General features: G+C 45.5%; 5 protein-coding genes and 3 non-coding genes across 14 annotated transcripts; all 8 read right to left on the reverse strand.

Annotated features, from left to right (window-relative positions):
- Positions 1-25,088: 25,088 nt before the first annotated feature.
- nkx6.1 (NK6 homeobox 1) lies at positions 25,089-27,663 on the reverse strand. The gene is made up of 3 exons (XM_018751712.2): positions 27,014-27,663; positions 26,340-26,512; positions 25,089-25,338 (listed from the first exon to the last, which is right to left on the reverse strand). The coding sequence occupies exons 1-3, from the start codon at positions 27,570-27,572 to the stop codon at positions 25,093-25,095; spliced, it is 978 nt and encodes a 325-aa protein (XP_018607228.2). The 5' UTR covers positions 27,573-27,663; the 3' UTR covers positions 25,089-25,092.
- Positions 27,664-31,942: 4,279 nt separating this feature from the next.
- On the reverse strand, positions 31,943-34,797 carry rpl17 (ribosomal protein L17). 2 transcript variants are annotated; one of them, XM_018748934.2, is made up of 7 exons: positions 34,746-34,797; positions 34,225-34,272; positions 34,031-34,071; positions 33,449-33,583; positions 32,969-33,067; positions 32,455-32,646; positions 31,943-32,024 (listed from the first exon to the last, which is right to left on the reverse strand). In XM_018748934.2, exons 2-7 carry the CDS (start codon positions 34,262-34,264, stop codon positions 31,977-31,979), a joined length of 555 nt encoding a protein of 184 aa, XP_018604450.1. In that variant the 5' UTR covers positions 34,265-34,272; positions 34,746-34,797; the 3' UTR covers positions 31,943-31,976. The 2 variants fall into 2 exon arrangements, with proteins under 2 accessions (XP_018604450.1, XP_029108494.1); XM_029252661.1 differs by having other exon boundaries at positions 34,742-34,768.
- Positions 32,222-32,291, reverse strand: LOC114910789 (small nucleolar RNA SNORD58). The gene has a single exon (XR_003797794.1). It is a non-coding gene; the product is annotated as a small nucleolar RNA SNORD58 (small nucleolar RNA).
- Positions 32,809-32,876, reverse strand: LOC114910790 (small nucleolar RNA SNORD58). Its single transcript, XR_003797795.1, has one exon. It is a non-coding gene; the product is annotated as a small nucleolar RNA SNORD58 (small nucleolar RNA).
- On the reverse strand, positions 33,168-33,236 carry LOC114910791 (small nucleolar RNA SNORD58). Its single transcript, XR_003797796.1, has one exon. It is a non-coding gene; the product is annotated as a small nucleolar RNA SNORD58 (small nucleolar RNA).
- A 1,968-nt stretch (positions 34,798-36,765) lies between the features above and the next one.
- mfhas1 (multifunctional ROCO family signaling regulator 1) lies at positions 36,766-64,499 on the reverse strand. The gene is made up of 3 exons (XM_029252660.1): positions 61,163-64,499; positions 38,331-38,611; positions 36,766-38,123 (listed from the first exon to the last, which is right to left on the reverse strand). Exons 1-2 carry the CDS (start codon positions 64,050-64,052, stop codon positions 38,481-38,483), a joined length of 3,021 nt encoding a protein of 1,006 aa, XP_029108493.1. The 5' UTR covers positions 64,053-64,499; the 3' UTR covers positions 36,766-38,123; positions 38,331-38,480.
- A 3,572-nt stretch (positions 64,500-68,071) lies between these two features.
- eri1 (exoribonuclease 1) lies at positions 68,072-75,578 on the reverse strand. Of its 4 annotated transcripts, none has more exons than XM_018748785.2 (8): positions 75,504-75,578; positions 73,573-73,702; positions 72,775-72,941; positions 71,875-72,088; positions 70,782-70,865; positions 69,996-70,105; positions 69,631-69,745; positions 68,072-69,468 (listed from the first exon to the last, which is right to left on the reverse strand). In XM_018748785.2, exons 2-8 carry the CDS (start codon positions 73,660-73,662, stop codon positions 69,226-69,228), a joined length of 1,023 nt encoding a protein of 340 aa, XP_018604301.1. In that variant the 5' UTR covers positions 73,663-73,702; positions 75,504-75,578; the 3' UTR covers positions 68,072-69,225. The 4 variants fall into 4 exon arrangements, with proteins under 4 accessions (XP_018604301.1, XP_018604310.1, XP_018604319.1 ...); XM_018748794.2 differs by lacking the exon at positions 75,504-75,578 and adding an exon at positions 75,029-75,045; XM_018748803.1 differs by lacking the exon at positions 75,504-75,578 and adding an exon at positions 73,770-74,005.
- Positions 75,579-80,273: 4,695 nt separating this feature from the next.
- ppp1r3b (protein phosphatase 1, regulatory subunit 3B) lies at positions 80,274-86,411 on the reverse strand. 3 transcript variants are annotated; one of them, XM_018748211.1, is made up of 2 exons: positions 86,223-86,411; positions 80,274-83,310 (listed from the first exon to the last, which is right to left on the reverse strand). In XM_018748211.1, the coding sequence occupies exons 1-2, from the start codon at positions 86,234-86,236 to the stop codon at positions 82,425-82,427; spliced, it is 900 nt and encodes a 299-aa protein (XP_018603727.1). In that variant the 5' UTR covers positions 86,237-86,411; the 3' UTR covers positions 80,274-82,424. The 3 variants fall into 3 exon arrangements, with proteins under 3 accessions (XP_018603727.1, XP_018603736.1, XP_018603719.1); XM_018748220.2 differs by lacking the exon at positions 86,223-86,411 and adding an exon at positions 85,415-85,926; XM_018748203.2 differs by lacking the exon at positions 86,223-86,411 and adding an exon at positions 84,188-85,018.
- Positions 86,412-105,249: the final 18,838 nt, after the last annotated feature.

Consider the following 105,249-nt stretch of genomic DNA (forward strand, 5'->3'; position numbering starts at 1 on the left):
GATGGAAAATGTTGTTCTTAATGAACATCTCAATTTAAGATGTTGAAATTAACCAAGGACCACAGGCCACACGTTGAAAAGTGAGGTCCTGTGTGATAAAATGTGTTGTCTTTCTTGCTGTCACAGTGTTCCTGCTGCGGTTGCGATGAGCGGGCTTCCGCATGAAGGCTGAGGCACTGAGGAGGAGAAAGCAGATTATGACTTGTTGGTTCAGAGGCTGGGAGAGTTAGTGGAACCTTAGTGGAACCTGAGGGCTTGCGCTTCATCATCACAGAGCTGTTCCATGTGTAGCAGGTCCCATAAAAACCATGTGAGCCCTCCAGGTTCTTCCATGTGATGTTATTTAAAGGAGAAACATCTCAATTAGAGCGCCGGCGCTTGTAGGTCAGGAGAGGCACGTGCTCCGTTGGTCCCCGAGGCTCCTGCGAGCCATGGAAACGTTGGTTTTCATCAGCTGATCCAAGTGGCTTCCGCCACTCACTCAAGCCAAGATGAGGCAGAGCACAAAGAAGGGCTCCATGGAGAGAAGCTGACACGGTGGGGCAGCAGATGCGACAGGTTCATCTACTCGGTGATGGACAGTGATCCCGGGACGGGTCGGCCACTCTATAACGGCATGTAAATGAAGTAGACTGTGCCAACAGCTCACTGCTTTCTCTTTATCATGAATAAATATTAGCGGTTCTCACCACCAAAACGGGCTGCTTGTTCCTTTGTGTAGCGTTCTGGGCTTCCGGTTGCTACCCAGCGCTTCTGTGTTGAAACAGTCCAATTGTGGAGGGGGAAAAAATGCACTTATCACAGGCCGGAGGACGGGCAGCAAACACAGAGTCGTTAACCTGCGACCTCGCTCCGCCGCCGGCCTGGAGACCGCCTCCTCATTGTGATGTTTGGATGAGCCATTCCCAGGAGCTTTCAGCCGCTGCCAAAGGATGATGGTTTCATCAGACCGCTGTCATCTTCACACCGCAAATGACAGCTGTAAGCCACTCTAAGTCTTCATTAGCGGAGCCAACATATTCTGCCAGGAGAGCAAACACAGGGCAAAAAAGTCAAGATGAAATGGATCGCAATTAGACGCCGTAACAATTACCGGAGGGTAATAATCTGCAGGAGGACAGTATTGGCATGGTAACTCTTTAGCACTGTAGGCAGACAGAGGCTCAGATTTGATGATAAGGGGTGGAATGAAGTGCACACAGAGAAAAGGGTGGATGAAAAGGCGGACAGACAGGAGATGCGTGTTCCCCGCCCCTCCACGGCGTGGGAGCCAGCTGACAAACAAAGCGGCACATGTCCCCCCGGCGCTTCTGACAGCCACTTCTCGGCTGTCGCCCGGCATGGACGCGACCCACGGCTTCCTTAGCGCATCATCTCTGTCACTGTCACTCGACACGGAGACTCCTAAACTAGGTGTTGTTTTTCTGCCTCCTCCCTCCCTCCCTCTCTCTCTCTCTCTCTCTCTCTCTCTCTCGCACGCACTCTCTCTTTCACTCTCTTTATGATGGCACAGTGACAGAAAATTAATTCAAGTCAGCTGCTGAAAATAATTATTGCATTATGGGAACAGTAATCATTATTTAGAACATGATTAAATATGTCTGCACCTATTGACTGGGGGCCCTTGTGATTTATGTATTTGTTTAGTCAATAGTCCAATGTAAATGGTGTAATTAATTATGGCTGCTGGTGTCTGAGCGGAGAGGGCCCCAGGCTGACTGGCCTAACAGATGTGAGAAGGGATCAGGCATCCCAGGGAATTCCTCTCTCTCACTCTCTCTCTCTCTCTCTCTCTCTCTCTCTCTGTGCACTGCTCCTCACCTCTCTCATACTTTGTCTCCTTCTCTCTCTCTCCCACCCTTTCTTCCTCAATCTGCGCTATCAGGACCTGTCTCCCTGGCGCTTCCGTGTTCGCTATTCATCGTCCCAGACAGAAGGGCCTTGTTAAGCGAGGGGAATTGTAGGATGCTGATTGCACAGGAGAGCCGCGGGAACATGACATGCAGCTGAAAGCACGCGGGGAGATGGATCTTCATTTACAAAGATGTAAAATTAATGTTTTTGAAATGAAGCTGGAATTACGGGGATAGTGTTAGAGGAGACATCTGTTGGAACAGGACCTTTTTCCCAAGCCGCTCCCCTTAGCTGGCAGGATGCTCATGAAATAAAAACGTGTCCAGTTTACTGAAAAATCACAGATATGCGCTGTGCGGATGTATGAACGTGTAGGCTGGTGGACGACGGGCTGCATATAAATCCAGCATGTGATTCCGAGAAGATCTTCAGTGATTAGAAAGGGTACAGGAGGATCCTCACTGTAATCCACAAAAAAAAGAGCTTTGAGGTGGGAAAAAAAATCAATACTGTGTTGTAGAAGGGCCCCATCATGAGGTTCAGGGTGCTACTACACTGGTCCACTATTTCAGCTATGCCCCTCCTCCACCCTCAGTACCTGCCCCTCTGCGGTCCAGGGAAGAGTTTGTATAGCCCCGGTGGATCATCCGGTCAGATGACGGTCTCACTGGGAGGTTGAAGGTTACATGGAGCCCCCTGTCAAAGCTCTGAGAACTAATTTCCATTTTAATGTCACACTTCTAATCTATCAAAGATGTGATGTACACGACACAAAGGGTTTAAGTGCTGCTCATACATCACCCACCCCTCCCCCATCTGTGTCTTCACCTGGGTAATGGTCAGAACCACTCCCCATATCTTGCAATCTGTTACCTTGCACACACACCAGTTCAATAACTCTGCCATTTACTCTATAACTTGGACTTAGCAGCAGCAGAGGGGTTTTTTTTTTTTTTTTGGGGGGGGGGGTACCTTGCTGTCCAAGGGGCACACAACTAAGCAGCCCGATAGTGAAATGAGCTGCGCCCCCCCCCCCCCCCCCAACACAGTGACACAGTGATGACAACTACCTCCAAAAATACAACAGGAGAGCCCCCCAAAAACAGAATCTTTGTGTTACAAGTCCGCATACTTAACCAACATCCCTTTATCAGTCACAAAAACAAAATGATATTGCAAGCGCAGAGCACAGTGGGTAGGGCTGTCACCTTGTAGCCTAAAGGTCCCTGCTTCGGATCTCCCTTGAGTACTTAGCCTGAATTCATACAGAATACCCTACATGGATGGGTAAATCACTGTAGTTGCCTCTCTAACATTTTAAGTTGCCTTAGACATATGTCAGCTAGGTTAATAATCATTTTGATTAGACCCATAAAATAATAATGATGAATTATATAGCAATCATAATTAGTAATAGAGAACATTTGAGATACTGCTCATCCTTAATATATTTTAGTATCAATTTTAAACGATAGTATATCATTACATTATAAAAATACACTTAGGATTGCTAATAATGCTCGCATAATTGCAATGCATCGGTAAACAACTGTGAGGAATATGAACACTCACGAGCGCCGGGGTTCGACCCGGAGCCCATCTGGGTCACAGTGTCCGTCCGTCTGGCGGTTCGGACCCTCTCATTTTTTTTCTGTCACAGCCCGAGATCGCTGGGGTGCTTGCGGAGGGGCCGGGGGGGGTGCTCACAAAAGCAACCATGGCGTGCAATGTTTATATTTTCCAAACAAAATAATGTTTTCAGCATCGGGCGAGCAGGCAGGTTCCGATGACTGCTCGTCCCCGACGCCGGCAGATTATTAATGCGCTCCAGTAACTGTTAATTTCACTTTGGGGGAATGATTTATGGGCGGGCGAAGAAGAGAGGCATAATCTAATTGAGATCAGAATGGCTGCTTCTCCTCGCGTAGTCACGCCGTCGCCCTCCAGATGGGACACCGTGATTAATGCCTAACAAGCAAATAATCCGTTAAATTAATAATAATAATAAAACAATTCCTGGACAACCAGCCTTTTTTAATAGTAAAAGAAAAACAAAGGAAAGAGGACGAGTTCGGACTTTTTATTATTCTTATGTTGTGTCTGTGTACGCAGTCAGAAGGAAACAAGGGGCCCATCAATCTAAGGGTGGATTGTCGATGCTCCCGGTTTATAAAAGCGTGCGAATAATGAAGACATGCGCTCGAGCGTGTGCGTCCCCGTCCGACGCGTTTGCGCGCATCGCGCCGCACGTTTCCATGGAAATCTCGCGGAAACGGCGTGCTGTAAAAGTAAGCGTGGTCATGTCCCAGCGTTCAGGAGCCCAGATCAAGTCTCCGGAGCAATAATCCGGCACAGGGATACATGTGAACCCGCTCCCGGCAAAGCCGCCCGAAGGGTTGACATTTCCGTCCTTGGCCAAGGCTTGGCGGGATGAAACGAGCTGTCAGGAGCTTCTCGGAGATCTCCACTCAAAGTGCTTTTTACTGTTTTCTACTGCCCTTTCCGATCAATACGCTTCGCGAGAACAGCGATGGGTGGCCTATGCCCACACCCCCACCCCCCGCTGCGGTTGCGCTGCCCCCGTCCAGGATCGTTCTTCACTAACGTTTGGGGATCCGTGTGGACCGATGGGTGACCCGTTCGCGGCGCGAGTGAACAGGCCGCCCGCTTCGGGGACAACTTTGAGCAGCTGCAGTTTAATTAAGGCTGTTGGGAACGACGTTTCATAACTTCGGCTTCTCACATCAGGCAGTAAGAGCTGCGCTGTGGGATGAGGGCTGCATTGGTCCTACTTTCTTTTTCAGAAGTTGAACACCGTCCTTCAGAGAAATATCACTTTTATTTTTTCCAAATGATGTCTGTTATACCGGTTCTATTTTTTCTGAATCACGGCTGTAACAATCTGCGATGGACTGGCGCTCTGTCCAGGGTGTACCTGGCTGCTTAGCTTTGCGTCCCGTGCTTCTGGGACAGGCTCTGGACCACCACGACCCTGATTCTAGAAGCGCTTAACGACAGTGAGTGAGTGAGGGAGTGGTATAATAACTTATAACAGGTAATGGAGCAAAATATTAGGTTTATAGAAAAACTGCATGGGGCGACAAGGTTTGAACATGTGAAACCACCCCTTTTGACCTGTACACTAAACGGCATTTATCCTTCTATATTAATACATAGGAATGCAGTATATTTTAGTTTTAAAATTACCCGATCATTTTAAAAAATCTAAGCATTTATTACACACACACATTTTCAGAACCGCTTGTCCCATATGGGGTCGCGGGGAACCGGAGTCTACCCAGCAACACAGGGCGCAAGGCCGGAGGGGGAGGGGACACACCCAGGACGGGACGCCAGTCCATCGCAAGGCACCCCAAGCTGGACTCGAACCCCAGACCCACCGGAGAGCAGGACTGCGGTCCAACCCACTGCGCTACCGCACCCCCGCATTTATTACAACAATTAATAAATAATTAACCAATTAACTAATTATTCTTGCATATCGATTCCATATTCCTACATTTTTTAAGAAATCGTTTCCATGAAACTTAAACTGTGAGCAAGTCTCATGATAGAAGTCTCACCACTAAATGGAAAAATAACTCTTTTTGCTGCACTGTGTACGACCACCGTCCCACATTAAACCTGCTTACGTTTCCATGAACTATAGTATATATGTTTTTAATATATAAAATATTAAACAAACCATGGCAAACGGTACATACAACATACCAACGATATCTCCGTATCAAACAAAAATGACACGTGTTTCATCTGGCACAAGCCAATGTTCAAAGCAGACTACTGCTAATATTTCGCAACTCCCGTAGCTCGCAAAAGTTATGCCCTGCCTATATAAAGATTATACGTCATATGTGAGACATAAAATAAATCTGCAGACGTACTCATAACACAATTCGTTCTGCTGTCTGTAGCAACACCCTCCCTGCAGTCAGTTTATGGTGAGCCATAAATACCTGCGGACCAGCCTGCGAATGAGAGAAACTTTGGGGTCGCGACCCTCCACAGACACCTGGCTGGTTTAAACAGTAACGTGTCTGCGCGCGACCTCCGCAAACGAGCAGGCGCGGCGCGCGTGCGACCGGACGCTGGAACGCAGTGGTTACAGCGAGTCTCTGGTCATCGCGGGCAGCGATCAGACGGAATTATTTAATGTGATTGTGTCGCAATAATTTTCACACTCTCCTCGGGGTCAGAAATATCGAGCGAGGCCGAAAGCCCCCCCCCCCTCCTACTGACACACTGGCGGATTGATTGATCCGTCGGTCGGAGCGGCTTTATGTGGCAGGACGCAGTGCGCGGGGGGTCTGCGGCACCTGCGAGTGTTTCTGGGGCCGCGGAGCCGATCGGACCCGCAGCTTCGGCATGAGTCAGCGAAACGCTCCTCCCGGCGGGCTGCGCTCGCACCCCTGGCGCTGCAGACTTCGGCCCACCGGTGATCGATATGTCGACTGACAGATCCGATAACTGCTCTGCCGTCAGTTTCGTGTTAAACTGGACATGTCTGTGAAAGTCGGCCGCTGTAGTAACCGTGGAAATACGCTACTGTATTCTGTGTGTGTGTGTGTGTGTGTGTGTGTGTTCTTCTGTGCAGATGCAAAGCGCAAGAAAAAAAATTATTAATCCCCAAGAAACTGATTATAACGCCGGTACCCTTTAAAAGTCCCTACTGCCTGTGTCCTACTTTCAATGTAATTTCATTATGATTATGTTATAAATTTCTTCCCTCCCTGTCCCAGCGTCAGTGTGGTAATCCAATTACAAATCATGAAAATACACACACACACACACACAGTCCTAGTCAAATGTGGTTACATTTTTATTTCTACTCTTTGGCATTTAACTTTATTTCTGACAGAATTCTGGAATTTCAGTTGAAAGGCATGAAGCGGGCTTTCATAGAAAGGCAGTGATGTAATAATTCAACTATTCGAAAGGCTGGAGCAGCCCTAGCCAGTAAATAAAGCTCATAAATATTTTGAAATGCTCATTTTGTCCCAGAAAGCTCCAGGATTCTGCTAAGTGTTATGTGCATGCTCTTTAGAATTCATGACAACATCCTTAACATTGACTCAATATTGTCAAACAGACAGCACAAAATATGGTGTCCAGCCCATGGCTTTTGTACTTATGTGGAGCCTTGTTCTTCTCCAGCCCACCCAGGCTAGTGTGATGGACGTGAGGGTGTGAGAGGCGAGCGCCCTTAACACCCACCTCCACTGGGAGACAAATTGCTACAAATTGGTATTTTTCCACTTTACAGGATTACAAAGGGCCCCCGTTGAGCCCCTTCACAACTCAGAGACAGGGGCTGAAAAGGAGGGCTTGGGCTGTACCGAGTGGGATGGCTTAGGGAATTATCTGACTGATCTCAGGTCAGTCTCCTCCACAGGGCCAGGCTGAAAAACCACCCACAATCCAAACTTTTTTGGGATTCAGTTCCCCAGGGCCCTCACTTTAAGTTTATTTTTCCGATCATTAATGGTCCAAGTGGGAAATCAGACAGCACAAGTCCTCCACTCCATAGCCATCCTCTCAGAGCAGGAACCTCATCGGTGTCCCGTTGACTGTCTCAAACTACCCAGCCCTGGAACCCATCTGCACCTTGGAACTAACAGGAACTGCAAAACCGAGCTTCCGTTTGCCCTTGTCTGGCTGAGATGACACAACGTGATCCCGGGTTGGCTGTTTTGTAGTCCCTGAGTGGGAGGATGGTTTGTGTTTAGAATGGCTTGGGGCAAGGAGGCGTGATTTACGACTATGCTGCCCAGAGAATGTTCCATTATGTACCTAATCCTGCCTGGGAAAGTTGGTATACATGATAGAAAGTTGTCAGGTCTACGCAGATAGGCCAGCCGCGGGGTGCTGGGAACAAGGCTCAAATTGTGCCTTGTTTTCCTGGTCAATTCACCCCAAGGTTATAATGCTGTTTTCCCATGCTTGCCAAGGCCTAAGTTTGCCTAGCAGTGTCGCAACTGGATGTTAATGCCTCTGCAGACCTCAGCCTGGTACATCTCACAGCTGCAGAGACACAGAGGCCCCTGACTTGGCTTTCCCAGGAGGGGTCTTGTGTGAAGGTACCAGGATAGGAGGCTTGGGTGGAGGTATGAGGTGCAGGTCTGGGGTACAACATACCAGGTGCATTCATGCCCAAGCACATACCGACACACGCTACAGGTGCCCACAGCGCATGCACACATACGGTATATTCAGACACATTGTATGAGTGTGAGCAACCATGCAACCATGCAAAGCCAGGAATGTTCAAGCGATGGTTTTACGTACCATAAACTTAAGACATTTAAGCTCAGATGAGGGTATTTAATTCTGCAAAAGATGAATATCTCCCATTATAGAGGAAACCGCAACTGCACACTCACTGTGCACTGTCTGTATTATAGTTATGTGATGTTGTTGATGGCAATTAGTCGTTCACCGTTTTCATCTGAGAATAAATAGGAGTAAACTGGCTACAAAACTATCATTCTTGGCTAACTTATTGAAAATGGATCTCAGCTAGGACAGGTGTGGGATGACAGAGATTACAGGTTCACACCTGGTTCTTGTAACTCTGATTTCAAAAGTCAAGAAAATCATTCATTTTAACACACAGAGACAAGGACTCTGAATACACTAAAAAGATTCACTCTAATTTTACTATGTTAAGATTCAGTCCTATATCCTCATAAAACTGTGATTCCACTGAATTGTTATTTTCTGCCTTTGATGATGCATGTTACGTTACTACGACATTACATTAATAACCCATGTAAATATTAGAGGTAATAGGTTTCTTTGTGTCAGGTTTAGCCATAACTTGGATTACAGGTCACCTGGCCTTTCCCGCTGGAGGCAGGCGATGCCCTCATTTCAAACAGCTTGGAGTCCAGCCTTGCTTCCTAGTTCATCAGCTGACCATAGAAAATCACCTGTCCTCTACTGGGTCAAATGGGTTTCCATTTTTTACAAGCGGGCCATTGCTGGCGGATTTTATTGGAACTCTTTAGAGTTTAATGGTGCGGGGCATCGATGTGTGCTTTATTGGTGCTTGTAAAAGTAAAACAAAATGAAATAAAATGAAAACACCCATGGGGGGGCTTGTTAGCAAAGCCAGCAAAAAGACCGTGTCTCACAGTTGTCCTGGCTCGCTTTCAACCAAGTGGACTTTTGTGTTTGCAGGAAGTGTTTTCACTGCCTTTACCAGCATTTTCACATGGAAAAGTACAAGAAAAGTTATATACCTGTCTAAATATGTCAATCTATTATACAGAAACTGTTTTCTAGATAGGGGGGTGCGGCGGCGCAGTGGGTTGGACCATGGTCCTGCTCTCCGCTGTGTCTGGGGTGCGAGTCCCGCTTGGGGTGCCTTGCCCTGTGTTGTTGGGTTAGGCTCTGGTTCATCGCGACCCTGCTCAGGACAAGAGGGTATTGTGTGTTTGTTTGTTTGTTTGTTTTCCAGATGGGGTGCCTGAGCTGTTCAGGTGTAGGTTTGAATCCTGCCCAGTTTGTGTGAAGTTTGTTAGCTCTTCCTGAGTCTGTGTGGGTTTTATTCAGATGCTCTGGTTTCCTCCCGTGGGGGGCGCGGTGGCGCAGCGGGTTTGGCCAGGTCCTGCTCTCTGGTGGGTCTGGAGTCCTGCCTGGGGTGTCTTGCAATGGACTGGCGTCCCGTCCTGGGTGTATCCCCTCTCCCTCCAGCCCTACGTCCTGTGTTGCCCGGGTTAGGCTCCGGCTCGCTGCGACCCCGCTTGGGACAACCGGCATCAGCCAATGTGCGTGTGTGTTGTTTCCTCCCACAGTCCAAAGAAATGCACCTCAGGTGAACTGGTAACACTAAAATTGCCCATAGTGTGTGAATGGATGACTGTGTGTGGCTACCCTGAAATAGACTGGTGTCCTGTCCAGGGTGTAGCTCCCCCCCTTGTGCCCAAGTGATTTCAGCATAGGTTCTAGACCATTGTGACCCTGACCAGGACAAGCAGTTAATGAAAAATTATAGAGCTAGCTAACATACACATCTGTATATAAAAAGACACATTGTTCAAATCTGAATCCATCATGTTAACAGCTTCAAAGTCATCAGTGGTTGTGCTCTAAAAAATACAATCTTTATCATTTGTATTTGTGTATAAATACAGTATACAAGACACATCCATACAATCCTAATGTAGTCCATGGGCAATACATGTCCTTAGGTTAATACTGACATGTTAGAGCAAGAGCAGCTCCACACTTCACTGAGAGGGAACATGAATCTGAATGTGGGATTGCAACATATACTTATAGGCCCGATGGTAGCAGTCCTTTCTAACCAGGGAGCCTCGCTCCCCTGAATGACAGACTGTAAGTGGTCCAACCAAACGAAGGTGTTATTCAGTAGAAACACTGTGGTCACTCTGCAGTGTAAATAAATAATGTGAAAAGGAAGAAGGAAGGGAAGAATGCTGCTGTCTGCTCAATCCAAGCTTCTCTTTTCATTGATTATGCAGATTTCTGCCCTCTGGATTATGAGCATGAAGCATTGATTAAATGCACATAAAAACAACACTGGCAGTAAAATCACAACATTATTTGATTAGCAATCTTCCACTTTAAACTGGCTGCTATTTTAACAGGATGTCATTTTTCTGTGTACGTATTCCATTCTGTAGAGATTAAATTAACGTCCTATCCTGTTAATGCCAGATAGCTTTGGGTGTGCTCTTTGACCCCTGCCTGAGTGCTTGGAGCAGTGGTCATTCGGGTGTCATGGGGGCTGAGTCAATGCACTTAAAGCCTCTTTCCTCCATCTTGTGCTCAGATTTTACATGACGAGGCGCCATGATCTGGGACTCTAATCAATAGGTTTTCAAAGATGGACTCTGTAAGTAGGTCATAAGCAGCACTGGGGATATTAGCATGGATACAGTGAGGCCTTTCGGAGTTCATCCGTCGGGACTCGGGTTTGGGTTCATGACGAAACCATCAACTCAGACCTGGTACACAAATGTGAGTCGTGGGGAGGCAGAAGGTTCAACCTGCATCCCAGACCCTTGTGGTCACCTGCAGGCTTCCTAGGGTTCCAGGGGGAGAAAAAATATTTCACATATTAGTCCCTTCTTTTAGCACCATGAGAAAATGCTGAAAGTTTAAATATGGATAGCTTGTGAAGTCGCCCTTCCCTTTTTTCTACAGTATTGTACTGTAAATTACACACACTGAAAGTGGACCGGATGAATATTATGTATGATTATGGAACTTATCTTCGTCTCTTCAGTACACTGCTTCCTTGTGCTATGCACATCTGAGTTACAAATCTGATCATTTTGTTTTTTTTTTTAATTTGCAGTTGTATTTTCTTCAGTTTACTTTCTAAAATTTTTATCTGGTGACAAGTGAAAATTACCTGCATTTATGTGTCCCACCAATAGTTGGCAGTAAAATGCATTTTGAAGGAATAGACATACAATAGCGGTTAAGGACCGTCTTCAGCCAACTGATTTCCACTGTTTACACACTTAAGTAACTCACAGTTAATGTAAATGTTAAAATTAAAAGCCATACAGTATTTTCATTTTCTACATCTATATTGAAGATTTTCACAAAACCTTAGCCGTGCATGAATTGACGGATGTTTGTTTTATTAAGGTTTTATTATGTAGATTATAAAGTTGAAGTGGCCCAAAGCCGACAATAATCAGACATCCTTTTGTGAGATCATGTGAGAGCGGCACTGAATAGGAAGCTGTGGAAATTACACTTTTTTATTTTCAGTCATTTTATACCAATATTAGTTTTAACGTAGTCTGAGGTTAATGAAAAATACTAAAAGTATTACACTGAGATGTTGTATCATGATGTTTGGGAAGTACCCTACTTTGCACCCTGTTTTTCAGATAGCATAGCCCACCACAAACTTGCACTTAACAAGAAGCTATTGATAATATATGGATGGAAATTATTTTTTATTTATTATAGCTTTGTCTGAAGGTTTTACAGATCCTAACTAGTTAACAAGTGGAGAGATACATGTATTATTAAGCTTTAACTGGCTGGGATTTTGGTAGTGAAATTACTTTGGAACTACGAACAAATGTAGCTGTGGACAGGCTTCCAATACCAATTTTGTAACTTGATAACCCAGCATAACAGACTTTCAGTGCTCTATAAAGGGTTGGGATTTGACCTTTATTGTTGGTTCTTTTTTTAAAAAAAATTCCATATACTCGGCTCTGAACAACTCTCAGTCTACAAAAATAAATAAGAGAACCATCTGAAAAACAAGAATGCCAACTGGCCTATGAACCGGACTCATGTTTTTTAAGCGAGGAATTTCCCCAAATTACAGAGGCCATTACTCACAGCCCTCCCCCCCATAACCCCGAGCTGTGATGGTAGCAGTTCGGCGTGAGGATGTTCACTGGATTATCATTTTTCACCCTCTGCAATATTTAATGCCGCCTCCCGCAACGATCTAGTGGTCCCATTAAAACGCCGTCAAGGACCACGCGTGTCACAGAGCCGCTGCTGAGTGAGCTGTCTCTCGCTAATGGAGCGTCCAAAACCACACACGCGCACACATCATCCCTTTGAAATGCATGTAGGTAAACACACCGGGCCAGGGGGCTTCGGGGCGGTTCCTGTTTGTCATGTGACACCCCATAGCGAGGGCGCGGTACATCATTTGCGTCGCTCGTGGGCCACATTTGTCAAAAATGGGTATGTGTGTGGGGGGCTAACGACCCATGCTAAATTAATGACGCCATAAAGGAGAAAAATCCACGACTGGCGGGCTTGTGACAGGCCCCAGTGACTTTGATAAACCGTAAAAAGACAGATAATCAGGCCTTTGCAAAGCTCTCTCCCTAAAAGTGTCATTTCTCCTCAAACCCTGCTGTGAAGAATTGTAGAACAAATATTTTCCTTATTAATTTTCACAGAAAGCCAAGTGACGTGTTCATTATTGGACCCTGCTGCACTTGCTTGGATGCAGTGCGAAAACAGGAGGGTCTAGACCCTGGTTGCTATAAACATATGCTTAAGTCACTCACTGGTTCTGTTCCATGACAAGACAGCTCCTGCTCATCAAGCCGTTGCTGTTCTGGAGCATGAGAATGTTTGCCAGGAGCTGGCAACAAGAGCATCTTTTTTAGATCCAGATCTCCCAGTAATCAGAAATCTGACTACTGCACACAAAAACGGTAAATAGTAAGGATTTCCATCTAGTAAAATATGTGAGACTCTTACAGGCTGGTCAGTAATATATTTGTAGTTAGGGCACCATACAGTGACCCATGGGCAGTCATATTTCAATAATGGAGGTAATTCAAGTGACGTATATGGTGGCATTTTCATTTACAGCTGATTGGGCAACATTTAAATACAAGTTTTACAGTTAAACACTTTCACTGGTGGATAAGTGCTCCGGTGATCTAATTCGTACCTGTTGCTATAGATTCTTTCCCACTGCTGGGGTTGAAATTCACCACGTTTTATCTCACATGCTAAACTCAGTTCCCAAACCATGGCACCCCCTACTGCTCCAGTGCAAATGACAAGTAAAGCATGAATAAATGAGCCACATAGCAACAATCTTCACAAGGGGTCTGGAATCCTCTGTGTGTGTGTGTGTGTGTGTGTGTGTGTGTGTATGGGGGGTAGTTGGGGAAATCTATTACTGCATTGCCATTTTCCTAAGTGTCTGCACCCGCCTCGACCCTGCCACTTTATCTGTTGGTTTGTATTTTCAGAGTGCACGGCGTCCATATGTTACTCTAATGGTGGCTATAATTCCTGGGCAATAGGGCTCATGTTTTATTGGTCCTGAGTAAAAAAAAATACGTGGAGAAGGATGCATTTTAATAAAACCCCTCAGCAATACACTAATGGGCTGACACTGATTTATTTGCATAGAGATGAATTATACTGGGGCAGCTTGACGTGACTTTTAAAATATGATTGAGGAGGTTATTATTGCAGCACTGTGATACGTGTTAACAGGTTATTTTAGCACGGCTACTGCTAATAAAATTCAGAACAAAAGACTGGGCCAACGAGGGTGGTTTTTTGCTACCAGAGTCCACCAAAGGTGCTCATTTTGTCATTATTTACCCCTTTCCCCCCCGCTCTCAGAGAGAGGGGGGCTGACACAAGCCTTTAACAAACCGCTGACTGTTTGCAGCGAGCCCTTTGAACAAGGCCATAACAAACTTTAGCCTCCTCATCAATCACCGTGCTCCTTTTCCCTCTTCTGTTTTTAAATAAAAGAAACGTTGATAATACCAGCTGGGAGAGATAGCTCTCATCGCTGTGGCCTAAATACAACAGAAAAGGGATGAACAACTACAACTCTCAGACCTGTGACAAACATAAAAAAATGCGCTCAGTTCCTGTTGGAGGTTATTGGATGGAAACATTAATTTCTGTAGGAAGAAAGAGTAGAGCAGTGTATAAATGTGGAGACTTAGCCATCAAACCAGATTTATACAAAACACACCTGTATCTGTCCACTGTTCATTTGTATCATCCTATCCCAACTGAAACCCAGTGGCCTTGAAGAGTACAGGTTCTTGTCTATAGCTCTAAACCAATATGGCCTTGGTCAAAGTATTGGCCAAAGTCATGGTAAGATTTTACAACTAAAAGCAGGCTCAGGTTCATCACCTGAATCCTGAGACATGCTGTGGCTTCAGTAAGTAGTGTATCCAGCAGTGTAAGTCATCTTGGTGAATAAGGTGTGTGGGTTGATAACACTACATAGAGTTCATTGGAAGTCGCTTTGGAGAAAAGCCTCTGCCAAATAAATGAAAGTAACACAACATCAGCCCTTGCACACCTTGTCAGAGATCTATCAACCTTGATATTGTTTGTAGCTGATTCTGTTGGGCTGTTTACATTGCTTTTGCTGGAATGTACTCACCCCACCTCACATAACAGACCCTCAGTGTAGCTGTACTGGAGTGGCCTGCCTCAACTTTTCAGACCCACCTATGGAAGCAGACACAGAAGGCACTGAGGGCACGGCCAGGCTGGGGGGTTGTTTGTTGAGCCAGTCATGCAGAAGGATGGGGTGAAGCAAGGGGAGAATCTGCCCTGCTCATCAGTAGGTCACTTACAGCTTAAGTCCTGCCACAGAGATGCCCCTGGGGCTGATGGGAAATCCCAGGACGCTCTTTATCTGGACTCTGCTAAGCGGCTGTAAAGCAGATAAGAGGCCAAGCACGTGTGGGATAGCTTTTGCTTTTCAGGGACAGCACCCTAGCATGGAGTTATACACTTGTTGTATGTAATCTCTAGTGCAGGGCCAATGGGGGCTGATTCAGATAGAAGAGCAGGACATGATACACACTCTGCCTGACCATCCCCTGTACGTGATTCATGAGAAAACCATGTTCACCTCAAATCTCACCTCATGATGGTTAATTTAATCATGTTACCTGAAGGTGGACATCAAAGGCAACTAAGAGAAATATATTCTATTTCATTTCGCATATTTCGTTTCTGCGTTAATTCATTTATTCACTGCATGTTCACTTGAGGAGCAGCGAGGTTTAGATGTCTATTTATTCATCTACTTTTTTCCCCTCTCTTAAATCTTGCTGTGTTTGCCCTTGATGTGTAATATGTCAATGCCCTTGAAGGATAAATGTGCTCTGATGGTGGGGCAGCGTACTGTAGTGGGTAAAGTTGCTACTTTTGGACCCAAAGGGTTCAAATCTCAGCTGCAGTTCCCTTGAGCAAGGTACTTATCCTAAATTGCTCCAGTAAAATTTCATAGGCGGATGAGTAAATAACTGAAAGTAGCTCAACATTATAAGTCATTCTGGATAAGAGCATCAGCTAAACGAGTAAATGTAAATTATGCAAACCAGATTTCAGATAATAATACAATAATCATATTGTATCATTTATTCTTACGTAAACCTGAGTAGTTTCAAAGAATGAAGGTTGTTCGGAAATCCAATCCTGTATTTAAACCCCATATCTACTTTTAAAAAATAATTTCAGATTACAGTGCCTACACCTCAACTCAGTGTCACACCCCCCTGCCGCTCCCCTAACAAGGACACCTGAGGCCAGTCAAGACCAGCATGATTTAAGGTACTGAACCACCGCCTTCCAGTCGTGGAATCTCACCGACCCTGAGACAACCGTCTCCTCTGTGCTCTCAAGTCCTTCCTTGTTCCTGCTCCAAAGACCTTTGCATCCTTTCCCCTTTGTCCCATTCCATTTTCCCCTGGATACGACCGCTTGTTTTGCCTCTACGACTACATCTTCAGATGTTTGCTGCAACCCAGTTCGCCCATCAATTGTGATCATACGCCTGTCCCTGATCACGAGAACCTGCCTAGCCTGCCTGAGTCTAATGAAAAATCCTACGTTTGGGTCCAGCATCCCCCGTGCTGCCATTCTGCCATGACACTCAGAATATCTTTGGCGATATATTCATATTTCCCTATGTGCAAACTCATGTCCTTACATCACCTCCAATGTAATATTCTTCTGGACATTAAGAGCTAAGACTGTAACTGGTTGAAAGCGGGAAGAGTAAAAATCGTAATAACTGTAGCAAATTATTACTATTATCATTCATGTTCTTAGTGCCTGTGATAAAAGCAATAATTAAAAAATATTTTAAATATGCAGAAATGCATTTATAGAACTACTCATGGCATGACTGCAAAGGTGAAAAAAATAAAGATCAGGAGATATTTTTCAACTAATTAACTCCCCCTCCGATGAGACTTTGATTGGAATGAACCAATGGCCCATCAGCATCGTCACTGTGCCTCTGCCTGGTGCAGCTTTCTTACCGTGACAATGCTGTAAGCCACTCAGCAGATGCTGCCGCTGATCCCCAAGGCATGTAACTGATGTTCGGGACACCTGGACGCCGCCACATCCCTACTTTTATCCAGATGAGTACACTTTGCCAGGGAAACCGACACATGTTCAACACAGGTGGTCCCCTTGCTTGTGATGAATGGTTACATTTACACCAAACAATTCATATACATAAACAACCACACAACACTACTTAGATTATTCAATATATTATATTTTTGTACTTTTTTTTGTTTTTTCTAAAATAACCCAGACTGTAAGATTAGGCCAGATGGAGGTTAAGTGACCTCAGTTTATGAATCGACTGCATCACTAGTAATGGGGATCTTGCTTGGGCAATACTTTATAATGATGAGGTCCCATAATGTAACTGAACAGACAGCATGAAATCACACGTTGCAGCCGCACATCCCAAGGAGATGGAGCACAAGTTATAAATGTATATGTGCTATTTGATGTACCTCAGCAGCCAGTCAGCTCATTTAATTGGCAATTTAAGTGGAGCAATAGCTGATGTTTGAATATATAAAATTAATCTCATCAAGGATGATGATTACGGCCCAAATGGTTGTAATTATAATTGAATAATAATTGAAGTTAATCTGTTTTCATGCTGTAGCTGTAATTTGTCCTTGACATGTTTCATTTAAAAAAATTGGTCTTTTCTCATCTGGCCTTTTCTTTCCTTTTTACTTGACCTTGAGTCAACCATGCAAATCTGAACTGTGCCTGTAAGTTATATCTCAGACGTAAAACTATAATACTTCTCATGTGAATATTTAGAAATATTATGCAGTGATGTGGGTGGCTAGATGAAGAACTGGGCTTGTGTGGAAAATGCTAAAGATTGCATGCGCCAGGTATTTAATGCTGAATCAGTGCAAATTGATGGGGGTTTTAGAATCCAATGGGCTAGGTATTTCAGTGTAAATGGATGTAAAACTGTTAATGAAGCAATGAGCACAAAGATGTATGGACATGATATTATTCTATGCTGTTTATTACTTGAGGGGGATGCACTGGTGCAGCGGGCTTGGCCGGGTCCTACTCTTTGGTGGGTCTGGGGTTTGAGATCTGCCTGGGGTGCCTTGCGACGGACTGGCGTCCCGTCCTGGCTGTGTCCCCTCCCCTCCTGCCTTGTGCCCTGTGCTGCTGGCTTAGGCTCCAGCTTGCCAAAACCCTGCTTGGAACAAGCAGTTTTGGACAATGTGTGTGTGTGTTTAAAACACCTGGATAAAGTAATAAACACACACACTGGCTGAAGCCACTTATCCCAAGCAGGGTCACCGCAAACAGGAGCGCAACTTGGCAGCACAGGGCACGAGGCCGGAGGGGGAGGGGACGGACCCAGGATGGGAAGCAAGTCTGTCGCAAGGCACCCCAAGCAGGACTCGAGCCCCAGACCCCCGAAAGAGCAGGCCCCATCCAAACCCGCTGCGCCACCACACCCCCGCTTTAAAAACAAACATGACGGTATCCCACCTTCAGGGACTTTTGCAGTGCTTGCTACAGGACATTAAAGAAAATATGGTGAGATCTTTCAACGAGGAGACTGACATTCACAACTCATTCATATACTATACAGTGAACTCTGCAAACAAAGAAGTTGCTCAGTCATTGTAGCTCTTTTCATGTACCTCTTTACTCAGTATTTCTAGTGTCTGTTTAGCATCCAGGCTGTTATCTTCCTCACTTGCAAAGTCATCCCAATAAGCATCAATGTTTATTTTCTCATCCAAAATCTATTCAGTGTGTCCAGCAAGAGGAAGCTTTGTCAGATGCTTTCCTGTTTCAGGCATGTTGTAGAAGTGACACTGCGGAGAAACTGAACCGTGCACGGTTCTGGAAACAACTAGCAGTAAGCTGATGCCACAGCCACCATTGGTTTTGTGCCATGTCTCCATGACACTGAAGCATAGTCCTTGTATCTGAAACAGCTGCATTGACTCTGGCTACAGCAGCACTCAGTTTGGGAAAAATGGAGTGGGTCATTGTAATAGCTTCATTCTATCCATCGCTGCCATCAGGTTGTGGATTGGTTCTATACGCAACTGAGCATCAGGCATGACGATAAAACAACGCAGATTAATACTATTAGTATGTTAGTCAAACACTTGTTTCTGCACCTGCTCAGATGAAGAAATTAGTGACATGCAGACCCATCAAGACACCTTTACTGCAGTCAGTGTCCTACAGTTTAACACTGAATGCCAGATGGATTTCTCTGGGGCACTGTCCAGCCCCTTTAATAAAAGCAAACTTTTTAAAGAGCGGATGGAATTCACACTGTTGGATAATATTTGGGATCCAGAATTAGCTCTGTAATGTTTCTCTAAGGAACCGTCATAATTTAGAATCGACGCATAAACTCGGCACAAGTAAATCAGCACACGCACCCACAATACCATCACGCAAACAATGAAAATCAGCAGCTGGAAGCCTTCATTCCTGTCATCATTACTGGATTTCATTCCACCCTGTATCTCATTACATACAATTAGACAATTTCATTTCATTCAATTTCATTTCATTTTTAGAATGAGTGTGAAAAACTATTTCATAATGTGTATGTAATGGACACAGCATACACAAGGTGCACAGATTTAATTTTTTCAGCAGTTATCTATTTAATTCAATGCATCTTAAACATATTATTATTATTATTATTATTATTATTATTATTATTATTATTGGAAGAAAAAACAAGGAAGAATCAGGGGCATAACAACTTGTAGACTTAAGGAGTTATACTGGGGGTCAGATTCTTACTTGTTGAACAACAACAACACTCACAATAAGAATAACAATCGTTGTATCATCAATACTGAGGTGTTGGACGTTGTGTAACGGAAGGTGCCGCTGTTGCCATTGACTCCAGATGATGCTAATCATACTGGTACAATTCGGGGCAATCATTAGATAATAATTACATTTACCTGTTAATTAACCTTCGCCACAAGAGTAATTTGACGAAATCATTTATAAAAAAAAAGACAGAGCCGCTATCCTTATCTGAATATGATAGACACAGAAGCCAATAGAGAAGCATATTTATAAGACATAACGGACAACATGCAATGCAAATTCGCAGCCCAAAGTGAGTGCTGTACAGGTCCATCGATTCAGTTATTATACACATAATTCAGCATGTATGGATTTATTTATTTATTTAGTTGATGTCATTAATGATGCTATGACATTAAATCAGAGTCATCAGTGCTAGTCTGCAAAAACGGTTGCTGTTCAGTTGAGGCCCTGTTTAGATTATGTTGAAAACTGAAAGGGAAAGGGAAAGGGAAAGGGAAAGCCTTGGGTCCTTTTGCCACTTCTTCAGCAGTGAACTGCACTGATTCAGTCTCTGCGCTGCCGGGACCCGCTTCTGTCGTGTATCAGTAAAAGAACAGTAAACTTTCAACTGATCCCTGCCAGCCTGGAGTCAAAGCACATAAAGTGGGTGTGAGAATGGGAGCCCAGAAGCAGTGCTCGTCCTGTCCTCGAAAAAAGGAAAATGTGTGAACAGTGTAATTTCTCCAAACAGAAAGAAAAAAAATGGGTGGGAGAGAATTAGAACGCGGGCGTTAAAATCCTACCGGAATCACTTAAGCAGCCGAGTTAATGACTTAAGTGTCCGCAGCAATCAGTGCATCCCATTTAACCCTGTTTCCAAATTTTGTTTCTCTAAGACTTTTTGCATCATATTATGTGCAGGTTACGCACCTTTGCCGTTATTAGAGACCCCGAGCAGGTGCCTCATAAGATGCTTTGCACGTGTCGTCGTCGCACGAATCGTCACCTCGGACAAGCGACCGGCGACCAGCTCAGCTTCCCTTTTTAAATGCAGCGTTACGCTTCATTACCATTATGCAACAGTGCACGTTTTGGCACGAGCGGACTGCAGCTTGTGATTATAAATGAAAATGCAAACTATGAAATTCTAATAGGAACCCCAGTGTTCAGTATGTTTATTAATATAAAAAAAAGGTTACGTTAATAAATGCAGTCGTGCCATCCATTTGTTGTGTCCACATAGCAGTAAATAACGTGTAATAAATAATTTGCCATAGTAGACTATATATGTAGTACACATAGCAGACTGTAATATTGTATATCTGCTGTGATAGTACTGCTCTTTATTTAGCTGACGCGTCTGTTCAAGGTAACTTACAAGCATTTATATAAGTAAGTATAGTCTTACTGTGGCAATTCAGGGTAAATGCTTTGCTGAAAGGTACTGCTGTATGCAGGACAGGTAATGGAACTGGGAACCTTCAGACTCCAAGATTACAGCACTAACTACTGCGCTACCACGTGGCCCATAAGAAAAACATAATAATAATAATAATAATAATAATAATAGTAATAATAATAATAATAATAATGCGTCCTATTATTTCGTTGTTTTCCCCGTGTGTGGTTCTAGATTTACTATTGTACTTTAAAAAATGACGTAAAACTCAAAAAACATTTCCAGCTGAGCAACGAGAATCAGATTTAGACGAGTGAAAATTCGACATTTCAGATGTTATTAGAAGTATCGTCGCAAGTTTAAAACTCCTTCTGATGATGATAGCAGTAGTTTTTGGTCCTTATTTCTAGGGGCTGTAATAAAAATGTGATGATGGTCAGGCACTGGGATATGGCGAAATTGATTTCGTATCTATACATACAGCTTCAGTTTTGACAATGATGGCAAAAAACGCCTAAATTATTATTTATATCATTAACTGTCCGCTGCAGACATCTGAGTGGAAATCGCTAAAATTTCAAAATGTCGCGGACTTTAGTCACGTGCAGGGACAGTGCCCGCGTTTTCATATTTAAATTTGTTCAATCTGGCGATCGGATGTAAAATACCAGCAGTGTGTACAGTAACAGTCACAGTGTGCGCTAAATCAGTAGGCTGTTCAGTCAGCACTTGGACCCGATCCATTTGCACTCGAACAAAAGTTCTGTTTTGTTTTACAGTTGTAAAATGTAATGCTATTCTTTTGAGTCCTGTGCGCGTTATATATGAAATTTGCATATAATGAACATGATCATTATCGGACAAAAAGGAAGCAATCTTTTCTCTTTTCCCACCAAGTTGCACTCGTTCGCTCTCTTTTCCATTCAAATTGAGGAAGCCAAGCTTTGGAATCTCTTCTGACATTTGGGAGACAAGGCCTCCCCACGCTCTCCAGCATCATTCTTGCAAAGACCCCTAATTACACTGGGCCGCGATCCCTTCACCAGCAGCAGCGCAGAGGAGGGAGAGCGCGTGAGTCGCACCGCGCGCGCTCCACGCGCGAGCTGAAACAGAAAGGAGACGCGCGTCGTTGCTTATCCTACACACACAGGCGTCTAGCGCGGGTGGAGAGCCGCTCTTTTCACACCAGGAACGTCCCTCCTTTCGGACGCGTGGGGCGTTGAAAGAAACGCTCGAATTCTGGCGAGGAGCCCCGCGGTCCGAGGGCGTTTGATGTGCGCGCGCGCGCGCGCGTGCGCGTGTGCGTCGTGTCTGCCTCTCGTGCGCCGCTTTTAACGCGACGATTATTACGTCGCACAGGTTTGTAAGGAGAAGCAGTCGGCGTGTCTCTCGCTGTGTTGACGGCTGTGAGTCCAGGAGGAAATTTTTCCTCCGCTCAAACGTCCGCGTTGAAAAAACGCTTCGGAACGAATGATGTGCGTTCATGGTGCGCTTTTGCGTCATAATAATTCCGCCACTTTCGACCAACTTAGGCCAGTCCACACGAAGTGCAAACCTTCTGCAAATTTCAACGTCGACAAGTAAACATTAAAAGTTTTGAAAAAGATGTCTACGAGTCTATTATTTGTAAATAACACGGCAGAAACGACTCAAAATCACAGTGTTCTCAGTAAAACCACCGACGATTTATATAAAACTTGCACGGCCGACCAAATTAAATTAATTGGTTAATTGCGGTCAGAAGTATAAACATTATTTTCGAAATAAGTTTTATCATCTGAACTTTTTTACTCCTTCCCTAGTTCTGTCGGGGCAAATACCATGATAAAAGTACTCATTTACGCTCAGCGGTTGCAGTTAAAATAATGTTAAAACTTGCATTTTTGAGAACGAGGACCGGTTTCTGGTGTAACTTTTCAAAATGAATGCATCCAGCGCAAACAAACGCGCTTCAAAATGCACCGTAAACCCGAAAAATGAACGAAAGCCAAAGCGGGAACCGTGAGACTCCTCGTGCTGCCGCCGGTGCTGCGGCAACATTGAGCGAAACAAATCGACGCGCCTCCTTCGCTTCCCTCCATGACACTTGTGATGCTCAATTACAATAGCAATTCTCAAGTTTAATAAACAATAAGGACTCTGGAGGGGTGGGCTGAGTTGAGGGAATAGTGTATAGCGGAATCCACTTTGAATAATTCTAAAATGCGCCGGTATTTCGCGGCAGCTGGTTCTGTCCGAACGCACTTGGCTCGCATTGCATCTCTTAAAATCACATCGGATAAATTAAATATTTACTAGTGGGGGCCGCTTGACTGCCTTCCAATTTTGAAGGAAGTTGCTGATGTAACCATGTGTGTCTGTAGGCGTACACACACTGCGGAGTCGTTTCAGCATCCGTACCCACATAAATGTGTCATGAGCTTTCCAGTACACTTGTGTGGGCGACCTCCGCAATATTTTCGTTTCACACACCTTACAGTTTACTGTATTACTTCTGAGCGGCATCAGTCCGTTTCCGATTGCAGGGCTCATGCAGTCGGACATGAAGTGTTAATTCCTCAGTGTTTAAAAGCCGATGTAACAAAGCGGTAGATGGAATTCGGTAAGATAAACCCCTCATCTTCTTTAGAGTGTCAGTTATCTATTTCTTCAGAAAATAAAAAAAAACAACTCCATAATTCCATATTATTATTATCATTATTATTGTTGTTGTTGTTTTGTTGCTGTGCGATTAATTAATTTTGCTTCACAAAACGTTACGACTCATATTTCCCTTCTTGTTTAAATACTTGTAATTAATACAAATGATAATTATGTACATTTTAATGGAGCTAATGGAAAAAAATTAACAACATTTATTAAGAATGGGAAATATAACACCAACACGCAGAAATAAAATAAATGCTAAGACACTGAGGACTACCTGATATGCTGTCGTGTTTAAAGCGTTGTTTCTCTACACCTAAAATTGAAACGGAGCAAGTAACGACTACTGTATTCGCAAATGCAGTTTTATTTCTAATATTTGATTTAAATAATGATCTCTAAAATAATAATAATAGTAGACCTCTAAAATACGATGGCAATCGTACTGAAAAATTAATGCATTTTCTCTTTATAATAACTTTTGAAGTTACACTACTAGGTATTGCTAGTAAAATTTCGTACGCAGAGTTTTCTCTTTCCTGAGAATTTAATCAGCAATAACAATGTTCATATCGGTTTTTTACATTTTATTAAATAAAAGTGCAATACATATGAATCTGCAGTACACAATATTGCAGAATTCAAACACTGTTACAAACTTAAACATTATATAAATTAATTAAAGTGTGAAAATTCCAACCAAAATGAAACATCTTAACATTGGGGAGACAAACACTCTATGCATTATATTACAAATATATTTTAGTCACAGCCTGATGTTTCTATTTACTTATTATTTATTTAATTATATACACGTGAAATAAATGGCTTATTTCATTACTAACTTTTACTGCGTTCATGTTTCTGACGAGGTTCAGTTTCCAACGCATTTTTTTTTTATAGTTAATTGTTATAAATGTACTTCAGGAGTCGGTGAAATAACAAATAAAAAGACAAATAAAATGTTAAAACAAACGGAAGCAGCTCGAGTTAAAACGTATCGACATACCATAACATAAACTGCAGTATGTTTTTAAAGAAAATGAGACGGGACTGAAATGAATATTTCCCCCCATTCAAATGTGTACAAAGCCGAATTCGACGTTAACCGAGACGTAGACAAGTCAGTGGTGCGTTCTATACAAAAGTATTTTTTACACATAAATATTCACAGTTATATAATTTCTATTTAGTACAATGCACGCTGATATTTACAAGTAAGTACCCTCGTATTGACGTGAAAAGGCTTATCAGTTGCAGTTTTCGTAGCATTTCGGCCGCTTTTGCGAAGACAACTTTGCGAATAGTGAGAGTAAAAAAGAGAGAGAGAGAGGGAGAGAGAGAGAGAGAGAGAGAGAGAGAGAGAGAGAGAGAGAGAAAGAAAAAGAAAAAAAAAATCTGCGCTCCTGGGAAGTGAAGTGGCGCGTGTCGGCGTGTCCGCGCGCCCCGCGTCCTTCCGCCTCGCGCCTTCTTGCGGCTCGTGCAAGTCGAACTCAGCGTCGCGCCGCAGTAGAGCAAGGTGGGCCAGAGTTTCGCTCGGCGCGCCGCCTGCCCCGCCGCGTGTTCTACGAGCTCTCGTTCTCCGACGTGTGCATGTGCAGAGAGGAGTTCGGTTTATGCTTTTTCAGCAGCTGCGTTATTTTCTCGTCGTCCGAGTTCGGGTCCAGGGGCTTGTTGTACTCGTCGTCCTCCTCCTCGTTCTCGGACGCGCCCTTGAGCCGCTCCGTCTCCGAGTCCTGCTTCTTCTTGGCCGAAGCCATCTCGGCCGCGTGCCTCTTCCTCCACTTCGTCCTCCTGTTCTGAAACCAAACCTGGAAAAGGAGCAGAACGGCGCCGTTTTAAAATGCAGTGCTCATAATAAGCTCCGGTGCGTGTGGATTTAGCAAAAAAAAAAAAAAAAAAAAGGTGTAGGGCAGTTATAAAGGACAGCTGTAAAGCCGTAAATCCACATTTTAATCAGAAAAAAAAATGGAAGAATTTTACACTCAACTTCAAGAAACTTAGCTGTCGACATTCCTAAAGCAATCTTCAACTATACGTGATTTATTATGTACTGCTCAAATCTTAATTTGTCTTTTGGACAAAATCAGTCGCAGATGCATGGATGATGGAGTAGCTTCTGGTGAAAAGTTTTACTATGCTATAACCATATGCCATTAAATATCGCCACATAGAATTTTACATATTTTAACCACTATATATATATATATTGGCTACAATTCTGCGATGAATTTGGTTGACTGAATTCCGCTGGAGATTAAAACCTTTATCCTTCCTGATGATTATCAATACACGGAACATCCTTAACCGCAAGAAACTAGCTAATTACTTAATAAAAATAATTAGAACAAATGTAACATTAATAGTGGCAGAAAAAAAAATTCAACGATTTAAACACATCCATTATTGTGTGGATATTTAACATTCTCTTCCTTCATAAACTTTTAAAACTCTCCTTTAAATACTTCCCCGCTGAGCAAAAAAAAAAAATCGTGCTTAAATATTTCCCAAGCAAAACGTGAATTATAACGCAGGAACGTGCAAACGAGGACATTCGAAAAAAGGGGCGTAATTGGATTGCAGCACATGACCCGCGGTATATATGATACTGAATACAAAACAGTTGCAGCCAGTAATGGATTTGAAGAATGAGCCGCTCCTCTTGCTTTGTTTGAAGAATCCTTTTCCGAAAGAGGTGAAATATGGCGAGCAGCTTCAAAGCACATCTCGTGTCGGATCGCAGCAGTGTGTGATCTCCAGTGCCAGTGCCAGTGCCTTATCTCGTGTTTGACAGGTTACAGGGTGGGCTCACCTTCACCTGGCTCTCCGTCATTCCCAGGGAGTAGGCCAGCCGGGCTCTCTCGGGTCCCGCCAGGTACTTGGTCTGTTCAAAGGTCTTTTCCAGGGCGAAGATCTGCTGCCCGGAGAACGTGGGTCTCGTGTGTTTCCTCTTGCCGTCTTTGTCCAGCAGCACCGAGCTCTGATCTGAAAGCACGACAATTAACTGTTATCCTCTTCAGCGCCACACTCACTTTCCCTGTGAAGCCTCTTGTATTAAGGGCATGAAGCGGAGCCGAATTAATCTCGTCCGCTTTCCGCGATTAGAAACAGTTTATCGGCGTTCAATCTCATCGGACTCTTATGTTATTTGTACGTGTGTACTTTCCGTTTGCCGAATTCTAATTAAAATGCAGCACTCGTCTGTTTTGTATCGAGCTGCCGGTGGCGGTTGCACAGGTGTCAGTGTCTTTTTTTTTTTACTTAAAAAAAAAAAAAATCAGAAACGTAAAAGCCCGTTCGATGATGTCCTTGTGTTTTAAGGGTTTGCGCGAGTTTTACCAAACCAAACAAAAACCAAACTTAAATGCTCTGCACTTACAGAAAAGGCTCTCGGCAAAAAAAGTGAGCGACTGTGTGGTCGTCTTCGCTCGAAACATGAACGCGTCAGATGGAAATGTATGTAATGTAAGCGAGTTACGAACTTACGCGGCGAACAAGCGAATCTGGCGTCTCTCCAGTGCGGACTCTGCATGACTCCCGGCCAGAATATGGGGGTCCTCCCGGGGAGCTCCGTCAGGGGTTTGGGGTAACGCGCCACCGCCACCGCCGCCGCCGCGCTCGGGCTGAAATAGAGCCCGTGGGGAGGCGGGGGGCTCAGGCTGCTGAAGCGGGGCAGTCCGGACAGGATCCCGGCCGAGGAGGAGGCTGCCACGGCCGCCGCCGCCGCCCCCGAAGAAACCACCGAGGGGCGGCTCAGGATGTCGTTTATTCCGTGAGGGGTGGCGGCCGCGCACTGCTGGGGGGATCCGAGGGATGAGAGTCCGGCGGCCGACGGTTTGATTCCCGGGGAAGAGACGGGGATCCCCCCGGGATTCGGGGAGGTGGCCGAGGGGGAGGTAGACGAGGTGGGTCCGGTGGAAGAAAGGGGATATGCCGGGTACAGGGGGGTCTTCATCTCGGTCATGCTGTGCAGAGCGGCTAGCGGAGGCGTGCTAAGAAGAAAGGCGCTCTGACGGGACCCGTCCATCTGCCCCACCGCTAACATAACCGAAAACAAAAACAAAAATATAGCAACTCGGCGCCGGTTGCCCTCAACACTCCCACTTCCACAGTCAGTTTATCTATTAAAGCGCTATATCGTCCCTTAAGTAAAAAAAAAAAAAGAAAGAAAAAAAAAGGACAAAAAAAAAAACAGCTGAAATCTGTGTCGAGGAACTTGAAACAGAGCGTCTAACCTGGTATTAAATCTATGTAAGAAGTAGCAAAAAATGAAACCTTTCTCACAGCACGTTCATATTAAGATTTTATCACCTGCTGTTCTAAGTTCCAGATTTATTATGGCGCGAGTTTTACACCCATCCCTACGGGCAGGCGACTCCAGTGTCTTCCTCTCCTTCAGCCCCGCAAATCTTGAAGAGAAGACATGATTCTAGCGGCATCAATTTCCAGCGCTCTTCGCACTCGATTTTAGTGACTGCTTCAAATTCAAGCTTATTGTTTTACGCTCAAAATCTATAAATAAAAAGGCACCCTTTCCATGAAGCTCCCGAAGATAATAAAACATTTTCATCTCTTTCTACTGTCTTTTTGCCGCAAAAGTCAAAACTTTGAGTGTGACGGTGGGAAAGAGGAGGGGCCGCTCGAACCGCTATTGGGTAATCGGAGACATGACGTCACCTCGGCGTAGGCCGCGAGCGCCAACTGAACGTAGGAGTCCGTTCCCATTGGCCCGCCACCAACACGGTAATTTGCACATTAAAAGAGTTGCCATTCGATCGGCTATTACATACAAAAAGTACTAAATCAATCCAGTCAATTTGAGATCTATTTTTTTCAGATAAAAGGCCATCTGCATGCGTTTGTTACGTGAAAAAAGATCATCTAAATGTGGCCCATTCCTTTGGCTATATTAATTCGACAGCGCCTTTCCAAGAGACCCGCAGGCCTATAGTTGAACGGGTCATGAACTCATCGTCAATGAAAGAGCGCAAATAATTATGCTTCCTCCACAATTATTAGTCCACGCAAATGAAACAACCTGCTCTTCACATGTGGTTTGGTTTGGTTTGCACAACGTGTTAACCAAGAACTTAAACTTTCGGGGATTTTAAAACTAATGTATTACCGGTGTATTTGTTACAGCTAGAAATGACAAAATTATTGTGTATTGATCATAAAAAAACATTTACTATAAGTGCATAGTTGAATATCCACCCATACGGTAACTATCTGTCCTAGCTATTAAACTGAAGTTTAAAGGTCTTTTTTTTTTACTATTTTCTATTTGATGTTATCTGGCATAGGTAGTACAGGTTCTGTTATTATTATTATTATTATTATTATTATTATTATTATTATTATCAGTGTTAAGGTTAGGGTTAGCATTGTTCATTCAGATTATCGTCTGGATCGTTTGGTAACCTGTTTTGTAACTGATTTTTGAGTTCCTTTCCTAAGAGAATCGTAATGTGGAAACTGCGATGCGTAGCTCCAAGCGGATAAAATCGTGTTTCGTTACTTTAATACACTTCCCAATGCGTCGATCGGATAAATGCGAATATTTCTTAATACAAATGTGCACGCATTTGACATAAATTGAAGAAAAAAAATCAGTTGTACTTGGGAGTAATTTGAACATAAAATATTGATAGAGTCTGGTTATTATTATTTATTATTAAGTTTGTGTGCTTAATACATTGAAACAGTTTAAACTATAAACTTTTGTTCAGAAAATGATAAATACAAATGCAGTGCCACTCTACACATTCACCTGCGTCGTGCAGCTTTACGCAGATGAGCCAGTTACACATTTACAGAATTTCGCGTTCAGACAAAACACTTTTTCTATCGAATTTTAACTGATTAATTTGGTACGTATAAATATTTAGGATAAATCTTTCTCTTCCCTTATCTAATTTTTTGCTAATATTTTTAATTAACATTTTATTATTTCCATACATGCTATTAGTGATTTACGTTCGAACTGCTGAAGCTGTTCACTTACTCCCACTGCTAGTATAATTAGCATTAGTAACAGTAGCATTAGTAAAAGTACTAATACTACTTCTACTACTAGCAGTAGTAGTAGTGGTGGTAATAATAATAATAATAATAATAATAGCAGCCTTCATCAGCGTCTGTAACGTCACAGAATTCTCTACCTGTGCATTGGCGACACCTTGTGGTGAAAATACAGAAAGACGGTCCCGATGTTCCACACGGCCACACTGCGTGCTGCACGCCGATATTGGCACACCAGGGTGACATCACGTGCTGTGTAAATGCCACTCACAGTGTGTTATTGGGAATTTAAATTTAAACTTGTTGAGAATTACTCCAGAAATAAAATAATCTACTTCAGAATCAATTAAAAAGTCTCGTCTGGATCCATTACTCCATCCGCTATTCCTAGATTATACGTTCCAATTCACTATGGTAAACTAAAATCGATTAACAATAAAACTGCTTCTTCGTTAATATATTTGAACCATTCCCAAGCGATTCCGTACTTTGTCAGTAATACAACACTAACTTTGTGCAATCGCTTTAAATGATGATTTTGCAAATTTTCCATGCCTTGGATTCAAAATGTATATGGAATGTTTTTTAAAACTATTAACACGTTTATTTTACCTCGGCGGACATCGTATCAGAAGTAACTCTAATTTAGCATTTGTACATGCGACGCCCTTAATCGGTTCGTGGTCGCGGCGGTACGATGATCGCAGTTCATGAAGAAGTAGATCGTCACATTGTTGTAGGATTCTGGGAGTGTGTCACACATGTGCTTCGAGCGACACCCAGAGGGCAACAGGGGAACCGCATTAAAAGTAGTATTTTCCTCCGCATTTAATTTTCTCTCTGTGCCTCAGTGACAGGAATAATTTATCTAACTGAAATTACCTATGAAATAGTCTGTTGTTCGAATGTTACGATTGCTTGTCCTTTTTCCTAATTAAATAATTAAGGACAACGCACTCAACTCCAGTAATATATTTTTTTCCGTGAGTTGTATGTCACTTTGGGGAAAAGGGTGTGCTAATTGAATAAATGTAAATGTAATGTAAATATGCATGAGCTGAAATCCCTTTGGTCAGATAATACATTTACTTTTTCCACTGCGATGTCCCGTTTAGGGTTACATAAATATTAAATGACAGTAAATAGACAAGAATTCTGATTTTCCATTAATGTCATAAAAAGCAGTAAAACGTGAGAGCAGGTAATGTGCCAACTGAAGACTGATGCAAAAAAGGAAAAGGTGGGACATAAGTATATAGTTTGTACACAACTGATGGACTGTTGACATCTGGTAGCTTCATAGTACAAGATGCAAGGAAAAAATAGTGAACCGTTGAGTGAAAAGTTTCATTCTTTCAACTCTATGGCAAGAAGATAACGAAGACAGCTCAGTACCACGCTGTTGCTAAAGTCAGATTTTCTAGGTGTACAGACATCATTTTAGTTTTTACTGCTTAAAATCCCAGGGCAGATGCCATCCTGGTTACATATGGAGGCTCAGTGAGGCATCAAACACTGTCATATATTGCAAGAGTAAATAACTGGCAAGGATTGCATTTACACACACACACACACACACACACACACACACATTTTCAGAACCGCTCGTCCCATACGGGGTCACGGGGAACCGGAGCCTACCCGGCAACTCAGGGCGTAAGGCTGGAGGGGGAAGAGACACACCCAGGACGGGACGCCAGTCCGCCGCAAGGCACCCCAAGCGGGACTCGAACCGCAGACCCACCAGAGAGCAGGACTGCGGTCCAACCCACTGCGCCACCGCACCCCCCAGGATTGCATTTAATTCAATCTAATTTCCTTTTAGAGCATCTTTCCAAGCAAAGTTTCCTTAGAGTGCTTTAGAAAACTGTAGGTGTAACAAGTACACACATCCAACAAGTTGCACTAGTAATTATTAGCATTAATAAGTCAACTGATGCTCAGAAGTTGAATCTCAATGACCTTCAAAGTGATTAAAAGTTGCCTTTAATTTCAAGGTCAGTAGCACATTATGCACTTGTGAACACATCACAATCATCACAAATGTGTTCTGGCAACCTACTGGACAAACAATAGTCCACTTGCATCACACTTTGTGGAAATTACCCTCATCTTTGGTTACATGCACTTCAATCAGCACCACTAGAGGGATTCATTAATCACCTAACTGCACAGTACACAATGAACTAGTCCCAGGCAACCTATAAATTTTTTTTTTTAAACCACCCATACATTCAGAGGAACTTAATGTCTCAAAAGGTGCTTTGAGAAGAGTGTAGACAACCTGCCAGTGTCTAAAAGATTGAGCTGAAAGAAGTGGTCAGTCACCTCTCAACTCAACATTCCTTCACCAGCAGACACCTTATGAGAAATAAAGAGATTAAGACCACTGCAAAGTGAAGAAAATCACTTTTATTTGTATCTACATTTACTCGCGTGCCATAAGCTTTTGTTTCTTCAGCTTCTTCTGGGAAATCTGTGGATGAATAGTACGAGAGTTCAGGGGGATGCTCCACAAGTCATACTGGATGGTACTGAATAAGAGTAATGTCATGACAACTTATCACTGTAACACGTATTAAGATTTTTGTATTTGACCAATTCCTTTCAAACATACCACACCACGGTAAGATCAAGAGAAATGCAAATCAAAGTCCTTAAGGGTTGCCATTGGTTGCTCAGATTTTCACAATTTTTTTTCATGGTTATTTCCAAAGGTGTCGTAAGATAGTCATCACTGCAACCGCAAACTTACTGTAACCCTTCAAGAGCAGGTGAAAAACCATCATCCATGACTATTTCAGAAATATGCAACAGAAGCAAGTCAACAACAAAAGCTGCCTGCTCTAAAACAGCTTTGTGTTATTTGGGAGAGTTGGTGTCAAGCTAGTCACATGTTCATTTACCTTTTTCTTTTGAGCAACCTCCTCCTCTGGCTTGGGCACGATCTGCTCCTTTTCCGTGAGGATCATCTCAATATGGCAGGGTGAGCTCATGTAGGGATTGATGCGTCCATGGGCACGGTACGTTCGACGGCGCATCTTGGGAGCCTTATTCACCTGAATGTGCTCGATGACCAGGGAGTCCACATCAAGGCCCTGGACCAGCAAAGACTTATGTTAGAAACCAACCAAAACTGACTAGGCTGCTGGAGGATAACAGATGCTGTTACACAGCATCACGCCAACACACAAGAGCAGGGATGTGACTTCAGTGGTTAAACAAAAAATACTTGACATATACACGTCATTCTGACAGCGATAGCTCAGTTGATATGAGTTTTTTTTCACAGGTAATCCAAAGGTGTCCTAAGAAGTCATCATTGCAATCGCTGTTCTCAGAATGGGCAGTGAACAGTCAACTACTTTGGCAATGTGTTCAACAGTCCAAACAGTAATATGCAGCAGAACAAACTCATACCTTGAGCTCAGCATTGCTCTCAGCATTCTTGAGCATGTGCAGAAGGAACTCGGCACTCTTCTTGGGCCAACGCCCTTGTGTCCAGTTCCATTGCTTGGCCTGAGTAAAATAGGATGGGAGAAAAGAGGTCACATTCTGGCCAGTCCACAGGTCAAACAAGCCTTTGTTGAGATAACTTGCAAAGGAATTTATCTTCTCGGCTGCTCAGGAACTGAGTTTTATTTTCATTATGAATTCCAAAGGTGTCCTAAGATGGTCATCATCACAGCCGAGGAGCAATGAGTCCTGCAGTGGCCCAGTGCGAGAACCAATATTGTAAAATGTACATAACCCGTAAGAAATACCACACCATATACAGGACTCAAAGATACACTAGAGACTAAACCCTACCACATATGCACCCCTGGGCTATCCAGTACACAAAATTACCATCACTAAAATCAAGTTCACAAGAAATGGTTCGTAGGGGAATCTGCTCACCTGGGCACACCGGCCAACACCCCCATTGTAGCGGCGGAAGGGCACACACTGGCGCTTGACCATCACATCCTTCAAGAACTTGGTTGCCTTGCGGATGTGCATCCCTTTGATGGCTTGGGCAGTCTCACGAGTGTTCTGACAACACACAGCGAAGGGTTCAGGTTCAAGGGTGCACTTCCCTTCCCTGGTGAAATTTAAATCTAATCTCTTCACAAGCATGGATGTTCCTACTTAAGTTATAGTTTATTACACTGATTTCCAAAGGTCTCCTAAGCTGGTAATCACTACAATAAACCTGTAATAATGTATATAACAAAGATTATAATAATAAACTTGCCCATGCCATATATGCAAGTCAGTACAGGCTTCAAGAGACTTTTAGGTGAAAAGGCAGTTTATCATCAAGTGCTTCCATGCTGTTTGCTCTAAGTTACAATGAGTTACAAGTCCACCCTTTACAGGGGATCCACAATATATTACTCTATGTAATCTAGATGGATAAACACTATATCTTTCACAAAAGCAAAGGTTTAGCAAGAGAAACAACAATTCAACACGGCAGTGATAAAGAATATTTGGCACCTTGAAGTGAACCCGGAGATTTGACCCCCTGGACTTGCATGCTGTGGAAAGAGATCGAACAAGTGGTCAAACCGAGGATTCGAGAATCATGTTAATGAAATATGGAGAAACCAGAGTGTCCGTGGAGCTACACTAACTATCAATATGGACAAATCCCATCATCAGTTAAATAACTGCATGAACATAACACTCACATTTGGTGGGGTTCTCGGGATCGAGCGAGTAGCGGACCATTTTCACACCTGCAAACCAAAAAAAGCGACATTAAAACCCTCATCTAACCTAAATATCACGCAGTCTAGAAAGTGTACGAAAGAAAAGAGGGTCGGCGCATTTCACGATGACGCCGGTCTGCCATTTTAGCAGCATAGTTCTACTGTGTGAACTATACACTTTAGGCCGTGTTCGATCAAGAAATTTAACCACATTTAGCTCCTCTTTGGTGTGTTTTTTCACAAGAAGCTGTGCTGTACAATGGAAAGTCCGCATGCTTAGTCTGTATGACAACTCAATGGAGAACCGACTGAGGAGCCAAAACACAGAACGCAATCCTCGCCATAAACCATAAAAATTCGCGTCAGGCTCAAGAAAAACACACACAAATGATACCTCCTACATATTATCTCTACGTATCGACACAAATCAAGACGTCTTAAATAGTGATGTGCAAGATATTTAAAGGATATTGTTCAACCATTTCTACTCCGTTACCTACTTTTCAGGCCGCGGAAGGAAAGAGGAAGACAAGGGGATTCTGGGAGAAAACGTTGTGTCGGAGCTATCGCGCGACTTCCGTTGGCTCACGAGATTTTGTGAGAGTAGTTCGCTTCATGTTATAGTGGGGATTAGTCGGTAACTCCAAGGGAAGTGGTCTTTTTTTTGCGTTTTTTTTAAATAAAAAGGGCATGACTTGTGGAACAGTACCATAGTACCATACTTCTTTTGTGACAATGATAGGAAAACAGTATTAACTGCAGTATTCACTTCTCTCTGCTTTGTCCACCTGCACGCAAAGTACTCAGTCACTGCGTTACCTCGTGTTTAAATTACTTTTCTTATTTAATATTTGATACATTTTCTCTTTTAAAATATAAAAGTTACTGCATCTGGCTACATTTGAAAGATGTGGTAAGCTGTTTTAAGCAGTGTTTAAAATGGCTGGATAGTGTAGGTAGCTTAATTTAAGTAGAAAATGTGTCTATTATTATATAATAATAATATTATTATTATTTGGGCAAGTGATTGTTGAAAATGGAAGGAAGGACAGATTAACACTATGGAGTTGTTGGCGTGGTCCTGCAGTTGCTTAGACGACAAGTTTGAATTAATGCCAATAAACCACACAGGGAGAGAAGCAGTTTGTTCTTACATTTTATTACCCAAGATCCTAAATCACTGTCATATTTGAACAGGCTTGTCCCATCCCTGGGCAGATCAGGCTCGGGCCGTGGACGCGGCCACTGTTGCGACGTCCCGGATGCCGTTTGAGCCGCAAAAGAAGAGGACCTACTGCATGTTGGCGCTTGCACAACCAGAGCTGTGGTACTATGGGATTGGATCCTCTGTCCAGTCTCTCCCTGTAACACAGAGGTTCACTATAAATGTACCTGAGGCCAGAGGATATTTGCTATTTTGAAAGAGTTTCTGTAATAAAATAGGAACGATGAGGGTCGGGAAGGGCTGATAGGTTATTTACAAATCATCCGATTAACCAATTTAGAGTAACATTGATTTTGTTTAAGGCCAGTTCTCTGCTAAGCACATGTTTTGCTGAGAGGACATTTCACTGCTAAATAAGCTTCTAGAATTGTAGTACATAATTTCCATTTTAATATTTCCGTAGCAGACACCTGGCAGCACCACATTTCCTGGACTGACAGCTGTACCTGGGGATGGTTGTTGGAACAACGTGAAGAGAAGATGTGGCCATTTGGCTCTTAAGGAAACTTCCTTCGGAAATGAATTTTAGAAGTATGGCTTTTGGAGAACGTTTTATTCCCTTTTGAAATCAGGACGTTGATTTTTGTGTGTTTCTGCTGTATTTTTCACTTTTGCATTTTCTCACCCAATACGACTTTTCTTTGACTTCTAGTATCTAAGGCAGTTCAGCTGTTTTTTTCATAATTTTTTTTTGGTGGGGGGGGATGTTAATTTGTGTTTAGTTTTAATAATGTTTTTTTAAATTTAATTTTAATAGTTCTCAGGTGCAATAAAACCTGAAAGTCAACCCATTGTCTCCTCACACCTTGTCAGTCCTTGCACCAGATATGACCCAAGCATGTCATTAACCACTAAAACCAATAAAGCAAGGGGAACAGGCTGTTATCTACATTTCCTCCTTTCTAGAGCTGTCAGTAACAGGTGGAGTTTTGAGCCCATAGGTATCATCTTTGTGGTGGTTTTGGGCCTGTGTTAGTTTACCTGTTTTTATTCTCCCTTAAAGGTGCCACATCTTCCCTTTGGTTTTGTTGAAGAATACACCCTATTAGTTAAAATGTCCTGCCTTATGCCTTTGCACCACACAAGGCCACATAGTGTAGTGATGATTTTTGAGACCTGGGATGTGATGGATCATTATTCCATCTCACGCTGGAGCGGAACCCACTATGTGTAGTCAGAGGTCCACTCGTCTGTCAAATCGCATTTCCTGCGACCTCATTTTACCATCTGCTGGGATGAAATCTGCCGTATTTCAGCAATCATAGGACTGCAAAAAGACAGGTCCACATCGTGGGTACAGAAAGCCGGTTTGTTTATTTGGGATTGGTGCCTTTCACGGGCATGTGGCAAGGTGGCACACCAATAGCCACTAAATGGATCAACCATGCAGATTGTTGCACAGTAAGTAATGGTGAGTGAGATCCTCATACAAAAATAAAGATATTATATACAAAAGGATATTAACTGATTTCTTACATGTTTTACATATGTGTTGCAGTAATTACCCCACACTCTCCCACTTTATGTTCATATGGTTCTTCACTCCCAAACTTGACCACATCATACATCTGTGAGTTATATAATGCAAAGAGTAGACAACAGTGATTGAGGATGACACCTGAACCCCTTAGATATGTGTGTGTGTGTGTTGGGGGAATAAACGATCCAGAAAGGTCTATTCATTTGTCTTAATGGTCAATAGTACTGACCGAAAAATAGCTGAACAACCTTTAAACTTCCCTCCCAACACAACGGAGTAAAGTCCCGATTTTCACACAGGGAACCCTCACTGTTGGGTCCAGAGAAGATCAGTTGTACAAAATTCCATTACTCCAGCAACTTTGGATTCAGTATTTCCTTGGCTTGTCCATGATCCCTCGTGGGTTATTTCCTATATACTTTTTTATATTTAGTTACACTCAGTCACACTGATATGGGCCCCTGCTTCCCAAAGCAAAAAGCAAACATACAAAGTCAGCTGAAATACACGGACACACTCATAACCAGCTCTTGGCCGAACAAACAACCATTTGGACACTTTCGGTTCAGTTCATTTTAAAGGTTTGGTCGATATTGTCCTCTCGCCCTACACCTACAAAGGCATGGAGTCGTCAGTGTTGTGTAAATTTAGTTTTTCCTGCAAATGTAACTGTAATGCAGTCATTTTGAACTCCGCGGTTACAATGTCCCCAAGGCCTCCTGCTGCCAACGCTTGTTGTCGAAACACTGCAATTTGTTTATTTGTCTCGCTTTTCATACGCAGCACCGTGTCATATGATCGGTGAACTCCAAGCTTCCCTCGTAAGATTCTTCGCACTGAATGGGTTTTACTGCGCATCACCGCATCACTGTGGGATATGATTGGTGGTCCATCTAATAGTCTTGCAAGCCAGAGAGGACAACGCCAGAGCCGGTACACCCCTGACCTGAACCATTTAGTTATGTGTTGAAGGACATAGGAAACATGACAATATAGTGTTACACGCAAGGAAGAAGGATGTTCCGTAGACCTGCAGGCTGAGGTGACGAAAAATTCATGAGTTTCCACGTGGCTTTGCCTGAAACACCAGTTTTCAAAAAGTCTCTTTTCAAAGTCCTCTGAGCATGTCTTGGTGACAGGCAGGCCTTCCACTGATGGGCTGGAGCAGGCAGACTATAGCAAGGGACGAAATGAAGAAAAAGAAATACAAGTTACTCTATAGAGTCTACACACGATATGGGAGTTTTCCTAATCCACCTTTGTTTAACGGTTACCGACGCCTGCTTTGTAAGCGGCATCATTTCGTTCTGCTTAAATCACATGCAGCTTCAAATCAACCGGTCAGGCTGGTCTTAGGTCACATGTTAAATGCTCTCTTACGTGTCCATGGGTCCGTCGTTCCTTGGCGTGATGGCACAACGTGGACAGCGGGAGATGCTATGTGGAGCAGAAGCGAGGCGGCGAGACATTGCGGGGCACCCAGAGAGGAGCGGTCGAGTGAGGCGGAGGGGGTTGCGGCAGCTGTGGGGATCATTTCAGGCAGGGGCTGACCACTGTTGGCGTGGGCGGGTACACCAGAGCCACATTGACGCGCTCAGAGCCATTCTTTGGGCAGATGATCTCAGTCATCCCCTCTGGTCTGGGCTGGCTGAGGAGCTCACCTGAGTCGTAGAGAGAAAGAGAGAGAGACATGGAGACCAGTATAAGAGCGGCTGCAAAAACATATAGAAATCAGATTGAAATACTTCCCCACATTATAAATACCGACCCCAACTTCAAGAACTTAAGAGACAATAACTGGGTATCGTTAAAATTTAACAATAACATTGTTACAGTTGCTAGTTACAGCACTTGCTTGTTACACTTACATTTTTACTATTATTGTTGGTTTATTTTTCTAATTTATTATTTAAACGTACTTATTATTATTTTTTTCGTTACTGAGTGGTCTTGTCTATGCAATTGTTCCATGCATCAAAATTTGTCTTACTAGTAAAAAATTGAATAGAATAATAGAACTGAATGGAATGGACATGCAATTATTTTTAATATCGGTGAAGACAATCCCACTAAGTGCGTATTAAGTCACAGAATCAGCTCCGGCAGTAACAGTCCAGCGCATTCGGTACTCAGGGCCAGCTGAGTCCTGCGCCCAGCGACTGCCAGTGAGTAAACACCACCCTTTCACATTCACTGCTGTCACGCGTGGGTGGGAAATGCACAGTTATGGTAGAAAGTTGGAATATTAGAAAGGGAGCTGGAAGACTCCCCATGAATCACCGCTTGCCAGCAATACTGCAAAACTCAGCCAGCTTTTACTGTAAAAGCTGCCGACGCGGACGACAGTTCTCCGTCTTCATCATGTACAGCACACATCACAGATTGACTCATAAAACACAAAACAGAAAAGGTAAGACTGCGTCCGAGTGGATTAAAATGAGTATATTTTTACGCTTGGCAAGTAACGATTTCATGAGTTTGATGCTTTTTAGCTGCATTTTAGCAAACAGGACCCCAACAGCCTAGACAAACCAGTCCTCTACAGTGGGGCAGCTGGTAGTGAAATGGTTGCACTACCAGCTGCCCCACTGTAGAGGACTGGTTTGCCTTTGGACCCAAAAGCTGAAGGTTCGAGTCCCACCTCCAGCTATAGTACACTGAGCAAGGTACTTACCCTGAATTGCTCCAGTACCAATTACCAGCTATGTAAGTGGGTAAATAATTGTAAGTAGCTTAGATGCTTATGGAAAAATGTCAGCTGAAATATAAATTTCAAATGACCCAGAAGGAGTATGGGGTGTGGTGGCACAGTGGGTTTGACCAGGTCCTGTTCTCTGGTGGGTCTGGGGTTCAAGCCCTGCTTGGGGTGCTTTGTGATGGACTGGTGTCCCATCCTGGGTGTGTCCCCTCCCCCCCCCCCCCAGCCTCATGCCCTGTGTTGCCAGGTTAGGCTCCGGTTTACTGTGACACCCCCGTGTGGGACAACTGGCTTCAGTCAATGTGTGTGACCCAGAAGGGGGAAGAAGGAGGATTTGCTCTCAGTATTAATTTTTAAGTTTTCCCACTAGGTGGCATCATCTGATCATGACCACGGAAGGCCCCCCCGCCCCCCCCGCCCCGAGCTGCAAAAGAGGAAGTTCTCTCTCGGACCTAAAGGGCCCTAGAGGCCAGGCTTTGTTTTATTCTCTCAGATCTCAGCTGTAATGGAGGGGTGGTGGAGTGGGGGGTGGTCACTGTGACTAAGCTCTATGTGAGTGTCTGAGGTCACGCTAACTCCAGATATTTCTGGGCCATCTTCTGACTGGGCAGGGGAGGCGCTTAGACAGGATGCCTGAGCGGGACGTCACGTGTTCCAGCCTCCTAATAAAGGCACAGAAAAGCCGACCATCTGCAAGGGGCTCCGGCCAGAGCCTCGTGCAGCAACTGGCGTGGCAGCAGTCCGACATCTGTCAGCTCACGCGTCTCCATTTCCAACGAGTGCCTGGCAGCCAACAATGAAGAGCGCTACTCGTTCATGGCGGACAAGGATACAGAGACAGACAGATATTTCGGATGAAGCGCTACGGGTCATTAACGTGCCACGAGCATCGTTGTTGTTGCTCTTCCACATCGGCGATGTTTCTGGGCCACACATACAATGTATACTAGTGGATCAACACAGACAGGGGCAGATCCATATACATATAAATAGACGGACACACAAGGGTACAACAAGGACAAGTACACAGCGCAGTGATCATGTATCAGTAACTCATCTCTGATTCTATACGGTGCAGACAACATGTCAATCTGAGCCGCTCCATAAAGGCCAGGTCTATATTTAGTGTACAGCTGCACAGCCTGATGGGAGAGAAAACTGCATCTAAAAATAGAGTCCATCACAAAGGTGTCCCACGAACCAGTCAACTAAAAGCTGGGCATGATGGGATTGGGCCGCAAGACCACCCTGGAGAGGGGTAGAGACACATGTGTCATGTGTGTTGTGTCCCCTCCTCTCCTGTCCTCGTGAGATGACCGCTCAGTACTGAGATTTGAGTGCCTGACCCAGCCCGCTACCGTGACTCTATGGGCCAACACTGTGTACCAGCCAGTCATGACGAAAGGTGGGGTCAACAAGCCCCATCAGAACAAGGGCGCAGTGTCTCCAGAAGGACCTTCTGATCAAACTAAGAGAGAAACAATTATGAGAACAGCTGGGATACTGAAAAAAGTTTTACTGCTGTCACAACAGGCTTCCCTAAGGTGCAAAGCCCACAATCTGTTAAAATCACCTTAACGACACCTTCTCGAGGACCTGCTCATGGACGATACCTGCAACGTTCCAACCCTTCGTATACAAGTATCTTCACTGGAGTCCGCGATCTCTGGAAGCCTCTCCTGCATCACAACAAGGAATAGCCCCGTCCCCTGCCCTGCTCAGGTTGCCCCCCCGGGAGCTAAAGGAGCAGTAGTTAGTGGACTAAGGACCCATGACGAAGGGAGAGCCTTGTTAACACGCCACATCCCCAGTGCGCTTATCCTGTGTGACATTCCACCCTCTACTCCTTGTCCCGCCTTCATATCGTACTAGAGCCATGCACAGCCATGTACAGTTCCACACTCCAGAACGTAATAGGAGATCCACTTCTGCAAACCGAACCTGGCTTTTCAATTCCTTACCTCCTCCTAGGTCAACATGCTTTGTGAACCTTCTAGTATCGGAACAAGACAAGGCGGCTGGCGCACACAGCAAGCGAAGATGGTTTTGGGAAGTCTTCATTTCCCTAAGAGATTGCTAATGCACCTGAACAGCCCCACCAAAAAAAAAGCTCCTCCTCGGGGTCCATCTCCAATTTACTGCAACCCTAGTAAGCCAGCGGGAGAACCTGGCTCGGACTTCAAGGCCCAAGCACCGCCGCTGCTAATGGCGGAGCCGAGCGCCTTTGCTTAGGCTCCGCATTCCTTTGGGTCGGCCTTGCGTCGGACAGCCTGGTCCCCGGCCAGCCTCGGAGTTTCGCTTTTTTCCAGAAGAAAGCGCTCCGGCCCTTAAAAGGAAAGCCGAGCTCCGCTCTCACTGGCACTTTTCCTGCCTCGAGGAAAGCGCTGGCTGGGCGCATGCCGTGTTGTGGAAAAAGCCAGCGGTGGGCCGGCTGAGCCGATGGCGTCCCACCAGGCCCCTGCCCTCCGCTTCCTCTCCTTTGTTACGGGCCGCACTGTAAGGACGCGCTCTTTGTGCCGCATCCTGCCACAGTAACAGGAAAACTGAAGGAAACTGAAGCTCTCGCTGACCCGGCACGCTCCTCCGCTCCAAAACCCAGGACGGCATGGCTGCCTGCAGCGGCGCAGCTTCCGGGAGGGACTTCCTGTTTTTTCTACCGGGAGACAAAAAGTTCGTCGCGAACCATAATGGCTGATTAATAAAACTGGCGAACGAGTTTCTGCCTGGCAGGAGTCCCGGTGTGCTGGTCCGCAACGCTGCCACGGCTCTTTCAGCACCAGAGCTACGAGCCGAGAGCTCCGAAGACAACATTTTAAACCCGACGCGTGCAAACGCGCCGCTTTCCCCGTGCCCGTCTCCCTACAGCCGTCTTCCAGCGTCCAGCAACGAGAAACATCCACGATGGTGTTAGAACCACAGCCACGGAGAAACGCAAGTGCTCCTCCACACCTTGAAAGATGCACATCATGTCATATTACATAACTCAAATAGTGAGGTTATATAAATATTACATAGTTGTATAAGAGGATCCTTCAATAATTGCGATACAGATTATTTTACAGAAAAATCATATATTCTATTCCCTTCCCTTTGATTGCCTGGAGGATTTGTGAGCTGTGATCCTTTGTTGGTCAGCGATCACACCCACTCATGACCACAGAAATGACCTGAAGGGGGGGGGGGGGCTCTTGGCACAGAAGCATTGACTTCCCTCAGGGTGACCATTTCTGACCACCCCAGTGACCGTGTGCCCTTTAAACCAAACTGTTTAACCTTTTACCACGGTTTTGTGGAGAGCAGATGACACAGAGGATGTAATTCCGTCAAACCTCGTGAGCAGAAGTTCTTTTTTTTAAAGGAAGGCGCTGATCCTGAACAGCTTCGCTGCCGAATCCACATAAACTGGTTAAACTCGTAAGCTTCTAAGTGCTCTTGAATAAAGTAGTCTGCTAAGCGGTTTTACATTTATTCATTTAGCTGATGCTTTTATCCAAAGCAACTTACAATGTTAAGGTACTTACAATTATTTACCCATTTATACAGCTGGGTCATTTTACTGGCACAATTTTAGGGTAAGTCCCTTGCTCAGGGTACTACAGCTGGAGGTGAGACTCAAACCCACAACCTTTGGGTCCAGAGAAAGCAGCTCTGACAACTACCAGCTACCAGCTGCCCCATTGGTTAAGTAACGGAACACTTTTGATAAACAGAATCGCAGAGGAATGTGAAGGAGGCACAAGTGCTGGCTCGTATCACCGCATCCGCTGAGCTACAGCTCGGCTCCCTACGACTGGAGTGTAACACAAAGGACAATGCTCCCAAGCCCAGTGCATTGTGGGAGACTACAAGGCATGCTGTCAACTGCCAGGGGTAACAATGACCGCGGCAAAGCTGGCGTCGACCCAGTCAGCACAAAGAGATCGCAGACTCGCCTTCATCCGTGTGCTATTACCCTCTAATAAGAGGGCGGTGACGAGAAGGGGGGGGCCTCGGGGACCTCAACGAGCGACTTTCCGAGATCGACCGACTGCATGGAAACACGAGAGTCCGGTTACATGGCACATTATAATCACACCCACAGTAAGCTTCTCAAAACAAACCGGATAGGAGGATTTCATGAAGCGCAAAAGACCAATTTGATCCCAGGAAACAACAAGCTGCTCACTGGAGGCGATGGATTTTCTGGCTAACGGACTAAAACTGACGGTTTTGGCCAGTGGTCCAGAAAGGCCAGCCCTCCATCTGGGGATTATCCAGCGGTGTTACAAACCTCAGTGGGTTTGCGGAAGAATGACCGGCGGTCGGGCCAGTCACTGTATGCCACCATCAATAACACAGCGCAACATCATTTTGAAAAGTTCTCAGTTATGTTGCTTTTGGTGTTGGTTAAGGATTAGTTAAACTTTAGGCGATTATGGAAGTACCACTACTTCTAGAGTGTCAGTTTTAATTTTTGGTACTTCACACCCATTGGAAGATTCTAAAAAGGCACCAGAACATTCTAGAAAGTACCAAAACATTACAGGAAGCATCACATCCTAAAAGGTACTGGAATATTTGGTGCTTGGAAGCTGGTGCTAAAATTCGCCAAAATTTTCTAATTTCAAAAATGTAGAATATTTTTCTAAAAAGTGACATACAGTATGAACTTTGACATACGTATAGTGCCAAAAGTATGATTGTGCAAAGAAAAAAAAAAAAAATTTGACAACGAAATTGCTTTTACGTCATGTCACGAGTGTGAGTCACTGAAATTTTACAGAGGGTTTGGCCGGTGCCCGCTGTGTGGCAAGTCTGGGGTTCGAGTCCTGCTTGGGGTGCTTTGCAGTGGACTGGCATCCCGTCCTGGGTGTGTCCCCTCCTCCTCAGCTTTGCGCCCTGTGTTGCCAGGTTAGGCTCCGACTCGCCGCAACCCCGCTCGGGACAAGCGGTTGTTGACGTTGGTTGGTTGGTTGGTTTTGCTATTAAAATGACCCAACACCTCCCACCATCTCATCTTCTCCAGAACCAGGTCCACAGCAGAGGAAAATTCTAGTGCAGAGAGCATAGCAGCACACAGTAAGCACATGAAGACCAGTTTCTGGAGGATTTCGCCAGACCTTGAGGATTGAGGGGGTTGGGTTTGGGGGGGGCAGTAGACATGATGCAGGCCTCACAGATCCTCCCACAGAATGATCCAGGCAGGCTGTCAGATAGCACAAGCACCGGAGCAATGCCCGACGGCTGCACTGCTCCGAGGGCAATGGATCGCTGTGAAGACATCCTGCCCCCACGTCCCCCGCCCCCAGAAAGAGGAAGGCTCACGCGGTGCAGGACGAGAAGCCGGGGGTGGGGGTTGGGTGGAGGTCGGACGCACGAGCTGATATTCATCTGCAGCGTTTCAGAAAGTGTCTTTCTTGGATTCTGCTGCAGTGGAGGGTGGAGGGGCAGACAGACCACGACTTCTAAGCCCAGCAACACGTGTCACGTGTTCACCGCAAACCCCTCGGAACCTCCTCCGAACGCCTGGGCGACACTTGCGGAACACAAAGAGGAGCTTTTGGGAAAATAAGTTGGAGGTACGAGAGCGAGCAGGTCTAGGGGTGAGCAGGACAGCAGCTTAGTGGGGCGATGAGCATCACAGACAGCTGAAGAAACACACCAACCTTCTCGCAGCCACGGACTCAGAGCTCACACACATTTACAGACACACACACACACACCATGTAGCAACGATGCTGCAATGGCCACTGGGAGCTGATGAGATTTCCGGGCAGTTGTCCGATTCGCCGCTTCTGCTGGAAAGAAGACGGAACATGAGGGATCCCTCAATGAAAAGGAGAACGACGTAAAACAGCGTAACCTTCGAAAAGGCATCTTCATCCAAACGGAACACATTCATTCCCTGCATACCGAACGCTGCTGGGACCACTGGTGATGTAGCGGTTAGAGCTGCTGCCTTTAGACCCAAAGGTCACCAGTTTCATTCCCAACTTCACCTGTAGTACCCTTGAGCCAGGTACTTACCCCAAATTGTAATGTAAGTAGCTTAACATTGTAAGTTGCTTTGGAGAAAAGCATCAGCGAAATGAGCAAATGTACAACGCTGCACAGCCAGTCACAAATAACACACTATTTGACGGAACTCACACACACACACATTTTCGGAACCGCTTGTCCCATACGGGGTCGCGGGGAGCCGGAGCCTACCCGGCAACACAGGGCGTAAGGCCAGAGGGGGAGGGGACACACCCAGGACAGGACGCCAGTCCATCGCAAGGCACCCCAAGCGGGACTCGAACCCCAGACCCACTGGAGAGCAGGACCTGGTCCAACCCACTGCGCCACTGCGCCCCCCCTTGACGAAACTCAGTAACCAAAAAAAAAAAAAAAAAACCGCCTTGAAATACTTCATCTGTACCAGCGATGACAAGTTGATCAAAATTCATTAATGCTGAAATTCCCCAAGGTGCTACCTACAGATGTAGAAATTGCAAATGTGCCTTTCACTGGAACGAAACACCCTTCCCGACACACAGCAGTAGCTGTAATGTGAAAAGCAGACGACTCGCTCTGAGGCTCCCTGGCTTGCAGGAAGTGCCGTCCTGTCTCCGTGGCAACCACAACAAATGAACGCAGCCGTCAGAATTGTTCTGGCATTCTTCGTTCTCCGGTCGTACAAGATCTCCACTTACAGGCAAGTCTGTGCGAAACGCAAAGTATTTCTCATTCCCAGCGGAGGGAAACCACAGAAATCTGTAAATCCTGCATTCCTGTGCTGGGTGAGACAGGAAGTGATGCAAGACACCCTTCGCTGCCGAGAACAACCGACGATTGGGTTCCTGTGACGTCTTTTCTACTCTTTCACCGTTCTTACTACCCACACTGGCCACCCTGTCGGTAAAAGCGTGGTAAAGGTCGACTGCGAAGGTGAGGCTGCTTGCGAGTCACCGGGAGGGACGGCCCACAATGCAAGGCCCTTAACTAGACAAAGTGAGAGACACAAGCTGCTTCGGCCGTCTCCACTGCCTTTGTGAAAATGTGGGGAGAAGCAGCATGTGACCCTCCTGTCCAAAGAACAGCTCCAGACGTGGCGGGAAGGGGGGGGGGGGGGGGATTTGAGAATGTGTGTGTACCGCTGCCAGGACCACCATTCCCCCATCGTGGAGGAACAAGCCAAGGGCAGGGACCCAAAAACAGCCCAGCCAGCTCATTTTTGTGCCTGTTGCCGTGGAGACCTTCGCAAGCAAACTTGTCTGCGAAGGATCTAGCAGCATCTCGGCCAAGCCTGCCGGGGTCCTCTGAGGTTGGGAGCAGCAGGATCACCTGCAAGGCCAAGATGTCTGGTGTCTGCTGATTTCGCACCTTCGGCAGAGTGTCGGCCACAGATCCGGGCTGAGGATTCCCAGCCGAAGCAGCTTTCACCCCAAGGCATTTGCGCGACTTAGAGTTACGCTTTTGCCCACTCGTGAGGCTGATACACACAAAAAACAGACAAAGACAAAGATCTGCTTTGCATTTGCGGGAAAAGCGGCAGCGACGTCCCAACAGGTTACATTTGCCACGATGAGCCTCAACGTCACAAGCACTGCACCCAAGCCGCCGGGGTGCGCGTCCATCTCGCTAGCGGTACGAGACAACTCGAAACGTGACCAACGTCATGAAGCACTACTCCCAGGAGCAAAGGCAGGCTTTCCAGAGCTAATAAGACACAAATCCTTCAGGCATAATTATTTTATTTACTGCCACGCTCTAACAAAAGAGATACGTTTCATTGTTTGCTCTGGACAGCGGCCAGTTGGATATTAACAGGAAACATGAGCACGAGGTACGATGAACACGGAAAAGTCGTACAAAAGCACGGTGACGTGTCTCTGCGCTAAGAGGAGCCACGCTCGGTCAAGATGAAAATCCCCGACGCGACATGCCGTCTCGTCTCCGCCGGCCTCGACGCAGTCTAAACGCCGGCCGCAAGGGAAGGACACGCCCCCCTCCTGCTTGCCTCCTCCACCTTGACCACTAGTCCCGCTCGCACCCCTGTCACTGGACAAGGCTCAGGTCCACAGAGCTCCTGCAGACAAATCAAATTCCCAAACCTGTTTTTGGATGAGAAAGACTATGCTACATTTACAGACAATAAACAGCACCGCGGTTATAAATAAAACTCTGGATGAAACGAAACAGAAATAAAAACGCCAACGTTTGATTCCAGCGGCACAAAGGAACTGGTCGACTCATCTGTAACCGACAGTGGCGTCTACTACGCTACAGACATCTTAACGTGTCGGCCGCTCTTTCTTTTGGGTAAAACTACAGCAATTACAATAAACGACAAAATATATCAAGATCTAGGACAGGCCAGAGCTGAAGTCAGACAAAGGATGCTGTATGTGACATATCCACAGGGTGAGACACTTCAGATGAGCTACAAATATGAGTCAACTGCAGATCTTTCCATGCGTTAATACCACAAGACAGGGACAGTTGGTAGTGTAGGGGTTAGAGCTGTTGCCTTTGGATCCAAAGGTTGTAGGTTCAATTCCTACATCCAGCTGCAGTACCCTTGAGGAAGCTATGGTAGGGTAAGTACTGAGTTGAAGCTGACCCAGGGTGACCACTTGTGTGGCTTTCAAGTCAAGGGAGGAAACAGAGGTGAGTTGCCAGGTCCTTTCTCTGCATGGTGGGAGAGGCAAAGACAGGGCCACTGCACCCCAAGCAGGACTTGAACCCCAGACTCACCAGAGAGCAGGACCTGGTCCAACCCACTGTGCCCCCTTCAACTAAATGAACAAGTGTGAGGAGGAAGATCATGCCCAACAGTAAGGAAGAACCCTTGAAAAGGGACTGGTGCCTTCTAGCAATCCTCAGAAATTGATTTTAAAATGCCCCCTGGCTTGCATGTAAATCGCAGACATCGTCAAAGCAAACGAACCTAGGACTCTGAAGACCGGCACCGAAACAGATGTGACCAGACAAAGTGTTTTTGAAACAGCTCAAATCCCAGAAGGACACGGTAGTCCTATCGATGGGTGTCGACCCAGAGAGCTTTCCACACCAATCCAGAGACTGGGCCTTACAGAGCCTGTAGGGAAACTTAAACAACAGAGATACCGTAGAAATGTTGGATACTAGAGACATGTTGGGCTCCCTGGATGCTGTGCCCTCAAAGCTAAGATTATTCATTACACACCTGACTGATCCAGGGTCCAGAGCCTATGTGGGGCTACAGCTTGTGGTTACTTATGGTACAGCCCCACACCTGGTGCAGCTGGACAGAGGACCCCATCTCCCCGTCCACATGATTAGAACAACGTCAGGAAGCCCATCCTCTCTGCGCTTACCCTCAACATGTCAGACCCTCATGTCTCAGTGGGCCTCAACTCTGCTCCTTGAGGTTAGGCAGTCCTCCACGGCTCCGAGTAACGCAGAAAATAAAATACCTGGAACGCATACCAGGGAGCAATCAGTCAGGCAGCGAGTACACACACATCCACAGGGAACACAAGTGTGTGTCCCGAGGACTCGTTCCCTTAGAAAGCGAAAGGAGGAGGAGAAGCCAGCATAAATGACTCAAACCTTTCCCCTAATGTGCATGGAATCATTTAGAGCAGAGACCCAGGAGGTGAGTCCTGTTCCAGCTCGGGGAAGCGTCCAACTCTGTCCAGGACTGCACCGACCAGCACGTTGTCTCACCGTAAAACATCCCATAAAAGCTGTTTTGTGTTTCTGCTTACATCTACATTTATTTATTTAGGTGACACTTTTCTCCAAAGTGACTTACAATGTTAAGGTTACAATTATTTACCCATTCATACAGCTGGGTAATTTTCCCAGAGCAATTTTTTCAGGGTAAGTACCTTGCTCAAGGGTACTACAGATGGAGGTGGGAATCAAGCCTGCAACCTTTGGGTCCAAAGGCAGACGCACTAACCGCTACGGTACCAGCTGTCCCATCTTGATAAACTCTTTCATTCTGAGATGTGCTGGTGACTCCTGGTACCAGAGTAGCAGGTCTGTATGTGAGAAGAGAGAATACAGCACACCGACCATCATCCAGGAACACTCCGAGTGGCCAGGAACATCCGCCGAAACTCAGTAACGCCACAACCACGCGTGCAGACAGGCAACCTCAAGTCCTCACAAGCAGCACCAGTGACCTCCAGCTTTGTGAAAACACAGCTGCCACTGTATTAGTGTGAGTATGAACTAAGGCGCTGCTCTGAAATTCATTGGAAAGATAAACATCCCTGGAGATAATAAAGAACAGGAAAAGGAATCCGATCACGCCGAGGAGAGTCGGATCTGGGAGCCTCTCCAGGACTTAGGTTCTATAAAAGCTGAGCAAAGTTTCAGGGTCTAAAGTCAGGTAAAGGAGTCAGAGTCGTAACCGATGATCAGCGATGAGACCCGAGAGTCAGAGCTCGGAGTCTGAAGGGAATCGGAGAGCTGGCTGCCAGGCATGTATCCCTCGATCCCCCATACACCCCTGTTCTAAAGCAGTTCTCCGTGGAGATCCGACCATCCTCCTGCAGCTCAGGTTTCACTGCTGACAAAGGGTGCCGAGAGGATCAAACGCATTCCAAAGTACCATCGGAGAACGAGAAGCCTAAAAAGTCAGATTCTGAAACTGTTGAAATATGCGCCCCGAACCCTGACAGGAATCAATAAGCAAAGCAGCTGGAGAGGCATTCCTCTGTAATCCAAGCTGCGGTTTCACCCAAGGAGCACTGCTGCTTGACCGAGGCGGAGGAATATCAAGGGTTCCTTGAGTTGAGACAGAGGTTGGGTTGTTAACCAGAGAGGACTCATCGCTACCTGCGATTCTAGCGCGGTTTGAGATGACACCATCCGAAAGGGGTTACCTGCTGAGTAAGACCCCTGCCCCCCAAGCCCAGTGCCAGCGCAGCAGAGCTCCAGGCTGCCTGGTGACATAACGGGATTGCCATCCTCTCCCAAGGATTAGCTCACTGAGCGGGGGGATGGGGGGTTGGGGATTATCTCCGAGAGGAAACAAAAACAATGACGTCATCTCCAACTGAGCCCCCACGTGACTCCGCTTCCTCTGGAGACCCCATTAAACTGCTCTTCTTTACCATACCTCACCCCTACATACCCCACAACTGCACTTAGTATATGGTAGAGAGGGGCTTCACAACGGACGTCAGGATTCTTCCCCGGAAGCCGTATTTCAGCCATCTAACGGCCGCAGCTGACGGAGCCTCTGACTCGATCGCATCCCGCCTCAATCAAGAATCAGACACCACAGGCCCCTCTCTCCTCCTCCGATACCTGGCAAGGGGCCAGAAATCCCCGCCATCCTGACCAGTCCATTGTAAAGCATCTAATAACCACCTTTTTACTTCGTCGTCACTACGAAACCTTCCTGCAGTCAGTCTTGACGGCTTATCGTTCAACTGAAAAAGAAGGATGAAAGAATAAAAAAAATGCTGCAATTTTTTTTTTTTTTAATCTTAAAAGAACTGGATTATAAAGGGAAAACTCAGCTGCCAGTACCTGATCAAAATAACCTTAATTTCCACAATAACCTTCAATTCAAGGGAGACCCCTGAACCCAGGAAAACCTTTAGTGTGGATATACTAACTCCATGTATTAACTTATAAGACTGTCAGCTCTTCCAAGAAGCGCTGAGCAAAATAATGACAATAATACACACACACACACACACACATTTTCAGAACCGCTTGTCCCTTACGGGGTCACGGGGAACCGGAGCCTACCCGGCAACACAGGGCGTAAGGCCGGAGGGGGAAGGGGACACACCCAGGACGGGACGCCAGTCCGCCGCAAGGCACCCCAAGCGGGACTTGAACCCCAGACCCACCGGAGAGCAGGACTGCGGTCCAACCCACTACGCCACCGCACCCCCTTCATGACAATAATAATAATCCAATAATAAATAGGAACAAATAAATCCATCTATTATTAGATTTTTGTTACTTAAATTATATTATCCATTTCGGTTCAGCCTCTGGTCCGTCACACATGATTTAACAGAGGAGCACAGCTCCCGGCTTTATATCTGCATCAACATCTGGAATTCCAAACAGCAAAGTTTAAATAAAAAAAAAACTTCCTATCTTTGTATAGAACTTTCGATTTCAGTGAACTCACTGCACTTTTTATACCAAAGTCTCATTTTCTGTACTATTAATATAGGTAAATTTTACCAAAATCAGATTAATTGTGCAAATTTGCTTTATTACAGTTCAATCGCTGAGTGGAATTTCAGGCTATCCTTTATTTCTAAATGCTGTTCCGCAACCACTATGCCCTCAAGCAACCACGTACGGTACATCTTCAAGCCTTTTCTGCCTTTCTGTCCTCTGTGCAGCCATTCATTCATGGGACAACAGCAATACTGCTGACCCCCCACAGAGCTCACAGCGCTGGCACAGTTGTGACCTCTCTATCTCTCTCGCACACTGCTGCTGCTGTCATGACGATCGCTGAGCTTCAGCATGGACTGGTCTCTCCGTCAGGTCTTGTTTGCGGTGGCTTTGCAAGCTTCTACATGCTTCTTAGCGCTCCTTGTTCCTTGAGAATGTGATGCCACAGAGTGTCCCGGCCGTCCCGGCCCTCCCAGCCCTTCCACCACAATCCTGGTTCCCCTCCACCGGCCGCCTGCCCCAAGGGCGCCGTTGCCCTGAACTGCTGCCAATCTGCCGCATAACATTGACCGGGCAGAGACGCCGAGCAGAGGCCAGCGCAGGTAAACCACACTGCACTCTTTTGGTCACACTTGTGCACAATGTTTACATGCCACCCGCAACCACGGCATTCCATCGCATGTCCGCGTATGGTACAAATAAACAAACCTCCACGGCCGGATAGCTGTTTGTTGAAGGTACACAATGAGGCTGGACAGTGATAGAGTTCAGGAATAAGAACAGGACCAGGGGAAGTGCTTAGAGCACTGCGGTGAGAGGGGGGCAGTGACTGGTGCTCCAGCAAAAGGTACCCACCTGTATGAATGGGAAATGATTGTAATTACCTTAAAACTGTAAGTCACTCTTGAGAAAATCCCCAGCCAAATGAATTATCTCACACACACACACATGCACGCACACACACGTTGGCTGAAACTGCTTGCCCCGAGCGGGGTCACGGCGAGCCGGAGCCTAACCCGGCAACACAGGGCATAAGGCCGGAGGGGGAGGGGACACACCCAGGATGGGATGCCAGTCCATCACAAGGCATCCCAAGCGGGACTCGAACCCCAGACCCACCAGAAAACAGGCCCCGGCCAATACTAATAATAATAATAATAATAATATGCACAAAGAGGCAGCACCCTGCTGTATCTGTGCACTGAAACCTAACCCTGGCAGAGTTATGGGGAAATATCCTTGGGAAAACAAAAGGTAACCAGAGGATGATGTCAGCGGCTGACGGTGTGAGCGGGTAAAGAACTTATGGTTGACCGGCAACAAAAGGGGAGAAGCCTTTCTTCACCTCTCTATGGGAATGAAGACGGAGGGCAATTCTTTACCTGTTTCACTTCTCAATGCAAACAACCACTTTCTCCTGCAAGCATAAGAGCAGATGTTTATGACTTTATTTAATAACGTTCATAACTTGCTTCTGAAAGCATAGAATGCACTCTTCGGGTTGTCTTTAGGACTTAGATTTCGTGATTGAATATTGTTATGACTGCTGAATTTGAGACATTTTGGTGAGGAAGTAGTATGTGGTTTTTTTTTTTTTTTTTTTTGGTTTCTCCCCCCAAGAGAAGTGTGCATATGGCTGTTTTCAATAAAACTTATTCTAAATTATTACTCTTATTCAGCCAATTTCTGGGATTAGAAGAATCTGAGACAACCCTTCTTGAAGCCTACTTTCACATCAGCATTTAAAAAACATATTACAGGCAGACCTGCTTAGATTTACATCAACATAAAGGATTTGCTCAAATGGCTTAGAAATGACTTGATTCAACAATCTAGGAGGGAAGAACCAAATACCTCACGGGTTATGAGGCCAACTAGAAAGTGCTCACGTCTGCTCACCGCTGGTCAGCCCAGCCACTGTCTATCAGGGGAAAGCAGATGAATAAATGTTTACCTTGAAAGAATGTGTTTCCCAAACAGGGGCCTGCTGTCAGCTCAGGAATGACAGTTAACCCCTAAATGGGGGGACACTGTTGGGTTTGGTGCGTTACGTTGAGGGATTCACTGGCCCGAGGGTAACACGGTCAACTCCACACAGTCCTCGTCCTCCAACGAGCTCCAAAGAGATACAACGTGGACTCGCTGTGTGGTGAGCTGCTCTCCATACTCCACCGGGCACTCATTTCAAATGTAACACAAAGAAGTACCCTTACACCCCCTACAACTGCTGTGTGATCCTTTAAGGATGACTCATGGCTTGATTGTACGGGTTTTAAAGTTGTGGTTTGTGAATTACACCGTACAGTCCAACCCCCTCAACACCAGCCAGTGTTAAGAGGGTTATAAAGAGCTGGTGGGACAACTTGTGTGTTCATGAGTGTTGAACAGTCCTCTTCCGATGAGTCTTTTGTTTCAGACGTTTCTTCCTCGGTGTCACACACAGAAACGTAGGTCAAAACAGCTGAATCTCTGTCTACATTTAAGAAGGGTCTTAAAACTCACCTCTTCCAGACTCACTTCTCCCATGAGCTCTAAAGTTCATGCGATGTGTGAATGTTCATGCGCTATAACTTTGAGATCAAAACTGCCGAATAACGGAAAAACCTTCACGCAGCTACTCGTGTCATGCAAATGTTAAAAAAAATAAAAATTAATAAGGAATGTGATTAGGAATTATCGATTATTTGAATAAACTTTCACGCAGCTACTCGTGTGATGAACACCGGTTCATATGGCGGAAAGAAGCAAACTTACTGTACTTTAGAATCACGCGCCTGCATCTAAGTCTCTCTTTCTGAAAACGTAAAGCACACATTGAATTCTCTGTGAGGTGTGCGGCACTTTGGAGAAAAGCGCCTGCTAAATGAATAAATGTAAAACCGACAGCTTCAGTTGATACGGATGTGATCTGCCCACCTCCTCGACACCATTCGATCAACTACCATATTGCCCCTTTGAACCGAGGTGTCTGACCTCAAAGTGCCCAAACTGCATCAGAATGGCCCTGAGATGCATAACTTTACACCTGGATTTTACCTGCAACCTAAAGCAGGAGCTGAGCTCATGATATGGTATGGTATGGTCAGAACTGCTGAATCCCTCTCAACATTCCAGAAGGGTCTCAAAACATCTCTTTTGGACACGCTTCTCTCCTGATCTCCAATGTGCTTCATAAACGCGTGCTGTGTTGTCTGTTTGGAAAACCCTACATGTACCTACTCCTGTAATGTACACTTGTTTTTACTGTGGTCTGTGACAAATTGACCGCGCTCATGTTTGCATCCAAAACTCTCCTTCCGTCGGTGTGATGCACTGTTCAATTGTTCTCATAGATGTATCCCGCTTTGGAGAGAAGCGTCTACTAAATGAATAAATGCAAATATATGCCAATGGACCCAAAAAAACACCTTTTTTCCCCAGCACTCTTATATACCCAGGATCTCTGACATGGGCTACCAGGTTGGTACTGGGCTAGTAAACCCAAATGTAGATATGCTGGCAAGACTTTGGTTGGGCTGCACACTTTCTGCTTTACACAGGTGGCGCGGTGGCTAAAGAACTGCATCGGTGAGAGATCAGGTTTGGTTTAAAGTCCACGGAGGAGACCGGTCACTCGAGAGCTTCAGTACTAAAAAGAGTCTGTTAAGCAGAGCAAATAAACTCTTAGTTAAGCAAATAAAAAAAAAAAGAGCCGGGCACAGGGAGACGGCGCAGAGCGGTAGGACACACGCCTGTTTGTTCACACGCGCTCCAGAAAACACCACCTTCGTAGGCAAACAGCCGCACATTCCACACACTGCGGTTAGCGAGGGAGACGCTGCGTTTCCCTGTCGTCTGCAGCAGACGTTATGCACGTCGCTCGCCGTCAGTCCCTTCATGCATGGGAAAGGAGGGTGAGTGTGTGTGTCTGTGTGTAATGTGTGGGTGGAGGGTGTGGAGGATAATGACCCTGTTTTCAGACCTGTTCCGAACGCCAACGTTTGCGTTCCTCACCTGCTGAGAGAAAAACGTCTCGCCGAGAGGCATTGTCGTGGGATCATTTACCGGTTGCAGAAGCGAGGCTCGAATCTTGGAGTGCGTGGGAGACGGAGCTGCCCGGTGGACTGGACCGGAAGAATCGGACCTGCCTGAGCGGCCAAACCGATCCTTCTGAAACCCGAAGCGATGGAAAGATTTGCAGAAGACTGATCCGCTCTAGGCTGTCATTATGAAAGGTTCCCAAGGTTTCAAAAGGGTGGGACTGAGAACTAAGAGTATGTGTGTGTGTGTGTGTGTGTGTGTGTGTGTGTGTGTGCGTGCATGCCCATGAGTGCATGAACAGCTGAGGTCCTTCATTAAGTCTCAGTAGGAATCAGACTTGATAATCGATCGCAGTCCTAACAAGCACCGCAGTGATGCTGAAAGTACCGTGTGTGTGTGTGTGTGTGTGTGTGTGTGTGTGTGTGAGGGGGCATGTACACAACCATGGTGCTGTTGAAACTAGCAAACAAATTATTTTATTATGGCTTTTATAATATTTATTAAATTGATATTTGTAGAGCCTGCATATTCTAAATATTATATTTACCCCATATTCGCGTGGGTTTCTTCCAGGTGCTCTGGTTTCCCCCCACAGTCCAAAGACATCTTTAGGATGAAGTGGTGACCTATAATGTGTGAATGTTTGAGTAACTATGTGCATTTGTGGGTACACTTTTATGGACTGGCATCTCGCACATGGTGCATCGTACCTAGCCTAGCGCTCTGTTCTTCCAGGAAAGGTTCCTGACCACCAGGACCCTGCCTAGAGCAAGCGGTTAACAACAGTGAGAGTGTGAACATGAAAGTTATCATAACAGATGTGGCATAATTGTTTCCGGAGGGAATATGTGTTTGTAGAAACACTGTAACCTGTAACCTTCATTAAGTCTCCATAAAGCATGAGGCCTGTGGCCCTTCCTTGCAGGTCCTGTCATGTGGCAGCTGCTCCTGTCATTGACGGCCGTGCTGTTTCGGGGTGGGGGTGTGTCCAAAAGAGTCTCTCTCCCAGAGTGGGACTTGAATAGGGTGCATGGGGCTGAAATTGCAGCTCGGGGCTGAATCTTGACCCCTGCATTATGATCTCTGACCTTTGACACAAGCCACAGAGCGCACAAGACCCCCCCCCCCCTCCCCGGGGCACTGGGGTCACATTCCTATTAACTTGCCGGGAAGATGCAAGTTTAGACATCAGCTGTGTTATTTCCACAAACTGCAATCATCATTAATGTATTGTAATTTGCATATACATGGAGTGGGATTACAATGGCACACATCACCCAGTAATTACCCCCCGCCCCCCCGTCACCGGGATTATACCGCAGTCACAGCGTTTGAACCGTCCATTACTGTCTCATCACAGAGGAACAGGGAGCACATGTCCACAGTTTCCAAATGACAGAGAAGCAAGCGAAGCACGAGGTCACTTATTTTTGCCCAGTAAGTAAAAAGAGGGTTTCCTTTCAGCTCATGCCAGCTCACGCCCCTCCCCCCAGTCCTCACCCCATTACCCGATCCGGGAGACGGGCCTCCGCTGTCATGCTCTCGCGGCTCTGGAGCGGAACCCAGCGTGATACACGTCTGCAAATGTGCCACCCTTACATAAGAGGAAACCTCATCCACAATCTTGCGCTCATGCTGTGATCATTAGGAGCGGGGACAGAGAAGCCGGCAATGAGTATTTTCCCGTACAAAGGACACCCTTTTGCAGCCGAGTACAACGGTGCCCTTTAATAATGTTGTTCATTGGCAAAACAACACATGATTGTCACCAGATAACGGCCTTTCCAGATTCTTCCCACAACGAGCAAAGGCATAAAACCTCCTTGCGTACCACTTCATACCAGGAAAAGAAATCATTCCCAGCTTTAAAAAAAAAAAAAAAAAAAGTGCAATATAATTAAAATCTTTTGCTGAAAAGAGAAATTATTTGCACACAGTGAGTTGGCCAATCAGTGGATCGTAATGTTCCTTTCGTCTGTTTTAGGGCAAAGTGCAGGGAGCTCATGGAAAGAAAAATCTGGGCAGACGGAGCAGCGTACCTAAAAAAAGTGCACATGAATAACTGTCACAAAATACGGAACACGATACATTTATTCGTTCAGCTGATGCTTTTCTCCAAATTGACTTACAATGTTAATAATACTTACAATTACTTACCCATTTAGACAGACACACACATTGACCGAAACCGCTTGAACCAAGCGGGGTCGCGGCAAACCGGAGCCTAACCTGGCAGCGCAGGGCGCAAGGCCAGAGGGGGAGGGGACACACCCAGGATGGGATACAAGTCCTTTACAAGACACCCAAAGCGGGACTCGAACCTCAGACCCACCAGAGAGCAGGACCCGGCCGAACCTGCTGCGCCACCGCACCCCCAGCTGGGCAATTTTACTGGAAGTACCTTGCTCAAGGGTCCTACAGCTGAAAGAGGGATTGAAACCCGTGACCTTCAGGTCAACATGCGGCAGCTCTAACCACTACACTACCAGCTCCATATGAGACTGCATTAATAAAAAAGCTCCGGTCAGCTCAGTTTGGACGATACATTTTGAGCTCTTTATCTTGACTCTAAGCATGAAATACATTTTTGAAACAGATGTGTGACCCCAGCGTTTCCTCTGGAACACTTCTCCTATAATACCTGCGGAACGAGCTCTAGATGTGCCTGAGCTCCACCGAGCCACGGCTACACGCTCGATGGGCTGCGGCAATCCCATAGCCTTCCGGAGTGTGGTAGGGGGTGGATTCCTTTCCGGGATCCTCCCCCAGGCACATGGCTGCGGAGGACGTGGCCGGAACGAGCCTGGTTGACCTGGACGATTTCTCGGTAACCCCGGGACATGGCAGAGATTAGAGCCCCGCGCACGGGCATCACGTTGGACGCTGCAGAGAGCAGGGCGGGAGGAGGAACAGGTGGCAGCAGGCTTTGTTCCAGTCACGTTCCGGTGACACTGCCCTAAACACAGGTTGCTCTGCCTCTGTCTCACCACATTGTCCCCGAGTAGAGTCTGAGTCAGGTACAATGATGCTATTACATTACCGCCGTCACAGATCTCTGCTCCTCCTGTTGGGGTTCACCTGGGCCTAGAACACGGTCCGTTCTCGGTCGCCCTTCCTAGCTCCGGTCTCATCATTTGCTCCAAACGCTCACACACGCACCACTGCTGCGGGCCCAGACAGATGCCTGCGGAGTTGATCCAAACACGGAGCTCAAGGTCAGGCGGGGTGAGTGTGTGTGTGTGTGTGTGTGTGTGTGTGTGTGTGTGTGTGTGTGGGGGGGGGGGGGTGTTGTAAGCACTTGCTGACCAAAACTGGGAGAGCAGAGCAGAAACGAGGAAGGTGACCACACCCCAGGCAGCGAAGCGCAAAGTTGTGTCACGGTACATCGCTCGCAGCAAATCCGCGGTTCAGCTCCAAACACAGCCGCGCGAACACACAAACGCACGCACTCCGACTGCGTCTTACGCAACGCACTCGCGCCGTCGGGATTATCCACCGCTTATCCGCTTTATAAATGCCACCTCCGTGGATTTACAAACGGCACCACCCTGCAGCTCCCTTCTCGGGCCCGCGAGCACACGGTCGGCTAAAGTCGGATCCGTGCGGCAAAAACACCCCTCACGCCGCGTAGATGCCCTGGAGTACACTTTGAGCGTGAGGCCACACGACCACCAGCGGCGACAAAGGAGCCGTGTCACCGTGCAAATTCATCAGCATCAGCCCGTCCGTGATTTAAGAGCCACGCCGACAGTCTCCACCGCTTGAACCCTAACAGCGCTGCCTGGCAGCGCCTTTCGCTCCCACCTCCCGTAGCTCAGCCACAGATACAAGAACATGAGTCCACTGCGGGTCGCTACTAGGTCACCAGACACATATTCAATCAGTCAAACCCAGACACAAAATACTGAGTCGTTAGATGGAAAAGGATGGTTGAACCCAACAAGTTTTCGCAATTTCAACATAAGCAGGAGAGTTTTTTTTTTTTTTTTTTAACAGTTGACCAGCCGTAGGTCGCGACAATTGAGGTTGATTTGACCGGAACTGAGTTAGCAAGTTTCCCTCTCCTCCCTAATCGACCCGTTCCTTAGACCGACAGGGTCTCTGCGGGAGTTTAGAGAAGACCCTAAATGCCGGCCTCTTATCTGCAGTCGCGGAATCAAAAAAAAAAAAAAAAAAAAAAGTCATGTTGCCAAGGTAACCATCCCATGTGCCAAGGGAAAGCGAGCTGTGTGCTCTCATTGGGAAGGCGGGGGTGAGGTCTGAACCAATTTGTGTGTCGAGGTGGGGCTTCAAGCCCCCGCGGGACCCCGCAGTCATCATCCCCGCCAGCCTTTGTTCAGCCATCATCCCCTTCTGAACCCGACCTCGTTCGGAATCTCCGCTGCGCACCGTGTTATTCCTCCCGGAAAGAGTATCGTTAATAAATACGTTTAGGTTCCCGAAGGCATAAAAAGGCCTCCCTGTAAAGCCTTTTGGAAAACACTGCATATCGTGCACGGGAAGAGATGGCGATGCCGTACCACACCCTTCCTAAGAGACAGTCTCCATGACAACACTAAGCTTCCCATCTAATGGTGGCTGCGACAGGACATACACAAGGTTACTACGCACACGCAGGAACACGGCCGCTCACATGCGTACGGGGATGCGAGCGGACGCAAACGCACGGACACGCGCGCGCAATGAAATGCACGATCACACGCACGCATCATCCATACACACTTAAAAAGCCACGCGCGTGCCACCGCACACGAGCGCGGTCTCTGGAGTGGCGTGCCCAGCAGCGTCCCGAACGAATCCGCGACAGCCTGGACAGGAGCGTCATGTTGCCCGTCAACCGTTCCCCTGTGAAACTAATCGGATTCGACGGCGAAGCTTTCGGGGCAGATCCCGGGGACGAGGTTCCTATTACAGTATTTACATTACAACCCGGTGCCCTCGTACAGCTCGCAGCTGCACACTTTCACGCTGATGGATATTTGATGAGGCGATCAAGTCCCGACACCGGGCTCGGCGGTCTAACATCGGTGCAGCCCTTCCCGAGAGCCAGAGCCAGAGAAGCGTCTCTGTTTTCTTCAAAATGCTAAACGGGCCAAAAAACAAACAGTACTGAACCCCCCCACCCCACCCCACCCCACCCTTGAGGAAAGAAATCCATTGTTAGGGTTCGCATTTCCTTCCAAGGAAGTCCCATTCGAAAGGCCCTGTTTTTCTGAGCATTGTTTTGCCCTTGCGGTCACGCGACTCCCCAGGATTTCCCCAGACACGCTTTCGTGCCAAGAAAAATATCGTTTTAAAAGCGCATCTCTATCGACAACTGCGGCATCCAGAAGCGCCAGAGCTCCTGTACGGTGATGAGCCCAAGCTGTGTAGGACCATAGCTCACCTGGGAAGGTGTGCGGGTTGGGTGACCCTCTCTTCAGGCACTTGGAGCACAAGATGTGCACGGAGTAGTAGAGGCCCGGCCACTCCTGCAGCAGGACGTTGAGCTCCTCCACCAGGGGAGTGATGGCCTGCCAGGCCGTCCAGATGTTGGGCAGAGAGGCGTGGCTGGCGATGGACAGGGTGTCGGCCTGCAGCCGGCAGCGAGAAGGTCGGTGGGTGACCACCACAGGCACCTTGCCGCGGTACGCAAAGACGTGATTGCGGCCGTCGGAGCGCTGCACCACGTGGCTGTTGATCTGCACGCTGTAGCGAGCGAAAAGCCCCGGCGGCAGCAGAGACGGGAAGCTGTACTCCACCTGCAGCTGCTCCACGGACAGCAGCTGCCCCGCGGCGCCCAGCCCGCCATTCACCCAGGCCTCGGCGTGGGGTTCCTCGTTGCTCACGTAGCTGGGGAATTTGTACCAGACGGCGGCGCCGTTGAGCGGCCTGCTCCGGGGCTTGTTGACGCAGTAGCACACTCCCATCTTTTCAAGCAGCTCCAGAATGAGGTGCAAGTCCTGCTGGGTCCGGACCAGCGGCTGCAGGAGCAGGCGGATGACGTGCGAGGGCAGCAGACCATGCAGGAGGAAGCTCTCCACGTGGTGCTGCAGCTGACCCCCCGCGGCCTCGCCGCCCTCGGCCCGCAGCCTCTCCAGCAGCGCCGACGGGTCCCTGTGGAAAAACACATTGAGGATGGCGATGAACTGGGGCAGGTTGTGGAAGACGTACTCCTTGAGCGTGGGGCTGTCCTCGAAGTAGAGCAGCTTTCCGCTCTCGTGCAGATAGCACAGCGCGCTCTGCAGCCGGTCCTCCGTGAGCCCCGCCTGCAGGCCCAGTCTCGCCGAGTCCCACCAGGACAGCCACAGCTCCTGGGGCTTGAAGTGCAGCTCCTCGAGCATCTGCCAGGACCTGGGTAGCACGCGGTGCAGGTTGGGGAAGATCTCCCTGTGGTCAGCCACAGACGTGAGCTTCTCCTTCAACCGCCCGATGTTGCTCAGCGTTCCCACGCAGCTGACTCGTAGCACAGGGGACAGGATCTGCAGCCGGTGGTTCAGCAGGTACTGCAGCTGGGCCTTCTTGCGCCGCAGGTTCTTGTCAGACACTCCGTAGAAGAGGACGTGGGGGTTGGACATTCTGACATCGAAGCCTTGCTCCAGGGCCTGATCCACCTGGAGGGCGAGGCCCCGCAGGAACTCCGTGTCCCGACGCTCCTGCAGCGCGATCTGCCGATGGATGTCCAAGCACTTCTCCTCGGCCTCGACCTCCCGGCACTGGTCCGCGTGCGTCCCTACGACGCACACCACCGCATGGGGCACTTTGGCACCCAGCACGTGGAGGAAATAGCCCACATGGGTGTAGAAGCTCTTGGGCGTGTATGACTTTAAGTTCACCACCAGGATGTACAGAGCGCCGGGCGAGAGGAAGAAGGGCTTGATGAGGTCATAGTTCTGCCTCCCTGACAAATCATACACGATAAACGTGAGACTGCGATCGGCGTCCGCCACCCAGTTCGTAACGGCGATGCCTTCGTTTCCCAGAGCAGCACAGTCGCTCGGCGCTTTGCTCACGAGGCACTGTCTCAGCCTGGTTTTACCTGCTTTCACCTGCCCCATCAGCACCAACTTCAGCCTGGGCTTCACAGCTGGCTGCGAATGCACGAGCTCCTTTTGATAAGCCGCTATGTACGGGATGCCCTTCATGCAGACCTCGTAGGGAGGTTGGATGAGAGGGTTATCCTTCACCTTCCAAATGTTGACCCTGGCAAGCTTTCCAAAGTCGTCAGGAAGAATAGCGATTTGGTTACCCTGTAGAACCAGCTCCTCCAGTTGCCCGAGCTCCACGATGGAGTCGGGCAGATACGTAATTCTGTTATTGTCCAACCACAAATTGGCAAGCTTCGACAGGCGACCTATCTCGTCCGGAACGAAGGTTAGTTTATTTCTGCTCAAGTAGAGCTCTTCCAGGCCTGCAATCTCCAGGATGGCGGGGGGGAACTCCTCGAAGGCGTTTGAGGACAGGTTGAGCATTTTGAGTCTCTGCATCCTGCTGAAGGATCGGGGAAGGGCCGCGAGCAGGTTCCCATCCAGCATGAGGCTCTCCAGGTTTTCCAGGCTGCAAAAGTCCTCGGGTAGCGAGGCCACCTGAGTTCCGCTCAGCCACAGGATCTTGATGGAGCGCAGGTTAGCAATGCCCCTGGGAAGCCCTCCCAGCCTGTTCCCAGAGCAGTCCAGCTCCTCCAGGTCATCCAGGGTGACAACTTCCGGGGGGAAGCAGCTGAGCTTATTGTGATCCACGTCCAGCGTGCGAAGCTGCCGCAGCCGGCCAACGGCCGAGGGGAGGCCGAGCAGCTCGTTGAAGCTCACGTCCAGCTCCTCCAGGCGCTGCAGCTCGCCGATCCACGGGGACAGGCTCCGCAGCTTGTTGTGGCTGACGCAGAGCTTCTTGAGCCCCCTGGGGAAGGCCGCGTCCTCGGGGAGCTCGGTCAGGCAGTTGTGGCTTAGGTCCAGCTCCGCCAGGTGGGCCAGCTCGAGGACGGCCCGCGGAACCGCGGCGAAGCGGTTCCTCCGGAGGACCAGGACGCGCAGGTTGGCGAGAGCGGCGGCCAGCCCCGCGGGCAGCTCCCGGAGGGAGTTGTTGCCCAGGTTGAGCACCTCGATCTCGCCCACATTCTCGGGCAGGATGATCTCCTGGCTGTCTTTGGTGCTGAGCGTGAGCTGTCGCAGGTTGCTCCTCAGCTTCCTGGAGCGAAGGGCCGCGTCCCTCCACAGCCGGGCCGTCTTCAGATTGTTCTCCTGGTCGCCCATCCTGCCGCAGGGAGACCCCTCCTCCGTGTTTTCACGGAGAGCGATCATCTGTTACCCTGCCAGCATGGTGGTCTTCCTCCGAGCCTCACCAACAGCCCCGCTCCGCACCAGGGCCCTCACAAAGTCAGCATCAGCAACATCTGGAACATCATCAGCGACAGCGCAGCCCCCTCCGGCCGAAAACACGTCTGAATGTTGAAACGCATCGGGGAGGCAGCGATGGGCGCGCGGCTCTCTGCGCATCCTCTCCTTCTGCGCCATGGAACACGGCAGCGACACACACTCGTACACGCGCGCGCGCGCGCGCGCACACACACGGAACGAGTCCCTTTAGTCGGAACGGTCTCCTCCGAGAGGCGGGCGGCTCTCCCCGCGCCGCCAGCGCGTCCCTCGGTACCACGACATCCACCACGCGGCGCGGAGCTTTCAACGAACGCGATCCGGTGGAACAACGCCCATCACCCGCGCGTGCGTGCGTGCGTGCGTGCGTGCGTGAGTGAGTGAGCGACAGCGAGCGAGCGAGTGTGTGCGCGCGCCGCGCCTCTCCGCTCCGCTCCGCGTGTGTCCGCCGACTGCAGTCGCTGCGAATCGGTGCGAGAGGAGCTGCAGCAACGCCCAGGACACACACTGCGTCAGGAGGGGAGAGCCTACCTTCCCGGAGCGGCTCACAGGAACACACACACACACACACACACACACACACACACACAGCAGTCAGAGCCGAGAGGGCGGCAGGGGAACGCGGTGCTTAAGTCTATTAATTCATTGTTAGAAAATCAGAATAATTATAAATAAAGAAAGAAATACATAAACAGGATCATCGTTTACGGGGAGATGTTCATCAGTCATATTCCGCAAGATTCCTGTCTCTCAGCCCATAAATATCATGTGAACGAACGCTTCCTCGGCGGCCCCTATATATTATATCAGTCAGTGTTGTCTTATTTCCACAACTCCGGCCGGAATAAACATGCAGGTGTTCATCACCTTTGCTGCAGGATTTTTTTTTTTTTTTCAGATAATGTGACAGAAAGAGCAAAAGAAAAGACCCGAATGGACGCCCGATGATGAAATGAAAACGCCGCCGTAATTGTTCATTCTGCGGTGAAAAGAAGTCAGTGGCGCCCATTATATGCTCCAAGTGCACGGAGAGCCCGGTGCGGAAAAGTACAGTAGGGCACCAATACTGAACGTGTTGTTGATGTAAACGATCCCTGCGGAGAGCGAAAGCGACGCTCCTTCGGCTTTGTGTGGGGAAAAGGTGAGTTTGGCGCCACACAGTGGACGTCGTGCCGCAGTTCACGTTCACTGCGCTGCCAGAGCGGAGCGCGGGGAGTTCGGTGCCACTTCGCGGTTTTGCTTGATCGCCTGTGAGAACCATGTCTGTGCCAATTCTAATATAGATTTCGAGGTGAATGGCGCAGTGGCGTAGCAGGTCCTGGTCCCTCAGCTGTTCTGGGCCATGGGTTTAGACCTGGGATGTCACACACACTGCTGCTGGAAGGTATGTGAATCCTGTAGGATCTTCTCACGGTCATTGTTCTTGCATAAAACAAACGTAGAAAATTAATAAATGATCATGATTTACACACCTGATCCTACTTACCTGCTTGGTTTAATCGGCGCAATTTAGGGTTCAATATTCTCTAAAGTGAGGGGGGTGCGGTGGCGCAGTGGGTTGGACCGCAGTCCTGCTCTCCGGTGGGTCTGGGGTTCAAGTCCCGCTTGGGGTGCCTTACGATGGACTGGCGTCCCGTCCTGGGTGTGTCCCCTCCCCCTCTGGCCTTACGCCCTGTGTTACCGGGTAGGCTCCGGTTCCCCGTGACCCCGTATGGGACAAGCGGTTCTGAAAATGTGTGTGTGTGTGTGTGTATTCTCTAAAGCCACATAAGGAACTGGTCATTATGCACCTGTTATGTTGATGAGAAAGACAATATTAAAAGAAATTTTGTTAAATAAAATGAGAAGTCCTGATTAAATAAGGATTTCGTGGTAAGACTGATAAAGTTAAGGGACACGAGGAGTTCGCAGTCCTTTGTGCGGCACTGAATGTGCAATAAACTAATGCGGACAACGGCAGTAATATTTGCCCAAGCAACTCTCAGCGCAAACCCACCGTCGCTGAGCTCTTCTCCAAGCTGAACCACCCACCATGTCCCGAAACCAGACCCTGTGAAAGGCGTGACCATCTTTACCAATAACTGTCTTAACAAAAAACAGCCTTAGTTTCTTCTTTACCAAAACTGTCCCTGCTTGCATTACCTTTCGCGGTTTTATTTATCGTGTTACAAATTAGCACAGTAATTAGCATGAAAATGAGGAGCACTTGCAACCAGTGTTACAACAGTTAACGGTTTCATGTTGTAAAGCTTGAAAGTATGGTCCTGAGCTCCAGGTTGTGGCCAGCGCAAGACTGTGGGTACAAGCGGAGGAAATGAGGGTGTTAGGGCTCACACTCCATGACAGGGTTAGGAGCTCAGCAACTGGAGGCCCTTCAAGTAGAGTTGCTGCTCCTCCAGATTGAGAACGGTGGTTTGGGAAACTATCAGGAATGCCTCCTTCCTCGGTGCCTCCAGTGTGACGTGCATCAAGCAAAGCCCCCCAGGAGACCCCAGAGCAGACCCAGACCCAAGATTATACCTCGTCTGAGCTGGGAACACTGGGGGATCCCTCCAAGCTGGCGAGAGTTCCTGTGAAAAGGGAAATATGGGGTCTTTGTTTTGTAATCTGTTGTAGTGGGTAGTGTAGTGGTTAGAGCTGCTGTCCTTAGACCCAAAGGTAATAGGTTTGAATCTCACATCTGCCTGTAGAAAAAATTCTAAGAGGCTTTTTTTGGGGGGGGAAGTGTCACTGAAATAACTAAATGTAAATACTGCTACCATGATTCCCCTTTGGGAAATGGAAGGACAGGTATTCTGTATCGAATGAGAGGTTCGTAACCAAAATGTGAAGCAGGTTGAAATTACTTTCCTTATAAAAGTATGTGGACTTTTATAAATTTGTTATTGGGCACCTGGTAGCACAGTGGTGAGTGCAGCTGCCTTTGGACCAAAAGGTCACAGGTTTGAATTCCACTTCTGCTTGTAGCTACCTACATTTAGGATAAAAGGTACATTACACAGCTATAGAAATAGGTAAACAACTGTAAATGGATTAAGATTGTAAGTCACACACACTGTCTGAAACTGCTTGGCCTATGGGGCTGCGGGGAGCTGGAGCCTAACCCAGCAACACAGGGTGTAAGGCTGGAGGGGGAGGGGACACACCGAGGACAGGACACCAGTCCGTCACAAGGCACCCCCAGAGGGACTTGAACGCCAGACCCACCAGAGAGCAGGACCCAGTTCAACCCACTGTGCCACCGTGCCCCCTCTACACATCGGATATGTCGCTACATATAATTGTGACATTATCATATGAAGGACAAAATGTATAATATTCAACATCTCAAATTGTTACTGGAACATACTACAGCTAGTTAAGTGTGTCCTGTCAAGTCATTTAGTGTTCGGTGCAGTCAGACATTTATCAAACATAAAAAGCTGTATGAAATTGTGCATTATAAGCTGCTTCCTGTGGTTGTTTGATACTTATCTCTCCAGCAGCCACTAAATCCTGTTTTGTACTTGAGAAGACTTCCTATTTTTACTGCATTTTTCAGACTTAAAAGGAGACTCCAGATTTTGTATTTTTGTACAAAAATAAATCATAAGGATTTGGTTGAATCCCCTTACATGATCAATGTCTAAATATACTACAGCCAGTTTACATAAATTTGGGAAGATACAGACTATCAGAGTCCACACACACACACACACACACACACACACACACACACACACACACACTTTCAGAACCGCTTGTCCCATACGGGGTCACGGGCAGGAATAGTCTATTCTGAGTTTTATGCACATAACTCGTGCGATGAACATCGGTGCATAAAGTGGAAAGAAACGAACTACGATTACTTAAGAATCATATCTGCAGCTATGTCTTTCTCCTAATTTAATGTACAAATTGTATTATTTCTGAAATGTACATTGCTTTGGAGAAAAGTGTCTGCTAAATGAATAAATGTAAATTCCAGGACTGTGCTCTGCTGTTTTAACCCAGAAACTATAAGTCACACCTGATATATTGCAAACTGTACCAACGCTGACAAGCAGCAGGTAGACCATGGAGTTGTTTACATCCTGACCCTGACCCAGTTTCGACCTGCCGTCATCTGCAGAACACAAAGTTTGAACTTGCACCTGTTGGGGCCTCTCTGTCCTTGTATTATCCAAACAGCATTAACCCTTCTAGCAAGATGATGTTGCCTAAATATATTACCCAAAGTTCCACACACAACTAAAGTGTCCTGTGTCTTCTTTTGAACATGAAGAGCTCCTCCATATTGTCCTGCTCTACTTAATTTTCTTGGAGTCTGAAAAGTAATTTTATACATCCTGCATTTAGGTTTCCAAATTACACTATAACATACTATCTGGTTATTTTGACAGGAGGTAGAAACAGTTTGCTCCTACTGGAAAGCACCGCTCTTCAAACAAGTGATGGAGAGATTCACTCTACAATGACATCTGGAAGCTGAGTCTGTCAGTTCCACTGCAAGTCCTGAATTCCAAAGGATACTACATGCATCACGATGTGGCCCAGTAGCGAAGCTGAGCACAAGGCAAAGGAAAGTGCCTCGGGGGGGGGTCCTCTACTCTTGTCATACTTCAGGTTGCATAAAGTCACACTGTCAACAGTTTGTACTGCTACAGTGTGTCAATTCAAGTTAATTTTTTTTTTACTGTGTTTTGAAAATAAGTAAAACAGCCAGCAGCAATTGGTCTTATACACAAAAAGTTCACTTGCAAATACAACTGCTTTTGAACCAAATGTGTTCATTTTTGCTGCCAATGTCTGAAAACATTACAAACCATCATTAAAACATAAGACTTTTAATCTAAAGTTTGGCCCACTGTCTCACTCAATCATGTCAATCAATCAATTACATGCCATTTACATTTGCACAGGGCAAGTCCCTAGTACAGTCCTGGAGGATGGGGGGTGGATAATTACCATGTGGTGAAAAATAGACAAATGGATAAAAACAGCTGAAGAGAAAATGTATTAATCAACCAATGTCAAATCCTACTCCTCACTCTTTAAGGCAAAATATTTCTGTTCCTGATTTTACCAGAGTAGATTCTGGAGGGAATGGCAGTGGGCACAGTTAGTTTCTACTGTGTGGATTAAATGGAGGTGGGGCTCCTTCCACAGGGGCAGAGCTGGGTACACTGAGCAACTGGCCAGCGTGCATACGCTCGTTGACCCGCAGTTGGCAGCCATCCTGCAGCATGCGCAAGGCAATGCGTGCAATATTGCACGAGTCATCTAGACCGCAGTGAGGGCGGCCCTCGTATTGTAAGCCCAAATTCTCCAGCATGCTGCTAAGCTTGGTCTGCATCCGGGGAACCTGAGATAGTCAGGAGAGAGAGGAGAAGAAGATGGACAACCAATCATTTGAAGACCACATATTTCATTCTTTCACATACATCTTGATCTTAAAGACTGAAAAATAGCCTGCAAACCTCAACAAGAAACAGAGGATTCTACTAAAACTAAGCAGAAGCCACACCTTGTAGAAGTTCCCATAAGACTTGCGGATGTTGATCCACTTCTTGGCAAACTGGGGGTACCGGATTTGGCTCACGCGACACTGAATGTTAAGGAACTTGCTCATGTCCCAAGACCTGTGGAAAGGCAGAGAGAAAGTCAACCATCAGCAGAAAATTAACATCTTACCATCACTTTATATCTCTACCACTTCCACTTCACATAAATCATTCTAATCAATTTTCTACACTTACATTACTTCTCTAAGGAATTTATTTGCAAGATGCACATTAGGGAAAAACTTGGAAGCTATACAAATGGTGGGAGAGTTACAAACACTTAGAGCTCTGTCAATGTGCCAGTCCAGAAGCACGCCCGTGTTCATACCCATCTGTAAGGACAGCATATTTGTGCTTTATTCCAAGCTCCTTTTCCTGAAGCCACAATACAGCTCTCTGAAGGACATCAGGGAAAGGGTCTGCCTTATCTACAGTTTCCTGGGGGAGCAATAAAGATTTTAATTTCAGTTTCTTAAGGCAATCTGTAATAATTCATCCATTTATTGTTATTAATTGCTTGTCCAAAGCAGATTCGTGATGGTCTGGAGCCTATCCTGGAAGCACATGTTGTAAGGTACACCCAGGAAAGAACAGCAATCAATGCCAGGGCAATCACACACACTCAAACACTTACACATAAATGTTAAATGCAGTTTAGAGTCACTAATTCACATGAAACACATATTTGGACTGGAAGGAAACCAGAGCACCCACAGGAAACAGACACAGAGAACATGCAAACTCCACACAGGGTGAGCTGGATTCAAACTCACAGTCCTAAACCAAAGTCCAAACACTGGGAAGCACCACCATGCTGCCCAGAATGTGTTACCTTGCTACCTTCTTAATGTAGCAGTCACATAATACATACACTGCTTACCTTCTATGGTTAAGCTGCAGAGCAACCACAAGCCCATGTCAAGTTATTTTTCTCTATTTATTTGTTCTCTTGCTTTATGAGCACTTTGAATATGATTACCCAAATGCATAGCATTCTACTTGTACTCCTATAAAGCCAACAGCAAACATGTTGAAAATCAGCCTGTTAAGCTGTCCGTAGTACTGATTTTGTAGTAGTAGTTCCGTAATGATGAGACAGGGAGCACAACCTCACCTGGGATATCCCAGTCAGCTTTATGCAGAAGTCAGACAACTGCGTGTTCAGCACTGGCCGCACATACTCCTGGAATGTGTCCTCCTGGGTAGAAAATGAAAACAGTAGTGTTGAGGGCCTCCGAAATTGGCCAGGACACAGAGCCAGAGTATTGGTGTTGTCTGTCTTGCTGAAGCCTTCCATTCTTGGCAGGGCTGCAAAGGGCAGCAAACCTGAAAAAGGACATCTGCAATTGTTCCAGGGAAAATTGTCAAGAACCCAGCATATATCACAAATACAAGCTGCATCTCACACAGAACCAATAAACAGAAAAGTAGGAACTGGCTCAAAACACTAAATTTCCAGCACAAAATGGATAATGGCGTGAGGAGTACTACGGAAATAGCTGATCTGGAATCAGCGCATACTAATTTTTAAAGAATAAGAAAATAATGATTATTTAGTTGGTGCCCTAATTATAAACTTAATAGAGTGGCATGGTGGCCCAACAAGTAGCACTGTCTCACAGTGCCTAAGTGGTGTGAGAGAACGTGGATTCGATCCTCACTCAGCCTGAGTGGAGTTTCCACGTTCTCTCCATGTCTGCGTGTGTTTCCTCCCACAGTCCAAAGACATGCTGTTCATGTTCACCCATAGTGTGTGAGTGACTGAAAGTGTATTCCACCGATGTATGGATGAGTGACCCATTGTAAGTAGTGTGCAGTACATTGTAAGTCACCTTGGTGAATGGGCCGATAACACTACATAGAGTTCACTGGAAGTCATTTTTCTCCAAAGCTTCTGCTAAATAACTGTACTTAATTGGGACAGAGCTGGTGTGTTAATTATGCTAAAACATATCAATTAACCCTGCTGTCACTGCAGTATATTTTTTGTCCAATTTTCCTTCAATGAAGAAGAAGAAAAAAAAAAAAAAAAAAAAAAAAAAAAAAAAAAAACAGTAAATGCAGCATAAGTGGACTACAATTTTCAGATTTACGCCTTGACTCGAGTTTGATGTTCTTTTCAGTCACCACACATATGAAAACATACGGAAGGTGACCTATCCATGAAAAACAGGACATTTCCCAGAACCCTCAGCACCACAACTCACAATCTCCATCGTGTGTGTGTTGATCAGCACTATGGGGAACTCTATGATCTCATGCAGGAAGTCAGGTGGGTTGTTCTCCTCACAAGTTGCTTCAAAGTCCACCACGCAGATGTAGTCATAGTATGTGTCCGTTTCCCCGCTCTCTGCTGAATGCAGCAGCTTTTGTTTCTTGTAATAGCTCTTCAACCGCTTCTTCAGCACATCCTTCACGCCCCTAAGTGGACAACAACACTAAGCACAACTAGATCTCAACCTAAAAACCCACTAATAACCAAACAACCATAGACTTTTATAGATATATCTATTCTAGTCAATAAATTTAAGGTCAACACTCAAATTCCAAGAGTGACTCCACTCCATCTTTTGAACCAGCAACTTTTAAATCACACTAGCTTATGCGTGAAGCCACATAATGCCCAAAAATCAGAGAACTACCAGCCAAAACAAAACACCAGGTTTTATTTCTGTTATTCTGAGCACCTGTGAAACTGTATAAACAAACATGCGCAGGGCAGGCTGTAAAATAAAACTGTCTTGAGATATGTGGACAGCTGGTAGCATAGTGGTTGGAGCTGTTGTCTTTGGACCGAAAGGTCGCAGGTTCCCAAGCAAAGTACTTACTGGAAAAATTTTAGGGTAACATTACCCAGCTATATAAAGGGGTAAATAACTGTAGGTAGATTAACATTGTAAATTGTTTTGGTGAAAAGCATCAGCTAAATGAATATTCATTTAGCTGATGCCCAGCCCCTTTCCCAACTCTTTGAGTTAACATGTGTGTGGGTTATCCTTCTTGCATTAGATCAGACTCTGGCAAAGCAGCTATTCTGCACAGCGCAAGCTGCACAGGGGCAGGGATCTTGCACAGGGTAAAAGTAAAGTGCTCACTGCCCATCTCACCTGGTATCCAGTTTTAACTCTGCCAGCTTGCCCCGGAGCTCATCCCTCGTCATACGGTTGATGTGTCCGTTAGCCAGGGCGATCTCTTTGTACACCGGGTCGCTGAACTCGCTCCTGACGGACGGGCTGGGGGTTTCGCTGTCACCTTCGGGGCCGCACGGCTTGACCTGGACACAGTCAACACATAACACAGTGTCAATTCTACACTTTTGTTCTGTCTGGAATACGAGTAATTTAAAAATAAAAATAAAAAGACAAAAGCAACTGGGTGTTCCACTGCGGCAATTTAAACACGTGGTAACGGACCCTAAAACCTGGGGGCCACCTGGTGGTTTGAGCTTCTGCCTTTGAACCCAAACATCACAGGTTCGAATCCCACCTCCAAATGTTGAGCAAAGTGCTTACCCTAAATTGCTCCAGTAAAATTACCAATTTGTGTGGGTAAATAATTGTAAGTATCTTAACACTGCAAGTCGCTTGGAAAGAAACATCAGCTTGACTAACATAACAGACAGAGGCAGAGTAGCGCGCGCGGAATTGAATGGGGCAGAAATTTGAAATCTTTTCAAACATGTCTGTCTGACGTAGCTTAATAAAAAAGTTCACGGCGCTTCCTATTTTGTACAAATACTGCTGTGTAACGATGTTGCTGAGACATTGATTGATTAAAGGCAGTAATTTGCAAAGCAGCTGAACAACAACGTCAACGCACGGCACGGCCGCGAAGACCAAGAAGAGACGAGGCTCAGGTTCACGTGACGGTTGGTTCAGTCAAGACAAGTCAGTCACCAGACAGACCTGACGCGGCTTCTCTTCCTTCTCGGACTCAGCACACGACTTCTTCTTGTCGGCGTCTTCCACACAGATGTTCTCCTTTTGGTCCTCCATGAGCGTATCGTATGTCTTACTTAATCAGCGCCGTATTCCGCTGAAAAAAAAGGCGGAGATATAATAAAAATCCGAGCCGCTCGAGTCAGTCAGTCAGTCTCACGAACCGCTTCGACGTTTCGCTCGCTCTTCCCGCCTCTCTGCTTCCCCGCCGCTCAACAATCCCATCGGTTTCGGGCGCGCGCTCGCAGTCGGCCCGGAAATGCCGGCGAAAGCGGAGCTGTTTCATTCAGTGCCGCGCCATGTCCGCGCGGAAACACAACGGCTGCACCGCTTTCGCGAGGCCGTCCATACGTTTCGGGGGCTTTTGAAACGTAAACACCACGGCTTCCGGCTCTTCTTCCGGTTGACCTGACGGCGTCTGAGAAACTGTGTTTCCGCCATCTACCGCGTTGGAGGAGTCATTTCCTAACAGGCACGCACGCAGGCACGCACGCAGGCATGCACGCAGGCACGTACGCACACTCGAGACAGTTTAGATCCGCTAATCAATCTGAACCACACGTCCTTGGACAGTGGGAGGAAACCGGAGCACCCTGGAGAAAACCCACACCAACATGCTGAAAACATGCAAAATCCAACACACACTGGGCCGGATCCAAACCCGTAGCCCAGGAGCACCACACGCCGCCATACCCATATGTAGGAGTGGATTTTGTGTCTCGGCCGACTTACATCTTATACTCATATCATGTTCCTGTTTTATACATTGGGGTATTCTCACTGTACCAGTTACCTTGCTTGAGGGTACTACAGCACAAGAGGGATTTCTTTATATTCTAATATTAGAGACACAAAAATGAGCAAATGACTAGTTTCTACTTTCAAGTTTAGCGCCATAGGTACAAGTACCGTGTACAAGTATCATGAAGTTCTTCTTGAATGCTTCTCCACAGACTGTGAACAAAAACAGTAGATAATTCTGCACAAAGCAATAACAATGACAATGAGAAGGTTACAGCAGATAGTTCGGACTGCTGGAAGAATCATCGGCACCCCCCGGCTCTCCGAGAACTGCACTCGTCCAGAGTCAGTAAAAGGGCTAGCAAAATCATTCTAGACCCCTCACATCCAGGCCACTTCCTCTTCGAACCTTTGCCATCTGAAAGAAAAATTTCTTTCCTCAGGCCATCTACCTCATGAACAGCTAAATCCCCCCTAGAGAGTAAATCAGTGCAATACACAACCCTATTGATATTTATATTTATATCTATTTATCACATCATATCTCTTACTCACATTCCCTTGCATTTGTATAGAACATACGTGTACATACAAATGATGTCGAGTGACTATTTTTTGTATTTTGTGTACTTTATATTTTTATGTATTTTTTATCCTTTATTCACATATTCTATCTTCTCACCTGTGTCTTGTCACTGTCACTCTGTCTGTGTGCTGTGGAAGTTTCTGTCACCAAGACAAATTCCTTGTATGTGTGAACATACTTGGCAATAAAGCTCGTTCTGATTCTGATTCTGATTCTGAGTAATGCTGACAATAACAATAAATAACGGTAACAATATTAACAGTAAATAACAGTAGGCAGCCAGAGAGCTCAAAACATGAGGATGTTTAAAGTAACAGCGTGATGTGCGTGAGCACAGGAGGAAACGAACTGTTCAGGTCATCATCACCAAATGTACTTGTTCCATTTCTCTGTGTTCTTCCTGCACTTTTGGCATCGTATGTTGGACACACTGAGACAGCGTGGTCGGGAGGGCGCTTTACAAAAACGAACTGAAGTGAACTCGGCTGAATTGAATTGTTTTGCTGAAAAGTGTGCTGCTCCAACGGCCAAGGTCACCTGAGATTAAATAACACTTTGGAACCAGACTCACTTTTGCTTTTCAGTTGTATGTCCAGTCACCTGTACCGTGGAGCGCAGTGCAGGTAGGTGCCTGTACCATGTTCCGTGTGCCTTCCTGTTGAGTAACTCTGAGACTATGTTGTGCCTTCCCTCATTTCTCAGGCTCGCTGATGACCGTGGTATGAATCACATGGGAAAGGGTGCAGTGTTAGCATGCACCTCAAACTCTGAGTCTGCTTCACAATTGAGCAACCAGGTCACTCATTTAATAACAAATTATTTCTCACAGAACAGAGGTGTGTCCATCACACTCACACACACATTTTCAGAACCGCTTGTCCCATACGGGGTCGCGGGGAACCGGAGCCTAACCCGGTAACACAGGGCGTAAGGCCGGAGGGGGAGGGGACACACCCAGGACGGGACGCCAGTCCGTCGCAAGGCACTCCAAGCGGGACTCGAACCCCAGACCCACCAGAGAGCAGGACCGTGGTCCAACCCACTGCGCCACCGCGCCACCGCACCCCCCGTGTGTCCATCAGTCATCCGTAAATTTATATTTTTCATCACGATGTGAAAAACACTCGCTCTCATGCTTATTTCCGGGCTGTTTATTGCCTGGGGCAACAGGAGTGTAAAACCCTGCCAACTAGGAAGCAGATAACATCAAATTATACAGCATGATGGAATGAAAAGTGGAGCCACAATAAACAAAGTGAATACAGGTGGTGTGAATGTTTTAAGGGCTTGGAACTGAACATCTCATTCTGAGTTCTTTAGTCAACAAAAGGGAGCCTTACCCAACTCAGAACCTTCTGGAATACATGCTGGTCAGACCGGTAGTTACAGCCAGGTACCAGGTATTTTCAAGCAATTCGTTGAAGCATGAAGATAGAAACTGAGAGGTTTCATATTTTTAATTTTAAAATTAACCATTGATTGATGTACACAGGGTCCTTGATGTTAAAACAATCGGGACTGAAAAGGTGGTCCCGTTCATCAATTTGTTAGTAAATCCAAAGTCACTTTTATCACAGCGTCACGGTCAATAAAACCTTAACAATACAGACATTCCTTGATTTATTCACAAGTTAGATCCTGTAAAAACACTCAGATAATGCTACACATAAAAAAAAAAAAATTCTCTCTAAAAGTATATTTATTCCATTTACCTCAACCGTTCATCCAATGCTGGGGTTCAGTGGTCGGCCGCCTGTCCTGGAAACAGTCACAGGGTACACCCACGATGGTTTATTTTTAAACATTAAAATTAAGTGTACTTTAAAATTACTGAAAATAAATACTTCATTTTCCACAGGTATCTTTTAAATGCTGATTGTTGACCAATTCATCCCATAAGCACATGTAATGTTTGTCAGCATCTGGACACTTTCTCACACTATCAATAACTGCTTATTCTAAGGCAGGGTTGTGGTGGACCGTAGACTATCCCAGATGGCGTAGGGCACTAGGCCATTCAGGGTATATGCTGGACAATGCCAGTCCACTGCACAATATTTACACACTCCAGGGAAATTCAGTTACTAATCCATCTGAAACGTGTCCTTGAATTGTGGGAGGAAACAAGAGCACCCAGAGGACACCAACACGGGGAGAATGTGGCATGATGTCACGGAAAGCAGTGCTGTTGTCTCACAGCACCTGGATGATGCAAATAAAAATATCTATAAAAGAGTAATAGACTGTAGGTAGTACTGTAGTATATCTACAGTTGTAAGTTATTCTTGAAGAAAAGGCGTCAGCTAAATACTACACACTATTCACCGTATGTGTCTGTTAGATGAATAAGTGTCAACATTCAAACCCCACACTGAGCTAGTTTACATTTACTCTTTTAGCAGATGCTTTTCTCCAAAGGGACTTCCAAGGAACACTGTGTATTAGTATCAGCCCAAGGTGGCTTGCAGCACTAGATACACTACTTACAAGTCACTCATCCCTTTACCTGGGAAATACTCTCTGTGTCACTCACTCACTCACACACACACTAAGCGTGATTTTACAGTGACCAATCCATCTGAACAGCATGCTTTTGGCCTGTGGGAGGAAATTGGAGCACCTGGAAGAAACCTATGTAGACACAGGTAGAGCATGCAAACTCCACACAGACTGAGCAGGGATTATACCCACGTCTATCGCACCACCCAGATGCTGAGACGGCAACGCTACATGCTCTGTCACTGTGCCATTTCAAACCCACATCTTGCTGTATCATATGTTACATTAAAAAAAAGGTAGTAGGCAAACCTCAACTTCTTTTCTGAGTAGGTTCTGTAAAAGTCTCCGATATAGCCATTATATTTTACATTTACATTTATGCATCTAGCAGTGGGTGTGGTGGCGCAGTGGGTTTGGGCAGGTCCTGCTCTCTGGTGGGGCTGGGGTTCGAGTCCCGCTTGGAGTGCCTTGTTATGGACTGGCGTCCCGTCCTGGGTGTGTCCCCTCCCCTTCCAGCCTTGCACCCTGTGTTGCCGGGTTAGGCTCCTGTTTGCTGCAACCTCATCTGGGACAAGTGGCTTCAGCCAATGTGTGTGCATTAAGCAGATGCTTTTCTCTAAAGCAACATACATCTCAGAGAAAATACAATCTGTGCATTGCCTTAGGAGAAAGCTGAAAGCTGCAGATGTGTGATTCTTAAATACTGTTAGTTTCCTTCACCATATGCACCAATGTTCCTAACAAGTAGCTGCATAAAACTTTACCAGAATTTCGACAATTTATAATCACTTTCCTAGTAGTTTTTTTTTTTGAGATACAGATAAACATTTGCGTTACATTGCAGGAGTAGCTGTGTAAGGGATTTATCCGAGCATGATCATGAACATTTTTATCTTACATGAACTTAAGAGATCGTGGGCGAGGTGAATCGGAAAGAGATTACTTTTAAGACCTTTTTTAAATGAGGACAGAGATTCAGCAGCTCTGAGTGAGAGGAGGTGGTTATTCCACCACAACGGAGCCAGAACTGAGAACGTCCGTGCTTTACATTTCGTGCATGGGGCCACCAAGCTGGCAGATGTGGAAGAGTGTAGCAGTCTGGTTGGGGTGTAGAGGATGATCAAGTCTTGTAGACAGCTTGGAGCAGTTCTACTGATGCATTTGTAAGCCATAACCAGGATCTTAAATTTGATCCGGGCAGCTGTAGGAACCAGTGCAGAGAAATGAGTAGAGGAGATACATGGGAACGCTTCGGCAAGTCAAACACAACTCAGGCAGCAGCAGCAGCGTTCTGTATCAGCTGTAGAGGTTTGATGGCAATAGCAGGAAGGCCACACAGGAGAGAGCTGCAGTGTCCAGACAGGATGCCACCATGGCCTGGACAAGTAGTTGGGTCTGTTGTGAGGTAAGGACAGATCCTGCAGATGTTATGCAGGATGTATCTGCAGGTCCGGGTTGTGGCTTCAATGTGCTGAGAGAAAGATGGACATGAGTCAGTCATCACTTCCAGACTCTTAACCGAAGAGGTAGGCAAAACGAGTGAGTTGTCTAGTTTTATTGAGAGATCGCGACAGGAGGACAGGTCAGGTGGGAGGTGCAGGATCTCTGTTTTTGGACAGGTTGTGTTGAAGGTGGCGAACAGACATCCATGTAGAGATGTCGGACAGGCAGGCAGCGACATGTGCGGAAATGTCTGATGCTCCAGGTGGGAAAGAGGGAGAGCTGGGTATCAGCAGCATAGCAGCAGTATTTGAATCCATGGGAGGCAATGACAGGGTCAAGGGAGGAGGTCTAGACTGAAGAGCAGAGGACCCAATACCAATCCCCATATGCGATGAGATAATTTGACTTGAATATAACAAGAAACTTTTTCTCCACAAAGTAATGCAGATTAACAACTGATTGTATAAACTTGTGCAATGTTTTTCATCTTTTACTGACCGCTCAGATACCAGACAAGCTGTAGGAACTGTGGAAGGCAAGTTAAAAAAATCACTCAGTCCCACATCGCTACTCCTTGGGTGCATTGTGCTGCCGAGGTCATAGCTGCGTGCAGAAAGGTGAGTCACGTTTCCTCTGCAGCAAGGTTTTGAAAAGAGTGAAAATACAATTATTTTGAAAAGGTACCTTCAAAAATCTGTAGCTCAAGTGTTTGTAGCAAAAACCCAGTGAACTGTAAATCATTAAACATTATGTATATTGACCTTAAGCTTGTACTTCCTAATCAAGTGATTTTTTTTTTTTTTTTTTAAGAGATTTTAGCAAGTTAGTGAAGTTTTCTGTGATAAAAATTAGGTCTTCACTTTTTTTTTTTTTTTATAACCCAGTCAAATTCAAGCCTCAGGCTGCTTGAAGGAAAGGGTTAGGGAAGGCAGGGAGAGGGGAAAAAAAAAAAGTGCAATTACTTAAATCTTGGGTTACTGGTTACAACTTTCCAACATTCAAACATGCATGCAATAAAGTTAAATCAAGTTTAGCACTCAATTTACCAGCACAAGAAAGTAAATTCATATTTCAATTCATATTTCAGCAAGGGCATTTTATGAACACGGGGCACAGTGGTGCAGCAAGTTTGGCTTAGTCCTGCTCTCTGGTGGGTTTGGGGTTCGAGTGCCATCCTGGGTGCGTTCCCTCCCCCTCCAGCCTTGTGCCCTGTGTTGCTGGGTTAGGCTCCGGCTCGCCACGACCCCACTCGGAAAAAGCGGGGTCAGACAGCGTGTGGCGTGTGCATTTTATGAACGTGAAATCATGCACATGTGGACAACAGCAAGACAGGAAGATGCAAATGTGTGAAGTCAGCAGGAACAAAAAGTAGAGAAGATGGAATCAGTAGAAATTAAACATTAAGGGTATCTTTATTGTGCAAGTCAAAGTTTGCATTAAAAGCCCCCCTCCCCCATTCAATGGTATACTTAATACTTTAAAAAGCACACTGACAATCCACAATTATTTTTGGGGGGGGGGTCATTATCAGATTTGTCCTTGTTGCCAATAACATTTTAGAAGGCAGTTCGGTCATCCTTTACAGATCCGGAACAAAATGCACAAAACACTTAAATACAGTGACTGCTCTTTAAGAACTGGGGATGACCACCTAAAATATTCAAACCAGTTCATAAAAGAAACGGGACATTTAAGTGCCATTCTATGGTTAAATCATCCAGAAACATCTGTCTCCGATCCATTAACCAAAACCAGTCACTGAACTTCACTGTCAGTCCAACCAAAGAGTGAACCCATTCTCAGCTGATCTTCTGAGGCCTGCTTTACATTCATTTACTCAGCGTAAATTCAATTTCTAAAAACAGCATCAGAGCCCATTGAAAGTGCAGAAGATTTGGTTTCAATTCTAGAAAAAGAACCAACCACTGGTACACACCTTGTCTTTTTTTATTTTTTAAACTATAAACAATAAAGCATCAGGTTCTTCGGCAGAAGGGAATTGGATCTGACATGTTCTTACGTTTCCACAAGGAACAATACATAGTTGATAAACAAAATTACAACACAATATAGTCTTTCCTTAAATATTTGTAGTTTATATTTTAAATTATGTAGTTAAAACTATTGCATAAGCCCAAAAACTGAACATTCAGGAAACATCTGATATTTACAAAAACAGCAATATTAAAAATCTACAGAATTTAAAAAAAAAAAATCCTGTAGAACATCTGGCAGAGTGGAGTACAACTTCTGTGGGTGTTCTTTGGGGCTCTACCAAATACCGAGGAATGCAAGTGTACCCCAAAGGCATTCCTTCAGTCTCTCCCTCACATCTATGGTCAGTCAAGTGATGGGTGACCACAACATGATGTCCTGTGGAATAGTCACCATGGCCAAACCCTCATACCCTCAACTGTAGCATGGTGGCAGGCCACTAAGCAGGAAGAATAGATAGGATCTGGGCTTTTGCTGAAGAAAGACCCAGAAAGTATACCAACAGGAAGACAGATCAGCAAGAAACCAGCTTGAAGTCAGATGAGCAACCTGAGTGCCAACCAAAAGACCTGTTTATCTTGTGCATTGGCCCACATCCTACATACTTGGGACGGGTGCGGTTCAACAGCCAAAAAAGCATTAATTGCAGAGAATGCCTACTGTGACAACGTGCATTTGGGGAAACAAGGCAAAGGCCAAAAAGACTCCTCACAATTCTGACATGAACCAACAGAAAGTGATGTCCTGGCGTTATACCTGTACAAAAGGGTCGGTCCAAGACAGACTAAGATACCCATTTTATTCTCAGAACTGGTTCCCCTTTCGGAAACATCACTCCAATCAGCCTGGATGTGTAGTTTTGCACTGACGCATCAGTGGTCAGGTTCTGGTAAAAGTCAAGCGCAGTTTCCTGTTGCATCAGCACAGAGCCGCCATCCTCTTACATCACACAGCAAGAGGGCACGTAGAGCACACAGCTGTCTGACAGGTGATCTTTTCCCTTATTGCAATGATCTGCTAACAGATTTTCTATTCTGACACTGGTAAAGAATAATCTTGAACAAATTTTGAAAAACAATGTATACATTTCATATTTCTTAGCCATCAAGCATGACACCCTCTATAGTCTTCCATGCTTGGCCTGCAATGTCAGTCTTCTTCACCAAGCAACTGAGCCATAGAGGGGGAGAAGGAAAGAAAAGGAGGGGGAAAAAAAAAAAGAAAAAACCCATCTTTCAGATATAGTAGTGAACTGGCATCATTAAATATTGGCATTAGATTGCAAAGCCAAACAGATCTCAAGTCAAAGGTTCTACAGTGAATTTCAGATCACAAAAGGTCACCTTTTTGTTCCCCTCCAAGATTCACAGCTCTGGTGGGTCCAATACAATGTGTGACACTGCTGATAGAGGCAAATACATTAACATGACTTCAGTGCCTTGCCTAGCACACCTTTGAGACTTTACTGCTCCCCATAATTCACATTTTGCATGAACAGTATAAAAAAAAAAACCCCAGAGTTTCTGCCTCCATTTACATCTGATCTCAGGAAGCATCAGTAGTAGGGCCCAATCTCCTCATAACCAGCGTAACTTGGCCACTCAGGGAAGATCCCGTGGGCACATCGCGGGCTGCCATAACGGTCAATGTGGACACCCAGGCTGCAGAGGTCTTTCATTGTGGACTTACTCGGGGGGCCATTCTTCAGCACCGACTGAACCAGCCTGTAGTTCTTGCCCTGGTTGCTATCCCAGTAGGTGTGGCCATCGATCTCGTAAGATATGGCAAACTCAACGCGCTCATGTGGGGGGACCTGCTCTGGAAGGCTTACTTCAAAGGAGAAGGTGTCACGGTCAGACCCTGTGTAGGTGTCCCGCACATACTGGCACTCCACATCTGTGTAGCTCTTCCAGGTGTCGAAGGTGATGCGGACCTTAACACACTTCCTGAATGCGAGATTCTTTACCTTGACAGTGCCAGCCAACACCCTTTCCTTCAGCACGCAGTGCTCAAGGCACACGCATTCGTTGTCCAACCGCTTGCGGAACTCTGGATAGTCTGCAGACGGTTGAGCAAAGTCAAGGACTAGATTGTCCTCATTGATGGACAGGTCAGCTACAGAAGTGAAGAGCTCCTGAATGCTAAGTGGGATATCAGGGTCATCAAACTCTGAGAAGACTTTAACCATGGTCAATGCCTGGCCCTTGTGGTCAGCAAAGGACACCTGCTTTTTGGTCTTCCCATTCTCCTTGTTACTACCAGTCTGCTGCTGGTGCGGGGGCTGCGGGCTCAAACGAAGTTCGGAACATGGATGCAGGCATGGCCTTAGGGGCTTCACCAGTCTGGAAGTCCTCCTGCACTGGAAGTTGTCTCTTGCGAGGTACATCGGCATGGCAAACTCCACAGGCATTGCCGACTTGTGAGGAAGGAAGCTGAACAAGCTGCAGATTAAAAATATAAAAAAGTTAACATCCTGTAATGCTCCAAACAGCTATTAAAGAGAAAGCCCAAGAGCATATATATATATATATACACACACACACACACACACACACACACACACACACACACACACACACAGGGTTACAAATGTCCCAACATCAACTGTTGCACATGGCAATTCAGTCTACTGATAAATGTAAGGCATGCATGGGATTTCATCTGAAAGGGATTCCTATTGGTTACAGATGCGTTTGAAAAATAATTCCGACATTCCTCAGAAGCAAAACTCTCTCTATACAATAAATATATATATTATATATAAGCAGCAAGTTGTGGTAGAACTGATATCTTTCCTAAAAAGACCTTCCTTTCACATTGCTGAGTCTATCTTTAGCACAACAAGTAACTTGCTTCCTTGTCAAAAGGAAACTTCTCCACATCTGGTGACCCAGGACCCCTTGGGCAATGAACCATAACATAGGGAGTGTCATCATAGCAAAATAAGACTTCTCATTACGAAAGCAAACTCAACTGGAGGTGTCGTATTTTAATAGTCTTTTTTAAAAATGTAATAAAGAAACAGGGGTAGGGGGTCCATAGCATTTCTGCACTGACTTCAAACAAAGGAAAGTCTTTCCCCAGTTACCCAAACGGCTTGAAACTTAGATTCACTTTTATCTTGTTGGCTTAGTGGTTTTTGGAATTTGTACACACCAGTTCAGGCTCATGGCCAATAATCTGCAGCAGTGTGTGGAAAGTAAAAGATGGTGTACTAAAAAATTAGAAAAAAAAAATAGCATATGAAGCTAAAGCAGAACCGAAACACTGTCACGACTTGCGTGCATCTAAGAACTAAGGGTCGAGGACTAATTTTACCTGTAGCAATGAGAGATACTGTACATTCCACTTTCTGCAGCATCCTGTGTGGTGTTGACGTCTTCATTTACATTCATTTCAAATCCTACAGTTCATTACTTTGTGAAAGTTGCCAATTATTAACCTTGAGCTTTAAAGGAAGCAACAACTTTGCAGAGGAAGGTTGTCGGTTTCAGTCCTTGATGGGGATTACCACGTAGGCGTACCTTTTTAATGCACCACCCCATTTCAAAAGATTCTGTACGAAGACCGTTCCCAAAACCGATACATTTCCACTCAAGTGCCCACTGCGTATTTAAAATGTATCCATATAATAATACTGCAATATAAGATGCCGCGCGCAGAGAAAGCATCCGCCTCGGTGAAGTTGTAACCTCCATCCCGAAATTACACACCGACTCAAGCTTTATATTTTACTACATATTTCAGGCCCGGTTATAATAAATAAATAAATTAAAATCAACTGCGGCTGAAAATAGCTCAGTTTGTTAGGTAAGCATAATCAGACGGAGAACAAATAATGACAGAGCCATTCTTGTAGTTGCATCAGCAGGAGTCAATGACAGCAGGAGGCTCCCGTTTTGAAAGTCTGAGCAAATTTCAACACGTACAGTGCAAATAGTCCCGCAGCGAGAGGAATTTCAACTTCCATGTGCGCCCTGAGACCGTTCCCACTGACTCGCGTGGGGGAAATATTGCCGCTTTTTCCAGTAACTTAGGGTTTTGCAGAATTAGCTTAAACCGAGATTCGTTACATACGAATATATATTTAAGGGGGACGGTGGCGCAGCAGCGGGCTTGGCCAGGTCCTGCTCTCTAGTGGGTCTGGGGTTCGAGTCCCGCTTGGGGTGCCCTGCGATGGACTGGCGTCCCGTCCGGGACGTGTCCCCTCCCCTTCCAGCCTTGCGCTGCCGGGTTAGGCTCCGGTTCGCCGCGACCCCGCTCGGAACAAGCGGTTTCAGACTGTGTGTGTGTCAGCGTATGTTCAAAAAGCTGAAACATTCGCCAGTTCGTTACGTGACACGCGAAGCGTTTCGTAAACAGGCTTCCGTAGCCCTAAAGGCTAAGAGAAGCGAAGCTGCGGTGTTCGGATTAACACTAACAGTTACCTTGTCCCGCTGCTTCGGGACGGAGGGAGGCTCCAGAGCATCCTACAGACACTTCTCTCCCTCTTTTCTTGCCCCTCTGAATATTTACGAAAACAACGAGAAACAAGTGGTAACTGACCTGGGGCACTCCATTTTCGTACGTTGGACGTTCTTTTCTGCTTCTGCTGCTTCTTCCTGGTTTTGCGAGCTGCAGACGTTTTTATTTTTTCGGAACTGCGGAGTTCCGGCTTCCCGACGCTGAACGAGTCGCTGCGAACCCGCGGCACCAACGAAGCTCCGCTCACTTACTACGGGGCTCGGAGGCGGCAACCAACCAGTGCTTTGCGCGAATCTTTGTCCTCGAATCGGCTTCCACAATTAATTAATATATACGCACTTTTGTTTCACACCCATGATGTAGCGCTTGCTTGGGGTCCTGGTTACAATTTACAGTAATTAATGACGGTCCGGCGTTCAAATCCCTGCTACACAACACACACCTCACATATTTACCACAATAGAAATACACACACACGTAGGCAGTTCATTGATAATTTGATTATTTATACATCCCCAGGAACAAACGGGGCTTGAACCTAATCATAATAGTGCCATGCAAAATCAGGTCCAACCCCCGCGATGATGATCATCATCATCATCATCCCAGTGTGAAATACGGCAAACGCATGTGAACGCAACAACTCCGCAAAACAAGACTTTGCGCCTTTTAATGTTTTTTGGAAAACGCCTAGGAGGAGAAATACTGTATTGAGCTATTAAAAAAAAAAAAAAAAAAAAAAAAAAAAAAAAAAGCGAGTCAAGACCCCTGAAAGAGAGAATTAAAACTCAGATGAACATGACTTGATTCATTCGCTGATGCGTGGCGAAATTATCTCTCTCCGTGTGTTTGGGAAAAGTTGCGATGGATTTGTTACGTTTTAACTTACCTGGCGCAATTCATCTAAGACCTGAACAGATATTCTGCAAAGAGAAGCGCACGCCGATTCTGGCCGCCACGGAACGATTTCAGCGAGCTCTACACGGCGCTTCGCTCGCACAAAACCACGCCACACGAGCCATCGCAACGCTACTCTACCAGACCCGTGCGCCTGCCGGCCATTCGAATATCAAGTTGCGTTCACGTGAACAAGCTCCCCCAGCCAATCGCCGCCGACTCTGCAGGCGTGACAGCAGCGGCAAGGGCCACCTGGAGTCCGGGCCGTACGAAGTCACGTGACGCCCTGGAATCGCCCAGGTTAAAGAGCGCGATTTCACCTTCAGAGAACGTGTACAATTCAAAGTTTGGGTTCGAAGCAAACATAACTGTATACAACCTGTTCCGCCCATTGCCCCCATGCAGATGTTAATAACAAGCACGAGAGTGCACGAGACTTTGTTAAGAACAGCTAAATGAATAAATGTAGATGTAAAGAAGCGCTGTTCTCTCCCGGCGTGGTAAATTTACATCTATTTATAATTTAGCAGACGCTTTTCTCCAAACGACTTCCAATGAACTCTCGGGGACAGCTGGTAGCGCAGTAGTTAAAGCTCATGGCTTTGGATCCAAAGCGCAGGTTTGATTCCCCACCTCGGGCTGTAGTACCCTTGAGCAAGGTACGGACCCTGGGCCTAATTGCTCCAGTAAACTTACCCAGCTTGTATGCGTAAATAGTTGTAACGTTAACACTGTAACTTGCTTTGGAGAGAGGTGTCACACTGATGTCGTCAGCTGGATGAATAAATGTAGTATTATCAACCCCCACACCTTTCACTGAGGTGACTTACACTGCTAGATACATATTTATTCATTTAGCAGACACTTTTCTCCAAAGCGACGTACACCTCATAGAAAGCACAATTTGTGCATTACCTTAGGAGAAAGAGGTACTAATTAATAAGAGGTAATAATTGCAGACGTGTGATTCTTAAGTACAGTTAGTGTCTTTCCACCATATGCACCAATGCTCATCACACGAGTATCGATGATTTCGGATCTCACACACACACATTTTCAGAACCGCTTGTCCCATAGGGGGTCGCGGGGGAACCGGAGCCTACCCAGCAACATGGGGCGTAAGGCCGGAGGGGGAGGAGACACACCCAGGACGGGACGCCAGTCCGTCGCAAGGCACCCCAAGCGGGACTCGAACCGCAGACCCACCAGACAGCAGGACTGGGATCACCTTCCTATTAATTTTTTATTTCACGATACAGATAAACATTTATGTACAATACAGGAGCGGCTGCGTAAAGGCTTATCTGGGCATGATCTTAAAGTTATGGTGCATGAACATTTACACCTTACATGAAATTAAGAGATCATGGGTGAAGTGAGTCCGGAAGAGTTGAGTTTTCAGACCCTTTTAAAAAGTGGACAGAGTTTCAGCAGTTCTGAGTGAGAGGGGGAGGTTATTCCACCACAACGGAGCCAGAACTGAGAACGTCCGTGCTTTACATTTCGTGCATGGGACCACCAAGTTGGCAGATGTGGAAGAGTGTAGCAGTCTGGTTGGGGTGTAGCAGATGATCAAGTCTTGTAGACAGCTTGGAGCAGTTCTACTGATGCATTTGTAAGCCATAACCAGGATCTTAAATTTGATCTGGGCAGCTATAGGAACCAGTGCAGAGAAATGAGTAGAGGAGATACATGGGAACGCTTCGGCAAGTCAAACACAACTCAGGCAGCAGTAGCAGCGTTCTGTATCAGCTGTAGAGGTTTGATGGCAATAGCAGGAAGGCCACACAGGAGAAAGCTGCGGTGTCCAGACGGGATGTCACCATGGCCTGGACAAGTAGTTGGGCAGAGTCTATTGTGAGGTAAGGACGGATCCTGCAGATGTTATGCAGGATGTATCTGCAGGTCTGAGTTGTGGCTTCAATGTGCTGAGAGAAAGATGGACTTGAGTCAGTCATCACTTCCAGAGTCTTCGCCGAGGAGGTAGGCAAAACGAGTGAGTTGTCTAGTTTTATTGAGAGATCATGACAGGAAAACTGGTGAGCTGGGAGGTGTAGGATCTCTGTTTTTGGAGAGGATGAGATACACTACTTACAATGGGTCACTCAGCCATACATCAGTGGAACACACTCTCACACTGTGGGTGAACCTGAACAGCATATCTTTGGACTGTGGGAGGAAACCAGAACACCCCGAGAAAATCCACACAGACTGAGTGGGGACTGAACCCATGTTCTCTTGCACTACCCATGCACTGTGAGATAACAGCACTACTCACCGTGCCACCATACAGCCCCAAAGGTATAAACGTAAGCTGTGACTTGCACATCAAATTGAATATTAACCCACTTATTAGATCTGGTGATACCTATCATTTTTAAAAGCTGTGAAAGAGTGTTATTTTTAGGCGTAGTAGGCGTACAGTTCATTAAATGGTAACACTATAACTGTCATATCCTTAGTTACTTGTATTTAACACACCTCTTTCAAATACCCTTCAATGTGGTTTTCCTGGGGGCACAATTAAGTTATTCCTGCTTTTGTATTTAATTAACAGCGTTTATTAGCAATTGCATTAATTAGAATGACTGTTGACCAGCCTTACAAACTACACTTTTTTCAGTTGTGCACCTATACACTAGAAATACACACACACACACTTTCAGAACCGCTTGTCCCATATGGGGTCACGGGGAACCGGAGCCTAACCCGGTAACACAGGGCGTAAGGCCGGAGGGGGAGGGGACACACCCAGGACGGGACGCCAGTCCGCCGCAAGGCACCCCAAGCAGGACTCGAACCCCAGACCCACCGGAGAGCAGGACCGTGGTCCAACCCACCGCGCCACCGCGCCCCCACACTAGAAATAAATAACGGTAAATGTGAAACATATCTGATTTGTTAAAAAACACTACAAACGAGTCTTGTCATCTGCAAAACTGTTTTTGTTTTGTTGCTATAAATACTACAAGTGTTTTAGTGTTTCACACAGCTTCATTTCAGATATCTAGGGCTGTACTTGTAATTTAAATTATTTGAATAACTTTCAGTCATTTAAAAAAGCAAAAACAAGTCTAACAACAGATGAGCACCAAAGACATTTTAAGAACCCAAGTAATATTGCAAACAACTCTGAGACAAAAATATTTGTGACATTTATTCTGCTTCATTATTAATTTGCATACAAGACATGCAGTTAATGTTTTTGAAAATCAGTTTAACCTCATTTTGTGCATTTGGGTGTAACACTTCGTATTCTGTATCTATGTGCATCCACTCTAGGGTTTTCAATGGAAAAAGTATTTTCAGCTAAAACTTACTTTAAATTGCTCCGGTTTATTATACATCAAGATTGGTTGCTGAAAATAATCGCTCTTAATTGGCTGAAATGATGAAATTAGATTTTTTATCTACAGTTCTTTTCTCAACTAAAGATGTATTTTGCCCCCCGAAAAATGAGAGACGTGTTTTTCTTTCATCTGCTATTTGGAATGATATGTGTGAGTATCGCTTTTGGTTTATACTGACTGAAAACAAGGTTGTTGTCCCATCTTTTGGGAGTTTTTACTGCAATGTGGGACTCAGCAGGTTAATCACGCATATACATAGGATGGAGAGTAATGGCAGAGCTGCTTCCAAGATATGAAAAAGTAACAAACAGATTTATAGAAACCTTTTCTGACATCCACATTGGACATATTTCAGCAAGAGTGCTTTCTGCTGTCGGATCCACATTGCCTGTGATGGCAATTCATCACATTATGGTCTTTTGTGACTTAGATTGAATTGAATTCATGTTGTAGGGTTTTGTAAATACTTTTGTAAAGACTTCAATTTATATTAAATGTATGTTTTGGGGGGGTGCGGTGGGTTGGACCACAGTCCTGCTCTCCGGTGGGTCTGGGGTTCGAGTCCTGCTTTGGGTGCCTTGCGACAGACTGGCGTCCTGTCCTGGGTGTGTCCCCTCCCCCTCCGGCCCTATGCCCTGTGTTACCGGGTTAGGCTCCGGTTCCCCGTGACCCCGTATGGGACAAGCAGTTCTGAAAGTGTGTGTGTGTGTGTGTGTGTGTGTGTGTTTTGGTGAACTGAAAGAGTGAGTGTAGTATTTCATTTTCCAGATCTCTTAAACTTTCAGTTCTCTCTCTTCACTGCTGATATCATCGGCCATGGTCATAGCACTAAATGAAAATATTTCTTTCACAGATAGGAACAGGAATATCTTTTGCTTTGTGTTTCTACTTTTAGTCCCAGCAGGGCAGCATTGCAGATACAGGTCAGCACAAGATACAAAGGGCTGCATGACAGACACGAGCCTGCAGGACAGATGCAGGCCAGCTGGACTAACAAAGTCCTGAATGTCCATATTTCCATGGTTAAAAACTTTGTGGAAAACTGCACATGCACAAACTGCTATTGCCATCTATTTGGTTTTTTAACAAACCTTGTTATTTACAGAATATTTACATTTACACATGAATTTCTCAGAATAAAAAGAATAACATTTTTTTGGGCCCACCTGCATTTCTTTTGCATTATTCAAGATGAGAGACATGAGTAAAAATGCAACTGGAGTGTTTGGATGAGGTTTATACTGTACAAATACTATTAGCCTACTATTAAAAAAAATTTGTGTGATGAACATTGGTGCTTATGGTGGAAAGAAACAAACTAACTGTACTTAAGAATCACTCATCTACAACTATGTCTCTCTTTCTCCTAATGTAATGGACACATTGTATTTTCTATGAGATGTACGTTGCTTTGGAGAAAAGTGTCTGCTAAATTAATAAATGTAAATGTATTATTATTAATTTCATTATTTTGCCAGATAAATTTCAAATTGTTATACAGGCAGTTCCTGGGTTACAAATGTTCAAGTTGCGTACCACCCGTAGTTACGAACCACCCCCATAAAGCCTATTATATTACAGATTCGAGTTACTGTACATACAGTGTTTCATAATAAGAAACGGGCGCTACTTTGCGACATGCATTAAAACATTGCGTGTCTACAGCGATTCTTTGGCTCGTGGGACGAAGACTTCGTTCTTTTCAGTCAGACTCTCACATCCACAACCTTGTCCTGAATGTCCGCACCTGCCCGAAATCAGAGAAGTGGGGTATAAAGAAGCCGCACCTGCGCAGCCTAGTTGCGGAATCTCATTTGAGAAGCCTGGCTTCCCAGCGCTGTCGCGTGAACCCACGACACCCTACCAGTCCTTCCAAGTCCCTCCAAGTCCCTCGTTCTCCTCAGTCCTCGTTTCCACTCCTGACATCCACGCCCTCCCGACACTAACTAGGCCTCCTCGACTACGACATTGGATTCTCCCTAAGACCTACATTTGTGCATCGACCAACCCACCAACCCACGCCTGTCCCCGACCACAAATCTCGCCTGCTCACTTGTGTACTGACAATAAAGATCCCGCAATTGGGTACACACACACACACACACATACACACACACACCTATCTCAGTATCCTGCCCGTTCAGTATGACACGGACCACGTTGTTCTTAAGTGTCTCGTATGTGTCACCGTATTTGGCTTTAATTTTTTTAGTTATTACCTTCATAACCGTGGCACTAAAGCGTAAATGTGATGCAAGTGATGGTGATGCATCAAAAAAAGTAAAATGATCATGATTGAAACTAAAGTGGAAACAAAGCGATCGGAAAAATGAGAAACACCAACGAACACTGGAAAAGCAAACACTAAAGTTTCTTTAGTGTTTTTTTATATCTGCACACACACATTCTCTCCCTCCTCTTAGCTCTCTCTTATAAATACTGTAGAAACATTTTCTCTTTGTCTTTCTTTTAAACACTGTAGTTACATTTATTATTGTTATTATTATTACTGTATTATGTTAAAGATGTTTCAGTGTATCTGGAAGTGTTGCTTTAATGTTTTTATGCACAGAAAGGTACACTATGTACTAAGACAAACATTTGACTAACTGATGTTAGACACAAACGTACCTAAAGCTGTTCCGATTTACGTACAAATCCGACTTGAAGCCAAATTTAGGAACGGAACTCGTTCGTAATCCGGGGACTGCTTGTATGCGTTTCTTAAGATGCGGGAACACTGTTCAACTTTTCACCACAAGGAATGTTAAATTAGACTCAATTATTCGTAGATTTATCCAAAATTATCCGCTCATGTCACAAGGCACAAATTCCCCTCAGACAGATACTAGTTTTTTTTACACCGTTTTCCTGAAAGTTTCTTTGCGCTTCATCCCCACATACAGGCGTTTTTGTTGCGTGCTTTTTTTTACATATGGACTCAGAATGCTTTATTATATTTAGGGTGCACTTTTTTCCTACTAGTCTTTATTCCTTATTATTTTTCCTCCTTGTATCTGCAGTGTGTTTTCATGTAAACTCTACACACATTTTAGGACAAAATAAAACGCCTTTCTTCTTAAATGCATAGTTTTACCCATCTGTACGGTCTGTAGAGAACTTTTCCGTAGTTTTAGTAGGGTGAATTATACAATCTTATCGCACATGCCTGTCTATCTCATGGAGGCAGTGAGAAAGGCGACCTCTTCAGGCGAACATGAGAAGTACAGCACTTCGCTCACGGCTCCGAACCCTGGAGACTTGGTTTCTCGCACTGGAAACCCTGCATGTTCTCATAACAGCTCACAGAACGAGGTGTTTAGAGTAATTCACAATACTTCTAACATGAAAAGATGGATTACGTAGAGTGGTATTTGAATAATGAAGAGGGATGTGTTGACAACATCCCAACGGAAGCGTAGACTGAGCTATTACTGTTAATATAATCAAAAGAAAAATAGACCAAAACGGTAACAAAATAACATTATTAGCATGTGTGATAGTCTTTCGGCCTTCAGACATAGTTAATGCATGTATCCATCAATTACCGTTTCTCTGAAGCAGGGTTGCGGTGGTCTGGGTCCTATTCTGGAAGGGTAAGGTGTGAGATAGTGAAACATCCGGAAGGGGCTACATTCATTCAGTCACAGAGTTACACATGACAGGCAATTTAGTGGCAGTGGGTAACCAATTGTCCAGTGATCACAAGTGGCCAATTTGTATGTATTTGTAGGGACAACTGGTAGCATAGTGGTGAGAGCTACTCCTCTGGTTCCAAAGGTTACAGGTTTGCTCCCCATGTCTGACTTGAGCAATATGCTCCCATTTAGCAGATGCTTTTCTCCAAAGTGACGTACATCTCAGCGAAAATACAATCTGTGCATTACATTAGGAGAAAGAGACATGGCTGCAGACATGTGATTCTTCAGTAAACCTAGTTTGTTACTTTCCACTTAATTCACCGATGTTCATCGCTCGAGTAGGTGCATAAAACGCAGGATAGCTGAATCCTGGTAACCTTTCCTACAAAATTTTAATTTTTTTAAGGTGCACATACATTTACATACAATACAGGAGTAGAGGCTGTGTAAAGGCTTATCTGGGGATGATCATAAAGTTACGGTGCATGAACATTCACACCATACATGAGCTGGAGAGATCTTGGGGAAAGTGAGACTGGAAAAGATGAGTTTTCAGACCCTTGAATGTCAACAGAGTTTCAGCAGTTCTGAGGGAGAGGGGGAGGTCATTGCACCACAACGGAGCCAGAACCGAGAACCTCTGTGCTTTACTTTGTGCTGGGGGGGGTTTGCCTGCCGTGCGCGGGACCACCAAGCCAGCACAAGTAGATGAGCGGAGCGGTCTGGCTGGGGTGTAGTGGTTGATCAAGTCCTGTAAATAGCTGGGAGCAGTTCTGTTGATCTGTAGGCAATAACCAGGGTCTTGAATTTGATTCGGGCAGCTATAGGAAGCCAGTGCGGAGAAATGAAAAGAGATACATGTGAACGCTTTGGCACATCAAACACAACTCGTGCAGCAGCATTTTGTAGAAGCTGCAGAGGTTTGATGGCAGTAGCAAGGTAGGCCACACAGGCTTACTTACTCCAAATTGCTCCAGTAAAACTACCCAGCTGTAAAAGTGGGTAAATAACTGTAAGCTTCTAATAACTGTAACCTTACCATTGTAAGTTGCTTTGGAGGAAAGTGTCAGGTAAAAGAGTGAATGTGTGGGCAGTTTGAGTTCGGTGAACCAAATTATTATGTTATAAATATTCCCCAAACTTTTTAAGTTATTAAACAGGTGTTCATCATTGTTAGATTGCATATTGGACTCTTTATCTATGGTGTTTAAAAAACTGAATCCGACTGCCCGACAGCTTGGAGCAAAACTAAATGTCCACACTGCAAACGATACATCCCAGCCATGTGTTTCTCAGTTCATTGTTTCTTTAGCATAAATGTTCTCTTTTCTGTTTAAGCACTGTATATATATTTGACTTTGAATGCCAATAGAGTTCTGAAATATATTTATTTTGCAATTTTTTAATATAACATTTGGGCATTTCTGTGGTTGAGTGGCCACAGAAAAGGCCATGAAGAAACCCAGCCCTGTGAAACCCAGTCGCTGTAGGACTATGAGAGGAGACTAAGCACGTGGAGGAAACTCATGTGAACATGGGGAAACCTACAAACTCCTGCACAGGCTGAGACAGATTCTAGGTTACTCCAGAACTCACAGTCCAGAAGCTGTGAGACTGTTACCATTACTACCCATTGTGCCTCTGTGCTGCCCTGACAAGATAAAAAATTTTTTTTTTTAAGAAGTATGACACTTGGTGGTTCAACGGCTGAGCTGATTCTCACGAGCAGTTGCCATGTCTCCCAGGTGGCCAATCCTCCTACAAGGGTTGTGGTACAAATTTATTACCAAGCAGCTGCTAACCAACTTCTGTAACCTGAAAAATTTGCTCTTTGCTTGGAGTCTGTATAGAAAATAACCTTGACAAGTTGGCTGAATCTGCCCGGTTCTGTGCCCCCAGGTCATCTGAGCCTCGCACCACAGAGGAGGCAAGCAGAGCAGGAGGATAATACAGAGAACCAGGGCAAGCAGGGCAAACTGGGACCCTTGGTGCCACTGGACAGGAAAGAAAAAAGGGAAACAGAGAAGAAACCCATCATTGTGAAATTTCAAGAAAAATCTTTCTCAACTAATGCAATCCTAGAGCTTTTGTAATGAAATAGATCATATCAAAATTTTCCTGTTGCAAGTGAATTGATAACAAATTCATGAAAGATTCAAAATAGACATTTCTGCTCTCTTATCTGCTCTGAGAGTCTATGCAGTGAGTCTGTATTGAAATGATCCTGCTTGACAAAAGGAAATTGATTTACTGAGCTAAGTTGCAAAACCTAACAGCCCAGACCGTTGAGCAATATCAAAACTGCAATGAATTTGTTTAAGGGGTATTTTGCAATCATGGCACAATTCCCAGTGCACTTCTGTGGCCAGGTATAGAGGAAAATTCATGAACCATTGGATCAAACCTAGAAAATCATTAGAATATAAATGAATTGTAGTGTAAATAATCATGTATGTTATTTCATGGGCTGTTGTGGCATAGAGTGGAGTGAGAAAAGTCAGTCTAACATACAGTATGTGACATTTAGTAAAGGATAAATTTAAAGTGGCCACCGCCAGCCACCCACTATGCTGATCTATGGGCTTAAATGGCTGAGCTAAATATAATTCATCCATAAAGCTGACTGCCACAGGTGGAACGGTATAGCAGCCTCTACCATAACAACAGGTTTGCAGTTTTTCTGGTCTTTTTTGCCAAACCCACCAACCATCCAACAATGAAAAAGTGAGGATGAGGGAGTCGACATGGACCTCGAGCGCTATGATGCATTTGAATGTTGCCTTTACTGCTCGTTCTCTTCTCTATTTAGATTTCTAAATGAAGGATGATGGAACTTTTTCTAAATGTGCTTTCTGTTCAGTCCATGAGCTATGATTTAAAAAGTGAAATTTAAACTGACAAAAGGTCTTTATAATTATCTGCATAAAGATCCAAATAATGATTATGTAGACCCAGTTGTAACTGCTAGGCTCATATTTAGAATATCTCTTGTACATAATTATATGACAAATATCATGGCGCATAGTTTATAGTATAGTATAGTATAGTATAGTATAGTATAGTATATCAGTCACAGAACATTAGAGGTTGCTGTCTCTGCCTGGAAGTTTTGTTTACCCTAAGACCTTCACAGCAATGCCAGGGTCTGCACTGGATGGTGTTCTATAGAATCCATTCAATTTTTGAGTGACCCGAGTAACTAAATGGAATTAGTTTCTCAGAGATAATAGCCCCAGTTCAGTTTCCATTTTCCATCTGAGCGAGACGAGGCAGGAATGCAGATTCCCTTTCAAGGTACCAGGGTTCTGAGGCCTTGCCTTCCTTGGTGTCACTGCAGGCATTAACCTCAGTAAGTTGTAGAATGATTAGAAATGTACAAGTTGGCACAGTTTTCTCTACCTCACAACCCTGTGTCACTGCAGGCCAAACAGGGCTCTGACGAGTGAAGGTTGTAACACTCAGCGCTGCCTAGGAATGGAAGCCTGAACACTGCTGACGTGGTTGACTTCTAGAGGATCTATGGATCCTTTAAATAGAATATTTCCCTTTGGAGACAGGTGGTCTCAGGACCTGCATTAAGTTATTTTGTAGGAAGACATGGAGCCTTTGGAGTTCCTTACGCCCCTGAGTATGTCAATTGTGCTGACCCTGCGAACTGTTCCCTTCAGTTTTAAAGGTCTCGGGGGATATGCTATGCCCTATCCTTCTCTATGTATTTTCACACTATATATAGCCCCTCCAAAGCCCCTCATGATTCCATTGCTTGTTCACCCAGAAATACGCACAAGACATGCACATGCTTATGAGAGGACGGGATTCTGGTGGGTTGGTGTTGGGTCTGGGGGAACCAGTGCTGGGTAGTGCAAGATCACCCTCAACCCCAGCAGACACCAGGCTATTTGCAGCTGTCACAGACATGTACCTGTCATCTGCTCCGAATCTCCCCACCTAACTAAAAGAACATAATCCCAAAGTGGATTCCATCCTTCACACAAGCTCAGTGATCCCCTGCTTCATTCACATCTGGCAGATGTTCACCAGTCGATTTTCTCCCACAAGGTCACTTAAATCACGAAGGCCAAAGGGAAAATGATAATAAGAGAAATGTCACCGATTAAAGGGAGGAAACATCTCACACAACGATAATGAAAGAAAGGACTTATCCTTCACAGTCAACATTTCTTGCAAAACTATGTTGTACTGCAGCAGACCAACAGTAGGGCAGATGATGGTCTGAGGTCCTCTGTGTTTATGGTGCACCAGCACAGATGGCTTACTTGCTCACACTTCGGTTGCTCAGACCAGATGCCACTGAATCATCTAAATTTATGTTTCAACATATACATTCTACGCTGGCAGCATGACCCCCCCAGACCCTCATTAGTAATGAGCTTGTACCGCTGATTATTACTAGGGTACAGCTTTGGTTATTCTGTATTTGATAAAGTCCCTAAAAAAACATTCCCAGATTTAAAACTAGTATAAATGTACATGACAGTGAAGATGACATTTAATCTGATCTGCTTTCTGGGGAAATACCACGTGACCACTGTCCCAGCAACAGTATACCATATCCACCAACCCCTCTCTCCACTTGAGTTCAGTCAGGTCATCTGAGTATTGTATCTGCAAACCAATAAGGTGCGTTGACTCCGTCCACGTGACTGCTACATATCTGTAACATGTCGAAAGCATGCAGTTGTGGGCCAGGGAAGGGAGTCAGGAATGACCTTGATGACCCTTCTCAACCCTTCCACTTGAGGTGGTATAAGCCCCTGTCAGCACCATTTAGAAAATCAAAACCAAGTCCACGAAAGAATCTGAAGGCCCACAGCAGTAGCGGGGCAGATCGTTGGGTCCTATCTTCTGATCTCTGTACTTCAGTTGCGCAGACACTATCTGTGCACAGACAGGCAGTCCCTGGCTTACGAACGAGTTCTGTTCCTCAGTCTGTCTTTCAGTCGGATTTGTACTAAGTCGGAACAGTTAGATATGGTGGGTATCTAATGTCAGTTTGTCAAATGTTTGTCTTAGTATATAATATATCGTGTACCTTTCTATGAATAAAAGACATTAAAGACACAGTTTGGGATACATTAAAACATCTTTAATATAGCAGTACAGTCGTAACGATAATTATACAATGTAATTGTGTAATGATAATAATGATAACAAAAATAAGAAATGTAACTACAGTATTTCTAATAGAGAGAGACATAAAAAGAGATGATAATAATAAATGTTGCTATTATCATGATGAACAGAGGACACAGAAGAGGCTGAACCCAAGTGCAGGATCGTTTATTCAGAATCAAAGGACTAGACATGTTCTTGTGTTTGGGGACGGGCAAATGGTCGGTCGATTGGCAAACTTAACAGAAGCAAGGATCTGAAATCATGGTCGAGGGACACGGTGGGCGGTCGTTATCAAAGAGACGTGGAACGGGACTGGGGAACGATGAGGGACAGGACTTGGAAGAGCAAAGCGAAGTAGGTTTGAGAACACGGAGGGGCGGTTGCGTCTAGTGAGATTCCGCAACTGGGAAGACGTTGAGAAGCGTCTTATAGCCGAGAGCTCCGACTGAAGCTGCTGGCTGAGGTGTGGGGTGTGTTCGTGACGACTACAGTCTTTATAATAGAGAGAGAGTGAGAGTGTGTGTGTGTGTGTGTGTGTGTGTGTGTGTGTGTGTGTGTGTGTGTGTGTGTGTCCTTCTCTGTCCCCATGCGCACGTGCAAAACATTAAAGAAACTTTAACGATCGCTCTTCCAACGTTCGTTGGCATTTCGCCTTTTTACGATCGCTTTATTATTTCCACTTTAGTTTCAGTCGTGATCATTTTCCTTTTCTTGGATGCATCACCATCACTTGCATCACATTTACACTTTGGTGCCACGGTCACGAGGGTAAAAACAGAAAAATTAAAGCCAAATACAGTAACACAAAAGTCACTTTTAACAGCAACGTAATTCGACGGAAAAGAACGAAGAGTGCGTCCTACCTCGGGCTCACGCACCCCGCTCACGAGCCAACAAACCGCTGTAGACGTGTAATGTTTTGATGCGCTAGTAGCATCCGTTTGTCATTAGAACCATTGTATGTAATTTGAATTTTTAATATAATAGGCTTTATTATGAAGTTTTCATTTGATTTTTACTTACATGTGACAAAAAAATTAACTTCCGTTCAGTAAGGGGTGGTTCGTAACTATGGGTTGTATGTAAGTTGAATGTTCGTAACCCAGGGACTGCCTGTACAGTTTTTTCTTTTTAAAACTCGAATTCAAGTCTCTGGAGCCCATCTCAGCAACAGGATCTCAAGACTAACCACAGGTGTGGTAACTGAAACACAAAATTTGCCACGGTTGATAAAAACCTCATAAACTCCTCAAGTAAAAGTAGAATAATGTTGTTTTCTAAAAGCTATTCATGCACTGTTCTGATGATTGGGGGTAAAAAAATGACTCAAGGATTTTCAGACATTCAAAAAATCTTCCTGAAACCAGTTGTTTTTTTTCACCTTACCAAGAAATCAGAATGTTGCTAATTCTTCCAGAATATCTGAAATTCACATTTCAGTTTCACCTCAAAGTTCAGATCATATTTTGGGATCATTGTACTTGATTGAGGTGGCGTGGCCGGGCGTGGTCGGGCGTAACCGGGTCTTGCTCTCTGGTAGGTCTGGGGTTCGAGTCCCGCTTGAGGTGCCTTGCGATGGACTGATGTCCCGTCCTGGGTGTGTCCCCTCACCCCTCGGCCTTGTGCCCTGTATTGCTGGGTTAGGGTGCGGTTCACCACGACCCCGTATGGGACAAGCGGTTTGAGAGAGAGTGTGTGTGTGTCTGTGTGTATACTTTATTGAAGTTATTAAAGAAAACATTGGTTCCACTGTGTCACCTTGAATCAAGGGTCAGTAATGAATATTCCTGTTGAATTATATGGGAGTACGTGTACACTCCTGACTTTCCATGGAAATGTAAGTGTTTCTGGTGCATTTAACCTCTATTTTCTTTTTTGTTGCAATACAGCTTCCCAAAATTCGGTTAACCGCTCTTTGCCAATAAAGCACATGTAATAATGTTTAAAGCTTTAAAGACTGAATGAACACCCACTCAAACTGTGTGAAAAAGGTGGACTAGCCAAGGAAAGCATATGATCAGGACAAGAGTGGTGTGATCACCATTGTTTATTGAAGACTCCCTTCACACAGCCAACTCAGGCAGGCAGACAAGCTGCTCAGTGACCATCTGGCATGGAGCTGGGGACCGACTGAAAGGCACACAGGAGAAGTTTGATAAGAATAGTGACAAATCAATAAAGTCTAACAGCAGCAGAGAAACTTTAATCCTGACCAACAGACCTAGTGATAAAAATATTTGCGCCCTTTTTTAACAGCACGGGCAGCACGGTGGCACAGTGAGTAGTGCTGCTGTCTCACAGTGCCTAGGTGGTGCGAGAGGACGTGGGTTTGACCCCTGCTCAGTTTGTGTGGAGTCTACATGTTCTCCCTGTGTCTGCGTGGGTTTCCTCCAGGTGCTCTGGTTTCTTCCCACAGTCCAAAGACATGGTGTTCAGGTTCACCCATAGTGTGTGAGTGACACAGAGAAAAGAGTGTGTTCCACTGATGATTGGATGAGTGACCCAGTGTAAATAGTATATCTAGCATGTAAGTCACCTTGGTGAATAAGGTGTGTGGGCTGGTAACACTACATAGAGTTCATTGGAAGTTGCTTTGGAGAAAAGCGTCTGCAAAATAAATCAATGTAAAACTTGCAGAAGGAACATGCAGGCTGGTGGAATCAGAGCAACAGGAAGTCAGTGTTGGCCATTCCTAAGGTGCTCAGGCTATATCCTTCCTCCCAATGGAGCATTTCCCATGTGAGCCACAAGATGGAGGTGGAGGATAGATTAAGGTGTCAATGTTCAGTAGCGTTTTCTCAATTTCACATCTCCGAAGGAGAGGCTTTCCGCCAGCTTTAAAACTAAAATTAAATCACGCCTGATTGCTCTATCTGATAATGCTGATATCAGGTATCAAAGCACACCTTTTCAGTCAAGTCCTTGTAAGTGTTAGATCATGGAAAGAAAAGAACAACCATACCAACACTGATGATGTCTTCTCGACTTAGTAGCTTTAAACGTTAAAACAATGCCCCCGCTAATTAGATCGAAACGTCTGCGGCTTTTTACATGTTTGCGCTTCAAAATTCAGTCGCGGCTCGGCTCGCTTTTGTCTTGCTACTCCTCCTCTCGCGCATCGCAGCGTTTGTGTTTGCTGCTAGGTGTTCTTCAAAGTGCTAAATCTTCAGATTTGTCGTACGCAGAGTGATTAAGATGGGCAGTGTGAATGCAGGTGCAAACAGGAAGCCGCCCTCTCGTTGCTAAGCTAAAGGCCCATGTCAGCATCCTGCCTCTTTTTCTTGGCTGGCAGTTGGCCGTCTATGACGTAGTGAAGAGCTCAGCCCTCGTGCGCCGTGACCTGCACACTGAGAAGGCCCGCTTTCACCCCTTACATTGATATCATGTCAGAAGGCGAGTGGAAGGACTGCTCCTATTCTTCCCCGTCTGCCCGATTGTAACGTCTATTTCTCCGCAACAGCGAGAGAGACAAAGTGAACCAGACAGCATAGCACAAGCTCAAATTAGGCTATCATTTCCAAGGTAACTACCTCTGGCACAGCAATTTCATTCATGAATGGCATTTTCTCTCAGGAAACTTAACACAGCTGCAAGAAAATATTACAACTTATTAGTCACAAATCTGGCTGGACTTACAGTAAATAGAGAAAACTGGAAAAATACAGCTGAAATGGTACCGCTGAAGCCAGGGATAATAATACTGACAGGAATAATAGAAGGAAATAGCTTCATCTGTACATATTTGCAGCAGGTAGTGCAGTGTTTACGACTTTCAGCTTGCAATCTGAAGGTTCTCTGCTTGAATCCCACTTCTGCTGTAGTATTTGAGTAAAGCACATACACTGAATGCTCTGGTAAAAATACCCTGGCTGAATAAATGGGCAAATCTCTGCAAGCGGCCTTAGATAATTTACATTTACATTTACATTCATTCACTTAGCAGACGCTTTTTTCCAAAGCGACTTTCAATGAACTCTGTGTAATGGTATCAGCCCACACACCTTATTCACCGTAGTGACTTACACTGCTAGATACACTATTTACACTGGGCCACTCATCCATACATCAGTGGAACACTCTCTCTCTGTCACTCACACACTAAATAATTGTGTCAACTGAACACGTGTTAATAACATTAATAATAATAGTAATAATAAGAAGATTGAGAACATGGCAAAAATTTTAAAAATGAATAAACAGGACTACAGCATCGAATCTGTCCCACAGGACTTGCAAAAAGCAGAACTCACCAAGAAGGGCATTGAGAACAGTCTGGATGTAACACTTGTTGGTGGTCCTTCAGGGTTGATGTTTTAGCAGCAGAGGAATTTAGTGATCGCCAGGTGGAAATCTGACCTCTGAAAGATCACTGTGCGGTACTAATTGCTTGCTTTGTTTCTTTATTAGATGCTATGACAAATAATTCACATGCAACTCCCTTTTTTATATACTGATGCTCTGGTCAAAGGTAAAAGAATAAGGCTCTCCTTGGGTCTTGAAACTGCATCTTTCTGGTCATAGGCCAATTTTTTAAACAATCATGTTATCTGGTACCAAGAGGTTTAAAAGATTAATCATGATTTTTCCATTCAGATTGTATTAAAAATAAATTTCAGACTACAAATGTTATATTTCTGTCATTCATTTTCCAAGTACAAATTGGAATAGAATATAGTACCACTTGCGGTGGCGCAGTGGGTTGGACCGCAGTCCTACTCTCCGGTGGGTCTGGGGTTCGAGTCCCGCTTGGGGTGCCTTGTGACGGACTGGCGTCCCGTCCTGGGTGTGTCCCCTTCCCCCTCCGGCCTTACGCCCTGTGTTACCGGGTTGGCTCCGGTTCCCCGTGACCCCATAAGGGACGAGCGGTTCTGAAAATGTGTGTGTGTGTGTGTGTGTGTATAGTACCACTGGCAATACAAGTTATACTTGTAGAACAGTGGAGTATAAAAAGATTTATCTTGAACAAAAATGGCAAGTTTTAAAAAATGATTTTTCTGCCTGTGGAGAAGGGGGTGGCACTTACCTAATTATACATCTGAAACCTGTGCACATATACTGTTCCTTCATGGTTTCCATGGTAACTAAGCTAGGCATGCTGAGGGGCATCCCCTCTGTTTTTCGGATTGATCTCCCATGGGGGGGTTATGCATGCATTTTGGCTACACGTCAGTTGCTGTAACACCATTCCAATTCTACATGGGACACGTACTTCTGCTTTTGTTTTTGATTAGATCACAAAGCATGAAAAGGCATTACACCTGAAAGGCACAACCATTCCGCAAAGCAAGCTGATTGGAAGAAAATGAAAGAATGAATCAAAATGACTGCCGCGTGTAACCATGTGTTGTTAATGGCACTCACGCTATAAAGCCAGAATAAAGTGTCAGAATCATGCAGGCCACATAGACTGAGGCTGAGAAGTTTCCACCAATCAATCTGAACCATAAAATCGTGTTTCTGATAGAAGCAGATGCTATTATTTTACACCTTGATCTATATGGGATCTTGTGTGCCTTACTTCTTATGAAGTATTTTTTGCCAGTTTCAATAGTTGGATTTTATACAAAATAAATCTTTGAGATAGGAACAGGACTTGTTTACATGGCAATATTCATGGGCTGTAGGCAAGATAAGTTGTCTGAAAAGGAAAGTCGAGGGCACTTACACTCTGTGATCTAAAGTGTTGTGTTAATGACTCCTGTGAAAAATAATGTTATAATGTTAGATGTAGAGAACTGACAGAGTTTTAATATTTTTCCATAGGGCAATATGAAATTATGCTGTTGAACATTTTTTTATATGTCCACAGTCTACTTAGGGGTTAAAAACAAAACTGCACTGGACTGGAAAAAAAGGTAATGAGAAAGTTCATGAACCAGAAAACTTTCCCGTCATCTGGACAGTGATGATTGGTTGCTTTGGAGAAAGAGGCCCAGTTAAAGAAAATGAATTCCAAGGCTCTGATCCATCACATCAGAAGGCAAAATTCCCACGGTGATATTTTAACTCCAGTGGGCCAGAACATTGCCTCCGCCTTCCATTTCAGATGTTTTGATGGGTGTGGCCAGGCTCCCAGCAGTGGTTCTGCTGCAGATCAGACATAAACACACTGATGGCATCATGACATAGGGACTTTAGAAAGACTGTTGCGTGCTCTAGTAGTCATGTATGAGCCTGGCCTGGTTCAGTTTGTTTAAGGCGGTGTAATGCCATATTGACTCTGGTTTAAAACAGGGCCTAATCAATGGAAAACTGACCTGCAATTTAAAGAATTGACTTCAGCACATTTACACAGTGACGCAAGGGGTGGATCCGGGACAATGTGGTGGTAAATCATGATGGATTAACGACGGCCCATTATAGCTGAGGCGTTCCTCCGTGTCACTACAGGTTTAATTTCCCCCAGCCCTTACCATGGCAGTGCTGCTAATCTCCTGTTTCTAAAGGGGACCATTGATTGTGGTCATTGACTTTGTGGGTATGTAACCAACGAGTGCATATAGCTGTATTAAATTAGTTGTGCGCACTCCAGTAAATCAATCTCCAGATTCAGAGCCTAGAAATATTTTTCATTGCACTTAAGGAAACAGTCTGATTAAGGAGGATAGGACCTTTCCTAACTGAGTGACTGTTGAATCTGTTACGATTGACTGTATATCCATTAGATGTTATGCCACATTATATAAATTCATTCAGAAGGACACTCATTGTTTAGAATTATTTAAGTGATGCTTCTATCCAAATACCTTACAATGTTAGGTGTGTATGGTAAGTTACTTAAAATTACTGTATTTACCCATTTTTATGACGGAGTCATTTTTACTGGAGCAGTTCAGCGTAATTAAGCCTTCAGGGAGCACATTTCTTAGCGCTACTGCTCTTGGCTGGAAAG

This window comes from Scleropages formosus, chromosome 6 (genome assembly GCF_900964775.1).
Source record: "Scleropages formosus chromosome 6, fSclFor1.1, whole genome shotgun sequence".
In the NCBI taxonomy this organism is placed as follows: Eukaryota; Metazoa; Chordata; class Actinopteri; order Osteoglossiformes; family Osteoglossidae; genus Scleropages; species Scleropages formosus.

Bases quoted from the DNA above. Each gene is read 5' to 3' on its own strand.
- nkx6.1 (XM_018751712.2), bottom strand. From the start codon at position 27,572: ATGTTAGCGGTGGGGCAGATGGACGGGTCCCGTCAGAGCGCCTTTCTT. The intron at 26,513-27,013 runs GTAAGTTCGTAA...TCGTGCTTTCAG, and splicing joins CAGATTCGCTTGTTCGCCGC to ATCAGAGCTCGGTGCTGCTG. The intron at 25,339-26,339 runs GTGAGCCCACCC...CTCCTTTTCCAG, and splicing joins TGACGGAGAGCCAGGTGAAG to GTTTGGTTTCAGAACAGGAG.
- rpl17 (XM_018748934.2), bottom strand. From the start codon at position 34,264: ATGGTCCGCTACTCGCTCGATCCCGAGAACCCCACCAAAT. The intron at 33,584-34,030 runs GTGCCAAATATT...GTGTGTTGTCAG, and splicing joins ATCTCCGGGTTCACTTCAAG to AACACTCGTGAGACTGCCCA. The intron at 33,068-33,448 runs GTGAGCAGATTC...TATTTTACTCAG, and splicing joins GTGTTGGCCGGTGTGCCCAG to GCCAAGCAATGGAACTGGAC.
- eri1 (XM_018748785.2), bottom strand. From the start codon at position 73,662: ATGGAGGACCAAAAGGAGAACATCTGTGTGGAAGACGCCGACAAGAAG. The intron at 72,942-73,572 runs GTCTGTCTGGTG...GACTGTGTCCAG, and splicing joins AGGAAGAGAAGCCGCGTCAG to GTCAAGCCGTGCGGCCCCGA. The intron at 70,866-71,874 runs GTGAGTTGTGGT...TTTTCTACCCAG, and splicing joins ACACACACACGATGGAGATT to GAGGACACATTCCAGGAGTA.
- ppp1r3b (XM_018748203.2), bottom strand. From the start codon at position 84,264: ATGAATGTAAATGAAGACGTCAACACCACACAGGATGCTGCAGAAAGT. The intron at 83,311-84,187 runs GTAAAATTAGTC...TTTAATCTGCAG, and splicing joins AGTATCTCTCATTGCTACAG to CTTGTTCAGCTTCCTTCCTC.
- mfhas1 (XM_029252660.1), bottom strand. From the start codon at position 64,052: ATGATCGCTCTCCGTGAAAACACGGAGGAGGGGTCTCCCTGCGGCAGG. The intron at 38,612-61,162 runs GTGAGCTATGGT...TCTACGACTCAG, and splicing joins CAACCCGCACACCTTCCCAG to GTGAGCTCCTCAGCCAGCCC.